This window comes from Vulpes lagopus, chromosome 8, assembly GCF_018345385.1.
Source record: "Vulpes lagopus strain Blue_001 chromosome 8, ASM1834538v1, whole genome shotgun sequence".
In the NCBI taxonomy this organism is placed as follows: domain Eukaryota; kingdom Metazoa; phylum Chordata; class Mammalia; order Carnivora; family Canidae; genus Vulpes; species Vulpes lagopus.
In genome coordinates this window covers 127,638,779-127,781,482 of record NC_054831.1, presented here as the reverse complement: position 1 = coordinate 127,781,482, position 142,704 = coordinate 127,638,779, and the positions used below count along the sequence as shown (strand labels likewise).

General features: G+C 51.1%; 1 protein-coding gene and 1 long non-coding RNA gene across 2 annotated transcripts; one reads left to right on the top strand and one right to left on the bottom strand.

Annotated features, from left to right (window-relative positions):
- Positions 1-58,180: 58,180 nt before the first annotated feature.
- Positions 58,181-116,325, top strand: VWA5B1 (von Willebrand factor A domain containing 5B1). The gene is made up of 22 exons (XM_041764828.1): positions 58,181-58,335; positions 76,117-76,281; positions 78,035-78,187; positions 79,412-79,682; positions 82,800-82,945; positions 83,810-83,941; positions 84,582-84,706; positions 88,403-88,579; positions 92,718-92,828; positions 94,735-94,937; positions 95,411-95,525; positions 97,156-97,341; positions 99,755-99,938; positions 100,868-101,058; positions 104,582-104,783; positions 105,276-105,596; positions 108,281-108,418; positions 110,783-110,896; positions 113,177-113,251; positions 113,866-113,935; positions 114,210-114,327; positions 115,819-116,325. The coding sequence occupies exons 2-22, from the start codon at positions 76,143-76,145 to the stop codon at positions 116,323-116,325; spliced, it is 3,678 nt and encodes a 1,225-aa protein (XP_041620762.1). The 5' UTR covers positions 58,181-58,335; positions 76,117-76,142.
- A 3,250-nt stretch (positions 116,326-119,575) lies between these two features.
- Positions 119,576-124,612, bottom strand: LOC121496491. Its single transcript, XR_005989255.1, has 3 exons — positions 121,116-124,612; positions 120,397-120,493; positions 119,576-120,104 (listed from the first exon to the last, which is right to left on the bottom strand). It is a non-coding gene; the product is annotated as an uncharacterized LOC121496491 (long non-coding RNA).
- Between the last annotated feature and the right edge of the window lie 18,092 nt (positions 124,613-142,704).

Here is a 142,704-nt window from a genome sequence, read left to right as displayed (position 1 = left end):
CCATTAAAAACTTCCCATGAGTACAACTTACAGCGGCTGTGTGAAACTGCATCGTCTGGTGTGTTCTAAAACCCCTTACCCAAGACTTCGTTGCTAGACATTTCAGGTGGCTGATATGAATGTCTTAAACTTCTTTGGTGTTCCTAATTTTTTTTTTTTTGTATACTCTCATGTGCAACTAGGATGTACCAAAATAGTTTCCAGCAAATACTCAATACTGGGAAAAAAAAAAAAAGTAAAAGAAAAAATAGAGTCCCATCATTGTATTTGAGGTCACCAATGGCCCATTCAAGTAGCAGAGCTCTTTCAGGGAAGGCCTGTGAATAGAAAAGCATTAGCTTCCAGCATAAAGATGCAAAGAAAGAGTAACCTTTCTGTTTGCTCTTAAGCCAAGGTTAAGATACTGTTATAGGGTACCTCTTAACCAGAGAACTATCAAGATCAGACATTTGTTTAAAAAGTGTAATATTTCTATGCAAAGCAAAGAATCTGGCCACCCACATCTTCCTTGTAATCCATCAGGCTCTCTCAAAAACACATATTGCCTGCAGACACTAGCTGACAGACACAGAGAGCTTTGAAAGGATAACCTTTGTGTGTCCTCCATCTGAAAGCAGAGCTCTAGCAAGCTCAGCGCTCCCCTAAACAGTTGCCAAGGATACCCCGAGTAGCTACAAAATCAACACTCAATTAGTCCAAGTGTCCCCATTGGTTAAATACTTTTTCTTTTTCTTTTGACAGATTAATCCACATTTTCCAAACCCGAAACAGGCCAAATTCATAAAGCAATCCAGGTTTCATTCTCTGGACCTGTTCAGCTACAAGTAACTACTTATCATGCAAGAATCTATCTTGTAAAGAGACTGTCCCATCGATAACAACATTCAACATTAACAACAACAATTGCATTCAAACAATTGCAATTCAAAACAGCAAACCATTGTGGCACCAGGCGCTCACGTCCATGCACACAGTGGATATAATAGGATTGATCATAGCGGTTTGGGGTGTGTCACTGGGATGAAAGCAAGGAAAATGAATGATTTCCCCTGAAAAAAAAAATAATCTAGCTTATTAATAATGAACGTTTCTCAGGTGACCATACGGGCCAAACACACTGCGAGCGGTTTTATGTACATTTTTGCCAATCGCCACAGCTAGCCTGCCAGGGAGGTGCTCTCAATCTCAATCTGCAGAGGAGGACACTGAGGGTCCCCAAGTTTAAGGGACAGATCCTGCAGGTAAGGTGGTAGAGCTGCAGCTTGAAGGTGGGATGGAAGGATGCTTGGGTGGCTCAGGGATTGAGCGCCGCCTTCAGCCAGGGGTGTGATCCTGGAGACCCGGGATCGAGTCCTACATTGGGCTCCCTGCATGGAGCCTGCTTCTCCCTCTGCCTGTGTCTCTGCCCCCCTTTCTCTCTCTCCCTGTGTCTCTCATGAATAAATAAATAAAATCTTAAAAAAAAAAAAAAAAAAAAGAAGGTGAGATTGAGTCCTGAGCCCTGGCTCTTCCTTCCCTCTGCCTCCTCTGCTTCCTCAGCAGGATTGGTAGGCTGGCAGTAATTCTTGGCTGAACCCCAGGGGGGCAGAATGGTTAAAGAAGGGGGGATCTGAAGGGAAACAAACAACTGACCCAGGTCCTTGGTGAGTGGGAGAGAAGTGAGCATCCAGCTTCTTGGCGCCTTCCGCCGGTTTCTTCTAAATTGAGGGTCAGAACCCTGCCGCCACTGATGGTGAATGAGAAATGTTTACAGCTTCTCTCCTCAAGGATGGCTCTTGAGAACCCTTTCTCACCTAGTCTTCCGAAAAAAGAACTGTTACTCAGGCTCCAGGAAGGGAGGCCAATTTTGCTTCCCCCGCAAGGAATTCCCTAGCCCTGTCCACACAGAGAAAGCTCCAGAGCCTTTATATTGGAACCATCCTTGGGCCAAATCCTGTAAAAAGGAGATTAAAAGAAAACAAATAAAGCATCTCCACTAGAAAATGTGAGAAGCGGGCTCTTTCTTGAAGGTAAGAATTAAAAGTGACGGGGAATCTGTGAAGGAGCCAGAGCCATGACAGGTGGTGAGGACAAGTAGGAGAGACAGTCACACTTCTACTTATGAAAAATGACTCCAAAGAAAGCCACTTTACGCCGTGGGCCTGGTGGATGCTACGGAGATAATGCCATTTAAACCAGCGAGAGCCACCTACAGCTCGCAGACCAGGGGGTTCTCGCTCCAACATTGCCATATTTATTCAGCGCTATTAACTCTTGAGCACTGAAGAAAGGATCCTAAGAAAATTGGACTGGAAATCAGGACTCGGGATTCCAGAATCACTTCTGCCAGCAAAGAGCTGGAGCTTATTCTCACCTTTATCTCAGAGAAGGAAGGACTGTAGCCGATCTGAGGGCCCTTCCAAGTTTAATTCAATGTAATTTAATCCAATTGGGCAAACATTGATTCAACACCTACACTGTGCCAGGCATTATCCTGGCTTTGAGGTGTAAAGACTTGGTCCCTGCCCTGAGAAACTCAAAGTCTGATGGAGGAGAAGGTGTGTAAATAAATAACCAAGTCGTCCATGTGAGGAGTGCAGTAAGCAGCCCCACAGAGGAGGCATAATCCGTTCTGAATTGGGGGCCCGAAGAAGGTTCACGAAGTCAATGACATCTAAGCTGAGCTTCTAAGGATTATGAGGCATTTGTTAATGGGGGAAGAAGGTGTGGTGTCTCATAAGCTCCCCCCCTCCCCCGATACTTTTAATCTGGAACAATGCAGAGGTCAGATCCCTTGAGCTCCCTGAATGCAAAGGAATCAGGTCTTTGGTTGGTTTATGGGGTAGAGTGGTGCACGCCCTTGAAGAGGATCGGGGGTGATTCCTCCAGAAGTAGGTCTCACTTTGATGCACCAAGCGGGTATCCTCTAGGGCAGGGCTGTTCCAATGCCCTTCTTCAGAGCCTGGGATTCAGAGGTGGGAGGTAGGGGTGACAAGAGGAAGGTAGAGCGAGCAGGACCTTAAGGCCAGCCCCCACCTCTCCGGGTGACATCTCCTAAAGGTTTGCTCTCAGGGGACTTCCGTTGCTTAAATGATTTTGAAAACTACCGAGTGATTGTCAGTTCACAATGATCTCCTCACAGAAAGCCTTGAATACCAAAACCATCCCCAAGAAGATCCTCCCCTGTTCCTCCTCTCGTCTCTGGCAGCTCCTTCATAGTTGCCTTGGCTGATTCCATATTCCTCCTCTGCTCAGAGACCATTTAATGTTGGAATTCCTCTGGATTTGAGCTTCCTTCCCTCCCCCTGCAAGAGAATCTTGTGGAACTCCCCAGATTATGGCCTACAGTTGGCCAACCTCTCATTCATCTCCAGCTCATCCAGGCTCCAGACCCTCCGATCTTGTTGCCCTCCTTGACGTGGCCTTTTGATGCCTCACATTAAACATTGCCAACACTGGATTTATGATTGTCCCACCCTTACCCCCAGGCCTACTTTCTCCTTGTCATTCCTAATATCAGTAAATGGTCCCACAGTAAAGCCACTGCTCAAACCATACTGTTAGGAAGGAGTCTTGGCCACTTCCTCGTCCTTGCATCCAACATGCAATTAACCAGCAACTCTTGCCTCTTCCTTCTTCAAAAGGCCTCTCAAGCCTACCCACCTCGACTCGTCCCCACTGCTGGCATCCCAGCTCAGGCCACCATTGACGTCCACTTAAACCACTGATCCCCTCACTCCCCATCTGGACTCCTTCTGATCAGTCCCCCACACAGATGCTGGGATATTTCAAGCACGCATACCGATCCGAAGAATCCCCTGCTTAAAAGCTATTAATGCCTTCCTCATAGCCCCTTACAGTCCAAATCCTTCCTGTGGCTTAAAAGGCTATGAATGACTAAGCAAAGCCCCAGCCTCAACTCATGAAATCCTTCCCTTCTTTCTGCACTAGCACTGAAGACTTTTCTTAGCTCCTAGAACAAACGCCGGGCTCCCCTCTTCACAGATGCTATTCCTGCAAGGGGGACTGTTCTGGCCCCACTGCCCAGCCATCTCATACTTGACCTTCACTTCTCAGCTGCAGCTTTATTCCTCAGGGCGATCTGCAGCGTCTGTACAGGACATGCCTGGAGTGCTCAGGATTGGTCTTTGGCAGCACTGTGCACGTTTAATTTATCTACAATCATTTGTTTATTGTCTGTCTTGTTTTCTCACTGCTTCGTAACCTGAGCTAAGCAGAGCGCCTGGCACACAATAGATGCTCAACACGCATTACGAAGTATATATTTTGTTAAACCACTTATATAGCTCTCTTCTTTGGGCAAGCATGCGCTACCCTCTGATGTCTGCTTCCCTGGCCACCCTTCTCCTCAGTCTTTATCCCCTGGCCTGCTTCCCCTCATCAGGACTGCCTCTCAGTTTGCAGGCCTGGCCTCACTGCAAATCTCACACGTTCCCGAGATGACTGCAGTCTAGAAAGCAATCTTGTGTTTTACTGAGTAGTGCTTCCTAGGTCAGCTCTCACCCACTATTGTTATTTCTACAAAAGTCATCACCAAAATTCTCTAGCCTCCAGGTTAGCAGGGGGGAAAAGGAAGAGGAGGAGCAGGATTATTATTTAAACATTTATCTGGTTTTAGTGCTCACTGCCACTTTTCTAGGTAGCTGCGTGTGTATGGACTAAGTCGGTGGCCAGAAGCAGGGACAGGTAGGCAGAGCAGTCCTCTTGGAAGTGTGAGATTTACAGAGCTTCAAGCACACAAAAAGGAGAAAGCTTGCTTTGCAAAGTCCGACTGCACACCTTCTCTGCAGAGCTGCCTCTGGCCGGGAGAGACAACGTGACCAGGAGACCAGCAGCAACCACAGCGGCTGATTGGTTCACACGCAGCCTGCCTCAAAGCAATTAAAAAGAGAATGTCATCTCCTGTAGAGGCTGCAAACAAAAGGCCAGGGATGTTTTTTCCCCTTTTTAATTGATCTGGGCTGTCAACTACTTCATTAGCAGCCCGATTAGGTTCTAATTAGCATCCTAATTAAGTGCTTTTAAATCAGAACCTGAGAGGGGTGCGAACTGGAAAGCCAAGGTGGAGGCAGTTTGGACAGGACACTTGCAAGAAATGTAAATGGCTCTCTTAACCCAAGGCCAGAGCATAGGCCCGTTTCCCGAGAGTGGATTTCCAGATAGAGGGAACGAATGATTCAATCCCGTGCTTAGGAAGTCCAAGGCAATAAAGCACAGAGAACCGCTTGGTTAAGAATAACACGGAAACATAATTGGAAAATACTTCGCAGGCAGGAATAAAGGCAGGAAACAAAATTGATGCTTGTGGCTTAGTCTGCTCATGAAAGTTCTCTTGGATGACTTTCTCTGACCTTATGAAACCCTTGGACTTCAGGCAACCAGGAAGGATCTTGGAAAGACCTCTCAAACCTAAGACTCATGGAAACCCAGGGCCATGCCTTTGCAACACCACAATAAGACAAGCAAAGACCCTCGCACACACTCTACTCTGGAAGTACTTCTCTTTGAGCTGTTTACTGTGAGCTGGGGGCAGGTGTTCACTAGCTAATATGTTCCGTTCAGCCACCAATATGAAGTGCTCTGGTCACACTCAGCGGAACAGACTGGGGGATGGCAGCCAGCTCGGTGCCCCACGGAAGTCCTACATAAAGGTTTGGGAATTTTAGTCTTCAAAACCACAAGCACCAAATTCCAACCGCTAAGACTAAAAAAAAAAAAAATCAAGCACAGAGGAAAGAAAACGTCTTTATTTATTTCCTAAACTCTCTCCTTCAAAATAATTTCTCTTTCTCTTCCTGGGTTTGCAGCAGTCATAAAACTGGCATCAAATAAATTATTTGGTAAGGCTCGTCATAGAAGCAAGAATTTTCCACACACGTGTCAGCTGAAAAAAAAAAAAAAGCCAACCTGAAACTAGGTTAGTAAATGCTTTATTCGTTGTCTTACTGGGGAGACAGTATTTCAGATCGCTCTGAAGGAACTGCTCCAAAACTTGTCAGTTTGCAGGGGATTATATGCAAAAGGGGGATGGGGCATACATGTTTGCAAACAGTCCTGCAATTGCACATCACAAGGTATAATTTGGCTATAAAAATTATATGCTTACTATATTGCTTACTGATTTCGACATAGACACGAAAAATGCCCTTAGCGGTCTTGATACATCATGCTTCGGTCATTCAGAAACGCTGCCAGCATGCATCCACTTAAGTGTTTTCCTGGTTCTTCCTGTTTTGGGTTTCTCTTTGAGGTCACTTGAGATGGTCACAGGAGTCAGGCACTGGTCACCTCCTGCAGTTGTAGTGCGCACATGTAATGGGAGGATCTCACTGATTGGCTAGCCCCGGGCCTTAATCCCTGTACCCAGATATTATAACCTCACTCCACATCCAGAATTTTCTAAGCTCAGAGAGTAGATTGAAAGCAAGTTCAATCCATTTGGCTACACCGGATGGAACCCTAGAGAGCATGAGAATGTACAAAACTGAATGTACAAATGAGAATGTACAAAAATGTACAAAAGCCCTCAGAAGGCCTTGTGTGAATCCAGGGGAGTGTGGGGGCAGGGAGATAGGTATCCATTCGTCACAAAACTTTCACTGATTTGTGTTTTCAACAAATCAAAGTCACTACTACATAGGAATGTCTTGTTTGGCCTGCCCCTACATGTCACAAGGGTGATGACAGAACTGAAGTTGACTGAAGATCATCTTGAAGTTATGATGCTATCACAGCGTCCTACTCCTACATCAATCAGCCCTGCCAGTGGCAGGTGGGTGTGCAGACCACCTTGCACATGGCCTCAGGGAAGGTCTTTCTCTGTTCTCTCTGTTTCCTTACTTGTAGAGTGGGAGTGAAGGACTCTCTCCTTACAAAGGTTTTCTGGCTGGTGCACATGGGTGGCTCAGCAGTTGAGCAACTGCCTTTGGCTCAGTTCATGATCTCGGGGTCCTGGGATCAGGCCCTGCAGCAGGATCCCCACAAGGAGCCCGCTTCTCTCTCTGCCTCTGTCTCTGCCTTTCTCTGTGTCTCTCATGAATAAATAAATAAAATATTTTTTAAAAAAGGTTTTCTGGCTGAAAAGACAGTTGTCAAATGCTGAGCATGCAGATGTGAGCTCCTATCTCCTCCACTCCTCGCCTGTTTCTGCTCAGTCGCTCTCTTCCTCTTCTTCTCCTAGAAACACATTCTTTAACCTCTGAAGTCAGAAAATATGTTCTCATTGATTTAACTGAGATCAATTGAACCTGAAACACAAGGCCATTGGTACAATTTCTCGGGTATAATTTTCATGGGCTTTAGGCTTTCCTGGAAGTCTCATAATTCATATGTAAACAATTGAGACTTCAGGAGCTCACCACAACAGTCTAAAAATGAAGCCCTGAGAATAATGGCTCATTGTCCTCATTATTCTAGGACTTTCGCAGAAGCTCTTTATCCTGTCTCTTGTCATAGAACGTCAAATGGTGGGTACCTTTCTCTCTGCCTCCTCTTGCCTTCTGTGCATTATCAGCCTTGACAATAGCACATATTACAAGACGGGCGGGTGCCCTTACTCAAGGGCATAAGTCAAAAACAAAATCGCTAACGCAGTTCACAAGTTTGACAGACTGACTTTTGGAGCCAAAACGGGAGACGCTCTGGTTATTGGTGCAAATGACAGGACTGCCCATCCTCCCTAAAAACTGAAGCATTAAAAAAGCAAAAACCAAAAAACAAGCAGCTCACTTGGAGGGCTATTCACAGCACTGGAGGGCTTACAGGCCACTTTCCAGCACAGTGGGAGAGAGTGGAGAGAGAGAGAGAGAGAGAGAGATTGAGAGAACACGGGAAAAGGAGAAATGAGGGAGCAGGCAAAAGGCCAGGCCCTGGAGAACACCCGAATTGAGAGGCAGGAGGAGGAAGAGGAGGCAGCAGAGCAAACCAAGGGCAAATGGTGAAAGAAGCAGGTGAACCAGAAGAGTGTGATTTCAAGAAGACCGAGGAATCTGGGAAAATGAAGGTGCTTTCAACGGCACCTGCAACTAGTGATGCAACATTCGCTGCCCGTTGCTGTGTGCCAGGCTCTATTCTAATGCATCAGCCACCTCGCCTGCCACAGCCAATGAGATGGAGGCTACTATTATGCTCCTGTTATAGATACTGGAGCCAGGGTTGTGGGAAGGCTGATCAATCTGCAAGAGCCCACCACTGTGAGACGTGGAGGGTAAGATTCTAATCCAGGCCCCATGGCTCACCAGCGAGTCTCTGTCTCCCATTAGCCAGATGCAGGCTTATGCCCCGGGTGCTGGGGCACCAGAGTATGTACATCTATACTGGATATATTTCCGCTAACAGCTTGATTTCCCAAGAAGCAGATCCAGAGGTAGAGATTTGTACAAGAAGATTTACTGGAAAGGGGGCTCTGGACCACCCCTGGTGAACACTGAAGACGGTCGGAGGAGGCAGAGGAGAGTCAGGTGCCCATCTCACGGAGCTGGGAGCTGGGGTGGCCCTGCACGATTTCAGTCCCAAGCTGGTTCCTGCAGAATCTAAAAGGAAGAGATGGTTTCCGAGCATGGTGCATGACAGGGGGTGGTCTCCCAGCCCTGTCACCGTTGGATGTGTGATCTCCATAACTTGCTGAACTTCTGCGCATCTCCATATCTTCCTCTGTGAAAAAAGATGATAAAGCCCATTTCATGGGAATGTAGAGAAGTGCATGAGATAGTGTACCTAAGTCCATGCTACTAAATAAAGGTTTCTTCCTCAGTTTTGTAGAAACCCACTACTCCACTGAGAAGGAATGAGCAAGGTGGAACTGGAATTCATATAGGAAAAGCTCACTGGAGGCCCTCAGGGCAACACCTGGTCTTGGCCACACAGCCTTATCCTTTGGAGGTTTGTGTCATGGAAAACAACTACTTCCTCTCTGCCAGGTGCCTTCCTGCATTGTCAGGCAAAACCCAGAAGGAGGATGGCAGGCAATTCCTAGAATCACCCCGCTCCAACATTCCCAAGCCCAAGAAAGCTGGTCTGATGAGTCTGGCCAGAAAGAGGAAGAAAAGGCCACACAGCAGAGCATAGTGGCCTCAGCAAAGGCCAGATGCCATGATGTTTTCTCTCATGGGAATGGTAACAGGCAGAAAGCCCAAACCTTTCCTAAGGAAGAAAAACAAAAACCCCTCACCAGGCTCTAATCCACGATTGGTTGGAGATGACCAACCACTACAAATGGTAAAGGCACTCTCAATCTGTGAGGGACATTATGATCCCATCACATAGCCAAGATGCAAGGGGTTGACCCAGGTCCTCAAAATTATATCCATTTTCAGGAGGGTGGGGCTGGGAAGGGCAGGAGGATTTAGAGAAGCATCTAAGGCCAGTCTGGGGGGGAGGAGGGTCAAGAGAAAACTATTATTTGATGAGCAGGTAGTGTGTTGCTAGATACTCAAGCTTTAGCTCATTTCATCTTCAAGAGAACCCCGCGAGGGAGGATAGGCATCATCCCTATTTCTCAGATTGGAAAGTGAGGGACAAAAGGTGAGCATTTCCCCACATTTACCACAGTAAGTGATTTAATGGAATAATTGGGATTTGAACTAGGGCTTCTCCTCTTTCCACTGCTCCAGTGTCTCCAATCACTGACCTTGGCATACCTAGGACAGCACCTGACCTAGGACAGGTCCCGCCACCTTCTCCCCTCCGCCTGTCGCATCACATACCCAGCCAGTCTTGCTTCCAGCAGGGAGGCAGCAGGTGCACAGCCAGAGCTCAACATCCAGCGGCAGGTGACTGCCATCCACATGGATCCCCTTCCTGGCCAATTGCAGGCACCCAGGCCACCCATCTCCCCAAGGGTGTCAGGGCCTCCTCGGCTGCTAAGGATCTTGACAACCAAATGAACTCCATGACCATGAACTTGTATTGGAAAACTCAAGCAAGCTCTCTGACACCCCTGGGTAGACCCCATCCTCGAGGTTGTTGAAGTCTGACACATTTCTCTCATGTTCTATTGAGAAAGACCTTGGTTCTATCTCTATCTTTTATCATTTATTAGATGCATGATCTTGGGGTAGAGGATGTGACGACCTCTCTGCGCGTCTGCCACTGTCATCCATAGCGTGGGGTACCGACAGCTCCCCGCAAGCCTCTCACGTGGCAATGTTTCCCTCAGCAGGAGACACAGAGACAGGTGAAAAAATAATAGCAGGTGGCATCCTGACAGGGCGTCGAAGAACATGGCATCACACATGAGGACCTTCTCTTCCAGGCGTTCCAGTTGAGGCCAGAAGAACTACCTGTCTGGTTCCAGCATGTCTTTACTGACTGCTTCTCTAACACCTGCTAATCTCCCTTTTGAACAGAGAACAGGCCTCAGGGCCAGAGCATCATCCGGCTGGACCCTGACAATACTGCTTTGTTTTTATTGTATTTATGTTCCTGGTCACCTTCTGTTTATGGTAAAAGATGCTGGCTTTCAATTTCCAGTGATGGCAACAGCTTTTTTTTTTTTTCAAGTGCACCTATTTAAGTAATAATGGGAATCGATTTTAATGACAGCTAAGTAAGACAGTGCTATATAGGTGGCATACAGAAAGTGGTAAAAATCGTGAAGATAGGACGCAAATGACTGAATTTTGGAGAACACTGTTTAAGAGATTAGAGGAGGCTGCCAATTGGCTAGCACACTTCTCCCCCGCCCCGACATGGTGGGTACTCAATAGATACTAGCTATCATATTATAATTTTTTTATTATTATCAGCCTTGGAGTTTAATTGCATAGCTCACTGCCAAAGTACCCAGGAGCTCCAGTTGCTTTTTCGTGGTGCTCTGGCACAGACACAGCAGCCTTCCTAATGAAGGAGGAGAGAGAGAAAAGGAAACCTGATAAAGATTTGAATCCATAGCTCAGTTCTGTCACTTGCTAGGTGCATAACCTTGGATAAGTCAAGTAACCCAGCCAAGTTCAAACTCTCTGTGATAATAGCTATCCCTTCCTAAGCGTTTATTATACGTCAGGGCACAGCGTGAAGGGCTTTACAGTAACCATCCTGCTGAAATCCCACAGCAATCCTATGGGGGGGGGGGATTATTACGTTCATTATTCAGGTAGGGAAATAAAGCTCAGAGAGGTCACTTGGGGTACTTGAGGTCACACAGCTGTGAGTGGCAGTGCCAGCATTCAATCTCAGGTCTTTTGGACTCCACGAGTTGGTAGGGGGATTAAAAGATGCAGTAGAGAGCAGGTGCCTTTTGCACGACGGACATTTGACAAACAGCTGTACCCCAACATTTAGAGCATCCCTGGCTCAGGCATCAAAGGAATGTTATTTTCTGAAAATGGGTTCAAGAGATGCAGAGGAGGAAAACAGAACAAAACAGCTGCTCAGGGAGAAATCTGCGCGCATCCGAACATCAGACCATCATTGGAACATCCGGCTTTCAGCATCAGCAGCAGGGCTGGAGCTTGCACTTCCCTGGTGCTTGGCCTTGAAGAAAGACAGCTAATGAGGATGAGCCAGGGTGGGTGCACAGCACACATCTGCTCCCGCCAAGCACGTTTTCACTTGAAATGCTCAGGGCTGACGAAGAGAGCACGGTGGGGAGGCATTACCCACATCCACCACAGAGCAGGGACCAACTCGGGGAATATTGACTACACAGGGCTGGGGTCGGGGCGGTGGGGGGAAGCTGGAGGAGCGCCGCAGTCAAAGCCCTGCTCCCCAAAGAGCAAGGACAGGTGTAGACACAGTGTGATTAAGAGGGAGAGGGGACGTGTGCAATTCACTGTTGTCTGCGTTTAACAAAGCACCTGCAGAAGCAGAAAAGGGCGCTGCTTCAAACGAAAAGCCTGTTTGATACAGGTTCCCACGTGTAGGGGCTTATGCTTTATAATTAATGACATCATTATTCTGAGGGGGAAATGCTTGCATTTAAAAAAATCACTGTAAAGAAGAGTGTCTTAAAACTTCCATATGCTGGGGTGCTTGGGTGGCTCAGTTGGCTAAGTATCTGCCTTCTGCTCAGGTCATGATCCCAGGGTCCTGGGATACATCAGGCTCCTTGCTAGGCGAGGAGCCTGCTTATCCCTCTCCCTCTCCCCCGGCCTACTTGTGTTCTCTCTCTGTCAAATAAATAAATAAATAAATAAATAAATAAATAAATAAACAAACAAATAAACAAATAAATAAATCTTTTAAAAAATAAATAAAACAATAAATAAATAAACAACACTTCCATACACTTGTGAGGATTTTTCAATTCTCAGGAAAAGGAAGGTCTGAAAGGAAAGAACACAGGTCATCGGAGGGGGCACTCAACCAAAGTGGCTGGGGACAGGATGCTGCAATGAGTGTAGGGGGCCAAGAAGATGGAGCAGCAGGCTAGAGTTTCTCTCTGCTTAGCCGGGAGCATCTTCACGGGAACAGGAAAGGAAGGCGAATCGGCTGACTGGAGGCTGCGTGGCAGAGAGACAGGGAAAAGACATCTCCTCAGAAGCATTCAGGAAACGGCTCCATTAATGTTGAAGGGCATGAGTTGATAAATGTTGATTATACTGGCGTGTGTGCATATTATGCAAATGAACCCAGAGGGGACCGATAATGCTTCAGGGTCGCAGCCTGTCATATTCTAGTACCTTGCATTTTGAAAAGGGTTAAGGATGGCTGACTCAGTCCTTAAAATACCTGAGTGGGAGTCAACAGTTTTAAACACCGTTATTTCAGATCTGACTCATTGCGGGCAACATTAATTTCCTATTTACAGAAACCACTTTCCAGCACATCATAGATCCTATTTATTCAATTTACCACCTGCATACCTGTCAGATGTTCCCGATGTCCAGAGGCTTTGCAAATACTAGTCTTCCCCACACATTTGAAAAAGCTATGCTCTTTCAATTACAGTCTGAAAATGTTTGTCTCAATCACATTAAATTAATAGGTGGGCCATGAATTGTTAAAAAGACTTAAAAGCGCCGGAGGCGGATGGTGGCGGGGAGAGGAACCTGTATCAAAGTAGGTTAATCTGTCAGATGGCAATCTTTCCACGAGAGTGTCCTGCATGGGCCCATCCCCTTCTCAGCCAAGGTCATCACAAAACAGTTCATCATCCTCATTCACAAATATGTATTTAATGTTTCCTTGGTTCTATGGAGTTTGCAGAAAGTTGAGAGCTCGGGGATCTCACCAGCTCTCAAGAGATTACATCAGAAGGTAGAAAACCGTTTAGAAAGATTTGCATCACTTTCTCATGGGAGACTATGCAGTAGAAGAAATGCCTAGAGGCAGAAAGTAAAAACACATTATACAGATTCCTTTCTGCTCTCCTCAGGCTCCTCCTCCTTAAATTGGATGAGTATGGACTACAGCTTTTCTTGTCTAGCCAGTACTTACTTATTAAAAACTTCACCAGAGGTATCCTGCACTTTGTACTAATGTGCCTCTTGGTGCTGTTACAAAATGAGGTGGTTTTTTTTTTTTTTGACAAGTATGCATTTAGAGGCTAAGAGATAAACTGAAGACATTGACACGTCTGCCAAGGGCCGTGTGTCTTTTTTAAAAAGACATTTACAGTAGCCTGCTCGCCTCCCCATCTTTTATTCTTCCTTTATTGTGGTTGTGATGTTATTTGTGCAATAAATAAAAATGATGAGAAAACTAAAAGAGAATCTGCTGGTCTTTTTTTTTTTTAACCCACTTTAAAAAAAAGATTCATTTATTTATTTTAGAGTGTGAGCGCATGCACATGTGTGCCTACAAGCAGGTGGGGGTGGGAGGGTCAGAGGGACAGAATCTGAAGCAGACTCCCTGCTGAATGGGAAGCCCCACGTGGGGTTCGATTCCCACCACCCTGAGATCATGACCTGAGCCAAAAACAAGAGTCGGATACTTAACCAACTGTACCACCTAGGCACCCCTAATTTTTATAATAATAAATCCAAAAAGAATGAAATCCTCATGAGCCTAAACAAGTTGAGGATCCTGCCAAATTCACAACCTCTTCCTCCAAATATACCGCTGCAACAGTTTCTAAAATGAAATGAATCTTCTGCTTAAATGGCAGCATGTGACCAAGATGTGGACAAGGAAACAGGTGTGCTCCTAGGCAACCTGTATCCATCCCAGCTCCTTCCAGCCCTCCCGATGGATCTCTGTGGAGACAACCCAGCAGATCTGCAGAGGCCTCTGGCAAGCAGAGGACTGTAAGAGGCTATTTGATGGTTGCAAAGAACTGAGTGGCAGAGTCGCAGGCTGTCAGGCCACTGCAGCAATCAGAATGAACAACCCCAGCAGGGCACTGCTCCCTGCTGCAGTCTGTTCTGTACATCACTGGACTGACCCTCCCTCCTGTTCTGGGCATTCACTGGTTTGGGGCCCAGACTCCAAGTACCCTGCTTCCGGCAACAATTCTCTTTTTATTTGGAAATTTGCTGCTCCCTGGTCTCCTTCACTGTGGTTTGGTCTGGGAGGACTCCACCCTGAACTGGGGAAGCAGGGCTGTGGATTCGAACTTCAAACTGCATAGGCCTAAGCTACCTGGCACACTGCATCCCTCTGGTAACAAATACTGACTGGTCCTGAGAAGGGGCACCTGAACCAAACCAAGCTGTCCCAGCTGTCTAGATTCAATTCCAGGTATTAGAGCCACCCGGAAAGATGATGATTCCCTTCTCCTGGACTTCAGTCTGGAAAGATGTCATCCTGGAGCTGCTGCAACCATTCTATCACCTTGATGGGGAGCCTACTGGAGGAAAGAGCCTACTCGAAGGATGCTGAGCACAGAGATTCAGGAAGAAACCAGTTACACCAGTTGAGCTTTTGGATCAGGCTATGCCTAAAGTAAAATCTATCCTTGGACTTTCCAGTTGTATAAGCCAATAAATTCCCTTTTGTGTAAGCCTATTTGTTTTTTATTTTGTTTGTTTTATTTTTCTTTTTTAATTTTTCTTTCTTTCTTTCTTTCTTTCTTTATTTCTTTCTTTCTTTCTTTCTTTCTTTCTTTCTTTCTTTCTTTATTTCTTTTCTTTCATTTTTTTATGTGTAAGTCTATTTGGAATGGGTTTCTCTCACTGGAAACTGAGTGTCCCATTGATTTGCTACTGATTTGCAAACGGTTAGCACTTGTCCTCAAAAAATACCAGTGGTTTCTTCCTGTCTATAGAACAAAGTTTAAATTTCTTAGCCTGTCACCCAAGGACATCCACAAGATAACCTTGACTTACTCCCCAACCTGTATTTCCAACTGCTTCCTTATATGAAACTCTCCTGTCAAACTGTCATGCTCTTTGTCCCTTGAATATTCAGAGCCCATAGTCACCTTTGAAGATTCTTGTTTTCCTCTAAGAAATAACTCAAGTCTCAGCCGCCGGAGGCCTCAGTGATTCTTCTGCCTCTGAATCCTCATCACATTCATCTTACTGCGCATTCCTTCAACCATTATTTAATGGATGTCCATGTATGGTAGGCACAGTGCTGGGTGCTCAGGAGACATGATGTCTAGTCTCAAGGAGCTCGCAGACTAGTGGGCAAATCAATGGTCAAATATTTATGGAAAGAGTACTATATAATTACATTTAAGATAAATAGCTCACCCCCTAGAAAGGTCAGGGTTCCATAAGAAAGTATGGTGTTATCAGTGGAGCTGGAGAGAATTATATGGGTCCAGTTACATTTTGAAGGCAGAAGCTGCATGACCTCATGATTTGTTGGATGTGGGCAGAGGGATGTGAGGTACAGGGGACTGCAAGGAAGATGGAGGACACTGGACGTAGAACAGGTTTGGAGGAAATAGTGGCTTGTTTCAGATAAGTTTAATTAGAAGCAGTCGTGAAATAAGTGCATTTGTTAAATAGTCATGTGTTCAAAGTTTAAAAGAACAGTCTAGACTTCGGATATAAGTTTGGGAGTCTCTGGCATATACTGGGTATTCAAAGCCAGGGAGGTGGGTGGGCTCATCCAAGGAGACAGTAAAGCTAAATGATGACCTGGGGCCATACCACAGAGCACCTCAACTTTTAGAGGATTAGTTGTTGGGATAGAGGCAACACAGAGAGGATGGAGACCCTGAGCTTCCCAGGCAGATTGACACCTCTTGGGTGCAGGAACCCAGCCTCGTCTATCTCTTTGATGAGACAGTGCTCTGAACTCAACATGTATTTAAAAAAATGCTCAATGTAGATTACACCAAAGAGTGGCATCGGGCTGAGAATCAGAAGATGTGTATCCTAAAATTTTATGATTCTGGGTGAAAACCTCAATCCACACTCATGATTTAACAGTAAGTGACAGGCCCTCATTCATTCCGCTAGTATTAAATAGAGCCTACAGACACAAAAGCTGGATAGGGCCAGGAACAGAAAACATAAAGGTGAGAAGGGAAGGAAAATTAGGCGTTTCCCATCTTATTTCATTATCTGATTTAAGCCTCACTACATGCCTAGGAGGAGCACACCTGCAGAAGACACCTTTACATGTGACGGCTGAACAAACGGAGGTTCGTGAAGTCTTAGAAACGTAGCCACTAAGCAGCAGGACCAGAATTCAAACTCAGATCTTCTGCTCTCCCAAAGCTGTGCTTTTTCCTCTACTCTACGGTGTCCCTGAATCCCCCTGCTCAACAACACATAATGTACAAGAAAGTTAACTAACAATGCAAAGTGGTCTGTGATTAAATGTCAAGGTCAGAGCAGCGGACTGTGAATGCTACCGTTTAAAGAAAAAGAAGATCAATATGATACAGATGGGGAGAAAAGTAAGGTAGATGCACTGTGCCTTGAAATAACAGTGTAACGGAGCCTGAGGGTCAACTTATGGGGCAGGGTGGCAAAACCCAAAGCCTCACTAACAAGGAAAACACATTTAAGGCTCAGAAATTCTCTTCTGTCTCATATAGCTCCTTTGAGACTGTGTTCCCAGATGCAGGGGAATGTCTGTCATGGTGGAGGGTGGCCCAGGAGCAGGTAAAGTACTTAAATTACTTTTTTTTAATGACCAGTAAGGGTCTGGGAAAGCATGTAACTTTGGCTCTAAACGGCGTTCACTGAAGACACAATGCCAATCACGAGTACAATAAAACGACCCATGGTTTTTTATAAAATAATGGAGGTTGTCTGTGAAATCTCCGCTAATGCCTAATTTAACCCGACTTGTAGGAGATCCCCCATCACAGTCTTTTCCCCTCAATACTGTAAGCTCCTTGAGAGCAGGGACCATATATATCATGGTCATAGACCTTGATGGCCCGGCACAAGGCCGTGGACCTCGATGGCTCGGCACAAGGCCACGGACCTTGATGGCACAAGGCCGCGGACCTTGATGGCTCGGCACAAGGCCACGGACCTTGATGGCACAAGGTTGTGGACCTTGATGGCTCGGCACAAGGCCACGGACCTTGATGGCACAAGGTTGTGGACCTTGATGGCTCGGCACAAGGCCGTGGACCTTGATGGCTCAGCACAAGGCCACAGAGCTTGATGGCACAAGGTTGTGGACCTTGATGGCTCGGCACAAGGCCACGGAGCTTGATGGCACAAGGTTGTGGACCTTGATGGCTCGGCACAAGGCCGCGGACCTTGATGGCACAAGGTTGTGGACCTTGATGGCTCGGCACAAGGCCGCGGACCTTGATGGCACAAGGTTGTGGACCTTGATGGCTCGGCACAAGGCCGTGCACCTTGATGGCACAAGGTTGTGGACCTTGATGGCTCGGCACAAGGCCGCGGACCTTGATGGCACAAGGTTGTGGACCTTGATGGCTCGGCACAAGGCCGCGGACCTTGATGGCACAAGGTTGTGGACCTTGATGGCTCGTCACAAGGCCACGGACCTTGATGGCACAAAGCCGCGGACCTTGATGGCTCGGCACAAGGCCACGGAGCTTGATGGCACAAGGTTGTGGACCTTGATCGCTCGGCACAAGGCCGCGGACCTTGATGGCACAAGGTTGTGGACCTTGATCGCTCGGCACAAGGCCGCGGACCTTGATGGCACAAGGTCGCGGACCTTGATAGCTCCGCACAAGGTCTTGTCCAACTCAGCTGTTGCACGAACACGCCCTAAACTACTAGAAAATAAACGTCATATGTCCACAGATGGAGCTCCCAGGCTTGCGAAGGAAAGGAGGAAGGAACGAGAATGGCCAAGGCTGTTTTTTCCCAATCACTGCTTCGTGTTCGTTTGCTTTTATCAACCAAAGGGCGAAGGAAGGAAAGCAGGAGCCGAGTGTTCCATTTCGACATCAACAATTTTCAACCTCCCAAACCAACTAGGAGATCGAAGTCCACTCCCAACCTGCCAGAGAACGACTTGGGGCAGTGCAAATGGCCAGGTCGCTCCCCTCCGGGGCAGGAGGGGTCAGGATGCACAGCGGAGCCGGAGCCGGGGCGGTGTCATCCTCCTCCATCTGCACTGGGCCAACCCCAGGCTTAACTCTCCCAGGGACTAACTGGAGCCATTTGCACTCAGTCTGGGGGGAGGGGAGGGGGACCTGAGGCCTGGAGACGGCCGCGCTTGAACCCCATCTTTCTTTTTTTTTTTTTTTTAATTTTTTTTTTTTAATTTATTTATGATAGTCACAGAGAGAGAGAGAGAGAGGCAGAGACACAGGCGGAGGGAGAAGCAGGCTCCATGCACCAGGAGCCTGATGTGGGATTCGATCCCGGGTCTCCAGGATCGCGCCCTGGGCCAAAGGCAGGCGCCAAACCGCTGCGCCACCCAGGGATCCCAGAACCCCGTCTTTCTTAATAAAAACGAAAATGCGAGTTCCCACGAGCTCACATCTAGGACACGAGCGCTTTCTCTTGCATGACCTCATCTGGTCTCCCCAGGACGATCTCGGGAGCAACCTGCACTAAGCACAGTGCCTGGGGCGGGGGGGGGGGGTGTCCCCGAATGCACGAGGCCAGACAGGAGGCCTCAACCCACAGATGAGGAATCCAGGCTCAGACACCAGAAAAAGGAAGCTAAGGCGTCCCCGCAGCGCTCCCGGGAGGGCCGGGCTCAGTCTGCCGCTCTGCAGAATGGGCGCGCATGCGCAGCGCCGATTCTCTCTCGGAGGGGTCCGCTACGCGCGACACCCACGGCACTTCCGGTTCCACATTTTCCAGCGCTGCCCCGGGGTTCCCTCGCTCGCGCTCCGCTCCCCACTCCGCCCCCGCCTCACCCCCACCCTCCACGTCCCGTTCCGCCCCAGCCCGCCGCGTCCGCGTCCGCACGCCCGGAAGAAGGACCCGCGGACCCCGGGTCCTCCCACCGCCCGGGCTCGCCCGCTACTCCAGGCCGGCGCGGACTGCGCCTGCGCAGGAGGCGCCTCCCTTCGCGTCCGGGTGGGAACTCGAGCCTTGCACTTCTGTTCCGGAACCAAACTCTCCGGCCGTGTCCTCTCTCTAACCCTTAGAGAGCAACCTCCTTAGCTCCTTGCGATGCAGATGCAGAGCCAGACTGCCCGGGTTCAAATCCCAACCTTACCACCTACTACCTAGGTGATGTTAGGCCTCAGATTCCTCACCTATAAATGTGAATTTTAAATGTGTAAATCGCCTGCACTGGAACCATGTCTGGCACACAGTAGGCATTATATAAATATGAATCGTTATTATCCCCAATTTTTTTTTACTGGACAAACAGGTTAGCAATTGCATTTTTGGCATTCACATTTCTGTGATGATGAGATTGGCCCTCCTCTCTCATAATGACCAAGAAGTCTCTCTCCTTCGCCTGAATATGTCACCACCCCTCCTAATCTGCTGACCGCAGGAATTGTTCCAGAGAAAGGGGTCTTAGGTGGTGCTTGCATATACAAGGAAGCCTAAAGTTTTCATGTATTAAGACACTGAAGTCAACTGTCACTCAACATTTGGGTAACGGTGACTTGTAATATTTCCTTCCTTTGTACAGATTTTTCAATAAGCATAAAAAAGCCTTCGTTTGAGTTCTGAGTCTGTGGTCTTACTTTTCACAAGACTTGCAGTAAATTGCAAAAATGCATGCATCCCTGCATGCATTTCCCTTTGCAAAATGTGTTTGAGGGATGGAGTCTATTTCTCTACCCTGTGAATCTGGGCTGGCCTTGGCACACGCTTAACAAAATGTAACAGAAGTCTCATCTCACTGTGGAAGTTCTGAGCCTGGACCTCAGAAACTGTGTAACTCCCACTCTCTTTCTTCCTCAATGCTAGGATGACCGATTATCCCGATTCTCTCAGGAGTTTCCTGTGATCTGGGACTTTCATTGCTAAAACCAAGATAATCCCAAGCAAAGCAGTATGGCTGATCACCCTACCTGCTGCCCTGAAGCTGCCATCATCTTTGAGGACAAGAAGTCCTGAGGGGAGAATGGCTCAGTCAACATCCAACACCACAAGCATTTGGCTCTTCCAGTCCTAGACTACTTGCCAGATGATAGAAGCCACATGAGTTAATTCAGATGAGACCAGCAGAACCACCCAGCTGAACTTATCCCACATTTCTATCCTACAGAATTGTGAGCAAATGCAATGGTGATTGTTTTAAGCCACATAGTCTTGGTTTATTACACAGCAACAAATAACTGATATAATAATACTCTAACCACTTAACTATAGGGCCTTAGCCTAAGGCCCCACATGTCCCAGCAAGAATAATAGGTGATTTAATCACCTCTTTTGCTTTGTCCATAGATACTTATTCTATGTAAGAAAGCTTTGTCCCACTTTCTTACTGAACCAACAGACAATTAATACACTAGCTTCTGGGTTGTGCTTTTTGGAAAGCTCTTCAGCATGAACTATTTCAGCATCTGAGCATGCTTTATTTTTTTTCAAAAAAATTTTGTGCCTCTCCATCTGTGTCAGGCACAGTCTGTGACACTGAAGATAGAGTCATGAGCAAGACAAAGTCCTTGCCCTCTGGTGGAAGAGACAGATGCCAAAACAATAATTCTGTAAATATAGCATCGGGTAGTAAGAAATGCCACAAGGAAACAAAAAGCTCAATATGAAAATAGAGAGTAACAGGTAAAGGAGAAAGGCCTCCCATTTCAAACAACAGCGTTATAAATGAACTAATTACCAAGGAAGAAAAATTGTAGCCATTGTCCAAAGTTTAGGAGATGCCAGGGAGCTGTTCTTTCAGCACCTCTCCCGTTAGCTGAACTCCTTCCTTCATTGGGCATTTCCTGTGGTGTGGGATATTGCTCTGGCCAAGTAAGAGGAGGCGAAGATAAGTAAACCATGGACCCTTTCCCCAAGAGAATTATACCTGGGAACATCACAAAAAATGCACAATACCATAGCATGTTAATTTTGCATGTGCCATACCAGAGCAGGGAAGCGTACAGGTATCTGTTTCCTTGCCTGTGCTCTCCCACCACATCTGGTCACTTTTGCACCCTCCAGGAAATCCTGATTTCTTTTAGTTTCTTAAATGTTTGTGTCCTTCCCACTTAGGACCTTTGCTCATGCCTCAGCCTAGAACGCTCCTCTCCTCTTCCTTCATCCACTTACCTTAGCTTTCACTGAGATGCCATTTTTTAAAGGAATCTGGCCACAGACTGCCCAGATTGTCAATGTATTGTTAACTGTAAGCAACAATGCCATATAACAATAGCCACAACAATCTTAGCAGCTTACATCGATGAGCACTTACTGAACTCGCAAGGGTGCAGGTTAGCTAGATATCAGCTGACCTGGGTTGGGATTGACTGGGATCAGCTCTGCTGATCTCATCTGGGCTTTCTCACTCACTTCTTTTTATAGCACATCCACCTCTTTAGTGACCAGCACACGTATATTTTTCTAACAGGGAGTGACCCACCCGTGTCATGTCACATCTCTCCCTTCCTTTGCCCAATTACATATTTCCTGGAAGTCCCCCAGCATGAGGATCATGTTCATCACACCCACTATATCACTTAGAGCATGTGGTGTGTCTCCTTGAATGGTCTTTAAATTACCACTTGCTAGAAAAACGGATGGTATGATGCTGTGTACTTAGTAATCAGGATATTTAGTTCATGAAATGTTTTTCTGAAAACTCAGTGCTTGAGCATTGTTGGTAATTTTCCTCATATGTCTCACTGATGCATGGTGGGAGGAAGTTGAGCTTCCCAAACATAAGTTTACTTAGCTTTTAATGAGGCTGCCCCCAAAAGGCTGCCCATGCACATGAGTATTGGGGTTTGAGAATCCCACCTTGGTTTGGTGGGGCTTTAAGGCATCATAAACAGGAAGTTCAGTGGACTCTGATTCAGTTTCTATAGGTTCCTGGGTAGGCCTGAAGTATGTGAGCATCTCTCATTCACCTTTAAGCCTCAAAGGTCCTTTAATCTAGACTGCTTAGCTAGAATATCTCCCTTGGGGTGGGTCTACTCCACCTACCTCCCAACCTCCTGCTAGGAGTCATATTTTCAAGGTGATAGAGAGGCACAAAAATGAAAATTGGAACACACAAGACCTGTCATGTCTACACTTAGAATTGGCTCACTGTCATCTCTACTTCATCTCACTGGCCAAAGAAAGTCACATGGCCAAGTCAAAAGTCAACAGGATGTATAGTGAGAGAAACTTCCAAAGTCACATGACAAGGTTGAAGCTATAAGGAGAGGCAAAGAACTGGGACCAATGGTGCAATCTGCCATAATCAGGTTCCCTCCCACACCTTTTCCAAACACCCTCAACTTCTTCATGGGGCTCAACACACTTAAAATTGTGCTACAATGTATGCATTTATTTGTTTGCTGTTTTATTCTCCCAGCACAATAAACTCCACAATGGCAAAGAACGGGTCAAGATTGTTCATTTCTGTATCTATCATGGTGTCTAATGCAGTGCTTGGCACATGGTAGGTACTCAGCAGGTGTTCGTTGATTGAATGAATGTGAGTGGCAGAAACAATAGTGGGAAGTGTCCACAGGAGGGAGAAATAGTTTCTGAATGAGTTGAGCAAGGCAAGCTTCTTGAAGGAAGGTGTTGTGAGTTAATAATTAAGTGCATTTCTCTCTGGATCAATTCCACTCCTTCTGACTGGTTCTAAAACAGTGATTGGACATCAAATTTATTCATTCAAAACAACAGAGGGTTTGCTATTCCCCCACCCTATCCCTTTGTCCGTGGTGGTGAGGCCTTTGGGAGGGTCTGGAGGCATAGCCGAGAATGCCCTGGACTAGAGCCACAAAGCTCTAGGTTTTGGCACTAGGCTTCTCATTCACACACTCTCCATTTGCCCTTTGCCTTTAGCATCCCAATCCTACAATCCTCCTTCCTCCTGGTGAAAACACTGATTTTGTTAAAACTTCTGTATCAAAAGTCTTCTAATGCTTCTCATAATATCTGAAGCCCAGGTATTATCCACAGAATCCTCAGAATGGCACTTCTGTCCCAGCATCAACCCCACTTCTTGACCTGTGCCCTACCTGTCACCTAGCAGGACTGTATTACCTAGCAGGACTGTATTACCTTCGATTTCTAGAAAAGACTAAGCCAATTTCCTGCCTAGAACTTGATTCACACCATCTCTTCTGCCTGGTAGCCCTGTACTACTCTCCCTAAAACCCTCGTGCTCCCTCCAACACCTCCTAACTTGGCACACCCCTATCTGCCTTCCATTTATTACATCCTCTGGAAAGTCTTGCCCGAGATGTCTGTAAAACTGACCTCTCCCTCCTTCATCCCTGCCCCTCAGACTTCTCTTAAGGCACAGGAAATACTGCTTGAGAGTCCTTATATGACACTGGTTAAGAGCATGGATTTCAAAACCTTACTATGCCACTTACTTATAGATGATAGCCCCTCCTTTATAATGTGTGAATTGAATAGGTTAAAGGCACTCCAAATATTGCTGGTGCAGAGATGAGTGATGGTGCGATGTAAGCCATTGTTTTCTTTTCTCTTCTTTTTCTCTTCTCAACATGCTTCCTCCTTTGCCTTGGCTGCTAAGAAGCTCTGACGAAGTGATAGTAATAGTCAAAACATCTCTGATTAATTCATTTGGAGAGCTTTTTGTCCAGTTATGGGGAGACAGACATTAAATCAATAATTGCACAACTAAGCAGTGAGTTCCAGCATTGATGGGTACTGTGAATAAAGAGTGTAGGTGCTATGCAAGCATATAATTTGCAGAAATTAAGCTGTTTGAGGGCTAGTGTGACAGGCTGAATAATGACCTTCCAAAGATATCTACCACCTAATCTCCAGCACCTGTAAATACAGCATCTTCCCTGGCAAAAGGGACTTTGCAGATGTGATTAAATGAAGGATATTGAGCCAGGAGATTATTCTGGATTAGCCAAGTGTGCCTAATGGAATCATTAGGATGGGTGGCCTCTAGAAGCTGGAGAAGACAAAGAAATGGGATTCTCCCCTCTAGAACTTCTAGAAGAAACAGCGCCACCTTGATTTTAGCTTGGTGAGGTCTGTTTTGGAGTACTGACCTCCAGAACTGTTAGATAATAAATTTGTGTTGTGTTAAGCCACCGAGCTTGTGGTCATTTGTTATAGCAGTCATAAGAAACTAATAGAGGTGATCAGCTTAGCCCATTTTTGGAAGAAAGGGAAGAAGGGAGAGAGGAAGGGAGGAGGGAAGGGAAGAGTTTAAGCCAAGGGAGGTGACGTCAGTTAAAGGAGATGGTCCCAGGGTCTACTGCAACCTATCAGCCCCTGACGCTGTTTGTGGGAAGGAAAGCCTTGGGGGTCAGGACTTAACTAAAGAGGCACCTAGCCACCATGCTATTGCTTGCACTGCTCTATTGCAAATCACGTTTAGCCTTCATTTTAAAGCACTCAAAATCAGACCCACCGCTGGCCCCAGACCTCGTGCAAACATATGGAATGGAGATCCCCGTGGACATATTGAAGACATTTTAAATGTAAATTAATAGTTTAACATGAGCCTGGCTGTAGTACAGTAATCCTCTGTACCACAGAGAAGACAGATATGGGGGAAGCTGTGACAGTTTGGTGGGAATGCCCAGTCATCTCTGTACAGACAGGAAGCATGTCTATGTCCTGCACTGCCCAGTGGTGATTAAGACAGGATGGAGCCAGGCTGAACTTTGTTGCCAGGCAGGCCAGCGAAGGAGGGGGTAAAGCCCCAATGCAGAGATGAATGCTATATGACAATGTCCTAGAAAATGGCCCACGCTAATGAGGCTTGCTTAATCTCATTTTAAAATTAAAACCCCAAATTCTCTTGCTTTCTGCAGCAACAAGAGTTGCTCTCTGAATGAAAACCACTCCTGGCTTGTTGTTTGCCCCCATTTCTTCTGCCAGGACTATGTCTGTTGTGAGTTCCTCCTCTTCAATTAAGGTAGTAGCAGCAAGTGCACAGCACACTCAAATTTGGGGTGAGTTTAATAAAAGCGCCATTTGTGGAGATGTGGGCAGGGCATGGGGCAGCATGAGGGAGAGTGCAGGATGGTGGGGCTGGTGACCTTGGGGAGCCATTACTACACCCCTGGGCTGCCAGGACAGGGCAGAGAGCCGTCAGTAAGAACACAGAGAGAACATTCTGTGGAAGCAGAGTTGCCTGAATAAAAGCTGTGGCCTTTGGAGACCAGCCAGCTGGAAGTTGAAGCTGCAGGGAGGGGGCCAGGGAAATAAGTACCCCTACCTTACTCTCTTCCTTCCCTTGCTATTCAAGGCTCAAAAAATGGCAGAAGTCATGGATGCGATCCCTGTGGTCTGGCCTTCTGGGGCGGAGAGCAGATGGATAGTAGGTCTGGAGGGTCAAATGGAAAGTTCCAGCACAACACCCTCTTTCCCCATTGTTGTCTAGGCATTTCTTTTCTGTTTGCTAACTCCTGTAGAGAAATGGAGCAAATCCATGTTCACCTTCAGCTACTGCAGCCTTGGAATGACATGTCTAAACAATGTTCTTGATACTGAATTTTGTCACAAATCTCCAAATGAGTCCTTGCATTGACTTTTACTTCTGTTTTATTGAAAACATGTTCTGAAGAGGGTAGCACAGTCTCGGTCCCTGCCCCCCACAGACTTGAGCCCCTAAACCTTTACTCTGCAGGCTTTTTGGTCTCCCCGATGTGAAGATTATCCTCCCCAATCTTTCTCAGGCATGATTCATCTTCTGCAAGTTTGGTGTGCGTAAGATGCTTCAAAAATGCTCATTCATCAATACTCGGGAAGATTCCAAAAGGAATGGGTGGTTAACACTTACTGAACACCATTAAGTATCGGACAGTTGACCAGCTTAATCCTGACTAGAATTATGAGGTCGGAGGATTATCTCAGCTATCAGAGGAGGAAATGAGGCTCAGAGAAGGAAGCTGACCAAGGTCACATAGCCAGCAAATTAGCAGAACTAACTGACCAGAACCCTGGGATGCCTCACTCCAGTGTCTGTATCCTTCTCACTGTACCAGATGCTTTCCAAAGAAACAAAGGACTCAAAAAAAGAGCTAATAGGTGAAATAAGATGCTCAGAGTAACAATAATGCCAGACACATATTGAATATTTACCATCTGCCTGGGCACTGTGATTTACATGAATTATCGCATTAAATCCTCGAAACCACCCTAACTAGCTCTGTGCTCTTGTTATTTCCACCTTGAAGTTGGGCCTTGAGTCTTCGAGGAGTTAAATGATTGTTCTGAATAAGTCATATGCTCACAATCCAAACCCCAGGTGGTTTGACTCTGGAGGTTAAGCTCTTCGTGAGAATTAAAATTTCAGAGAATCAATTAAGATGAGCAAGAATTGAGGAGGGGGTGGAGAAGAAAGACCCTCCCACCCCACCACCCCTCACCTCATGTGTGGAAGCTGCAACCAGCACAGATTACCCTCCAGCATAGGATAATGTGGCTGCTTTTCACTGAGTTAAGAGTGGCAGGAGCAAGCATAGCAAGAACTGTTCAGGGAAACTTCCAGAAAAAAACTACTTCCTCAATGTTCACAAAGACAAGAAGAGACTTACTCTAACTCAGGTTTCTCATCCTCAGCACTACTGACATTTTGGGTGGGATAATTTTTTTGTTGTGGAAAGGTGTCCTGTGTGCTGCAGAATGTTGAGCATCATCCCTGGTCTCTCCCCTCTGGGGGCCAATGGTACCCCACTTGCCCAGGGTGACAACCAAAAATGTCTCCAGCCCTTTGAGATGCCACCTGGGGAGGAAAATCCCCCCTCCTCCATTGGAGAACCACTGCTCTAGCTTAGAATGAAGGTGAAGAGTAAGAGAGAGACTCAAGTAGAAACTCTTTACTTGGAATACCCAGAAGTAAAACCTCTAAATGAAGGGCTGACCTCCAGAAACAATGCAGAACCCAGGACAAGGAAAGGCATCAAGATGACCTCGTGGCTTGGTGGAAGGGGTGCAGTGACAGGCAGGTGTGTCACTTATTACTATGCAACAGTGGACAAATTGCTTCGCCTTGCAGAGTTCTGGTCTCCCAGGCTGTGAAAGGAACATAAAAATACCCACTGCATGGGGTTGTTTCAGGGATCAGATGATGCCTCTAGTGTTCCTCATGTGATCGGGGTTCACGAAGTTAGTTTCCCTTTTCTCTTGTTTCTAAGACCAGCAAAGCCAAGTTCTGCAGCTAGGCCATGTGACTGCTATCCAACTTCCTGCTACATCTCACTCTGATGAAGTCCTTTCTCGCCCTCCAAACAGCTGGCCAAGGATGACTCACCACCACAGGAGAGCCATATTCCAGAGAATGAAGGGGGAGGGGCATTGCAGGCAGGAAAAAAAAAAAGGCTGTGCACCGAGGGAAGGGCATAGAGAAATTATGAACTACAGAATATGCAGCAATGGCAAGTTACCTGGGGGGGCTCTAAAGCCTCCAGAGTACAATAATCCCAACAGCTCAGGCTGAAAGAGTTTGGAACCAGACTTTGAATGTCCAGGCTTTTACTGTTTGTCTACCAAACTCCTACTCATCCTCAAGACCTGTCTCAAAGACCAAAAATATAGAACTAGTCATGTGTGGGTCTGAAGCATTCAGAATAGAATGATCCCAAGAGCTAGGACTAACAGGAAGTTTGAGACCAGCTTTTGAAAGCCTAAGCCCCCACTCTATTTACATGGTAAACTATATTGTCTCACCGTCATCTATCTCAAATGTCAAAATGTCATCTTTGTGACACCAACCCAGCTCCCCCAGATAGTGTACATACTCTTTCCTTACTTTACTGTGCTTCACCACTCTTCTAATAATATATTCATTGTACCATAAAAGGTTGTTTTTGTGTCAGGCTCGCCTACCAGGCAGTATGCCCCATGGTGGGAAGGGACCATATGTTGTACATCTTCATACTATGCATGCCCAGGACAGAGCCTATGTGACAGATATTGTTAGTGGCCTATTCAATATCCGTCTCTCCCATCTTCCTTTCTAACAGAATCCCTACTGGGCAATACGTTTAATTAAAAATAGTCACCTCCCCAGGCTCCTCTGAAGCTTAGGTGCCATGTGACCTGGCTTGGACCAATGAGATGCAAGCTGAGTTCCAGAGTGTGGGCTTCTAGAAGAAGCTTTCCTGATTAAGGGTCAGACCCACCTGGCTCTTTGCGTTTGGCCCCTCTTACCCTCATGCTCTCATCCTCATCTCCCTGCCAGTAACCTTAGACTACGCATGTCAAGGTGATGTGGCCATCTTGTGACCATGAGGATGAAAAATCACACTGGGGATGGCTGAGCAGGCCTCTGGAAGAATCCTGAGTCCTTAAGGAGTTTCCTCAAACATCTGTGAGCTCTTGGGATTTTCCTTTTCTGGACTGGTTGTCAGATATAAAAATCAAACTCCAGTATGATTAATCTACTGAGTGGGCTTCTGGTACATGCCATATGCAATTGAGCCTAAATGCTGTAACTGGATGTATAAACAATGGTTAGTGAATTCTGATGATCATTTGAATGGCCAGATCTCCACCTGGCTCAGTTCAGGCCACTTGGCCTCCACTGGACCCATAACCATGCATAAGGGATGCACAACTGTGATGGAATCCTTAAGACTTTTCTTATTGGGCTAAAAATTCTCAGAAGTTCCCAGTATCCTTAATGTGGCAAGGACCCCAAGGCTTTCTCCTTCTGGGGCACCACTTTTCTTAAAAGAGGCTAATTTTGGAGACCATTCCCCACTAGTTGATACAAATTTGGGGGCAAGTGTCAGACTGTGGCGTGAGTATAAGTATTGACTTTGGGATTATTTTGATCATTCATCTTTTCTTTCTTTCAACGCCTACTGAGCAGCTGGTCTGCCAGGCAGTAGGCACTATGCTGAGAACTGGGGATGTGGGGAGGGGGTTGGCCAAGAACAGCCCCGCTGACAGTCTAGTGGGAGAGACAAAGCCTCCTTGAACAACAGCACTGATGAATACTTAATGATAACAGGAGATAAGTAACATATAGAGAAAATGGAGCATAATACAAGGATCTGTTCTGGCCTGTCTTGGTTTTCAGGGAAGGCTTCCTGGGAGGAGGTGGCATTTAGGCTAACATTGGCAGGTGACCTGTGTTCAAATATCCCTCTGTCATTTACTAGCTAATGTACCCTGGAAAAATCATTTAACTCTTCTAGGCCTCTGTTCTTACAAGTGAAATGTAGAATTCATTTTCCAGTCATATTTGTGAGGCTTAAATTAAATAATATTCATGGTGTCTGGGTCATAGGAAGCACCTGTTAGGCAGCTGCTTTTAGGATTTTGTTTTGGTCCAAGCTCTGAGGCTGTTGCCACCTGGGATCAGTGTGCTGGGCATCAGTGCTCAGTATGGGGCGGATGCTGGTGATCCCCACCAGTTCAAGCCTGTGAGGACTCTGATCAGGAAATCATGTGCTGAGTGAGGATGAAAACAAAGGCTCAGGACAAGGTGAAGGGTAATTAAGTCCCCAGGGCTGACTCCCGCAAGGTCTCCATTTCTAATCTCCTCCACCTCCGCCCCTTCCACGGGGTTGCTGGTTACCTCAAGGCTTGGATGATGCCAGTCTGGTGGGAGGGGGTAGTGGAGACCACCCCCGTGATACCCTGTGGAGATTTGGAGATGGTGGCTGTGAGGGGCTTCAGAGAACGGGATCAGCTCCTACGTCTGGCATCACTTCTGTCCTGCTACCTAGAGGATCGTGGGGCAGAGAAACTCAGGGAAGACAACTTCCCTTCCTTGAGCCTCAACACCCACATCTGCAAATAGTTTATTAGATGAAATCTGTGCTTCTCAAACTATACTGCATGTTAGAATCATCTGGGGGAGATTTAAAAAACCGAGAACCCAGCTGTGCCCCAAACCAACTCAGAACCCCTGGGTAGGAACCCAGGCACCAGCATTTTTCAGACTCCCCAGGTGATTCCAATGTGCAGGCAGAGTTGAACCCAGGCTAGGCAGGCCCTAAGGGTCCTTCCAGTTCTGAAGTCAGATGCTACTTCTAGCTGCGTGACCTGATTGAAAGTTTCTGTGCCCCCATATCCTCATCAGTAAAGAAAGGGCGGTAATAGCACACCCCTCATCGAGGTGTCATGAGAATTAAAAGGATTCATTTCTGTGAAGTGCCGATAACAGCGATGGGCACCATGGAGAGCCTCCAACAGTGGTAGCTGGAGCTGCTCTGGTTCTTATTGTGACCATGAAGAAGGAGGAGAAAGAGGAAGAGGAAGGGACTCTGTATGAGCCCCTTAACCTCCGTCCCTTCTCCCCACCGTGCCCATGACTCTCACAACAATGAAAGGAGGACACATTCAACTCTCAGGTCTTGGGGAGGCCAGGAGGCAGGGGCATGGCATTTGAGAGTGCCCCATTGATAGAAGAAAGGATGGATGAGCACAGCCAATCAACGGGGGCCTGGTGTTGCACTGCCTAGCATCTTTGGAGAACTGCTGGAAGACTAGACATTACTTAGTCCTAACTTATTTAATCAATGAAGGCTCTGAGGCACAGAAAGGCTAAGTAATTCACTCAAGGTCACACAGGCTTGGGCCTAGTCAGGCCTCAAATCCAGGATTGGGTTTTTTGTTTTTTATTAACTTCAGTCTAGAAGTCGTTAAAAAGAAAATAAAAACACTCTGCAGCCTCCTCTCAGAGGACAAAATCCATCAGCATTAATCAGTCCTCTTGCTTTGGCAGGAATTCCTTATCTCTTCCTTCTAAGCAGACACTGTGCCTACAGCTGAAAGAGCAATCGTGATAATTAATAATAATATTTTGCACTTAGAATTTTCCCCTGGCAGCAGCTGCTCTGAAAGCATCCACTCATTCAGCCACACGGTATCAGCCAATCAATCAGTCCCCAGGAGCTCGTGGCGCATCTGCTGCCAGCCTCTTGGCCTGTGCTGGGTGCTTGGAGGGACCCAGCAGCATAAGAAACAGTTCCAAAGCTCCAAGAGCTGGGGGAGGAAAAATAACTCTGACAGGAGGTTGTCACTGACAGAGGCGCCAGGCCTTTGTAACATCAGCTTCTGTGCATGGTAATGAAAGTCACATACCACTGTAGGAGCTTCTGTTTGATTTACCATGCCTGGCACCGTGCCTCAAGTTCAGTGGCCAAAGGTAACTAGCGTTCATGCAAGAATAATGCCAGATAGCACCCACTACACCAAGAAGATTAAATGATCTAAAGCATGTGAAGCTCTTAGAAGACCACACAGGAGGAAGCACCCCATAAACGCTAGCCATTGTTGGTGCAACTCTCTGTATCAGCAAGAGTCCCACTCAGGAGACAGATGGAGTGCTCACAAGGTTCACCAGGAAGAGAATGCAATAAAGAGACTGTTTATGAGGCGTAGGCAGGATTAAGGAAAGCTATAAAGGATGGTGAAGCACCCAAGGGACCAGCAATAGCAGAATGCTCTTACTATTCCAGATCTTGAGGGACAAGAGAAGAGGTCATGGATGAAGGAGCTCCACGGGGGCTGTGATACAGAGAAAAGCAGCCACTGACACACTCACAACCGGAGTGTGGAGGATAGAGACCTCATTTCTCTTTCTTCTTCCTTTCTAGTCCCCTCTTGGTACCGCTGGCTTGGAAGCTAGAGGCTAAGAGCAGCTGACTGATGGGTGTGGAGTGGTCAGCCTCTGGGGACACAGAGCAGATCAAAGAAGAGCAGATAAGAACCCAAGAAGAGGCAGGAGAAGGGAAGAGAGAACAATTAGAGATTGACCAGAGGTAAACATGAGACCAATAATTCAATATGGTGGCAATGGTTTGGCATGACAATGTTTTCATGCCACTAGTCCTAAATCGTTGTTCTAGAATTCTGGCAAGGACCTTGAGCTGAAAACTTTAACATTTTGAAAATGTAGATCCTTTGAAATGGAAAGTAATGCAAATTTACCCCCAAACTTGGGTTTAGGAGTAGCCAAGGAGGGATACTGATAAAGCTCTTCTCACATTTATGTGGGCCTCTCTTGTGGCCCTGGTCCCTCTTCTGTGGGAAAGAGGGCCTTCGCTCTGGACTTCCATCCCCCTTGCTCTGTCTTGGCCTTTGGAGCCAGACAGCCTATCTTTGGCTCTCAGCTACCCACCCTCAGTGGCCATGTGCGTTTTTCCTGGTCACTTAGCCCCATCTGAAAATGAGGATAATGACCCTCCCTTCCTCATAGGACTATTCTCAGAAATAAATGCCATAATACACATACAGCACTCAGCATAATGTCTGGCACCTAACAGGTGTTCAATAAATATTGGCTTTTATTACAACAAGAGACTGCTAGCTCTTTGAAGTCAGAGGTCAGGACTGTTCGACTCTGAACCTCAGTATCAAGAATGGTGCCTCACATATACCTCGTAACAATCATTGCATAAAATACGACAATATTCCTATTTTCCACCGTGAGGAACTTGAGATTCACAGAAGTTACTTGAGTTGCTCAGGGTCACAGACGTACTAAGAACCAGAGCCAGGATTAAACCCAGGTGATCTGACTACAAAGGTGCATCATCTACACCAGTGGTTCTCAAATTTTAGCAAGCATTAGGGTCACCTCGGGATAGTTAAGACTTTCCCCAAGTTTCTGACTCAGCAGATCTGGGATGGGGCCCAAGAATTTGTATTAGTGATAAGTTTCCTGGTGACAGGGATGCTGCTGATCTAGGGGCCCCTCTTTGAGAACCACTGGTCTATATTCTCAGCCTCCCGGTCAGTGTTCATCTCCACTGTGAATACTCCTTTGATTTCTTTAACCTCCTGTGAACAGTTTGCACAATTCCAGTTCCACACTGAACCCATGACCCTATTTCACTTTCAAGATGAGATCTAGAATGTTGTCTGAGCTGTGGAAAGGAATGGAAGCACCCTGTGGGTGGGGACCCTGTACCTCATTGTCTCTTACTCCCACTTACCATCTTTCCCTCCCTTCTCCACCCTCAGTCCTTGGGGCATTCCTGTCTGTGCTCACACAAATGTACACGTGTAGGTCTTTCTCACTTTTTAAACAAAAATAAGTTCATATTATATAATTACTTATCCCTCCCCCCATCTCTCTCTTTTTTTTCTCTCTCCCCAATCTTTCAATTTTACCCTTCTAGAAGAACATTCCCCCCACACACACATACACACACTCCTGATGAATCTTCCAGAAGCAACACTCTAGATGCCTCTCACTCTCTCCAATCCCCTTATAGGCCTGTCCCACTGAGTGACCTACCTCATTGGTGGGTCCGGGATAAGGAACTTGGCAACAGAAGAGCAGAGTCTTCCTCCCCACTCTCTCCGTGGGGAGCCAGGTTCTGCTTGGTTCTCACAGTCCCTGCCATGGCCCAAAGCTGCCTACACCCCAGGAGGAGGGGCCAGTCTGCCTGTTCCGGTGTAACATAAGGCAGCCCACCCTCCCGCACACAGAGACATGTTCTCCAATAACAGCTTTATCTTTGGTAAAGGCAATGTTTTGGGGCCCCATCTGCCTTTCTCTCATTCTCATTTCTCGTTGGTTCAGAACGTGGGTAGGGAAACAAGCGTATTGTTTATTAGCTCCTCTTGATGTGCAGCACTTATGATATATCTTGGACCTAAAGACCTGGCTCATTTTAACAGCTGATTCTGTTAGGATGCCTCTGATTGCAAACAACAGACGGTGCAACTAGAGGTAGCTTGAACAATAAGGGGGCTGTTACCTCATATGGTAAGAATTCTGTAGGCAGATCTTTTTGCCAACCTCCTGATCGGGGATTCGTTCCCTTCCTCAAACTGCAGCCCAGCTCTGGGTCACTTTTCCCTGTTGTTACATATTCCATAATGGCAGGAGAATGGGAGGAGGTAGACCATTGGGTCCCAATGTCTATGGTGCTATCTCCAGTCATTGGGTCCTTGGGTAAGTGACCCAAACTCTTTGACCCTCAGTCTCATCCTCTGTGAAATGAGGATAATGTGCTCTTCCTTCCAAGAGTTCAGTGGGGATAGAATTAAAGCATGGAGAGTGCCTCGCAAAGTAAGACTCAATGCCTCGTCATTTCTGCCCCATTTTCTCCCCTATAACCTTCTCAGGGGATAAAAAAAAGACCTAAATCAGTACTTAGAAACTCTTAGAGTTAGGCCTTAACTTAGTTTTGTGTGTACACATGTGCATGTGCTTTTAACCAGGTCCCAGGCAGTGGGGAAGAGACCCCTCTTGAACCAGTTATCCATCCTCCTACCTATTTCCCCTTGGGACGAGGGATTTTTGGGGTTTAAAAGTACAATTCCTAGGTGCAAAAAGCATTTTTCTTCCTCAAGGCCATCTGCCAACACACTCAGAATAGATACACTGTATTTCTTCACTAGGGCTGCCAGAACAAAGTGCCACAAGCAGAGCAGTTTAAACAACGGAAATGTATTGTCTCACTGCTCCGGGAGAGAAGTCTAAGATCAAGGTGTCCCCAAGGCCATGCTCCCTAGAGGGCCTTAGGGAAAGATCTGTTCCAGGCCCTCCTCCCAGTGTCTGGTGGCTCCTTGGCTGGTAGAGGTGTGACTTTCCTTTTCACAAGACATTCTCCCAATGCATGGCTTTGTGTTTACATCTCCCCCCTGCCCTTTTTTAAAAGATTTTATTTATTTAGTCATGAGAGATACAGAGAGAATGAGGCAGAGACACAGGCAGAGGGAGAAGCAGGGTCCCTGCGGGGAGCCTGATGCAGGACTAGATCCCAGGACCCAGGGATCAAGCCCTGAGCCAAAGGCAGACATTCAACCACTGAGCCACCCACATGCTCCTAAATCTTCCCTTTTTCTAAGGACACCATATCATATGGCATTAGAGGCCCACTCAACTCCAGCATGATCTCATCTTGTATCAGAAATGACCCCATTTCCAATGAAAGTCCAATTTTGAGATGCTAGGTTACAACATCAACCTATAATTAGGGTAAGGGGCCCAATTCAATCCATAACCTACCTTACCTACCCTATGCTTCAACAACAGTATCCCCCAAACACATCCCATTCTTTCCTTGCTCTGTGATTTTGCGCATGACCTGAGATGCCCCTTCCCTTCCATCTCTTCAAAGTCCCACCCATCCTTGAAGGCCCTACTCAGACTACTCTTCCATGCAGCCTTCCTTCAACCCTCTGGTCAGAAACAGTCCCTCCTTTCTCTGTCCTCTCATACCTTCTCACAACGGTGCTTTTCAAAGTCTAAGCCCCACGGTTGATTAGGGTGTGTGTTCCGATCCCAGGTCAGTCACTTTCTGGTGGGGCGATCTCACATCTCCCTACTCCAGTGTGGTCAGGACCAGAAGCACCTGCATCACCCAGGGGCTTGTTAGAAAAATGGTGGAATCTCAGGCTCCACTCCAGACCTGAACAATCTGGAACAGGACAACATCATCAGCTGTTTTGCATGTACACGGAAGTGTGAGAAGCTCTGTTCTAGCACCAGGAATTTATCTGAACCTTAGTCCCCTCATCTGTAAGATGGGGATACAATAGTACGAGCCTCACACAGGGTTGTGGGGCGATGACTGAGACAACATGTGCACTGTGCTCAACACAGTGCCTAGAGCGGGATAATGGTGGTTACAATCTTTATTAATATTAGCATACGGTCTTAAAGATCAAAGATCAAGATGCAAGAAAGTAATGCATGCAAAGTGGTTAGAATAACCAGGCTAAAGCACTCAGTAAGTGACAGCTATTGTTGCAAATCTTAATGACCCACCCCTGCTTTTCCTGCTCCCTCACCTTGGGGCAGTGCCCTGCTCAGACACTGCTCATCAGCGTTCACTGACAGGAGGGCAATGGCTGAGTTCACAGGCCCATATGGACCCCATCAGTACTGATGCATTCGCTCGTCATGCCAAGGCCCTCCGCCCAGGACACTGTTCCTGAGCCAGCTGCCCCTCACCCCAGTCCCACTGTCATCCAAGGGCCCTGGACACACAGACACGGTGGTTTCCTGTCTTCATTCACCTCCAGCAGGATCCACAGCAGGGAGCAGGGGGAGGGAGGGGAAAGAGGCCAGAGCGAACAAGAGTAACAGTGAGAGATGGAGGGAGGGAGAGAAGGACCTGGAATTGTCACTGAGGGCCAAATGAGGTTGTAGAATGTAATTTTGGGACACAACACACTGCGTTTCTGCTGGGAAGGGGAGGGACAGGACCTACTATGTGCTGGAACCCTCTGGCACCTCTTGCTTCCCTCATCTTATTGATGAGGAATAAGAGTCGTAATTTTTATTCCCATTTTGTAGGTGAGGAAACTGAGGCACACAAAGATTAAGGAACTTAGATGAGGTCATCAGACAGGTTCATGGCTGAGTGGAGGGTCTAAAGTATTTCTGGTTCTAGACCCCTGCCCTGAGACGGATGGGGGGAGCAGGGAAAGGAAGACATACAACACTGATCCTGTTTCCCAATTTTGTTCACAGCAGAACAAAGCCTAGCACAGAGAAGAGGGTGGCTTTGAGCTGGGAGAAATCATGGAGAGGGTGCCATCCAGCCTTCCCACCGCCCCTCCGTCCCTCCCTCCCACAGATGGACAAATTGAGGCCTTGTATTAGCCGTGGAAGGAAGCGCGTATCTATAGAGCCCTGTACTGGGTGCCCTCCTGGGCCGTCTCATCTCGTCCCTTCAGCAGCTGCAGGAGCTCACGAGGCCATTCTGTTCTCTATCAGCTGCCACACCAAGTCTTTTTGGGAATTAAATGGGGTACAAATTTTCCAAAGTTTCCTCTAGCCCCCATTTTACAGATAAGGAAGCTGAGGCTGAGAGCAGGAGACTTACCAACGCCTCAGAGGCAGGGAATGGGAGAGCCAGGATTTGAACTCATCCCTGACTGAACCCATGGTTCCTACCTATGCCGCATTTGAAAGAAGGAATCAGCTCAGAGACACAAGAACAGATGAGAGCTACCCTCCTCTGCCCCCAAAGCCACAGCATGGCTTGTCCCTGGGGGCAGGCGACAAGAGTTCGTCTCCTTAAGGCACAACGGGCACCATCCTTATGGCATCAAGAGGCAGACAGAAGTCCAGTCCAGAAGGCCCTGTTCACTGGGTGCTTCAGACACCCCCTCACCATTGCCGGAGACAGAATATTCCACGGGGATCTCCAACTCTCTGACCCCAGTGGACCCAGATCCAGCCAGGCCTTGCTTCCCACTGTCCTAGCACTCTCAGCAGACTCGTGTCTGTAAGCACCATGCCCAAAGCTAATTGCCACATGCTTTTACCACCTGTCCTATTATTTAGTTAATACTTTTCTTGAAAGTGATTAACTTTTAACTTGGCGTCGTCCTGAAGAATAATAGGCACAAAATTGCAGTTGTGGATGCTCATTATTCATGTTGATGTTCATAGAAATAAACACACACTATTAAAGTGTGCTTATTTGTGTAGCAATTGAAATTACATAATGCTCCACCAGTGATAGATGTATCCATAAAACTCTGGATGTGTATCCAGAAAACTCTGACTGGTGTGCACATAATTAATCCCCCCAACAAACCTGTATGTGGTAGGGTTATTGTTTCTCTCAATTTGATGAATGAGGAAACTGACCCAAGGTCACACAGCCAGCAAATTGTGGAATCTGGGGTCCCTGATCCCTGGATGCCCCTTCTTCCCATCGCCCTGAAAAAGTCACCCAATTCTCTCTTCACCAATACCCGCCTGGGACCCCAGCAGTGGTTTTGGGTACACTGCTCTACCAGAGTGACCATCAGGAAGGCCACCAGTGGCTGTGCCTTTGCTCAAAGCTCTAATTCCTTCCAGTATTTGATGCTGTCATACAGGGTCCAAAAACCTCTCCCTATGGCAGTGTCCTGTGAGGCAACCCAGAATGGACAGACAAGAAATTCAGGGCAAGCTGAGAAGTCCGTCTTATCCTCATATAATCAGGATATCGCAAAGGAGAATGACAAGCAATGCCTCTAAGCAAGGTCAACATCCCCCTCCCCATAGGGTTGTTGGACTCCCCTTTATGTAACTCCCTTTTCTGAGCCAGAGCTTCTTTATGCCACCATGGCAAATACCACCATGTCAGATTTCTGCATTCAAGACTGATGTTAGGGATCTTTGACTGCATGGAACAGAAATCCACACAGGCTTACTTACGCAAAAAAAAAAAAAAAGAAATTTATTGGGGAGATTTGGGAAAGCTTACAGATCAAAGGAAAAACTGAAACAAAACAAATCAGATCTCAAAACAAAACAAATACAAGGGAGCAAGAATCCAAACAGCAAGAGCTAAAGTATAACCCTGGTCAGGGCCTTGTGAGTGAGTCATGTTGACCCCATCACTGTTTTCATATGACTTCCTTGTAGATCTGAGTTCCAGGAGAATCCTGAGTTCTGTGTTCACCTCTTGCCCAATGCCATCTGCCTCATGGCCTTTAGAGGATGCTAAGGGGTCTATCATCCTAACACTCCAGGCAATTCTAGGTCCCTATCAGAGCTGTCAAATGAGGGGGGTTCCAGCATGGATGTTCTCAAAAACCTAGCTAGACTGAAGGAATGGGGAAAGGAGACTTTCCTGGGAGTGCCTTGGTCTCTAGGTGGCTCTCCCTCCAGATAGCTTTCAGGTCCCTTGGTGGTGACCAGAGGACCAGGGGAAATTCTGAAGTTTCCTACTCATTTATCCTCAAAGCTTCTGTGATGCTTGCTTTCAAAATTAGGCAGATGATCCCTTCCTCCTGTGCACCCTTCTGCAGACATGGCTTTGCCACTCCTCCCATCAAGAACCTATTTCTCAAAAAAAAAAAAAAGAACCTATTTCTCCTGCCCCCTCAAATCTGAGCTATCCCTACGCCTTGCTGGATATGGTGCTATGTGACTTCCCCATCTAAATCCTCAAAAGTCTTGCAGCTTTTGTTTTGTATCCAGTACTTGGCACTTAGAAGATGCCACCTGTTATGGATTGAATTGTGCCCCCCTCAAAATATGTAGGTTGAAGGCCTAACCCCCATTGTGACTATGTTTGGAGATAGGGCCTTCAAGGAAATAATTAAGGCTAAATCATAAGGGTGGGGCCCGAATTCAATAGGACTAGTATCCTTATAAGAGGAAAAGCCATATGAGGACACTGCTGCCAGGCAGCCATTTGCAAGCAGAGAGGTCTCACCAGAAACCAACCTGTGGGTACCTTGATCTTCCAGTCTCCAGAATTGTGAGAAAATACATTTCTGTGGTTTAAACTACCCAGACTAGGGTGTTCTGCTATGACAGCCCCCGCACTGCTCATTTGTTGGTAGGATATCTCAAGAGTTATCCCTGGTCCCATTTCCTCGTTCCACACTTCATTCCAGGTGGATCTATCCCAGGATTTCAATGCCACTTGTATGTTGACAACTACAAAATATATCTTGAATCTGCCTACTTCTCTCCAGTCCCATTGTCATCACCTTAATTCAAGCCAACCTCATCTTTTGCTAAGTATATTAGCCAGCTATTGCCATGAAAATGCTGTATAACAAACAACCTCCCCATCTCAGTGGTTGGCCACAACACCCATTTTTCTTGATGACAGGCTTATGAGTCATTTGGGACAGTACTTGCTCAGGCTACAGGTCAGGTTCTGGTCTTCTCTATAGGTCTCCTCATTTCCCAGTGAACAGCAGCTTCCCAGGGCAGATTCTCATGGCAGGTAGCAGATGCATAAGAATGTAAGCCAAACCTTGCAAGTAAAAGCCCCTGCTTGTGTTACACTCACTCATATTCTATTGAAAAAGACATGCAGTTAAGCCCAAAGATAAGGAGGAAGAAAAATATTACTTCTCTCACAAAAGGGAAACCACCTAAGGACCAGGAAGGGAAGAAGAATTGAAGGCAAATGATACAAACCACACCTGGGCTACTATGATAGCCTCTGTAATGGGCGTCCTCCCAAAACCTCTGGAAGAGATATCTTCTTAAAAAAACAAAAAACAAAACAAACCAAAACAAAAAAAAAAAACAAAAACAAAAACAAAACACCATTCTGATCAAGTTGCTCTTCTGTTTGAAACCCATTGATGGCTTCCCATTGCTCATAGGATGAAGTCCAGATTCTTCCTGTTGTCTGCAATGTGTGCAGTGTGATCTAGCACCCTCCTACCTTTTGTACCATTCACCCCGACTCACTCTCCTCCAGCCACACTGGTCTTTTAACTCCTTGAACTCATCAGGACACTTGTCTGCTCTTGGCCTTTCTTTTATTTTCTTTTTTTGAGATTTATTTATTTATTTGAGAGAGAGAAAGAGAGAAAGAGCACACTGCGGGAGGGGGGCAGAGGGAAAGAATCTTTCAAGCAGACTCACCACTGAGCGCAAGGCCCAGAGCCTCGCCCAGGGCTCCATCTCACAATCCATGAGGTCACGATCTGAGCCAAAACCAAAAGTCAGACACTTAGCCAACTGAGCCAGCCAGGCACCCCACGCTCTTGGCCTTTCCACTTGTTTCCTGCACCTAGAAGCTCCTCTCTGTCTTTCCCCCACCTGCCATTCTGGAAACCCTTCCAGTTCTCCAAGTCCCAATGGAAGTGCCATTTCTTCAGGGAGGTCATCTTTTCCCTCTTCCACCCTGTGACCTTGATCTCCTCTTAGACATTTTCTAACTCCCTGTGATGGGCTGAGATTCAGGTACTGAAGTCCCAAACCCCAGCACTTCACAATATGACTGTATTTGCCGAGAGGATCTTTAAAGACGAAACTGAGTTAAAATGAGGTTATTAGGGTGGGCCCTTCCCAATGATTGCTGTTCTTATAAGAAGAGCAAATTAGGACAATCACACAGAGGGAAGACCACAGGAGGACACAGGGAGAAGGTGGCCATATATCAGCCAAGGAGAGCCGTCAGAAGAAACCCACCCTGCCTGTATCTGAATCTTGGACTTCTAGCCTCCAGAACTGTGACAAAATAAATTTCTGTCGTTTGAGCCACCCAATCTGTGGAACTTTGTTATGGCAGCCCAAGCAAACTAACACACTCCCAGCATTTTCCTTCCCAGCATGAACCACAATGGTAGTGATGTGTTATTGTGTACTTTCTTGTGTGCCCATCTCTCCCACTTAGACTGTGAGGTGTGCAACCATACAGGGATCACATTGTCGTCTTATCCCAAGATCCACCCCCAGTGTCTAGCTTGGTGCCTGACACATAGTAGGTGCTCAAAAGTTATTTGCATAAGTGAATAAACACATGAGTCTCATCTCAGGAGACAAAGCGGGGGTGGGTGCAGTGTGGGGTGGGAGACGGTCATACTACAGACCTACCTTATGGCTTCCCTGCCTCAGCTCTTCTGTTCCTAACACCCTCCAGACACAGAAGTGCTCAACTGTGAGACCTGCGATTTGATTTACTCCCTGGTGACATCATAGTCATCACCATGGCAACACCCAGCGATGCCTGTCTGCCAGACAAAGTCGCTTCCATCAGGAAAGGGCAAATGGACACCCAGGATTGGAAGAAGTCGCTTGTGAGGCACAACGGCAGCCCCCACAGCCCCGCATGGGCAGCCAGGGCTCAGTGGGGCTGCGGCTGGTGTGCAGCAGTGTCTGTGTCCCTGCGGAGGGCAGCCAGGACTGCCTTCCCCGTCTGGGAAAGAGCTCTTTATCTTTGAGACAGGCCAGCCAGCCGGAAGCAAAAGTGTGTAGGTGGAGGCCAAGTATAGCACAGGCCCGTCTGGCTGGTTCACCTGGAGCATCTGCTCAGAGCCCCTCAGACACCTGGGCAAAGCTCTTGCTTCCCGTCTGTACATCATCTTTCCTTCCTGCCTTCTTACTTTCCCTCCTGCCTGCCATCCTCCCCACCCCTACCCCTACCCCACCCCCATTTTTCTCTTTTCTTTCTTTCTTCTTTTTTGGGGCAAAATCTACTAAGAACCTGCTGCGTGTCAGGCCCTGTCTTAGATGAGAGTGTTTGCCGGTGTTCAAAGAGGTGTCTGCTTTATGAAGGAGTCAAGCCCCCATGCTTGCCCCTTCAGGGGTGCCCTGAGGCTGTGACTTGAGGGGAGGAGGCATCAAAGAGGAGAGATATATTGCTGGTATCATGAGTGAAATCTTGGGATGTATTTCTTACAGTAACCGTGGCAGTTGAGTATAGTTGAAACACTACTACTAATCCTCCAAATATTTAGGGGGATCAAATGAGATTTTGAGGGCCAGTCTGAAGTCTAACCACCACCTCACCTAGGCAAATAGATTCCAGTTTCCAAACATTTAGACATTACCTTCTTATTAGCTGAGCACCCTATCTGGTGGTATCCCTGAGGCCCCCAGACCGCCTTAATCCTCACAAACAAAGGGATCAGAAATTTAGGAGACATCACAGTTTTGTCTAGTGCTTCCCTTACAGGCAGGGCTGCCTGGCTATGAAACAATTTGGTATGTAACAGTCAACACAGGCTTGCATCAGGGGGACCTGGGTCCCACCCAGCATTCCACTGTCTGGCTGTCTGATTTTGGGCAAGGTGCCCTCCCTCCACGAGCCTCTATGTTTTCAGCTGTAAAATGGGAATTGTCTCCTACACATTTCAGGATCATTGTGGGGAGTAGAGACAGGGCCTATGAAGAGCCTGGTATCCAGAAGGCACAGGATACATGCCAGCTGTTTCAGAAGCTTCTTCAGGAAGGTAGAGCCTGTCCTACCGCCACCCCACTGGCAGAAGTGTCAACAGGAAGGGCGAGATATTGAGAGATGCCTCCTGAGCTGATGCTGGCAGAGGAGATGTGACAATCTGCCTCTAGAAAGATCCCAGCAAGCTGCCTGGGCCTGGGGAAATCCAACTGTGACGACACTGCCCAGACTCTGCAAGATGTTACCTAATTGTCGATGCTCATGAGGGACAAGCAACCACTGAGATGATTTCTTTTCCTATAGATCAGCAGCATTTTCCCAGCCCTTACCAGAGAAGGAAAAATAAGGACTTTCTGGGCATGCTTTCAGGTTGTCAATCTTCGACGAGTTACCACATTCCAGAAATCAGATTTTTCTAAAGTCTCTGCATTGTCATCAATAGCTTTGGTGGGCAGAGAACAGCACTGGCCTGTGGGTTCTTTGAGGGACGTGCCTTTTTGATCTGTACAGTTCCAAAACTTAGTAGGGCATGGCACACTAATGAATGTTTCCTGGATGGATGGATGGATGGATGGATGGATGGATGGATGATGGATGGATGATGGATGGATGGATGAATGAAACTATGAAGTATAGAGAACTGAAATGAAGATTATTTCCATTCTGCCAGAGAATTCCAGAAGCATGTGAAGACCTTGGGCTGGGGGAGCAGTGGGGCTCAGGTTCTGGAAAAAGTTATGAAGACCACAATAGTAATTGAGCCCCTGAGGGCCTTGAGACCCAGGATAAACCATTCCTTGTACACCTGCAAGACATATTTCATAAAGAAAGGGACTGTGGGCCTGGGGGCCAAGCCAGGCCAGCCTCTCCTGTTGTAGATGAGCGCTTGGCTCTGTTTCCTCTTTATAGCAAGGGGCACAAGGGCATCTCCCTTGCAGGCTTCTTGTAAAATTTTTGTGGAGATAATGCCAGCTAAGCAGTTTGCACAGAGCCTGACACATATACATGTGCAGTAAATATGTTAATGTTTGATGACATACAAACATGCAGTAATAATATTGTGGAGACAGAGGGACCTGGAGCAAGAAGCAGATACAGGGAGAATAAGAGGTTTACTTTTCTTTCTTTCTTTCTTTCTTTCTTTCTTTCTTTTTTTTTTTTTTTTTGGTTTCCTTTTCTTTAGTTGCACTGTTTCCTGAGGCCCGGAGTCCAGTTAGGGGCCCATTACACCTATGAAAGAGGGGAAACAAGGTGGTTGCCATGGGGAAGGGGGACAAGAAACAGATTTGGAAAATGAATTCAGGATACCGATTGAGCACTTTCCCCACCACCTGTGATCTCTCCATAGCCATTCATGGCCTCCCCTCCAAATCTTCACCCGGAACCTACCTGATGGTTTCAAAACAGATCTGATCACATCAGCCCTTGCCTTAAAGCTTTCTGATGGCTTCCTACCACCCTTGAGGTTAAAGCCAGATCCCTCAGCACACTCTGCAAGGCCCTGCGAGGTCTGGCCCTCATCTTTTGTACATCCGCACCGCACAGGCCTTGCATACGCTATTCCCTCCACCTCTGCTTTTTCTTCTCTTCTAATGAACACCCATGCATTTGGATCTCAACTCAAGTAGACTTCCAACCTCCCTGATTAGGTCAAATTCCTGGTGTTAGGCAAGCTCCATGGAGCTCACTTGGTGGCATTTGTCACATTAATTAGTAGCTCCCTCTTCCACTAAAATATAAGCTCCACAAGGGTCAGTCTCGTGTGCCTTCACTATCTTCCTGCATCCCTAGTGCTTGGCATGCAGGTGGGCTCAATAAACTGCTCGAGTGAATGAATGAGTGTCCACCATTGGCCAGGCACAGCACTAGGCACTTTGAAGGTATCAACAGGCCGGGACTTTTCAGGAGCGGAGGAGCAGCCCCTGGGAGGGAGATGTCCTTCTGAATCTCTGTCCCTGTGTCCCTTTCACTCCTCATCAGTATTCACAGCACCGGAGCGTCTTGAAGGCTGGCATCCCCTTGGCAACGTTGCCACCAGCCTGGCATGATCTGATGCTTATCTGGACCATGCCGGCTGGGCACAGCCTCAAAGGAACTGAGGTGGATGTCATGGCAACGGCCTAGCTCCTGGGAGGACCTGGACTGCTCCCGGGGATGCCAAATCAAGCTTCTCCATTCTCTGGGGACTGGGACCAGGTTCAGCCTTACAGGAATAAAGTCTTTGAGGGAGAAAAACCAGCTTGAACCTTGCTGGGAATGCATCATTGCACTCAATTGCCTCTGAGAGCCGAGGGGAGCCACAGACCAATCACTCCTATCCATAGGCCTGTCTGCATGTTGACAGTAAGACTGTCCCCATGGGCACGAGTTTCCTTGGTGGAGATAGAGAACCACAATTAAGGAGGTTATGGAAAGCTCCCATGCAGGTGGGGGATGGGCATGATGCCAAGAGATAGGGAGATGTACTGGGTTCAAATCTTGGCTGTGTCTTCTGATTCCCATCACCTCTGAGTCCAATGTCCTCCTTTATCAACTGGAGATCGTAATAAAAACTTACCTTGCAGGGCTGTTGTGAGGAGCAGATCTGTTGACAAGTAAAAAGTTCCTGGAACATGGAAAGTACACATGAAATCATAGCTGTTTTTATCAGCAGCGTGACAAGTGATGTCAAGAGGGCACCATTGAGATGTGTGCTCTGTTCCTATATGGATACTTAATAAATTGGATTGGCAGCCTGTTGCGAGTGACCTGCCAAAGTTTTGGTTCTGCTACAAGAGCAGAGTCCAAGTCAGGGGCAGGGGCAGCTTGGGCTGTGCAGGCCCTTGACCTACCTGACCTCATCTGTCTACACAACCACCCGTGAGGCTGGTATCATTGGCCCCACTCTCAGAAGAGGCTTTCCAGGTCCAGAGAGCTCAGATGATTTGCTTCAAGTCTATCAGGAAAGGAGCTCATATGTTCTCAGAAATATGACTGAGAAGGTACAGCGGTCGCTGCTAGTCTCCGTGCTACAGAAGACCCCTGTGGCCACCTTCACCTGTCAGCCACAAGCCCCAGCCTCTCCCCCAACTCCTTCATACCCCAAACAGAAATGCTCCTTTGTAAGGAGGAGAGTTACATGATTTCATTTGCTTGGATCATGTCCTAGCTGGACTCTGAGTCTCTCTGCCAATGTGGGCTGTTCCCTCTGACCCCATAGCAGGGCTTAGGAACTGGTGTGGACATGTGTTCGCCTTGGGTATGTCTGGCCATCCAAGAGGTAAGTAGGTAAATGGGCATCCCTCAGGTCTTAGGCACCAACCACCCCTTTTTCACCTTGAAAATGAAAGTTCGCCACAGGCCAAAAACTCTCCGCCAGAAACCAGTTACGTTTATGCTTTCTGCTCATGTTATACCGCCATGGAATGTCTGCCAAGTGGGGCGAACAGAGAACAGTTGTGAGAGATGATTCTCTTCCTGAATTTTCCCCAAAACTAAGTCATGGAGCTTTAAGGAGGCCCTCAGCCTCGAGCAGAGCCAACTCTGGGAGTGTGGCTGAGCCTGACTCTCGCATGGAGGATTGCAAGGCTGGCAGCGGTGCACTACGGAATCCAAAAGGAGTTTCACTTACTGCTGAGAGCAAAGGGCCACAACGAAGATGAGCAACCATGAGCCACTGTCCTAATGGGAATATATAATCCCACAGGCTCAGGACTCCACCTCCTGGGTAGAAGCTCAGAATCCTACAGAGTCCCTTTAAGTGTTGCTAGAAGTCCTAGGGGAAGAAGCTGTCCACCACACACCTTCAAATGCATCCATGTGAGGCCACATTGCATGGCCTTAAAAGGCCCGGGTGCAGTTTGGGGGAGGGGGATGAAAGCTGAGGCCTATGCTAGGGTGCTACAGTCCGGCACTCCGTGCGCTGAAACCTCAAGATCCCCAAATAGCCCTTTCCCCCCACCTGTCATCAATTTGTTGGAGCCATGCTGGGGTCCACACAGAACAGGAAGGGTTTATTCATGTAGTGACTTTTTATTGAGCATCTGCTGTGTGCCAGGTGCTGTACTAAGCTCTGGAGGTACCCTGGGGGAACAGACGTGACGTGGTAGTCATTCTCTGAGGAGGTTGTGGCCTGGAGAGGAGAGATGACAAACACACAAATGAACGGAGGAATTTCAGGTTGTGGGAAGAGCTGCGAAGGAAATAAACGGGATGCTGTTTAAGACAAACTGGGAGGGTGTGCCTTGGGATCAGTAGTCAGGGAGGACCTCCTTGAGGAGGTGACACGTCTGGTAAGAGTCTAAGACGATTCTGCCAAAAAGTGAGGGGCTGAGAGCTCCCCGCAGAGGGAGCAGTGTGGCGGGGAGACCCTGGGAGCTGGGCTTGAGGACCTGAGGGGCGGGGAAGTGGCTGGAAAACAGGTTGGTGAGGGAGGCTGGGCTGGTCATTCAAGACCAAGGTGAGAGTTTGGATTTTGAGTGTGATGTAATTCCCAAAGTCTTTTTAAGCAGGGCAGGGATGTGATTTAATTTATCTTTTTAAAAGAAGAAGAAGAAGAAGGGGATCCCCGGGTGGCTCAGCAGTTTAGCGCCGCCTTCAGCCCAGGGCGTGATCCTGGAGACCCGGGATCGAGTCCCACCTCGGGCTCCCTGCATGGAGCCTGCTTCTCCCTCTGCCTGTGTCTCTGCCTGTATGTGTGTGTGTGTGTGTGTGTGTGTGTGTGTGTCATGAATAAATAAAATCTTTTTTAAAAAAGTCACTCCTCTGTGGGGTGAAGAAATAGGGAAGCAGAACAGTAAGAGGCTGCTGCAGAGTCTGAGGTTTACCAGGGGCAGGGGATGGATCTAAGAGATACTTTGGAGGGAAAATCAGCTATGCCTGCTGATGGACTGTGCACAGACAACTCGATTATTCTGTAGTATAAGAATAACTACTCTTCCTTTCAATGCCTTCCTCAACCAGGAAGTGCTCCAGACCACACTTTACAAATCTTTCCCCGTCTGGCCCTGGGCACTGGCACCCAAATCATCCTGCACCCTGTCTCCCTGCCCCAAGCAGAGCTGGTGGCCACCTCAGCAGCCTGCATTAGCCTCAGCTCAGCCAGGAGCACCACGCCACCTGAATGAACATGTATGAATTCATACATGCTAGAGCGAGCATATGAAGAAACCAGGCACAGCAGCTCATTTCTAGGCTGTGTTCAGGAGCAACTGAGGCCCAGAGAGGTTGAGAGACTTACTCACCTAAGAGACACCCTTAGAGAATTTGCTTCGATACATAGCTAAGAATTCGTTTATTCAATAAACCCATCGAGCTTCTGGTACCTATCAAGGTATCAGGATACTGGTTGCTCATTAACTGTCACAGGCCCAGCACCCAGGCAGCCTCTGTCTGGAGTTATGATGACAAATCAGAGAAAGCCCCCTGCCCTTGCAAAGCTTTGTCATTTTGTGGATGGTAGGGGGGGATGATAAGGAAGGAGGACAGGAAGGACGTCTCCAAAGGAAAGGGCCGGAATGCAATGAGACGAGCACAGTAGCAAAGACGTACCCAACAGCCTACAGAAAAGCAAAAGCAAATGTATCAACTGCTGAATGTGTATCTGGAACAGAGCAGAGAACAGATACTTCCAAAGGGCTTGGAATTACTCGTTCTAGAGCTCTTTATCTGTCTTCCTTACAAGTTGTGCTTAGCCTATTCATTTGGACCACGCGTGCAGGCAGACTCAGAGGCCAAGGCAAATGTCATCCCTGGCTCATCAGAATGGTCCCAGATTCCAAACCGTCTGTGCGGCTAAGGTTCTAAGCATCTGAAGCTGCCTCTGCTTCCAGGAGGCCCTGCCTGAGTAACGTAAGCTCCTTGAAGAAAGAGATCATGACCTTGGATTTCTTTGCATCTTCATCTTTCCATCCTCAATAATGACCTAACAAATGCATACTAGGCGCTGGGTTGTCGGTGCTGGAGTCACAGGGCAGTGACGATGACAGGCGTGGCTGCTGTTGTCACAGAACTGACAACTGACGCTCTGAGAGGGTCCTCGGTGCTAATTGTCACCTAGAGGGATGCCTGGGTGGCTTAGTGTTTGAGCGTCTGCCTTCGGCTCAGGTTGTGATCCTGGGATCGTGAGACGAGTCCCACATCGGGCTCCCCGCATGGAGCCTGCTTCTCCCTCTGCCTGTGTCTCTACCTCTCTCTGTGTCTCTCATGAATAAATAAATAAAATCTTTTTTTAAAAAACCTAAGAAATATCCTCAGTTCTTCTCTTTCCCGCACCCCCCCCCACCCAAGCCACCATTGCTCTCCATCACCACCATCGCCACCACCATCACCCTGTGCTACTTCCATTTCCAGATAGCTCCCCCATTGACCTTCTCCTAGCTCACCCTACTCGAATCCATTCCCTACACAATGACCAGGACAACCTCATCAAATGTAAACAAAAACCTATTTCTCCCAGTTTATAATCTTACAGGGATTGTCCATTGTTCCCAGAGGAAAATTCTCACTCCACGGGGACAGGCACTGCTCCCATCGCCCCACTGCACCCCCCACCCCTGCATGGGCCACTCTTTGCTCCAGCCAGCCTGGTCCCCTTCTCTTCCTGGGGCCCACAGCACCCCTCCCACCCTTTGCACCTGCTGCACCTCCGCTCCTCCCCCACCCCATTCTCTGAGCATCTGGATCCCTCCTTACCTTCATGCCTCAGCTCAGATGCCACCTTCTCAGAGAAGCCTCCCCTGACTTCCTGATCTGATGTATCACCCCTCACCCTAGTGACTCTCTGTCATGTCACTCAGATTGTCCCCTTTGAGGCATTTATCAAACCCTGAATGCTCTCACGACTATAGAATGTAGGATTCACGGCACCAGGGGTAGTGTCCATGCTCACCACTGTGGCCCTGAGGCTAGCAGAGGAGACACTCAAATATTTGTTGAATTGAAACAAACCAAACAACAACAGAAAAAGCTTCCCAAAGAATTACGTGAAAGGGTGTCTCTGTGTGTGTGTTGTGCGCGCGCGCGCGTGTGCGCACCTGAAAGCATCTGGCACAGTGCCAGGCTCATGTAGGTCCTCAATGTGCAAAGTATCTCAGACAGGCCTGCAGATTGCAGGGACTCCAAATGCATTCTCCTCTTCTCCCAGAAAAAAAGCAAGAGGACAAGAAACATGGAATTGCTCCAGTCCACACTTGAAAGAATTTATGCTCCTTTGTTCTCCTCTTCTCCTTCTTCACGACGCATCTATGTTTAAAAAAAAAAAAAGAAGAAGAAGAAGAAGAGAGTGGCACAAAATTGATAGCTTCAGAGATTCAGCTCTTCCTTGTCCCTGAGCATCCCTCCTCGCCTCCTTCTGATTGCTGTTGAGCAGCCACCTGTTCCGAGCCGCCTGCATCTGTCCCAGCACCTGCCTGTCCCTGTGGCACTGAGCTGCCCTGGACCCCTGGTCAGGCGCGACTGTGTTCCTGCCCCCAGGATGGCTTTGAAGCCAGGAGCTGTCGCTGCCTGTTTGTTTGTACCAAGGCCCCACGTACGGTAAGAGAGCATGAATAAGAAACAAGTACTTGATGGTAGAGCAGCTGTCTCCTGCCAGCATTGACCTCCGCCAGCAGCCATCCGCAAACTCCAGGCAGCCCACCTTCTGGAGAGGCGGTAGGGTGCAGGGGACATGCCTCAGAGGTGGAGGAAGAACACACTTCCACTCAGCAAGCAGGGACTGAGCCCCTCCGTGTGCCAGCAGCTATGTCCGGGTTCCAGCCCTGGCCATGCCACTAAGCCAGGAGACTCAGGTAAGTCTCTTCACCCTTGTGATCATCAGTTTCCTCATCTGTATAGTGGATATACTAATAATTCCAAGTAGATTCCTAGGATTTATAGTTTTTATAAAGGTTTTTCATTTCATTTCACTTCTTCAGCTCTTCAAAAAAGTATTTACTGAGTGCCTACCCTGTGCCAGACACCATGATGTTGGATATGGCATATACAGTTGCCAGAGGAGATGAGGTATTAGCCTGCCTGGAGCCATCACTGTAGTAGGGGAGAAAGACATGCACCAAGTGACCCCATGGTGAGATGTTCAGTTGCAGTTGTGACAAGTGCCATAATGTCTACAAAGTATAGGGGATTCAGGACAAGGAGAGCCTGGATTAGGGAATTTGAACTTGAGCATCCTACAAGGATCCTTGAGCTGACACCTGATGAAGTAGAGATGTTCATTAAGAGAAGAACATTCTAGAGAAAGGGAGCAGCTCTGAGTCAGAAGGCCCAGAGACCATGAGGGTCTGCAGGGAATACAGTGCCTCTGGATGGTACAGAGTGGAAATGAAGTGGATGAAGTTAGCAGGGACTAGATCTGCAGGCGGTCCTTGTTGGCTGAGGTGCAGAGGACTTGTGTCTTTATCCTGAGAGTAATGGGAAGTGTTTGGTGACTTAATCAGGGTGGCACGAGATTGGGTTTGATGCTCTGCAAAGTTCACTCTGTCAGCTGCATGGAGCATGGACTAGAGACGCCTGAGGGGGAAGCAAGGCCCTGAGGCTTATGGCAGTCACCCTGGAGGGAGCTGAGGGGGATTTGGAATGGTGGTGGCAGCAGAACCGGAGAGAACATCCAGTAGCTGGCTGCACAGCAGGATGGATGGGGTTGCCATTCACCAGGGGGAGATAGGAATTCCCAGCCCCACTTTGGAGATAAGAGAATCAAGTCTCAGAAAGGGGAAGTGGTCCCCACAAATAGCAAGGGATATTTGCTATTTGTGGGGCCAGACTCACAGCCAGTCTTCCAACTCAAGGGTTCAATCCCCAGGAGATCGTGTCAGGTATCATTATGCAGGTGAGGACTGGATGGCTGGGTGAAGACTGGCCCCTGAGGCCAGGGCTGATCTCTTTTCTGAGGCTTGTGCTGCCAAAGGTGATGAGGGCAGCCTCTGGGCTGACTGGTCCTGTCTTCAGCCAGAGCCCGAGGGTGTCAGCAGCAGGCAGGAGGGGACCAAGTTTGAGGACTAGCTGGAGATTGAACCTGTAAGGGGTAAAGATGATAAGCTCTGGATGCACACAGACTTGGGTGCAAACCCTGCCTTTGCCACCATCTAGCCATGTGCCCCATGGCCCTGCCAGGAGCTTCCTGGCAGGTAACCTGAATGGTAGAAGCCTTCATAACCCAGGCTGAGCTCACTGAGGTTGCCAGCGTCCCTCTCCCCAGAGACTAAGCTGCCCTATCACTCCAAGGATGTTCTCGGGGGGTGGAAGGTAGTTCTCGTGGGGGTGGTGAGCATCAGCGACAGAGGGAAGATGTCCTCTCTGTAGCAAGACGTCAAGGCAGAGAGGCAGGAGTTGTCTGCCCAGGGGGAAGGACCATTTGATCACTGCCATTGTTAGAACCCAGCACTGCATGGTGATAAAACACAGCAGACTGGTTACAGTCTATCTGACGGCGTTTAACTCTCTACAGACAATGCAACTTCTCTTGCCTGGCCTCAGAGCAGATGGCCTCCACTGCCCCTGCCCCTGAAGGCCCTCCCACCTTCATCCCAGCTATGCCCAATGCCAAGCCCCTCCCACTACCACCACCACTGCCACCTTCTCTGGGGAGGGGCACGGGGAGGAGAGCTTGCTGTGACTCTTTGGAACGCTGAGGTGACGTGGTCATGTTCATTCATTCACTTATTCAACAAATATTCATGCAGCCCCGTATGCATCGGGGTCAGCATTCGATGCTGTGAATATAGGTATGTCAACACGAGACTGCCCTTGAGAGAGGCTCGTTAGTTCATGCCCTCATTCACTTATTCATCCAGCATGGTATTAGTTGAGCACCTACTGTACGCTGGGGTGTGCACTAAGCACAGGATACTACAGCTCCTTGGTCAGGTGGTCTAGCTGGGAGGGTGAGCTCCCTTTAGGACCTGTTGCTTCAGCCCTGTGGGACAAGTGGAAGATAGCTAAACAGACACAGGGAAGGCGTCTTCGCAATGAAGGGATTAACATGGTTGGTTCAACCCTAGAGTTTGAAATAACCCAAAGTGGAAGGAACCACAAGTAGTTCTACATGGTGGGGGATGGGGCAGGAGCAGGGCCAGAGAGAGGGCAGGGGCAATATCATAAAGGGCCTTGAATGCTAAGCTAAGAAGGGGACTTTTTACCCAAAGCCATAGAGGGACACTGAAAAGTTTCAGGCTAGGCTGGGAAAGGGGAAATATGTAAGCATCAGCATCATCAGATATTACAGAGATCTGGCTGCAGCATGAGGCTAGGAAACCATTAGCAGGCTGGAATTGAGGCAGGGGGTGGAGAGGGGAACCTGAGCTCACAAGGCAATCAGGAAGCCTAAATCTACAAGAAGTAGCTTATCCTTTAGTTATGGTCAGAAAAAGCCACTAACCAACCCATACCAATTCCAGTGACTGACCATAACAAGCATTTATTCAGCTAAGAGTTGGCCCGATCTCGTCCGGCCTTGACTGGGGTGGGGCTTGGTCCTGCTCGGTGTGCTCCTCATCCTCCTCGTGGCACCAGTGCATCAATCTGGGCATGTTCTTCTCATGGCAACGAGGACAGAGGCACAAGAGAACAAGCGCCATCAGGCGAGCGACTTTGCAAGCCTTTAGTGACGTCATGCCCTTCAGCATCCCATTGGTTGTCATGGGGCCCGAAGCCAAGGTGAAGGGGTGGGGGCTCTGTCCACCTTTTTAGAGAAACAGCTGCCAAGTGACAGGGCACAGAGCATGGATATGACGACCGCAGATGATTTCACTATTTCCTGCAGCAGATGCGGGGCTGGGAGGGGAGGTAAAGAAAGGGAGGGAGGTCATGAGTCTGTTGCCGAGGTTGTGGCATCTGTGCGCCCACGGCCTCCAAAGCTGGGACCTGGTCCCCTTTGCACCCCACAGCCATTCACAGCTGCATCCAGCCCCCTCAGGAATTAGGTCTGAGACAGGGGCACTCTAACATGCACTGTGTGCCCAGCCTGGCCACCAGGCCCAGGGTGTTCTGGGGAAAGAGCCAACCCGCCGCTTGTTACCCCAGCCAGACCTTCCCTGATTGTCACTGGAGGACTAGCTTTCCCTTCTCACCCAGACTGTGTTGATTACACACTCCGGAGGCTTGTTTTCCTCCGTGTGGGCAGAAACAGTTGCCTGACTGCTTCCAGTTCTGCAAACAGAGGGCTGGGTGGGAAAAGAGGTGTGTGTTTGGGGACATGAGGAACCTACTGTTTCGGTCCTCACTGGGGTCCCCTCTTCCCTTCTACACCCACCTCTTCCTCTCTTGTCACCCCGCTGGACCATCCCCCTGATTTCTCCAACTGCTCAAGATACGGGAAAGAGACTTAATCTACCCTGTGGGCAACCCTGCACCCCAGCTGGCCCAACTGGGTGACCTAGAGAATATCATCTCCCCTTTCTGGGTCTGAGTTTTCACACCGATGAAACAGCAACATTGGTCTGCGGACCACTTAATGCTTATTTTAACACTCATGTGATGCTTACTAAGCGCCATACCATCTTAAGGGCTTTGCAAGTGTTAACTCATTTAATTATCGTAATAACACTTCGAGTACCCCCATTTTACAGAGGGGACACACTGAAGCTCAGAGAGGTTAAGTGATTTCCCCAAAGGCACACAGCCAGGAAATAAGAGAGTCAGGGCTTGAACCCAGGCAGTCCAGTACCCGAGTGCACATTTAACTATCTTATTATACTGCCACTTGCTTTCTTCTCCTCTCCTAATTTCTAGAAATCCAGAGCACTGCCCTCTTGGAGTCATGTCCATCCCACGTCTTTCTCTATTACCTTCTGAATGTCTTTTCTGGGTTGAATTGTGTCCCCTGAAAAGATCTGTCCAAGTCCTAGCCCCTGGTGTGTGACCTTCTTTGGGATAAGGTCTTTGCAGTGTAATCAGGTGATGAAAATGGGCCCTAATCAGTGGCGGGTGATTGTATAAGAGAAAGGAGAGGGGAGTTTGGAGACAGACACACCAAAACACAGAGACACACCTGTGTGGGGCTGTGTGACACAGACACAGGGTCCAGCCACCAGCTGCAAGCAGAGCAAGGCCGAGAGGCTGAGATCGCCAGGAGCCACCCAGGCAGGGTGCAAGCAGCAGGGAAGGCTGCGTCCCTAAACCCTCAAAGGGAGCAAGAGCCTGTGGACACTTGATTTTGGACGTCCGGCCTCAGGAACTGTGAGAGAATAAGTGCCTGTTCTTTTAAGTTGCTCAGTTTGGGGTCATTTGTCACAGCAACCCTGGGAACCCGAGACAACGAGGAAGGAAGTCTTAGGGCTTCGAGCAGAGGCAGCTCTGGGAAACATCTCCCGGCTGGCGGGCGTCTCTCCCCACCCAGTCCTGGGCTCAGCTCCTCTGTCTCCTGCCACCCCACGTTTCTCCTTATGGCCTTATCCCCACGCGCCCAGGCTGACCTTGAATCCCCAAGAATTTGGTCCTCAAATGCAAACTCCAGACATGGGACGGCTGAATAGAAAGGATGACTCTGGAAGTGGCCTGAACGGCAGAGATCTTGAGCTCCATGGGGCCTGAGAACTGGGCTTTGGGGAAGGCTGGGAATTCTACTAGCTGTGCCCCTGAAGCCCCAGTGAGTTACCTGCAGGGGAAAGTGGCTCCTGGCACCTCTCAGCCTCGGCCCCCCACCCCTCCAAAGCAGGGCTGATGCCCCCGGCTGCCTGGGTGATCACGAGCATTCGAGCATTCGCTAAGACAGTGTTGGGGACAAAAGGCTTTAGGGGGATGGCGGAGTGGAAGGAAAGTTGGTTGGAAACCCTTGTGCTTCTTCCCACTGGCCAGGTTCCTGGAATCCACGCCTCACTCCTCAGCACCCCCTCCTAGCTCCGGACCCAAAGCTCCCCTCCCTGTGGGTGAGCCACTGAGCTGAAGTGAATTCCTCCTTATATCTGGGTTCATCCCCCGTGTGATAAATGTGGCGCCGCACTCCCCAAACTTCTTCTACTGTCATCTGTGCTATGACACCCCAGCTGGCATTCAGAGGCCATCCAGGCTGAACATGAGCCAAGTCACAGGCGTTCTGCTCGCACTAGCTCCGGTCCCTCTCCACCCCTCCATTCCCCTTGCCCAGCACCCTCCCAGATCCCTCCCTCTAGACCAGTCTCCAAAATTCTCCTTCTAGGGACTCCCTTTCAGCTGGCTGACACCTGCAGCGATGGGAAAGACCTGGGGTTTCAGAAGGACACTTCATGAAGGTCTGGGGGGACTTTGAGCTCCGGGGAATCCTAAGATGTGACTCTCTAATGGTGGAACTGTCCCTTCTCAGGCTTCTGACTAAGATCACATGCCTCGGACCCCAGGTGACATCTCTGCTTCTTTCACACCTCCCTTACCCCATTGCATCTGCCCACTGTCCCTGTCCCACCCTCAGACTGACCCTCCTTAGGCAGAGAGTCCAGAAAAGGGATAAGCCTTCTGCCCTGGATGCCACCCGATGTGCGTGGTGAACGAAGGCAGGGTGGAGAGACCGACTCGGACTTGGACTTGAATTTTGGCTCTCCCACTTGCTTTCCCACTTGCCTCGGGCAAGTTACTTCACCTCTCTGGGTTTGTTTTTGTTTTTTTTGTTTTGTTTTGTTTTTTTTCTGGGTTTGTTTTTGAAATGAGGAGGGACCTCCCATCTACCTCCCATCGAGCGTGCCCTCCTCCCAGGCCTCACGTGCGGTGCCTGGCACACGGGAACTGCTTGAAAAGTCCAGCGAGGTGTAGTGGGAAGTTCTTAGGTGTCAGAATCCGACAGGCATGAGTTTGAATCCATCCTCATCACCTCCTACAATGTGTCCTCGGGCAGGTCACTCACTTCCTGAACTGCTGTGTCTCCATCACGTCGGGATTAAGCCCCGCTTCTCAGGGTTGCAGGAGGGCTGAGTGAGAGGCGCACAGGTGGGACTGTTGGCTCCATTCTGTTCTCCGGGGGCACCCACCTTCTCAGCCCCGGACTCCTTAACTCTCAACGCCAAGTTAGGTTTCGCAGACCCCCCTGGAAGACCTCTTGCTTCCAGATCTACCTGTCTCCAATACAATAGGCCTCTGGTTCTCTGGGTGGCCCAACTTTGTACCCCAGAGGCTGGACCTCTAATCTGATGCCTCCTGGAGTTGCACCTGAAAGCCTAGCAATTTCCCTTGTGGCTTTGCATGACCAAGGGCAGGAAGTGATGGCTCGGGGCTCTAAGGCTGCACAGACATGGCCAAAGGTCTTGGCAGAGAACCTGCCCATGACCACAGTCACTAGAGCCTTGTGTGCAACGTGGTTTAGGGGATAAGTTGGAGGGAACATTCCCTGATGGACCTACAGCTTGGACTTTCTGAGGGGACAGGGAGCCAGCTCTGCTCTGGTCCCAGGGAGAGGGGACAGCACAGTGCTGAAGGGCCCCGAGGCAGCCCCATTCCCTTAAGGAGGGGCTGCCCGCAAGCCTGTTATCACTGGCCAGGCCCTTCCCATCAGTCCCAGCAGGAATTAGCAGAGACTGCTAAGTGGCCTCCTGCTTCCTCCAGTGCTCCAGAGGAGGGGGAGGGAAGGGGTGAGGGGGGAGCAGCACCAGCGGTGTGCGCAAGGGGTGATTGTCATGGTTACGCTCTGACAAAACAGATGGCTCTGCTTCCTGCAGGCCACCTAAACAGCTCTCGCCATGTGGGCATCCATCAAGCCAGCTACCAGGGCTGCGGGCACTGGGCACCCCCTCCAGCCACTCTGGGTGCAGGGAGGCAGCCTCCGGGGCTGTGGACAAAGAGACCACTTGCCCAGACACGTGTTGCTTCTGGGGCAGGTAAGCGCTGGTCCAGCTCGTGGGAGGATGAGGGGCTGGCTGCTGTGCTGTCCTGAGTGTGTGGGCATCAGGGCGTGCGTGTGGGTGCACATATGAGGAATTCAGGTGCCCCTGGGTGCCGCTGGAGATGCAAGTGCGTGTGCTTGTGTGCATCGAGATGTGTACAGTGTGTTTGCACTAGGGGAGGGGGTCAGAAGAAGATGGGGCTCAGGATGTTCCAGCTTTCAAAGTGAGAGGGAACACGACCACATGTTGCTGCTGGAATCCTCCCTCCCTCCTCCCTCCTCCCTCCCTCCCTCCCTCTCTCTCTCACTCACTCTCTCTCACTCTCTCTCTCTCTCTCTCTCACATCCTCTCTCTCTCACATCCTCTCTCTCTCTCTCTCACTCCCTCCCTCTCCCTCTCTCTCATTCTCTCTCTCTCTCTCTCTCTGGAGCTCTCTGTGTTTTCTCTCTTCTGTGTGTGATTCTCTCCGCATCTCCTTCTCTTCCCTGTCTCAGCCTCCCTCCTACCCCCCATCCCAGCCACCTGTTTCCATCATCTCCGGGTCCCCATCATCTCTTGTCTGTCCTCTGGAGCCCCAGGGCTGCCAGGAGGCTCTGCAGGCGGTCCATCCCTGGCTGCCTGGCTCGTGCTGGCTGCCCTCCAGGTGCCTGGCGTGTGACCGTCCCCAAAGCCACCGGCCGAGTGCCACACATGTCCCCCGTCTCCTGCCAGGTAAGCAGGGCTCCAGGATGGAGAAGGGGTCCTGGGAGGTGGGCGGGCGTGGGGGACTTGGCCCAAGTGTGGCTGTGGTGTCCGCTAGCACGTCAAGCGCCTCTGGAAGCCCTGGCGTTACATCTGCAGCCCCAACAGGTCTGTCCGACGCGACGCTTCCTCCGCACCACCGCGCAGCAGCGGAGGCTTGGTGGAAGCTTGGTGGGGAGGAGGCCAGAACCTTCCCCTCCCCTTCCCCCTCCAGGCGCAACAGGCACCTTCCCGTGTCTCTGCTCCTACTCCTCTTTCCCCTTCCTGCCTTCCTTCCTTCCTTCCTTTCTTCTTTATTTTCTTTCTTTCTTTCTTCTCTTACTCTCTTTCTCTTTCTTCTTTCTTTCTTTCTTTCTTTCTTTCTCTCTTTCTAGAAGTCTTCAGAGGAAGCAGAGCTTTCTTCCTCTTCTCCTCTACTGGCATAGGACCCTGATCATTTGTCTGAACCAGATTCATTTGTCTGAACCCAGGCAGGTCCCGGGGAACTGGGCAGAGGCTCAGAGGGCACGGGCTGAACTCCTACCCTCCTGCACAGGATGGGAAGCAGAGAGCGTGGAGGTTCCCTTGGTTAGCTGGATTTGGGGAACGCTGAGCACGTGCATATGTGGTGTACAGGATGTGTGGGAGCGTATGGGGCATATGTGACCCTGGAGGCCAGAGATATGTATGGAGTGAGCTCCATAAGTTGGTAAGGGGAGGGGGTGGGGAGTGGCGCATGTATAAATGTGTTCACGTGTTTGGGGTACTTGTGTGGGGTGCCCTGTGCCTGCAGGGATTTAAGAGTGTAGGGGCACATGCGTGTGCACGCACACACATGCACATGTACAATTGTGGGTTGAACCCAACGCAGAGGCTGCTGGGCAGGATCCCTGAGGCCTGATGTGGTACCTGCATGCAGTCCCCTCATCACCCAGATTTGTTAGTGTCCTCCTGCAGGAGGAGTGCTGCTTTCCATCCAACCCCACACAGTTGGTGACCCAGGGCCAAAGGGGAGATGAGTGGGTGTTCTGATGGGTGGACTGCAGACCCCACTGCTTTTTGGACATGAGACAGGCCAAGGTTCCTAGCCTGGGGAGTACGTAATGAGGGGTCTGTGGCCTTGCAGAAAATAGTGTGAGGACTAATCCCCAAACCAGGCCAGACTAAGCTCTCGGTAGAGATTCCAGTCACCAGCCATTGATTTGCCTGGTGGAATGTGCTGTTAGCAAAGTCATCCTGAGCCAGAGGGAAGAAGCAACCCTCTGTGCCTGCTGGTGTCCCTCACTGTACGCCGCTCTCAGTGGGCACTATACTGGTCCCCTGGCCTCTCCTTCATCAACAAATGATGCTGACTATGGTTCTGCAGGGGCCTGACTCCACAGGGAAAGGAATCAGCCCTGGAGGAATGAGGACAGTAGAATCCCACCCAGGGGCTCCAGGTTAGCCATTCCTCCAGGACCCTGACCTCAGGGTTCAAGCTGTGCTTTCTACTGGGTCAGTGCATTCCTGCTAGCACATTCTGGCTGAGTCGCTCCACCTACATGGCCAGGGTAACCAAGGCCAAGCCAATCTAGATTTCTCATGGTCTCACTGGTGTCCCCAGTTTGGCAATGCCAAGGAGAGGATTACCATCAGCAAGAAATCAACAGACTTCCCTGCGGGCATTAAGGACAGCCCAGTGTGCTTAAGGCACAGAGGGTGGCTCTAGGTCACCAGGGATGAACAAATTCTGGCATCCCCTTTAACATCCTTTAAGAGAATGCGACCACTGGGCACTCCACCATGAAACCCCGATCAGTGCTCTTCGGGGGGCACTCACCTAGCAGCATGGCTGATATATGAGGCCCTCTGGAAGAAGAGGTTGGGATCAGGTGCATTCAGTGTGAGTCTAAGAAGGCTTTGTGAAGAAGGTGTTGGAGTCGGGACTTGGAGACAACAATGTGGGGGTGGGGTGTGGGCAAATGGATGGACACAGAGGATCAGGGAAGGTTTCATTCAGACGGGAGGTGTGAGTACAGGTTAGGAGGGGCAGGAGATCTTTGTCAACAGGCATCAGGTAGGTCAGTTTGAATTAACAGACAAGCTAGGGTGGAAAGAGGGAAAAGCATAACAATCATTCGGGCACTAGATGCCAACTTTATGCCAGGTTCTGTGCTGAGTGTTGGGTCCCCATCCTCCATAGCTTGCAGTCTCCACAATGGAGATGAACTTTAATCAACCAGCCAAGATTATGTAAAATAATGCCCAGGATAAGAACACTTGGACTTGAGGCCTCCTTGAGCTAGCCAAGAGGAGAATGCAAAGGGGTTTCTCAGGGATGGGGTGTGGGGGTGGGGCCAAGCTGGAGAGACACACGTGTGAGTCAGCTGCTCATACACTGGAGCAGGGCAGAAGTCAACCACTTTAGGACAGAGGTAAGAAGGTCTGAGGTGAGCCCTTGAGGAGTGTTCTCCTCCAAACCTCATGGAGGAGTGAGTCTGCAAAAGAGAGAAAAGAGGCAGATGGAAGGAGGTACCCATACCTCGTGTCTCCCCTGCCTTGTGTTGTTCCCTTGCCAGGGACCTTACCCCTGGTATTTTATTTAATACCCATATTATAGCTGATGAAACTGAGTCTTGGAGACCTCCAAGCGCTAGGTTTAAGGTCACCTAGTGAACAGCAGAGCCATTGCACCAAAAATGAAGCAAGGGATGCTCCTGAGCGTGTGCTATGGGCCCAGTGCCAGGACAGAAGCAGAATGAGGAGGGCTTATGTGTCACCCCTGTGGAGATATTAGAACCATCATGGAGCGGGTGATTACAGCAGGATATGGCTGGGGAGGTTCAGGGGAGGGAGCCTCACACCAGATAAAGGAATCAGGAAATACTTCAGGGAGGAGGTGAAACTTGAAAGGGCCCAGAGGACAAGGAGGTTGGGAGTTGGGTGTTCACGGGGGCCTAGGGTGGAACAAACACGTTGCCTTGCCAGGAACATAGGGTTAAGAAGGGAGGAGTAACATGGGATGAGGCAGCCGAAGTGGACCATCGGGGAGCCTGAATTTGACACAAAGAAGTTGGGCTTCAACCAAAGCTACTAGCAGTCCTGAAGCAAGGAAGCGCTGGTCAGATGGGGACCCCAGGAAGACAAATTTATGAATCCGAGGAGTTAAATTGTCACTTTTTGAATCCCCACTGAGATCTGGGAATCAATCAGTTTGAAACTATTTGCTAGATTATGCACTGTGAATGTTCTGGAGTTCCAGGTGATCCTAGTACAAAACTTTTCTTCCTACAACTACATGGGGTTCACATTGTGGGGCCACAGACACGAGGTAGTTCCTTTCATGGATGCCACTCCAGAGATAGTGAAGAATGCAGGGTCAGAACAAGCAGCTGAACGGATGCTCTCAGCACAGCCTAGAAAGGAACCATGGGTGAGAGCAACTGGAGCATAGGGGTCCATCTGGTTGGCCATATATCCCCTGTTCCTTGTTCAGATCCCATAAAGAGGTCTCAGTAATCATTATCTGAGACCCCACAGATGTGAGGTTGTAGATTTTTAAAAAGTCACCCTATTAGAAGAACATGAATGAACTGACCACTTAAAAAGTAGTCCCCACCCGAACATCCCTCCTTGCTCGATGCTGGCCTCCATCCCTGCGCATCACTTAATATCTATATCCATCAGGCTCTCTTTGAGTTTGGGGCCGTGTCAGCAGCTGAACATACAATGCTGAAGGATCACAGAATGAAACCAAAATCTTGTGAATGTTGTAGGATTTAATGAAGCCAACCAAAGAGGACATCGGAGGGCTCTTCTAATCCCACACAAAAGTCACAGATGAATGAGAATCCAGCAGAGGTAGACCAGTCAACCACAGAAGGGAAACTTGGCAACGATGAGTTCATGATAGGAAACTTGAATCATTACACTGTGATGGTGAAACAAAAAGTGAAAAAATGTCATATCATGTTAGCATATGATTTTGCACAAGAAATTTATCTTCCCCCAACCCAATCAATACTTGATTTGATCTTTGTTTGTGGAAATGTTTAGCACATGGCCGTAATTATAATCTTATTTTGGTCCAATATAAAATTCCATTTTCATATTTTTAGTTTCACTTTTCAAAATAAAATCTCAGTTGAAAACTTTTTTTTCACTCACTACTTCATGTGAAATTATGGTCCCTGTCTTAAGTGGATTCACTTGAAGTGGTCTTGTTCTGGTCCAATTATTGAGGAAATATGGAGGTTGTTCAATGATTTATTCATTTAATGGGCACCTGCTAATTGCCAGATACTCTTCTAAGCACCAGGGGTACAATCATTAATGAAATATAGAAAAACCTCTGCCTTCATGGAGCTTATATTCTAGTGGACCCACTGGCCAAGTCCCCCTTCTCCACCTCTTACTCCTTTTCCAATATTGTGGTTTCTGTCTCTAGACCAGTGTCTTTGCTCAGAGACCCAAATATTTACGGCCCTATTAGCCAAGTTAGATTAGGTGGTGCTGCACCAAAAAGCAGCAATGTTTTCATTCTTGCTCCTGCTGTACAACCAAAATGGGTCATGCATGTTATCACAAAGACAGTCACTCTTGGGTCCAGGATAACAGAAGCTCCTTGTGGACAACAGTCCCCATGATCACAGTGGCAGGGAACAAGGAAGGTATGGCCAAGTACACATCAGCTTTGAAAGCTTCCTCCTAGAAGTGACACACCTCATTTTCACTCAGTTCATTGGCCAAAGGAAGACACACAGCTATACTTGCTAGGGGACAGCCTACCAAGTGCCCAGAGGAGAAATGGAAAGGTCTGCCCAATAGTGTGAAGAACACAGGTGGGCTTTTTCAAGACAGGGGCATCAGAGCCATTATGACAGTGCAAACAGAAAATGGAGGAGAAAGGATTATCTTGGACTGAATCCCTTCGGGCCTCTTAGCTCCCAACACTGGCCACTGAATACCCTGTGGCCAGTGGAATCATCTCCTGCCATCCTCCAACCCAACCTAGCAATGCATCTGGAGAGTCTCTATAGTGCCTTAATTAGCTCAGGCTGCTGTAAAAAAAAAAAAATACCCTCGAATAGGTAGTGTAAACAGCAATTTACCTGTGATAGTTCTGGAGGCCAGAAGCCTGAGATCAGGGTGCCAGCATGGTTGGCTTCTTGGTGAGGGCCCTCTTCCTGGTTTACAGCCATCTGGGCACCTTCTTGCTGTGTCCTCACATTGTGGGGAGAAAGAGAGCTCTGGCTTCTTCCTTTTTTCACATAACATCATCATAGGGCTCCACCTACGTGGTTCCATCTACATCTAATTACCTCCCAAAGGCCCCATCTCCAAATACCATCACAGTGGGGATTAGTGTTTCCACATATGGATTGGCGGGGACATGGGCCTTTGGCCCATAGCATAGAGAATGCTCTGCTGTAGGAGCTCCGGATCTCCTGTGTCCCTTCTCCCTCTGAACCTCAGTCCCCCATCCTCATAATGGGTATAATAATTTTTATTTTGCCTCAACTCATAGAGCTCCAATTAATTCACAGATGTGAAAGCATCTTTTAAATTACTCCATAGGAGACACGGATGCTCAGTATTCATACTTTAATGGCACAGTGGTAGATGTGAAAGTGTCACCTGGTCAGAGACTAGAATCTGCTCACTACTTTAACTTCCATCATTTTCAATTCTTTGAACCTTGAAGTCTTTTCTAAGAGACTCCTCAAGAGCCTGTCGGGAGGTCTGGCCCTGAATGGCTTTGCCACTCAGCCAGTCTTCCCTCACACAGGCCAAAGCTCCCCGCTCACCTCCAGAAGCCAGCCAGCCTCTCTCGTCCACATGGCTTGAGGTCACCCCCTGAGCACCCGAGCTGAGTCACATATACCTGTGCAGATGCGGGGAGTACTGACTCCAGGCCAGGCACGGTGCTTAGCGCTTACTATGTCATGGTAACACTCAAAGCAGGCCTGCTACTGTGCCCTTTTTACAGATCAGAAAACTGAGGCTCAGAGAGGTGAAGTGACTTGTCCTTGTCACTCAGAGGTACAAGTCAGAGCCTGGCTTCCAACCTAACTGTTGGGACTCCAGAACCTGAGCTCTTGACCTTCAGGCTGGCTGACCAGGGAGGAGAACCTTGCTCCTGGCCTCCTCTCTCTACCTTCTTGTCCTCCGCTGGTTGTCTTCTTGTCTCTGTTGCTGAAACCCCCAGCCCCTTTGCATCTTGGCCTCTAAGAGGAGGTTTTTGTCTTGCTTCTGAGCACGTGAGACACTATTAGTGTGGCACAGAGGCAGATGCGTAGGCACAGGAAAGAGACCGCCGGACTTCCAGTCCCACACCCATCACTGACCAGCTTTGTGACCTTGGGCCAGTTCCTTCCCCTCTCTTATGTCCACGCAGATCATCTGCAGAAGGAAAAAGAAAGAATGAATGAAAAGAGAAGCACTATAAGCTCATGAGGAATCAGTGCACTAATCCACATAAACTGCTTAGCGCAGTGCCTGATTCAGTGACAGTTTGTTGTTAAGTGTCAGGAGCCTCTAAATCCTCTCTCCTTAAGCCTGGCTGGCGGTGGGGACTCTGTATCCTGGGCCCAGCTCCTTCCACTGCCCGCCCCCATTCCCCATTAACCTTAAGCTACCTTCTCACCAATGGAAGCCCTCCCTGGATAAAGGGACAGGCTAACCTGTTCCGAGTTTCTCCTACACTGTTACCCCTGAGACCCATTTGGAGGCCTCTCTGTGTGTCCGCAATGTTCTGTTTGCCTCTTAGCTCAGATGATTTCCCAGTGGGGGTTGCTTCAAATGCTCCGACTCTGTAGGAGGAGATGGTGGTATGGATCCATCGTGGCTGCTAGAACAGGGGAAGGAACATCAGTCAGGGAGCCAGTGCGGTGTGGAACCTGGCGTGTTTGCCCCAGTCGGTGCCAGGGATGGCAGCCTCTGAATGACAGCAAGCAGGCTTTTGGGGGCCATTGATGGGGCCTTGGCCCCCGGATCTGGCCAAGAGGCAGCAGAAGGACACAGTTAACAGCCCACGTCCTGGAGCTAGACGGCTAGGGCTCAAATCCTAAATGCGCCACCAGCTTGCTGTGTGACCTTGAAATTTCTCTTACCTCTCTGGGCTGGGCCTTGGTTTCCTCTCCTATAAAGTGAAGTTATCTGCTTCATAAGGTCTCTATGGAGCTTAAATGAGAAAATCCCCTAGGGAACTTCAGTGATGCCTCTGGAAATGGCCTAAAAGTCAGACTCCTGGCCCCCCCTTGAAATGAGAACATTAAGATTGGGAACCTATGCACATCTTCTGTTCCCTTGGAACAGCTGGAACCCCTCGATGTCTTCTGGACTTTCAACTTGGGAGAGAGGATTAGCTCTCCAGGCCCAGCTCTTCATGTTGTTAGATAAAGATGCCAAGACCTGGTCAAGGTTGGGAGGTGACCCCCACCAGGCCATTCATTTACTCGTTCTGCAATAAGTATGAGGGCAGGAGGGATAAGGCTCTATGGTTACCAGCCCAGTCTCTGAAACCAGAGTCCAAGCCCCAGCTGCATCCCTTATGAGTGTATGACCTGGAGCAAAGGATGCAAAAACTCTGGGCCTCAGTTTCTTCATCTGCAAAATGGGGCTAATAAGGCCTGCCTCCTTCATAGGGTTGTCCTGAGGGTTCCCAGAGCAAATGCATGAAAGGCAATGAGAATAACACCCGGCAGATATTATATGGCCTGACATGCGTTAGCTGTTAGTACTTTATTTTTTTTTTTTAAGATTTCAATTGTTTATTTATTTTTAGAGAGAAAGGACAGGGATGGGGCAGAGAGAGAGAATCTCAAGCAGACTCCGTGTTGAACATAGAGCCTAAAGCAGGACTGGGTCTCACGACCCTGAGATCATGACCTGAGCCAACATCAAGAGTCTGAGGCTTAGCTAGCTGAGCCACCCAGCCACCCCTGGCTGTCGTTACTCTTGAAGAGCTCTTTCAGCCACTGTTCTTTGTGTTCAGGAACATAACAAGGAACAAGGCAGCTTTGGTCCCTACCCCCCGGGACTTGTGGGCAAAGCCAGACCCTAAGCCAGCGACCCAGGAACACTGTGTGCAGGACCCAAGCAGTGGGTGTTGGCCATGTGTGTGACAGCAGGGTCACAGGCTGAGGCCCTTATGGAGTGGGCGGCAGAGCTGGCATCCAGGCCTGGGGACTTTGTCTCTTTGTCCGGTGCCCTCAGCCCACACAGCCTGTCTGTACCATCTGAGGGGACAGCATGTGTGGGGGAGTAGCCTCGCAGCGCGGTGCCAACTGACCTGGGACCTCAGACGAAGTTAAGGCAATGAGTCAATTCTTCAGCCAACACCCAGGCTGGGTGCTGTGGGAAACGGGGTCCCTGGGGGAGGCTAGAAGGCAGGTCTGGGGGCTATGAGCGGCCATGGCCACCATGGGGAAATGCCAAGAACACAGCTGCCCAGATGCAGCCTGACTGGTGGGAGAGTAAGACCAGGAAGAAATCCCAGAGAGGAAAGGAAATGAAAGTATTGGCAACGTGGACGAGGCCCTGGGGTAACCCTTCTAGAAGCCATGTCTCACTTGCAATCCTCATAAGAGCCCAGGCGGGGCAGGGCGGGGCTGGTGGGGGCGGGGGAGGATAAACTGCCACTTTACATGCCCATTATACAGAGGGCAAGACTGAGTTTCAAAGAAGTTGCTGTGAGAAAGAATTGGGAAGAAAGTGGAAAGGCAGTTTCCCGAAGCAGGAGGTAGCTTCCTTCCTAGCCTGTCACTCCACCCCTTCCAGGCGTCTGGGGAAGGCACGGTACATATTGAGGGTGTCTCCTCAATTTCCTAGGAGCCCCCAGCGCGAGAGAGCAGTGCTAGAAGGCACAGGCCTGCCGGCAGGAGGGGAGACAGGGAAGTTAGATTCTAAAACAGCCCTTGGCCGGCGCCCTCCTCCTGCGAGCCCCTCAGCGCACAGGGAGACGCGGACAAGGTGTGGGGCCCTTCCTGGGGCCGCGGGGACACGGTGGCCCAGCTCAGGGAGCTCGCCTTTGCACATGCAGCCCTGGAAGGCTGGGGGGAAACTGCATTTGCGTAAACGGAGTCCAATTTTCCAGCCACGTGTTGGCTCATTTCTGAAAGACCCTCAGTGGGCAGAGACCCCGATGCTTGGGTCTCGCTGGGTCCCCAGGAAGCGAGCAGCTACTGTGCACCTGCCAACCAGCGCCGTTTCCAAGGATTCACGACACCTTCTTAATGGTGTATCATATAACGAAGGGTCTCTCCAGAAACCCGACAGCCCCCATGGAGGGCCTGGAGAACGAGCAGTTTTTGATGCGGTTGTGCCTCTGTCTCCCTCCTGCAGCAGGCCCAGACGCAGCCTCTCAGCTGGAAGCCTCTGGAGCCGTGCGTGGGCGGCTTGGGCCTCAGCCACCTGCAGGGCTGGCTGACCTGGACATCCGGCTGGACATCCTGGCTGGACTCCAGGTCTCTCTGGGCAGTGCAGGCACACCAGGCACTGAGACGCCTGGGCATCTTCTGTCCTGACCGTCCCCCAACTCCCCAAGCCAAAAGAAGACTACATCTGTCTCTGGGATGGAATCCTACAGGTTCTGGGGTGAAAGAGATTTCTCCCACCATTTGCTGCTTTAAATGAGCCCACAGCCAAGGCCTGTTCCCACTCCCTGATACATTCCATCCTGTTCATTTACTCATTCATTCCCTCGCTCATTCAATATGGGACAAATGGAGCACATGCCGTCATCCATTCAGGCCACCGGTGAGCACCGACTGTGGGCCAGGCAGCGGGGGAGGCAGTCTTTGCCTCGAGTACCAGGAGCTGACAGTCTCCTTGCTGGGATGGGTGAGGAACGGGACACAAGGGCTCTGGGCAGAGTCCTTCCTTGTCCATCATGCTGGCCTCTGTGGTCCAGGCCCAGCACAGTTCTGGTCCACGGGAGGTGCTCCATCTACATCTGCTGAGCGGACAGCACATGGCTGATGAGAGAGGAGGTGCACCGACTGTGCTGGTGGGGGTGGTCATAATGCCAAGAAGCCTTCATGGAGGGGGTGGCATTTGGACTGGGACTTACGGATGGATGAGCACTCCTCTGGGGACAGGGGTGGGGTGGGGCCAGCCTTCCTGGCAGAGCCAGTCACATCAGAGGAGAAGTGGAAGCAGAAGTCAGGCTTGTTTAGAGGAACAGCAAGTGGTGTTGACTGGTTGGAGCATGGGGTAGGTGGGCAGAGGTGGGGTAGGGGTGGGGGTTCAGAAGCATGGATGTGGACCTGAGGGGAGAGGTGTGGAGAAGGAGACCAGAATGTGAGAGCCCCAGAATTCTAGAAGCTTAGGACAATCAGCCAAGGCCTAAAAACCCATTGACTCTGCCCGGACTTTAAAGAGTGTTGGTGCTGGTTTGTGTGTGGGATGGTTCTTGAAGCACAAGCTCCCAGTGGGGGCATGAAAGCACGGACTTTCTAGACAGCTTGGTGACAGGGAAAAGGATGAAGACCCATAGCCCAAGGTGAGTGGGCAGGGTGGCAAGGCCAGGGTTGCTTGGTGGGCTCCGAGTCTATGTCTGGCCCCAGCCTGGCTGAGACCACCGGGCTGGGGGGCCCTGACCTTGTGGACATAATCTGGGGGCATCTGGCCAGGGAGAAGCAGAGAGGTCTCCAGGTGGGGAAAGGAAGGCTGCCAGGCTGTCTCTGGGACAGAAAGTGAACTGAGGAAGAGAGGGGACAGGGCACATTTCAGCCCCAAGGTCAGAATCAGAGAGCTTACTGCGGTGGGCGCTTGGGCAGGGACCCAAGGATCTTCCCAGCTGTGCCAACCTGGCACCTGTGCAAGCTCACCCAGCCCAGGAAGGGGCCCTTGCAGGGAGGGTCTATGAGAAAACACGTGGAAGAGAAGCCCCCTGCTCCATCAGGACCCACTAGCTTCCCACCCACTCACTTGCAGACATTCTGTCCTTTATCCATCTAGTTTCTAAGGAAGTGGGCACTGTCGCCATCCCGTTTTACAGATGTGAAAGCTAAGGCACAAAGAGGTTAAGTAACTTGCTCAGGGTCACACAATATAGATGTGATGGAGCCCGGTTGAGTAACTGGCCCAAGGCCACCAGGAAGTCGCCGTCTAGGACTCTAACTAACCCAGGCAATGCTGCAGATGGCGGGGCCCGGCTGCTAGCCAGCTTCCCCCTTTCTGATCCCTTTCTGACAAGCAGGCGGGCGGTCCCTCTCCTTGACCCCAGGACCTCAATGCAGGCATTCCCCAGCCTGTCATGATGATGGAAGACAAGCAGGGTCCCCGCTCTCTCTTCTCCTGGCTCCTGTCCCTGGACGTGTCCCCACAGCACAACTAAACCAAGTCACACTGCCTGCTGCAGGCTCCTGGTGGCCCAGTCGGTTCTCAGCCATGAAGCCTGCACCCCAGGCTGTTCCAGGACAACTGAGGCCCAGACCACAACCTGCCCAGAAGCTTCTCTGGGGCCAGCGGTTGATGGCGGGGGAGGGGGGGGCTGGCTGAGCTCATGGTGCTCAGGATCACAGCAGCAGCTCGAAGGGCATCACAGCCCCACGTCATGAAGCCCACGCTCCCCAGCCTCCTGGTGCTCCCTGCCCTTCCCCCTTCCTCCTCCAGCAGCCTCTCCTGTGCTCTCCATGAACTGGAAGCAGCTGGACAAGGGAAAGGACAGGCGTGGGCTGGCAGAAGGCTGCTTCCCACCCCACCCAGCCTGACCACCCACTAACACGCTTCCAGACTCTGCACCTCGTTTTTCCCACCCATAAAGTGAGGGTGGGTGTGAGCATTAGCAATGGCTCTAAAGCACTAGAACCTGGGAGAGCCTGATTTAGAGCCCCTCTTCCAAACTGAGCCCCGTGCAGGAAGCCAGGGCACAAGCGAAGAAGGAGATGCCCCCACGTTCTTACGGTACTTGGAGCTGACAAGCATCATATATGGGCAGTTACGGTGCTTCCGGATGACAGATGTGACAGGTGCTCGGAGGCTGTGGAAGCCCCTGAGGAGGCCGCGGCTGATCCACTGGGGTGTCGAGGGTGGGAGAGGACCTCAAAGAGGAGGCGACAATGAAACTGGGCCTTGAATGTTGAACAGGACTTTGTAAGGCAGAGAAGGCAACCCTCATTGTAGGAAGCAGCCGAAGGGTGAGAACGAACCTGGTGTGTTCAGGGCACAGTGAGGAGGTCAGGGTGTCTGGAACGAAGTGAATGTACAGAATGTACCAGGAGGTGACACCGGACAGAGATGGGGACCGAATGGGGACGAGCCCTGAATGCCATGCTGAGGGTTTAACCTGCCCCATCAGACAAGAGCAATGAGGAGCCATCACGTGCAGGGGAGAGGGAGGCTGGTGTGAGTTTGTGTGCCTGTGTGTGTGCGTGTGTGCACGCGTGCGTGCCTGAGATGACAGAGCGAACTGGAAAGGACACAGTCTGGAGTCAAAGGAGCGGGTCAGAGATGGTAGAGATGGTCCAGGGCAGAGTAGGGAAGCAGCAGCGGTGGAAATGGAGAGGAGAGGAGGCCTCGGAGAGTGCACGGGCGGAAATGTCACAGCTTGGGGCACAGGCCAAGCAGGTGGCATCACAGCCCACAGGGCAAAGCGAGCACAGGAGCTGTGTTCCTGCTGCTTGGGCTCAGCTCCCAGCCCTGTTGCCTCCTGGCTGTGTGACCTTGGACAGTCCACCTGACCTCTCTGAGCTTCGTGTTCTCATCTATAAAACAAGGATACCCGAGAGTACCCACCCCTGACGGCTGTTGCCAAATTCGATGTATAAAGCCCGTGGAATGACGTTTCACCCATTCAAAACCAAATAGTTATCGAGCATCCACCATCCCTGGGCATTATTCCCTCTGTAGTGGGTACAGCAGCGAATAAACTGCAACACCCCCCGTGCCCTCGTTGGGGACGACACTCCGGAGAGCTGGGGAGACACGTCCAACCAGACCACTAATAAGCAGGACAGTATGCCAGACGGTGGTAAGTGCTTAGGAGAAATCAAGGAAAGGGCTCGGACGTGCTGAGCGGTGGTGATCTTTTAGAGCGACCTACGTGACTGAGCCAGTGGTTTCGGAGATGGGGCGCTCAGGGGCAGCGTCTCAAGCTCAGGGCGTTGGGAGTGGATGTGGCAAGTGGGCTGGGGCGGGAGCAAAGTTTCCAGAGAGGCAGGGAGTTGGGCGCACCGCGGCTACGGGTGCTGACATCAGCCGATTGATGGCAGGGCTTGGGGAGTGGAGGAAGATAGGAGCCGGGTGCCAGGTGTTTGCTACAAGAAGGGTGTAATCGGGACCTTGGGAATGGCAAGCGACGGCGGGACATGGGGATGTGTCCGGAGTCAGAAGGCATCAGCCCGTCCTCCCAGATCACCACCATGGAAAATGGGTTTTATAGGCAGATTTTTTAAAATTTTTATTTATTTATTTATGATAGTCACAGAGAGAGAGAGAGAGACAGAGACACAGGCAGAGGGAGAAGCAGGCTCCATGCACCGGGAGCCCGATGTGGGATTCGATCCCAGGTCTCCAGGATCGCGCCCTGGGCCAAAGGCAGGTGCCAAACCGCTACGCCACCCAGGGATCCTTTTTTTTTTTTTTTAATGGTGGTCTTGGAGCAGCAGCTGAGATGGAAGGCATGTGTCCCACCTCCCGACTCTGAGGGGTGACAAGAGGCAGCCCCCTTTCCTGTCTAGGGCTGCCGGGGAAGCAGGACAGGGAACTCAGAGAGAATCCCAGAGAGGCCCAGAAAACAGGGTGCTCTCTGGCTTCAGAATGGTGGCAGCTGAAGGCACAGCGGGTGGCTGGAGGGTGGGGGGTGGCCAGAGGCCAGCTCGGGGACGCAGAATCACAGCATCCCTGGTGGACGGACGGTCTGTTAAAGGTGGGACCCTGGTGCTGCCGGCAAGGGTGTATTTGGGGTCCTGACATAAATAGCAAGATGAGAGCCTAAGGGATTCTTTACAAATTCTCTGGGGAGGTGCCCTGGGCCTGGTGGTCAGAGGACCTCTCTCCCACGTCCAGGAGAATAAGGAACCCAGGAGTAGCCAGCCTGGCGTTAAGATTAAGTATTGATTGATTGATTCATTCATTCAATCATTCATTCATTCATTCAATAGATCTTTATTCTCCACCTACCATTAGTACAAGTTCTATTCAAGGTCCTTGGGATATACCAGTGAGAAAAACAGACCCCAAATCCTTGCCCTCGTGCAGGGGAAGCAGAGGATAAGCAGCAAACATAGTACATATTTTATATTATAATATCACGTTAGTGGTGCTTGCTGAGGGAAAGGTAAATAAAATGTAGGACAAGGGATTGCATGTGAAGATGGGGGGACGGGCTGCTAGTTTAAAGGGTTGGCCTCCGTGAGCAAGTGCACTTGAAGCAAAGGCTTGAGGGAGCGAAGGAGCGAGCCCCGAGAACGTGGAAGGGAGAGCATTCCCGGGAATGGGAACAGCCACCACAGAAGAGTGAAGGCAGGAGAAGAGCTAGAAGGGCGTCTTCAGTGGGAGAAGGACTAGGTGTGGGGGGCCTGGGAGGCACATGGGGAGCCGTCAGGAGGACTGTACCCTAGAGTCACATGACTGAATCCCCGGCTTCACTCTGCTCCAGTGAGAATAGACAGTGGGACAATGGGAGGGTGGCAGCAGGGGAGGTGACAAGTAGGGGTCAGATCGTGAATCTGTTGGCTTGCAGCTTAGTATCTGTCTCTACCATTAGTTTGTATCTCGTGCCTGCCTGGTTCCCCACGGCCTCCCTGGCACCTGGGTGATCACTAGAGGTTAGTGTCCTTGAGAGGCAGCCAGCTTTCATTCATTCATTCATTCATCCATCCATCCATCCATTCCTTTCACTGTACAAATATTTACTGAGCACCTAGCATGTGCCGGGAGCTGTTCTGGGTACCACACTGTTCAACGCGATCTTCATGGTGCTGGTGAAGTGGGAGCCAAGGGCCTCTCTGCTCGCCCAGTTTTATAGACAAGGGAGTCAGCATCTAGGGGCTGACGCTCACTTGGGGGGTAGTGAAGCAGTCAGTTATGCACCAATATTCACGTCTAGGCTTGTCTGGCTCCAGAGAGGCCTGCCCGAGGGACAGGGATCGCTGGAGATTTACAGGGTCTAGACCATCAAGGACAGCCTTGGTATTCAACAGTCACCCTGGGAACCCCCCATAATCTGGGTGTTGGGCTGGCTGGAGGGAAGGCACCCAGCATTATTGGCTCACAGGACTGGCATGGGGTGCTCTGAGAATGCTCCAGAGGAAACCCTACACAGGCACCCACAGTATCCCTCTGTCCTTCCACTCCCCACCTCAACTCGTGAGCGAAACCAAACACATCTCTCTCTGGGCCTCAGTGTCCCCATCTGCAAAACAGTGCCGTGCCTTATAAGGTGGCTGTGAAATAATACATACATCTAGCACATTCGATGTCCAATAGATTCCAGCTGCTGCCACTATTCCTCCCCCTCTCCTCTTCCTCTGCCACTAGATTGATTGTAACTCCTTAAGGACAGAGCCGTGTCTTATCTTTGTATCCCCAGTGGTTAATTCAGGGCTTGGAATACAGTAAGTGCTTATCAGTGCTTGATGAATTGATGAAAAATATGCATTGTGTAGACCCCGAAGAATTCCAAGTATACTCTTCCCAAGAAGGAAAGGTACTGGTTATGCTAAAAGGTCAGTTCTGAGTGAACCTGCCCCATGTTACCAGCCTCCTTCATTCAAGCCCCACTTCCCAGGCGAGCCCCACCCCTCCCCAACTTCCTGGGAACCTTGTGGGGAGATGCCCTTGGCCAAACTCCCATCCCAGGACAGACTGAAGCTGAAAGCCAAGTTTGCCACACATCTGGGTGCCAGTTGCCCGAAACTGCGTTCCTCGGGAGCCCTCTGGCCAGGAGTGAACCAGGCTGAGGAGGAGGGAGGGAGGCTGGTGGCAGCGGAGGTGGCTCAGGACATGGACTCCGTCAGCTTGTCCTGTCCCCCGGAGGGAGTTAGGCTCTGCTAGGCCACCAGGACAGAGAACACTCTCTGGGGCAAGGCAAGGCAAGGTGGCTGGAGAGGCAGCGGCCCCCTCGGGGCTCCTTATCTGCTTCCTGCTGCCAGTCAGTCGGCCCGATAAGGCAGGGCTGAGAGCTGTCTGGGCCGGGGCCAGAAGGGAGAACATAATTAAAAAGGCAACTGGTGCCAGGCAGAGAGGCGGGCGCCCCAGAGGATCCAGGGCGGCGAGAGGAGCACCCGGACGGGAAGGGTTCCCTTCTTGGAGAAAAGCACGCCTTGAACAGCCTTGCAAAGGATTGCAACAGGCCAGCCGCCCACCGTAGCCTGTCCTGGCTCACCCTCCCCAGGGAGGAGCCCCCAGAGCGAGTGAACCGGACCTCAAATTTGTATTCCCCACGCTTTGAGTTCACTGCCCGTCCCCACTGCACCCTTCAAGCACAGCCATGACCGGGGAGGGTGTCGGGAGCCCAACAGATCGTGTGCCGCCCTGAGAAGTGCTCCATCCTTCACTCAGGAATGACCGCAGTCCTCGGTTCCTGTGTGTGTTTAAGCACTGAGGATACACTAGAGACACGGCCCATCCCTCCGGGAGCACACGCTGTAGATGGGACGACAGCAACCAAATAATCTCACACCGCAAACTGCATCCCTACACACGGGTGGGGGTGCCCTGAGGGAGAGACTCAGCTCTGCGGGAGGCAGATGAAAGGAGGACCCTGGGCCCTGGTGGTGTGGCTTCTGCACACAGTGACCCTGGGTTGACACTGAAGGAAACTGAAGAGGGAGGTTACTAGTTTAGAACTGGGTCATGGGGTGAGCCTTCCAGGGGGTGAATGGAGGGACAAAGGTGAGAGACCACGGGCCACGTTTGAGGAATGGACTGGAGGCTGCCTGAGGACGTGATGACTGAGCGGCTGGCGAGGCCGGCAGGGCCAGACTACACAGACCCTAGACCGTCTTAAGGGTTTTGGTGTCCACTCCGGGAGCAGAGACCGCTCCAATTGGTGCGTTGCTGTGGGGGCCTGGTCACTGATGGGAGTGGGGGTGACAGTAGATTCAAGGGGCCAACTGGGAATCTTGGTCCAGATAGACGTGGTGTGGCTGGGACGAGGATGCTGCTGGCGGAGCATGGATGGGCGCCAGGGCATTTGCAGGGATGAGACACAAGCCTCGGCTTTGGACTGGGTATGGGTGTGGTGAGAAAGGTGCCAGGAATGCCTCCAGCCTTCTGACGTGCACGCCTAGAGGAATGGTGGCTCCTTTCATCTGAGCATCTTCTGGGTGTTCATCACCCCCCTCACAGCGGCGCTGACGGTGGTGGGTAGATGCATTCTGGATGCCTCTGAGATCAGAGATGGAGGGATGTGGTGAGCTGTCCCCGCTCCATCATTCCGCCCAGGAAGCAGCCACAACAGCTCTGAGATTATGGGACTCTGATGAAAGGATGGGGCCAGAGCCCGAGTCCCCGGACTCGCATCCAGAGTTCAGGGAGCACCATCCAGTGGGGAGAAATCCAGGGTGGCCGTGAGCCTGCTTGGGCTCCAGCCCCAACTCTGCTCCCTCCCACCGGGGGAGCCCAGGCAGGTGACAGGTCTTCAGTCCTTGGCTTCTTTGCTGTGAAATGGAAAGAAACAGAATCTCCACTTCTCTCAGGGAGGGCTGAGAGCCAGCAAGGTCACTGCCCAGGAGGGGAGAACAGTGCCGGCTGCCTGTGGGGCCAGAAGTGGACGACTGGGTTGGGAAGGGATGCGGTGGGGGGGGGGGTCTCCCCACTTCCTGCCCTTCCTGTCTCTTGCAGGCCCTGAAGGCTGAGTAGCCAGCGGGATGCCTGGTCTGCTGAACCAGATCACAGGGGCAGCCCTGCCCCTCACCGCCTCCGATGTCACCTCCTTCGTCAGCGGTTACGCCCTGGGACTGACTGCTTCTCTCACCTATGGCAACCTGGAAGCCCAGCCCTTCCAGGGTGAGGACCCTTGCGGGGCTTCCCCCAGGGCCACCCACCCTCCGTGCTTAATCCTTACCTTGACGCGTACCAGCCGATCCACGCGGGGACAAGCCACGTAACCTTCCTGAGTCTTGGTTGGCTCATCTGTGAAATAGGAATGGCAGTTCCGCCCCTCAGGCCTCAAAGCTAGAGGCACATCAGGTCAGGCCTCGGGCTCAGCCCTGGCCAGCCGGCCCGGCACTATCTACACCCGCAAGGCATGCCCACCTGTGTCAAATGCCTGGTGCCCCACTTTCTCAGGGAGCATCCCAGTAGGAGGGGCGTCAAGTCTCCATGGAGAGCCGGGAGCTCCCACTCCTAGGTGTGGCTCTTACCTCTGTGACCTTGGGGAAGCCACTGTCCTCCTCAGGATCGGGGTGCACCTCCACCTGTCTGGACGCCGGGGTTTACGGGAGGAGCAGATGAGGTCATGCGTATGGAAGGGCAGCGTGGAATGAAAAGCGGTGTGGGACTATGAATCATCAGAGCGGGGTAGTCAAGAGAGTGCAGGACGCTGGTCCGTAGGAGTCTGTAAATCAATCGCCTCTCTTCTCACTTCAGAAAGGGGGTCACAGGAAGGCTGGCCAGGAGGTGCTGGGTGAAGGCTTGTTGCCATTACAATTCCTCCTCGTCCACAGAGATGGGGGCCTCCTTTACCCCCAGGCTTCATGTCTTGGGGTACCACCCTCCATCCCAACCATCTCGGTCCCCAAAGGAACCTACAGGGGAACTTACTTTATCAGAAACATTTTTGGGCAGAGCAGATCACCCTGGTGGTCTATTTAGGAAAATCTCTAGATGGAGACTTAAAATGGAACTAGCTGGGGGCCCAGGAGACTAAAGGACTGGCCCACGTGGGGACGGGTCCTTGGGCTCTCCACATGTGGGGAGAACCAGTCTTCCTAGTGTGTAGATGAGGAGGCTAAGGCTCCGAAGGATGGGAGCTGGGATCTGGGGAGGGCTCGCCGTGGGCCAGGCACTGTGCTGTGGGCACATCAAATGAGATACTGCCTTGATCCCCCGAGAGTGGTCCCCCAGCCATCAGCACCGCTCAGGAGCTCAGTGGAAATGCAAAATCTCAGAATTTGGCCCAGAACTACTGAATCGGAATCTGCATTTTAACAAGATCCCCAGGTGACCCGTGCACTCTTAGAGTCTGAGAAGCACGAAGGTCTAAAAACATGGAGCTCACGCCATGGGACATGTAGCTAAAAAAATGGCAGTTACTTTTTCTGGTTTCACGACAACCCCATGGGTTTGGCTCTGTTGGCCGCATTTTCAGATGGGGCTGTGAGGCTTCAAGGAGCTGAGTGTCCTATCCAAGCTCACCAGGCCAGGAGGGGTGGCACAGACTGGATTGGAACCTTAGTCTGTTTCCTCCGATGCTCCAGCTCCTTGGCACAAACAAGTCACATAAAAATCCCAATTGCCATGGTCTCTTGCAAACTCAGAAGCCCCGGCCACATGGCCAGAGTCAGAGCGGGCTGGGACAGGAGCAGCTGTCCCTCTGCCAGTCGCCCCACTGCTCCCACGGTGTCTCTGGTGCACTAACCTGGCCTGCCCCAGAGCCACGAGGTCCCAGCTGGAGCCCCCTGACCCCGACGTCCTCTAAGTGGCAGTGAGTACCATCCATCCATCGATCTGGCTGGCCCAGGGCTTGGCTTCCCTCCCACGGGTGGGGTGCGCAGTGTGCAGCCGGGGCACCCTGTGATGCCGGGCCCTTCCCCTGCAGGCCTCTTCGTGTACCCCCTGGATGAATATACCACAGTGATTGGCTTTGAGGCAGTCATTGCCGACCGTGTCGTGACAGTACAGATCAAGGACAAAGCCAAGATGGATAGTGGCCACTTTGAGGGCACCCGCATCCGAGCCACAACTGTCACAGGTGAGGACAGAAGGGCTGTGGCAGGGCCTGGGGCTGGCTGGGGTCTCGAGCAGACTGAAAGGACAGGAGTGGGATAGGGTGGAGAAAGCTCTAAACCAGGAGGCAGGAATCCTGTATGACCTCAGGCCAATAATGCGACCTCTCCGAACCTTGTTCCTGTTCTCACCTCAAAAGTGTGGTGAAGATCAGAGGCAACGAAAGGGCTCCTATCTCTACAGATAGCATGTCCGTTGAGCTCAGAGGTTGCAGAACGAACTGCACCAGGGCTTGACCCCCACCACACCCCATCCCATTGCTTGCGAATGGTATGAGCTTAAATTAAAAAATTAAACTTCGTCTGTAAAATGGAACTGATCACAAGATACACCCAAAGCTCAACAGGGTGTGTGGGTTGTGGAGATGACAGTCTCTGACAGAGAGTAAGGACTCCAGTCACGGCTACTCTGCCCGCTATTGTGGATACTGAGGCACAGAGAGGGTGAGTGACCGGCCCAAGTTCACACAGTCTGTCGGTGACAGTCAGGATTTGAGTTCAGATCAAGTATCATGTGACAGAAGGGACCCTTACCTTTGGATCTGTGATCGGATGACATTTGTTCACCTGATCATTAAGACATTGGAGAGTCTTGTAAGGAGCGCCCAGCACGTGTGAGACATCCAGCCACCTTCGTTATCACGACTGCTCAGAGCCTGGAAGGACAGCTAGGACATGCTTCGGGGTAACCACAGCAGGGGGTGGGGGCGCCTTTGGCAGAAGAGGTCTGGATAACGTCAGAGGAGGGAAAGAGGGTCCGACTGGGGACCAGGGAGGTTTCCATGGAGCGGTCGGTGGCTGGGGGACACTGGCTGGGGAGGGGTGAGGGAACAGCCTCTCAGACAACAGGGGAGACATGAACAAAAGCACCTGCCCCAAGGCTGGGAGGGTGCTTAACTGTGACCCTTTGAGGAGGAGCAGAGTCTGCAGATGGGTGACTTCTGTCCAGGTTCTGTGGGTCCCAGCCTCCCACTCCAGCATGGTGCCGTGGAAAGTACGCGGGCCTGGCCGCAGACCCCTGTGCATTCACCTCCCTCCTCAGCGAGTCAGTTATCTGCTGAGTAACTTGGGCAAGTCCCACCTCCGCGCTAATCCTCAGTCTCCCCGGCAGCAAAATGGGCTCAAACCTGCCTGTGGTACAGGGAACTAGAAATCATCTATGCATAGCTGACTACGGGCCTGTCACTTAGGGAACAATCTGCAAGAGGGGGTCTCTGTCATCCCGCCTTCCTGCACACCAGGGAGGGTGGCTTTGGATGAGGATTTGGAGCGGATCCTGTTCGTGGTCAACCTGGGGACCATTGCACCCATGGAGAACGTCACCATCTTCGTCAGCACCTCCTCGGAACTCCCGACGCTGCCCAGCGGGGCTGTGCGGGTCCTGCTGCCTGCTGTCTGCACCCCGACCGTGCCGCAGTTCTGCACCGAGAGCGTGGGCCCCTCCACCCAACAGGCCCAAGGGTAAGGAGCCCCAGCCCAGCCCAGGGGCAGAGCCTTGGGTGGCAGCAGGGGGTCAGCTGGATGAAGGCAGGGGACAAGAGGTATTTTCTGAGCACCTGAGTGCCAGACACTGAGCTGGGTATTAGGGTGACAGAGGGCCCCAAATCCTCATTGCCCCTTCCTATTTGGAGCTTGGTGGGAGAGATCATCATCCAACTAAGAACACAACTGATATGTAGGTCATTGTTTCTGCGCTTGCATGCATAATTCATGATTGTGATAATTAAAAGTGCAATGAAGGAGAAGTTCATTGGGCTGATGGTATAAAAAAGGGACCCACCCTGGGGGACAAAGGACCAGGCCAGGCTGCCCTGGGGAGTAATATTTCAGCCAAGAGCTGAGCAGTGACAGGGAGGTGGGCGCACAGAGGAATGTTCCCACAGGTGAGAACAGGGACAAAGGCCCTGAGGTAGCAAGGACAGGACCTCAGAGAGAAACTGAAGCAGGGTGACAGGAGATGACGCTGTAGACACACAGGATGCCCTGTGGCCCTGGCCAACTTCAGATTTCTCTCCAAAGCAACAAAAAGCCATTACGGGGTGGGGGGGGTGTCTCAGCAAGGTGGGGCTGGGGACACCACAAGCCCAGGGCAGGACAGTCTTTCTCTACTCCCCTGGAGGGGTAGACAGGAGGAGAAGGCGGGTCGCAGCCTGAAGCTGCTATGAAAATTGGGTCTCATCCCTTTTTCCCACCCGTGGACTGAGGAGGATGGGTGTTTCCTGTACAAGGAGAGAGGAGGTGCTTCTTACCTGCTGTGTTCAAGTATCTTTTAAGATCTTGTACGTCATCATTCATGCGTGAATTTTTAAAATCTATTCCAGAGAGTCTTTGCGCTATTTTGAACCAAAAAGAACACAATTAATGACCAGTTAAACTACTTAACTCTCCCCACCCCAAGTCTTGTCTCAAACATTTGAGTCAAGTTGACATCTGGGAGGAAGCACCGGTGTATAGCCCGGAGTTTCATGCACACCCTGGGTAGGGCTCTGGGGACAGCCGGGGACACAGAGGACAGAGTCAGCAAGCTTCTGGATGACACCTTTAAAATGCTTCAGGCTGAGCTGGGGGAAGGTTAGTGCAGCTTCCCATGTGGAGCCAGCCAGGAGGACACTCCTCCATCACTACCTGAACAGTAATTAAGCACCTACTGCGTGCACAGTTCTGGGTGCTGGGAATACAGCAGTAAACTAGACAGATAAGGTCCCTGCCCTCATGGGGCTGGCATTCTGATAGGGGCAGGGGGACATGTCAACAGACAGGAAAAAAAAATAAGCCCATCCCGTAACATGTAATATGTAATATATTAGGGGAGTTCTATGAAGTTAAATGCTATAGAGGCTGGGGTGGGGGAGAGAGTGGGGTTGGGTGCTATTTTAGCTCCAATAGATGGTTTAGGCAGCACCTGAAGCCTCATCTGAAGAAGGGGAGGGTGGAAATATGCTGGAGGAAGAACATTCTGGGCATATGGCAGAGCAAGCAGTAAGTGCAAAGGCCCTGAGGCAGCAGTGGGCATGGTGTGTTGGAGGAGCAGCTGGAAGGCCGACATGACTAATGGAGCGAAGGAACAGGAGAGAGAGAGAGAGAGAGAGAGGTTGGAGGGATGATGGGGAGTCCGATTGTACAGGATCTTGAAGCCTAGGATGAGGACACTGGTTGGCACAGCAGAGAAGCTGGTGGCACCAGCCAGTCTCAGACCAGGAACACGAGACACACGCTGTGTATTGCCAGTTCGCTTCCTAGGCTGGAAAGTTTCCACTTCCACCAGCGGTGGGCAGGAGCCTCCTCCTGTCCTCCTCCTCACTAACACTTGGGTTTACCCATTATTCTTATTTTTTCTTGTGTCACTCTGAGCACCGTTGAGGTTCACGGGGATTTGACCCCGGCTTCTCCCGAGAGCCTCTCTGTTTGACTCCACCTGCCGGAAGGGGCAGGAATAGGCTTCTCAGGGCCTCCCCAGGCCTCTCGTTCCTGGACCCACCGAGGTCTTGAATGTCCCCAGCTCTGGTAGGCCCTGCGTCTCCAACGCAGAGGGCCCAGTGCCCATGTCAGCGGGTACAAGGATAGCACACAAGCCTTTGACACAGGAGCCCCAGAGAAATTCTTTCCTGAGTCCCTAAGTCCCCAAAAGGGACACAGATGAGGATCTTCATGGCAGTGGTATCTGCTGACACAGGGAGGCAGGAAGAAATAAGGGCCATATAACAGATGCTCCCAAGTGATACCACGTCCCAGCAGAGGCTGGTTTGCACACGGCCCCCTGGACAGACCTCAGAAACACAGCAGCAGGCGAAACAAAGGAAGTGATTGAAAGTGACACAATGAGCCCTCTTCCTAGAAAACACACAACCACATGGCACCAGGGGACTTCACTATCAAGCATTAAGCACCTAGAGCAAAGAGCTTAGGTTAGGGGGTGTGGTCCAGGGGTGCAGGATGGAGCAGGGTCCAAGACGGGGTGGGGAATGACCCAGAAAGAGAGCCCAGAAACGCGAGCCTTCAGCAGGTGACACTTCACTGAGTGCTCACTCAAGGCGACTCATCATCATCCCCATTTCAGGGATGGGAAACAGGCTTGGAGGAGTGGCTCGTGCGAGGGCTCCCAGCTCCCAAAGAGCAGGGATCCAGGAAGCAGTGTGATGTGGTGTTAGCTTCATCACCGTGTAGCCAGGCTGACCTACCAAGTCCCCACAGTGGGAGCTTAGGCTAGCCGCTTCATCTTGCGGAGCCTCTGTTTTCCCGTGTGGGAAATGGGGAGATGGGGTCCTGATGCCTCTTCTAGGGGCGCTGGTGAGAACTCCGTGCACCAGTGTTGCAGGCCACCAGGCCCAGAGCCCGGCCCATCCACTGTCGGTAGCTGTGCCTTATGTCTGAGTCCAGGTTCTCCCTGGAGGCAGGTCATGTGGCAGAGTAAGGGTCTGAGGTGGGAGGAAGCGCATCAGCCCCTTTTAGGGCTGGGCTGCAGCAGGGCCAGGGCTGCCCAGGGCCCACCGCCTTCTTCCCTCTTTCTGCCGGGTCCCTGCCGCCACTACCCTGGCTGCCCACCTGCTGCCGCCTCCTCCTCCTCTCGACCCCTTCCAGCAAAGACAAGCACTGCTTCGGCATCCGCACCCTGGATTCTTGGAACAAGCTGTGCCTGGCAACTCTCCTGGACACCGATGTGTCCAACCCCATGGAATACGAGTTCAACTTCCAGCTGGAGATCCGCGGGCCGTGCCTGCTCGCAGGTGAGAAGAGAGCTGCCCAGACCTGGCCCGGGACCTGAAAGAAGACCTGAGGCCCCGAAGTGGGGAGGGCTTCAGGCCGAAAGCTGCCAGGGAGAGAGAGGAAGGGGAGGGCAGGGAAGCTGTCCCACCCCGACGGAAGGCAACCTGAAGCATGGGGAGCCTTACGGACCCCCACTTCCTGCTCCCCAATGTGTTGCCTGAGGTAGAGCCCCTCCCAAGGACAGGTTTCAAGACTGTTCCCATGCCCACGTCAATGGCTCCCTTGGGGCGGTGTCCTTAGGAGCCTGGACGCCCTGAGTCCTCCCCCAGAGGCCACAGCCACAGAGGTGCTTCCTGGTTCTCATCTTGCAGAGTCGAATCCCCTGGGGAGCTTCCAAATCCTGCCACCCAGAGCCCACCCAGAGCTACTGATGGCAGTGGTCAGGGGTGTGGGAATAGTTCAGAGCTCCCAGGTGATCCTAACATGCAGCCAGAGTTGGGGACCATTGCTCTGATGGTCACTCAAGCTTTTAAATAAAGGATATGAGGATGCGGTTTCTTGTCAGTGAGTGTCCCCTCAGGGCAGCACAACGTTCCAACACGAAAGACCTTTACAGAGTGCCCAGCCACCAAACGATGAGCTCTTTATGTGTCCTATGAGGAAGCAACCCTCTGACCCCAGTGGATCCTGAGGACAGGGCGGGAAAGGCCCTCAGCACCATCCATCTAACCCCCCATTTTGCAGATGGGGGAATTGAGGAGGCCTGTCCATGGCTACACAGCAAGTCAGCAGCCCTTCATCTCTGGCCTGCGTCTCCATGTCCCCCACTGAGCCCCTACTTCTCCTGAGACTGCTGAGCCTATTTACCTTTCTGTGCTACACAGGGGTGGAGAGTCCCACCCACGAGATCCGAGCCGACGCCGCCCCATCTGCACGATCTGCCAAGAGCATCATTATCACCTTGGCCAACAGACACACCTTCGACCGGCCCGTGGAGATCCTCATCCACCCCAGCGGTACTGGGCACCGGGCGGGGCCCCTGGGAGGCCTGTGGGAGGGAAGAGGTGCTGATCCCCTGGGGTCCAGACATGTGGCCCCTCGTCCAGTGGCCAGCCAGGTAGAGGGCAGGGGACAGAGGGCAGAGACAGGAGACCAACTAGGTGGCTCCTGGAAACATGACTCTAGTTGGCAGAATTGAGTGCCCAAATTCTAGCTCCAGAGGCCCAGGGGCGTCATCCAAATGCAAAGTGCCATTGGGGCACTTTGCTTCCAGGCCAGCTGAGCAGTTAACCTTGAAATCCTAAGCTCGATGAGACCCTCATAGCTCTGAACACTCGGAGAGCAACTCTTTTGTCTCTTTAAGGATTCCTAAAATGTCAGGATCTGAAAAGATCAGAGCCCAGTCCCACACTCATTCTGCAGATGGGCAAGCTAAGGCCAGGGAGGGGCAGTGAGTTATCGGGGACCACTGGGCTCCCCTGCCTGCCAGCTAAGGAGTCTTCCCACGGCCCCACGCTCCTCCAGGCAGTCAGGGATTCCATCCCCCTCTTCCAGTCGGGAGTCCTCCCCATCGTGAAGATCCTGCTCCCAAACCAAGGCCCCCTGGCATTGCCCTCACATTAGGACAAATGCCAAGAGTTGATCTCATCTCTGCAGAGCCCCACATGCCACACGTCCTGATGGAGAAAGGGGACATGACCCTGGGAGAGTTTGAACAACACTTGAAGGGAAGAACGGATTTCATTAAAGGGATGAAGAAGGATAGCAGTGCAGAGAGACAGGTGAGGGTGGCTGGGGCCGAGTCAGGGGTGGCAGAGCTGGGGGGACCCTGGGGGCTTGGTCATCGCTGGACCAATGAGGATCTCGAGCAGGGGAAGGGGGCGTGGCTTGCCCAGGTCACTCAAGGGAGGAGGGAGGGCTGGGGCACGGGTGGGAAGACGGACTTCCAGATGCAGCAGGCACCCTGTCCTCTCACCTCCTGCCAGGCCACCTCCTCCTAGTGTCACCAAGGTGCCTAAGCCACGCTAGGCTGGTGGCACAAACAACCTTGGTCTTCTCCAGGTTACTGCACCCCAAGAGGACGCCCCCCGACCCTGAAGCCAGGTGCCCTCCCAGCCCCATCATTACCCCCAGGCCTCCCTTTTCCCACCTGCTGAACGGGTTCCCTTCTTGTCCTTCCTCCGAGATCCTTGCTATTATGATGTGAAGAATAAAGGCAAAGAGGAGAAAGTTTGAAGGAGACCCTCTCTTGCCCCCTCTCATGAAGTGCCAGTGTGAGGAGGCCCTGGGCAGAGGGGTGGGCTGGGCAAGGCTGGTAGGAGGCCGGGACACTGGCTACAAGGTACACCGGCCGTCTCTTCTGCTCATGGCCCTGCACGCCAAGCCAGGCCCTGATTGCCAAGGCAGGCTTAAGAGCGGGGGCACACTTCTTTTTCTGGTTTCCCCTTTTTTGATGAGAACACTGAGGCTCAGCACTCAAAAAGAACAGGTGAGCTGGGAGGAAAGGAAGACCGTCCTCTTGGGAGTTGGCTTTGGTGACGTGAGGCTAATGACTTAGAGTCGATTCTGGGGGGCAGCTTTGTGGGATTTAAGAACCCCTCCCTGACTGGCAGAGGACCATGGCAGAGGGGGTGGTATGGGAATGTGTAGACTGCTTCCGGTTCACATCATCCCATCATTAGACAACATACTGGAGAGGCCCGGTGGGGTGGGGGTTAGGAGGGATGGCAAAGGGAAAGGGTCAGTGGCTCACTACTCATATCATCCCATGTTAGGGACCCCCCTCTCCTCCCTCAGATGAGTCAAATAGGAGAGAGGCTGGACCCAGGTTCTCAGAGTGGGGATGCCCCTGGGCTCTGAGAACTATAACATGTGGGCAGCAGTGGGGGAAGTGGAGTTCCCCACCCTGCCTGCCAAGGGGCAGCTTTTGGGACTGCCCAAGCGAATGAGAATTTGCCACCTTGGGCTGGTGATGCAAATACCCTGCATTCTCATGAGCTCTGGGGATGACAGGGATCACCCAAAGTTGCTAAGAAGTGAGGATTTCACTGCAATTGGATAAGGGTAGCTGAAGGAGACATTGGAGAATCCCGGCCCAGGGCCCCCATGCCAGCTCTCTGAGAGGCAAGAATCAGGTTCCCAGAAGGCACTCCTCTCACTGGCAGATGTGGCCGTTGCTGCCTTGGGCTCTGCCTTCCAGGGAGCCAGGCTGGGCCTTTGGCAAAGGGGCTCCATGCGGAGAGAGTGTGATCCCTCACCAAGGAGGGAGGCAGGCATCTGGAGGGTGAACATCAATCAGGAAGAGCAGGTATGACAAGCTGTCAAAAGCTGTGATTCAGCGAAGAGGGGGGCAAGTGACACAGAGGGAGACACCATGTACAAGAGACAGAGAGGCAGAGACAAGCAGAGACAAGTAGAGAGAGAGAGTCTGGAAAAAAGAAAAAGAGATGCACACATAGGTCAGTGGCAGATAAAATGACCCGCACAGATTCATCCTGGTGTTTATTCATTCAACAAACAGTATGTCCCCAGTAGATGTCAGGCTCTGAGGAGACAACACTACAAATGACATGTCCTTGTTCTCCTGGAGCTTACATTCTAGCACAGACAGGAAGTAAATGGATGAGCAAGAGCAGTGTGAAGAGGGCTGCAGACCATGAAGGACATAAAGCAGGATACTCTGACCATGAGTGCTAAGCACGGGCGCTGTTTAGCCTGGGGTTTAGAAAGAGCGTGTCTGAGAAGGAGACCTGGTGAGTGGTGAAGAACTCAAGACCTGGTACACAGAACAGGATGCAGAACAATGGTGACGTGTTTGGGAAACAGGTGGCTGGTGTTGCTGAAATGTAGGGAGCAGAGTGGGCAAAGATGGGGTGGGCAGGTAGGCAGGGGTCAGACACTAGGGGACCTCATAACCATGGTGCAAAGCAGGAGGGGAAGCTATTGTTTAAACAGGATGACAAGAATGATCACACTCCCTGCTCTATGTAGAAGGGACCACAGGGAGGGGTGCCTGGGTGGCTCAGTCAGTTAAGTGGTTAAGTGTCTGCCTTCGGCTCAAGTCATGATCCTGGGGTCTTGGGATTGAGCCCTGCCTCTGGCTCCCCGCTCAGCAGGAAGTCTGTGCATCCTTCTGCCTCTGCCCCGCCCCCTCCCTGCTGGTACTCTATTTAGCTCAAAAAAAAAAAAAAAAAAAGAATGGACCACGGGGAGATAAAAGTGACAAAAGAGGCCACTCGGGGTCCAGACAAGAGATGGTACTGGGGTGGTGGCAGTGGAGACGGAGCAGAAGACAAGTTCAGAATGCATCTTAGGTGCAGAACCGAGTCCTTTCCTGAATGGTAGATGTATGGGGTGAGACTAGAGGGGAACTGAGGACAACTGTGAGGTCTTGGGTTTGAACACCCAGGTACGTGAGGATGTCATCTATTGAGTTGGGGAAGGGGCTCAAATGAAAACAGAGAAACAGACACCGTCAGACAAAGAGACAGAGGAAGTTGGGGTGGAGAGAGAGAGAGAGAGGCAGGGTGACGACAGAGGAAATGAGATTTGGCGCAGTGTGTGTGGGTGCATCCGGAAGCAGGGTTCGGCAGCAGCAGCGGCCAGGGCCAGCGAAAAGAACACACAAAGAGATTAAGAACTGTGTCCTGCCCTCCCTCTAACGCATAGGAGCCCATCTCTGTCCAGGGCTCTAGGTGAAACCCCGGAGATGCGGAAGAAACTCAGGCATGGCCTGCCTGCAGGCAGCAGCAAGCCAGGGAGCAGGCAGGGATGCCACATTGCAATGGGAGACACACCTGGGTCCCCACAGCAAATAGCAGCAGGTATAGTTTAGAGGCAACTGCCAGGTCCAGGCAGCAGGCCTCACAAGCATTGCATCGAATCCGAAAACCTCGGTGAGATAGGTACTCTTGTCTTCATTCCCCCGGTGCAGAAACTAAGCACTAGTCAGTCTACCCTAAAGATGGGGGGTGGGGGCAGATTTTCTAAAGAGGTAAAATCTGAAGAGTGAGCGGGAAGTTAGCAGAAGGAGAGAATCAGCAAACCCAGGGAAGATGAGCCCGAGAGTGGCCTAGACACTGGGGGGTGAAAGCCAGAGAGAGACACTTGCCAGCTGAGGGCCCGCCATGTGCCGGGACTTCCTGCTCAGGTTCCTCCTCTAACCACCCTAAGAAGGGGCATCATTTGTCCCATTTTAAAAATGAAGAAACAGACACAGAGGAAAGGGACTTGCCCAAGATCACACGGCTGGGCGGTGAGAGCTGGGGTTTAAACCCCGGTCTTTCTGCTTCCAAAGTCCATGCAACTGAAAGTCTAGCAAATGCAAGAGCCAGGTATGGTTGACCCGGGACTCCCTCGTACAGAGCATGAGTAGGATCTTAACAAAACCTGGTGAGTGATGGGGGGACCAGCTGAACCCCCGGGAGCAGTCCTGAACCCCCGGAATGCCCAAGTGAGAGTTTTCCTTTCTCCTCCAGACAGAAATCATCAGGAAACGCCTCCACAAGGACATTCCTCACCATTCTGTCATCATGCTCAACTTTTGCCCTGACCTCCAGTCAGTCCAGCCGAACCTGAGAAAGACCCATGGGGAGTTTATCTTCCTCATTGATCGGAGTGGCAGCATGAGTGGGACCAACATCCACCGCGTCAAGGTACCTATGTGAGGACTGACCCCTGCCCCCGGGACTCAGGGTTCCAGGGTAGATCGGCTGTGCTGCCCCAAACCAGCCTCCTCAATACTCTGTTCCAAGCAGCCCTCCTTCCACACCTGAACTACTTTCCTAAATGACCACCCATGGCTGCAGGGAACAACCTAACTTTTTAAAATCAGTTTGAACAGAGACACCCAAACTCAACTTGTTCCCAAAAGAAAACCCTGACATGGTGTGAGGGGAGGTAGACCTGGGGTCCATTTACCAAGCGATGAAGTCATGTTTAGCTTTCCTTGGCACTCTGCAAACCTTGGTTGAGTGCCTGCTCTGGCTGAAACGCCTCACGAGGTACTGCATGGAGGGGGATACAGAAAAGAGAGGAAGGAGCCAACATTTGCTGAGGCTTACTATGCATCAGACACAACGCTAGCCACTTAATGCCCGACTCGGTGTTTAATCCGGATAATAATCCTGTGCGGTTGGCTCTATTGTCACCATTTGCCACATTGAGGAAGCCAATCGTGAACATTTCAGTAATCTACCCAAGGTCACACAGCTAGTGTGGCCCGAGATCAAAGTCATGTCTGTCAGTTCTGAGCCACCTGACATCACAGATTCATTGCACATGGCCTTAAGGAGTGCGTATAATCCAGTAGAAAATATTTGGTTCATTCTTTTTTTTTTTTTTCAAGTGCCTAATATGTGCAAAGCGCTGTGCTTGGCCATCTGGAAAGACAGCAGGTTGTAAACATAGTCCCTGCCCTCCAGGAGTTCACAGTAGAGCAAGGGGACAGCCCTGCAAACCAGCCGTAGCTGGTCATTGCAGTCGGAAGTTCTGAAGGAATGCAGAAGAGTGATAAACCTTCCTCCCCAAGTGTCCAGAAGTGTTTCATCTCCCTCAGGAGATTATTCGCCTCGATTATGGCATTATCTAGCTGTTCTTTGTATTTTTGGTTGTGTAGATGTGTGTCTCCTCCTCTGGAGTTATGAACTCATTAAGAGAATGGACCAGATCTTTCTCATCTATCTCTCCCCATGGAGCCTGGCTCTGTACTTTCGCATAAAAAGCCCCCAGTCGCTGTTTATTGAACTGGGTAAAGGCACATAGTTCGAGGAAATGAAGGATGCTGGAACAAGAAGAGAAAAGGCTCTGCTGTCACCTGAAATTTCACCCCTCCCCCTAGTTTGTCCCTGGAGCAAACTCTGGTTTCCAGGGCAACAGGACTGGCAAGGAAGGGCCAGGGGAAGTGGGATCTGGGAGAGCCACTATCTCCTCAGGCTTGCTATATGTTTGGGTTTAGTCTTGAAGTATGACTGAGTGATCATGTATGAGACCAAAGTTCCTGTTCAAAGCCTCTTGACAATGAGGTGCAAGACTGGTTGTCACCTTCTCTCGACCTCTGCTGTTGATCATAGGCAAGAATTAGAATGGGGGAGCTGTCCACAGTCCTGCTGAGATGGCCTCCAGGACTGTGTGGCCACGTGCATTTCATTCCATAGCTGTGTCAATTTGTAAGACATCTCTTCCGTTACTCTAAAGCATCGTGGGATCTTATGATGTCTCTTAGAGAGCATTTAATCCATTATCCCTGCCAATTTCCAGGTAAGAAAACTGAATCCCCAAGAAGCTAAGCGTTTCCCCAGGCATCACAGAACTCATGAGGAAATAAAAGCTTGCCATATCTTGGATCAGTGCTCATTTTCCTTACGCTACTGATAGGGAATTATAATATTCTTCTACTGAGAAAAGCTCTCTTCTCTGATTATGTCATTTCTGCTGCATAGTTTAGTAAAAAGAGCAATGCCTGGGCTTGGGGATCAGTTCTGCCACTGGCTTGCTATGTGGCTTTGGACAAGTTGATTCTTAACTCCGGGATTCAGTTATCCTTTCTGCAAAATGAGAAGGAACGATTAATTCAGAGAGGGCAAACAGATGTCACACGTCCCTTTGTTCCCCTCTCCCAAGGCCAGACAGACATCAATAATTGACCATGGCATTTTTTTTCTCATGCTGAGCCTGGACTCATTCTCTATATTCTTGTCATCTCAGTGTTCCAGGTTGTTACTACCAGTTAAATGGAGGGAGTTTATGAATGGAAATCCATTTCCTGAACTAAAGACCTTTCCAACCTTTACCTTCCAAAATTTTCAGACAATAACTTCCTCTGGCTCTCCTCTCAGTCCCTTTCACCTTTGGAATCTCTCCTGCTGGCTTTTCCAGTTCAGCTCACTGAGCCCAAGGTCATCCCTTCACAAATGGCTTTGCCCTGGCAAAATCCATTCTGCTACATATGCCCCTTTTAGAGAAAGGTGCAGAAATTACCCAGGGCACACACTCCTTTCCCCATTGCCAATGAGGCCATAGGGGGGTTGCTTGGGTCATTTATTGCAACCCATTAGGTAGACATTTTAGGGGGTAAAAACTAGGCTTAGGACGGTAGGAGACAATAGAAATCTGAAGAGCCACACCAAGGGGGAAAGTTCAGCCAATTTAATCTCCTGCAGCTGGTCTCATTCTTCAGCCGCAACATGCTGCCAAAAACATGGCTTTAAAAATTCTAATAGGTGTGAGAAGAGACAATCTGTAGGGATCAGCAGAGTCTCCCGCTAGCAGGAATATACATTAGCAGCTAATGAAAAAATAAGCAGATATTGACTTCTTTTGTAGAGAAACAAAATGTATTGACACAGGCAACAAAAAGAGATGAGGGAACATTGATGTTAATGTTTGCTGTTTACAGAGGGGGATGGGAGTTGGGCTGCAGGTCTGCGGAGCCTGCAAGGCTATATGCTGTGGAAGTTGCCAAGATCCATTCGCAACCGCTTCCTTCTAGATTCTGGAATACAGTTTGTCTCTCTGAAGACATGCTGAGATCCCTGGGGTACCATCAATAAACTACTTGGGGATGAGGGAGAGCTCTGTGCCACAGCAGAGCCACATGAATAAAGATCTCAGAGCTATGTTTTAAAAGCTGTCCTGTCCTTAGGTTTCGTGATCCATTTAAGCAACCTCTTAACCCTCGGAGCCTCAGTTTCCTTATCTGTAAAACAGAGGTGTTGCTATTAATATGTCTCCCACTGGGTTGGTAATAGTAACCATTTACTGAATATCTTCTATGTGCCAAGCTGAGGCTCAGAGGAGTGGCATAACTAGTTCAAGGTCAAGTTAGTAATGGGGAAAGTGAGATTTAAACCCACATTTGTCTAATTTCAAAATGTATTCTTTTATCCACTGTGCTGTAATATATGTTATGGAGATTAAATTAGATATTATTAATAGAAAGTGCTTAGCACAGGGTTTGGCACATAGTAATTGCTTGACAGTTATCATTGCGCTATGCCAACACCATCATCATCATCATCATCCCTCCTGCCATCTCCTCCACCTTTCCTCATTATGATTATTTATTTCAACAGACCTCATCAAGGGCTCCTGGTGTTGCATAGTTAAGTAGGTTAGGACTCTGTAGTGTTCACAGACTTTGGAGGCACGGTGGCACATTTGGGTGCTGCCTCTACCACTATCAGAAGGCTCACCAATGAGTCGTTTCACCTCTCTGTGCCTCAATTTTCTCTTATATAAGATGGTGATAATATTGTGCCTGCCTAAAGGGTCATGGTAAAGATTACATGAAGTAATGCATGTAAAGTATCTCCTGGGCATATAACAAATATGGACTGAAGAGACTGTCCCCTAAGAGATCTGTCCCTCGTTAACCGTAGGTAGGGCACGTCTGATGCAGAAGGCCCTGGATGAAAGCCTCTTCCACCCACAGTGTGTCCTGGACCCAGCCACATGCCTCCCTTAGATGTCGATTTTGTTCTTGCAGAAGGGAGTGGTGCTCCGTGTTCTCTCAGGGTCAGCAGGAGGTGAAATGGAACTGGCAAGCATAATAGAACGGCTTTGAGAAGTCAGACTTACCACACAGATGACAAGTTTTATGACGATGGCTTTGGTCCAGCCTCTGGTTGCTGTCAGCATATTTCTTGATCTGAGGGAGAAGGGACTGTTGGATGGGGCAGAGGGGGTGAAAGCACGTCTAGAGGCTGCTTCTGTGCTGGGATGAGAACATCGATGGGTGGTGGCAGAGCTAGTAACATCTTCCCAAACTCTGAAAATTCCTTTCTTGCCTGCCAGGATGCCATGCTGGTGGCTCTTAAGAGCCTCATGCCAGCCTGCCTCTTCAATGTCATTGGGTTTGGATCCACTTTTAAGACCCTCTTCCCTTCCAGTCAGACCTACAGTGAGGTAAGGAAGGGGCAGGGCAGAGTCCGGAGTGGGTGGGTGGTGAGACGCAGAGGAAAAGAAGAAAATGAAAGTACAGATAACACTGAGGCCCGCCTCAGAAGCTGTCCTCCCATCACACACAAACCTATGGCAACTCCATGATACCCACAAGCAGAGAACTAGAGAGGCTGTCTCTGGGTAGGCCATTTGCTGATATCTCCTCTTCTGATATTCCTCCTCTTTAAAATAGAGACTATTTGGGGCAAAGCATGGGTATGCATGGATAGGGGGTACAGAAAAGGGGGAGAGAGAGGAGATATCCTAGGCCTGCCACTCACTGAAGCATCTGTTTCAAGAGAACGATAGACTCATGCAAGGTTGAACTAAAGAAGCAAATGGTAAGGGGTGACAGAGTGAATAGGTAGGGAGTTGGGCTAAGAATAGAACTCACAAGGCTCAACCTACAATTTAGAAGAAGAGGACCGGGGCCCCAGCAGCACATTCAAAATTGGAGCATGTCCTCTCCAGGTCTAGGAGAAGGAACAAAGAACATAAGGGAGGGAGAGAGAAAGGAAGAACACGTTTCAGTGAAAAATAATTTTATAGGTTTTTAAAACACAAAAATAAATATATTGATTGGCCCACAATTTTTAAATCTGGATAATCAAAAAGAAAAAGTCTTTCATGATAGCATTAGGAAAAAAAAGAAAGAAAGACCAACATTACAAACTCAGTATAAACCCCTTCAGACCTTGTTCTATGCCTTTACCCACATTTTTAATAAAGATAGGATTAGATCTGCCATACTATTCTGTAACCTACTTTCTTTTTTTTTAAGATTTTTTATTTATTTATACATGAGAGACAGAGAGAGAGAGAGAGGCAGAGACACAGGCAGAGAGAGAAACAGGCTCACACAGGGAGCCCAATGTGGGACTCGATCCTGGGTCTCCAGGATCACGCCCTGGGCTGCAGGCGGCCCTAAACCATTGAGCCACCCAGGCTGCCCTGTAACCTACTTTCTAACACAACAGCCTGTCATAAGCGTACTTTCATGTCAGTAAGTATTAATCGGCAACATAACTCTAATGGCTGCCTAATATTTCAATACACGGATAAATTGGGACCTATTGAACTAAATCCCTACAGTTGGGCATGTCAGTTGCTTCCATATTTTTCTATTCAGTCATCTTTGTAGCAAAGGCTCCACACCCATCCTCAGTGATTCCCCTGGGATGAATCCTTAGTCTTGTTGGCTCAAAAGACATATACCCATTTCAAGACTTTTGATACATGCCATTACCCCAAGCATGGCTGTTAGAAGAACATCTTCATGAATCAAGAACAGAACATCCGACATCCGAGGGGAAATCTGTCTTTGCTGCAGTGACATCCATCCAGAGTCCTTGGCCAGTTGGGTTCCACAGTGCTGATCCAGGAGGAAGGGAGTCTGAAGCTCACATGGGGCACATGATTTCCTCAAAGTACTGTAGGGATTTAGTGCCACAGGCAGGCCACAACTTGAGTCTCAAGATTTCTAGTATAACGGTCTTACCTCTACACCTCTTGCCTTGCTCATCAGAAAAAGACACCTCATTTGTGCTGAGCAATCAGTGCTTGACGTGTTACCTTTTCCAGGGGTGTTTATATTTTTAATGAGGAGCAAAGAAAGGACAGTGGTAAGCAAGCACACCATGAGCAGCATTTAAGGTATTTGTAGGGTGTTACTGGGCAGAATCACGCCAAATGAGTGGCCATCCATTCTTCCTGTGTATGGGACAGAGATGAAGTTGGGAACATGGGCCAATCCGGTGAGACCCAACCAAGATCTAGGGAAGCAAAGGACTCATCCTCCAGGGGGTTTACAGGTTGACGCCATATGGTGATTCTAGGGACTATATTCCCTGTCTACGGCCCTTCCCTGCAGGAGAGTGTGGCCATGGCCTGTGATAACATCCAGAGAATGCGTGCTGACATGGGTGGCACCAACATCCTTTCCCCACTCAAGTGGATCATCCGGCAGCCAGTGCACCGAGGCCACCCACGGCTTCTCTTCCTGATCACAGATGGTGCCGTCAACAACACCGGCAAGGTGCTAGAACTGGTGCGAAACCATGCCTTCTCCACCAGGTGGGCACAGGCTGAAGGTCTAGGGCTTTGGTTATCCTGGGCTGCCGTGGGCTGCCCTGGGCTGGGGTGCCAGAAGTGGGGCATCCTGGAAAATGCCAGAAGGAAAGGAGAGACCTCCAATCCTGCAGTGCTTTGCTTCGAGGGTGGCGCAGCTGACTTCAAAATTTGCCTTCTTCCCTCAAAGTTCAGATGGGATGAGATAACCACACCTCTGCATTTAGCTCCCAAAGGGCAGCCTAGGTGGAGGAAGTACTTCCTGCTGCTTTGAGTCTGTCCTGGGGTGGGAGTTTACGGGCTATTGTGAAGGTGAGTGTCCACTGATGGCCCTCTTCCTTCTCCTTCACCTTCTGCCAGATGTTAGGATCAGCTCTGAGATAGCTCTGCTGAATCATGCTCTGTCCTTTTCCCCACCAAAAGGACAAGGACGGCACAGAGGATGGAAAGTAGCAGTCTCTCTCCTCCCCTTCCTCCAGGTGCTATAGCTTTGGAATTGGACCCAACGTCTGCCACAGACTGGTGAGAGGGCTGGCAACTGTGTCCAAGGGCAGTGCTGAGTTTCTGGTGGAGGGGGAACGGCTACAACCGAAGGTAGGCAAAAGGGCCTCAGTCTCTTCTGGTGCTGGTGTCTCAGAGGCCCCAACTGGTCATACAGCAACTCAGTGGTAGAGCTGGGATTTCATTTCACCCAAGGATTTCATTCTCACATCCCAGTGAGAATCAGAGAGGTGGAGGGCACATCAGGCAAGTCCTGGGGCTAGTACAGGACCCTAGACAGCCACTGGATCACATGCTCCATCCATTCGCTGGGCAGGATTGGGGTTTCTGAAAGAGTCACTGCCTCTGTGGATAGAGTTGTGTTTGGGGTCATTTCTGGCTATATAACTGATGATGACAAATGGTGGCTCAGAAACATCTAAAGAACCCAGAAAAAAAGATTATAGTCATCTCTCCATTTTATGCATAGTTGGTACAAATAACCCAATTCTTTAAAAATCCTTGTGTCAGTCTAGATCCTCCTGGAATCAGACACAGAGCTGGATTTAAGAAGTTCATAACTACAGGGACACCTGAGTGGCTCAGCGGTTGAGCGTCTGCCTTTGGCTCAAGACGTGATCCCAGAGTCCCAGGATCGAGTCCCACATCGGGCTTCCTACATGGAGCCTGCTTCTCCTTCTGCCTATATCTCTGCCTCTCTGTCTGTGTATCTCATGAATAAATAAATAAACCCTTTAAAAAAAAGTTCATAACTACAAGAGGTTCCCTGGGGGATAATGTCTGTGAAAGAGAAAAGAGGAAGAAGCAGGAAGGAGAACTCTTCAGCCCCTAATGTACATGCAGGCTTATGAAAGGAAAGGAGGGAAGCAGGATTTGCAGGGAGAGCTTCAGACTGCAAGTCTGGCAAGGTTTCAGCCAACCCAACAGGGATCTCTGGGGCAAAGAGTACCCATTAGGTAGGCAGATTGGGCTAAAATGCCAGGCGCTATCGCTGCCATGCTCAGTCATTGCCTGGGGGCTTCCAGAGAGAGGTGTAGTCTTGACTGGAAAGCTGGGGCTTTGCATCTAGAGACTATCACCTAACTGCGTTGCTTGCCACAAAAGGTCACACAGTCTTCCTCCAAAGGAAGATCTGGAAGACCTTTACGGCTGCCACAATCTCCAAATCATTTTTCTCATATAATTAATCTCATGTAACCTCCAAATCAACTTCGCAGTATGTTTGAAGAAATCAGCTAGGTGATGCTAAACCACAGCTATCAGGTATTAAACACCTATCACAGGCAGCTACTTCAGATCTCAGCTAATCCTCCCAACTACATTGAGAGTTGAAAATTACTAACTCACTTTACCAGGAAAGGAAATTGAGGTCCAGGAAGGCAACTTAACTTGCTCAAGATCACTATCCAGTCCATGCTTTGACACAACTTTGTGTGCCCCCGGACTAAACACAACCCTACTTTGGGTCTTGGGTTTTCCATTATAAAATGCTAAGCTTTTTAGAGAAGCAAGATCTGCTCCAATTCTGACATTCTAGTAGTCTAAAGAGCTCAGAGGCATGTTCACTGCTGGACAAGCCACTCCAAGGCCTACTCTTCTCTGCTCACACCCCCTACAGGAAAGCTCACACCCATGCTCATACTCCCATGGTCTTTGTGTTTCTCATCTGAGCATGCCCCTGTTCACACATGCCACCAACCTGTGTTCTGACCCCACCCAACAGATGATCAAATCCCTGAAGAAGGCCATGGCCCCAGTCCTGAGTGATGTAACTGTGGAGTGGGTCTTCCCTGAGACCACCGAGGTCCTGATCTCGCCTGTCAGCACCAGCTCCCTCTTCCCTGGAGAGCGGCTGGTGGGATATGGCATTGTGTGTGATGCCTCCTTATACATCTCCCATCACAGATCTGTAAGTATCTCAGACATTCCCGAACAGTAGGGCTCCACAAACTTGCCCACAAAGCCATCCTCAGCTGGAAACACTATTAATTGCTAGGAATTAATTGGATCTAGGTTTACAGTTATGGGGGGTATGGTTGCCAGGCCATGGGCATGTGGTCACGGTGGCACTGCTTGGATAAATGCTATCATCACAATATGTGGTTCTTAAGATCGCCTACAGCAGGAAAATTAGGGGAATATGTTTAAAATGCAGAGCCCAAGGGACACCTGGGTAGCTCAGTGTGTTAAGCGGGCAACTCTTGATTTTGGCTCAGGCCTCAATCTCAATACTGAGTAGGGCTCTGCGTTCAGCAGGGAGTCTGCCCCAGGATTCTCTCTCTCTCTCCCTCTGCCCCTCTCCCAGCTTGCTCTTTCTCTCTCTCTCTCTCTCTCTCTCTCTCTCAAATAAATAAATAAACCTTTTTAAAAAATAAAAATAGGGACACCTGGGTGGCTTAGTGGTGTGGCTCCGGGCGTGATCCCGGAGTCCCAGGATCGAGTCCCACGTCAGGCTTCCGCAGGGAGCCTGCTTCTCCCTCACCTATGTCTCTGCCTCTCTCTCTGTGTCTCTCATGAATAAATAAATAAAATCTTTTAAAAATGAAAAAATATATAAAATAAAATGCAAAGTCACTGAGCTCTTCTGAAATTAATAATACCTGTATGTTAATTAACTTAGAGTAAATAAAGTAAATTAAATTTAAAAAATAATTTAAAAAAATAAACGCAGAGCCTAAGCTCCAATCCTGGTCTACTGAATAAAGTCCTTGAGGGTAAGGCCCAGGAACCTGTATTTTACATAATCTCCCCAAAGTGATTTTGATAAACAATTCGGTTTAGAACAACTGCACTCAGTTTTGTTTCCTCAAACACTCTATTCGGGTCACGTCTCCTCAGATGAATTTGTGTTTTATTTACATGGATAATTCTCTTGTATGTGGTGACAGGAGTGAGATAAAAGTGAGGAACTTCTCAAAGGAATGTGGAATTCATGCTAAAATGTGGGAGATTGCCTGAGATTTCCATCCTTCCTCTTTAGTGAGAGTCTCTACTTCTGCTTGAAGGATTTGTCATCTTGTTTTATTTTTAAGCAGGGGTCACAAACTCATTGCCTAGAGAGATTGGGCAGGTATAAAATGAATGAGATGGACTTCTAAAAATAAAAGGGGAAAATGCCATGAGGGATAGCAGTTGTCACAGAATCCATAGACAGGCCATAAGAGCGGTAAGGAATATGGCCAACGGGATAGCACACACCCATCTAAACTGAGTGGCCCCTACGCAGCTCTAACAAACTTTCCATGCAGGAATGTGGGCTCTGTGTTACATGTGTTTTCAATCTTGCAGGAGATGTCAGAATTTTGTGTGATATTTCCAGATTTTAGAATATTATGGAGTCTTCTAAGAATCATGGTCAGGGTAATGGTTAATGTGTTATGGAGAATGGGGCATTCAAACGCAGGGAGAAGATGCTAAACAGAATGTTAGTCAGTCTGTGAATAATCTAGACCCTTCCCGGGGGTCTGAGAGGCAGCAGATCATCAACAGACCCTACCACTGGAAGGAATCAGCAAATAAATGCCTTCTCCTTTCCTTACCCATGAGACTGGCAAAGTTTTCTCCTGCTACTAGCAAAGCTGTTGGGGAAGGGTACCCTTGCATATTGTGGTGTAAATATGACTTGCCCCCCTGGAAAGCAATCCAGAAATAACTAATGGAATTAGAAAGACATGACTTTTCAGCCCAGAAATCCCTCCTCAGAATCTAACACAGAGAAATAAAAGTGATGTAATGGATTTATGTCCAAAGATTCACTGTAGCAATTTTTTTATGGTGCAAAAATAAATAGCCACAACGCAAATGCTTAAAAATAAGGAGTGGTTGAATGTTGTTCAGTCAAAAGTTAAAAAGAAGAGTTGATATGCAGGATTTCCAAGATGTTTTAAGTGCGAAATTCAAGATACTGATAAATGCAAGTAATATAGTCCAGCTCTTGTAAAATAAAAATTACCCAAAGCCCTTATGTTTTATATATATGTTTATATCATGGAGAATGGAATGGAAGGAACAGATGGTTCATTTTGTTAATTTTGGTTACCTATTTGGAGACATAACGGCATTTAGAATTACATTAAAATTTTTTTAAATAAAGAAGATAATTAAAAATATAAACAATATAAATGTTATGAAGTCAGCTCCATTCACCGTCTCTTAAACAGAAGTCTGTCTAAATTACTCAAGCGAGCAGAAAGCCTTCCTGTTAGTCCAGATCCTCAAAGGTGGAATGTCCACCACCTCCTGTCACACCCCTGGCTGCCCTGCAGATGTTCTATCTGACACCCAGCCCCACTCCCAGCTCTCTTTTGTCTCCCTCCCTCCAGGACAAGAGGAGACGATACAGCATGCTGCACTCTCAGGGGTCCAGCAGCTCCGTTTTCTACCACTCCCAGGATGAGGGGCCCAGCCCAGACGGCCGAAACTGTACCAAGAGCGTGGGGGAACACTTCAACCTGAGGCAGCCCAAAGATGCCCAGCCATCCACCAGAGACTCCACCACTAATCCTGGTTAGTCCACTGCTCCTTGTGCTTCACTCTATCTTCCGAGGAGGCCAGGCTTGCTACATTTTACTGAGCACTTACTATGTACTAAACACTTTATACAATCTCACGGAATAGTTAGCAAAGGTAGAGATGGGTCCTAGTCTACCTATTTTACAGGTGATGAAACTGAGGCTGGGAGACTAAGCTATTTGGCTAAGCTCACAAAACTTGAAAGAGAGAGGGTACAGACAGGTCTAAAGCAGTTTGCATCTAGAGCCTGCTAATAATTTCCATTCGGAGGGCACGTATTGATCATCTTTTAAGGCTGAGTACTGAACACAGCGTGGGAAGCAAAGATGACCCAAACACGGACTCTTGTCCTTCAGAAGCTTTCTGCCTAGTGGAAGAGATACAACTGGCCCTAACTCTGATAGAAGCAGAGTGACAGGGGCCACGGGAAAGTTTAATAAGCTACAGGGTCCCAAGGAAAGACACATTGGTAGAAGATATCAACAGAGACACAATGAGGGCATCGATTCTTAGAATAGGAAGGAGAGAGGAGATTCCAGGCAACAGAAACTGGCTGAGCAAAGATGTACAAAGGTGACCCCTAGAAAACACACATACAATTGATTATCTGGTATGTTTGGAGCACATAGTACATGGAAAAAATTCTGTATGTTGGCAAATTGAACACCAATAAAAAATAAATTTATTATTTAAAAAAAAAAGAAAAAGGAGCACATAGTACATTGAAAAAGAAAGACAGTAGTTGGGCAGGTGGATTAGGTAAGGCTTGGAACGCCAGGTGAGGTGAGACACCTACAGATATTTCAGCGGGCAAGCAGCGGGATGGTGCAAGAAGTTTCCAAGCAGGAAAGGAGCATGCAGGCCCCTCCCTCTTTCCCCACTGTTCTCTACCCTGATGGCTCCCCTGTCACCACCCTACCCAGGTCTAGACTTCTCCCAGAGACGACGGGCATATAGCACCAACCAGATCACCAACCACAAGCCCTCCCCAAGGGCCGCCACAGCCAGTGATCCCACAGTGCCTGCCAGGAGATACCCACTTCGGAAAGCCAAGCTGCAGGACCTCACCAACCAGACCAGCACAGATGCCCCGTGGTGGCAGATTGATTTGCAGGTACCTAAGAAGAGCAGGTTGGAGCTGGGGGAGACCATAGATGGGGAGAGAACTGTGTCCTGCTTTGGCCACAAGGATGGAGCCTGTCTACTACTAACACCACAAAATGAGCGTCTTCCTCCTCATTTTTCTAGATCTTCATCTGCGTGACCCCCTTTCTAATAATGGTACCTAGTGGTCAGTGACATCACCCATTCTCTGTACACCACACTTCCCAGCTGGCAAAGAGCATCCTCAGCTACACTCATTTGATTTTACAGCACTCTGGGAGAGGCAGGAGTGGGGAGCTGGCCACCCCCACTCTGTATAGATGTGGAAACTGAGGGCCAGAAAGGTAAAGTGGCTTATCCAGGGTCACACAGCCAGTCAGGGGATTGCAACCGAGGACCCTGTGCCTGCAAAGCCCTCGCTTCCCTCCTCCCTCACACTGCACTTTCTCTAAATCCCAAGGGTTGTACATTCACTCCAGGCAGAGATCATCTCAGAGTTAGAGCCAGAACAGGACCAGTCACCCACTGTTCAGCTAGACCAGAGTTTCTCAGCCTCAGCACTATTGACAGTTCTTTGTGGTAGGGGCTGTCCTGAGTATTTGTAGAATGTTCGGCCGCATTCCTGGCCTACATCAACCATGATAACCAGAACTGCCTGCATTCACTACCAAATTCCCCTGGGGAAGAGGGCAAGATCACCAGATGGAGAAACACTGTCTTAAACCAAATCGGTGGTTGTTATTATCTGCATACCTTCTCCCATTTTTTTAAGAATGGGCTTCATGTAGCTTTGTCATTGTAAGTCAGGGTTTCATAAAAACAGCCTTTCACTCTCCCACTCCCACCCACCACCACCATCCCTCCCCACCTCTCCTAAGCTCTTACACTCCCAAAGGGCGGAGATATTGCCACCTTGTCCCCAGGCCCCTCTCTGTGCTAGACTTAGCCAGGGATCACTTGATGCAGTTGGAAGACACTGACCATAGAGTCAGGTGGGCTCTGCTCCTCAAACATGTTGCTTACCCTCTCTGAACCCCAACTTCCCCATCTCTGAAATAGGGAGAGTAGTTTGTAGAGCTGATTGAGCTAACTGTCATCAGCAGATATTGATCGGGAGCCAATGTGAGTGGAAGGCTTGCAGGCAAAGGCTGATAGGAGGTGAAAGGCCTGGTGCAGGACCTGGTAGATACAGCAGGTGTCCTTTAAATGCAACTCTACTTGGTGAGAGCTCTGGGCAGCTTAGCATCTGTTCTCTCCTGCTTGCTTCTGGCCTATCTTTGCTCATGTCTCCCTGATCCCCTGCTCAGCTTCTCCAGTCTGATTCTCCCCAACACACTTGTACAGATGCACACACATGCAATGCACGCACACACATGTATACACTCCCTGCAGCCTCTGGCTGGGTGAAGGCCTGAATCTTAGACTAATCTGTTGCCATGGAAACTAGCAGCATCTGTTTCTCAGTGTGGTGGTGATGGTGGGGCAGGGGTGAGGGGAATCCCAGTCTCTGATGGGAGACAGGGATTAAGGATCCCTTGGGATGCAGCAGCCTTGGCTGGGTACCAACTCCTACCGAGGCAGTCCTACCAATGACTAGTCCCTTTCTTCTCCCACACCCTTGTACCATCTCTGGGGCTTCAGGCCCAGAGGAGACAGGAAGGAGGACCCCAGCCCCTGCCCTAAAGGAGCCCCCATCTAATGGAGATGCACAATCCTCTTCCCAGTAAATACTTGATAGAGTTGAGAAGGCCTCGATGCTTAACTGTCAACCTAAGAGGCACTTTTTCTGTTTCACCTTGCAAGTGCCTTTGTCCACCCCATCCCCTCCCCCTACCAAGCATATGTGTTCCTGGAAGCACAATATTCATTTTTAATTAGTTTAATATTCTTTAATTACAGAAGTAATACATAGAGTTTGCAATGAAAACCCTCAAACAGTTCAGGCAGGTATAAAGTAAAAATATACCCCTTCCCTTGCCCAAACCCACTGATTTTCAGTGTTTCCTTCCAGAAATACTACAAACACACACACACATGCAACATACATATATGCTTTGAATAATCACAATACAAATCTCCAATTATATCCAATTGTTATTAGATATCTCCAAAATCCAAAAGCAAATCTCCAATGTACTCTTTTAATGTCGTTTTAATTCTTTTTTTTGGCATACAGCAAAATTCCTCTTTCTGGTGAACAGTTCTGTGGGTCTTGACAAACGCAGAGTCATGTAGCTATCTCCACAATCAAAATGCAGAATGGTTGCAATTTACTTTTTAAAAATATGTTTGATCTTGGACATCTTCCCACACTGATATGAAGAAATCTGCCTCTTTCATTTCAGTGTTTGTTGTGTGGCATTCCGTTGCGTGGATCTACCCTAACTTATTTGTCAACCCCTACTGGGGTGCATTTTGAAAGTGTCCAGATATTCAATTTTACAAACAATGCTGCAACAAATCGACAGTATGTGCACATAGATATTTGCATGCTTGTGCATTTCCCCAGAACTTCTAAAAATGGAATCACTAGGTCAAAGGAACTTGTACACATTTAGTGTTTATAGCAGACTGCTAAAGTGTCCTCCTACAGGTGTGCATCAGGTCACACTCCCATCAACAGTCCATGAGACAGATCCTGTCTCCCCACTGGCCACAATGGGTGTCAGCAAACGTATAAATATTTGCCAATCTGGAAGATGGAAAAAAAATCATATAACTTACTTTAGAGCAATGCTCACGAGAAAGAACATTTATTCATACTTTTATGAATTTTATTTATTGGATACTTTTTCTGTGAGTCAACTATAGATGCCCCCCTATCCCAGTGATTTGTAAGAGCTTTTTCTTGAAAATGATCTTTGTCATGCATGTTGCAGATGTATTTCCCAGTTTATTCCTTGCCTTTTGGTGTTTTTTGTACCAGCACAAGAATAGACAGATTAAACCCACGACACAGAAGAGAAGGTCCAGAAATAAAACCAATGTACATGAGAGCCTTGATAGGATAAAGGTAGGGAATCAATAAACCCTAAAAACTCAATAAATGACTCATATTTAATAAATGGTGTTGAGATCTGTACTACTCAGAAAAATCAAGGAAAAGGTTCCTATTTCTTTATACCAAAATAAATTTCATGTGAATCAAAGATTTAGGCAAACAAAAATAAATCAAAAAAATTCTAGAATTTTTTTTTGAGTGGGAAAGACCTTTTAAGCATGACATATGAGAAGACATAAGGAAAAGGCTGATAATTTTAGCCTCCTCCCAACATACAAAGTTTTCAACTTTATGACAGAAAAGTGGGTTTAGAATATTATCCATGGTATGTGATTTTTCCATGGTTTGGACTTTATCCATGCTTCGGGATTATTTGTGTTGATGTTTCTCAGGGGTAGTGGACAGTAGTTTATGTGTCCTGGGGTACTTTAGAAGGACTTGGGGTGCCCAGGAAAAGTGCTGTGGCTAGGGGTGCAGGGAAGGGGACAGCCACCAGGAGCTCAGCCTCCTCCCTTCCTTCCTACACTCCTAGCCCTTGTTGAACAGTGGTCCGGATCTGAGCCAGGGCCCCAAACTCCGGGGCCCAGGGGCCCGCAGGCCCTCTCTGCTGCCCCAAGGCTGCCAGCCCAGCCTGGCCTCCAACCAAGAGACCCACACCTGGAGCCCCATGAAAGAGCTGGATCTTGGGTCTAACCTGAAGCCTGCCTCAGACAGCCGTAGCCCCGGGGACCTGGGTAAGTGCCCACAGAGTCTAGGGCCTGACTGGGGACAAGGAGGAAATCTCCCCTGTAGCCCAGCTTCAGATGATAGGACGGAGGGCAAACGCCTTCATCTGGGCCCCTGGTGGGGATGGAGAGGCTGTTGCTCATCCCTGCCAGAGAACTTCACCAATCCCACTTTTCCCTCCTCAATCTGGCCCTTGGGCTGGCTGTGAGGCTCCCAGACGTCCCGGTGGCTGCACTCTTCCCTGCCCAAGTGTCCCCACCCCACCCTATCTGGCCACCAGGTACTGGATTCCTGGGGGGTGGGTCTGTCCCATTTGGGGGACAGGTGCATACCATCCAGTTGCCCTAGGGAAGGATTCCTGTGTTCCTTGAGGTGGAGGGTGGGGGTAAGAAGACTGTATTTGCTTGGGATGTCTGCGCCCTAGGGAGGAACGATGTCCCTGGGGGTTGACCCTCTGTGCCCCAGCTCAGAGCACGGCCTGGCTGTCCCTCCGCCCGCAGAGCCGTCCCACCACCCTTCCACTTACGAGATGGAGACGTCCTCGGACTGGGAGCCCCCGGCCGGGGCTGAGTCCGAGGAGCCCATCAACCCCGGCAGGCCGCCCACCCCAGGCCCGGTACTGGGCAAGGCCGTGGTCAAGGGCTTGCGCGACAGCCAACGTTTGCAGTGGGAAGTGACCTTTGAGTTGGGGCCCCCCGGCCCGGAGCGGGGAGGGGCACACGACGCCGACCTGTGGAGCGAGACCTTCCACCACCTGGCGGCCCGCGCTATCATCCGGGACTTTGAGCAGCTGGCGGAGCGCGAGGGCGAGATCGAGCAAGGTGAGCTCCCTGGCCTGCCTGCCAGCATCTTCCCGACCGCCTCCCGGAGCCCCTCCCCACAGCCCCGCCCCCGGCCCATCCCACTGCTTCCCTTGGCTCCGCCCCCTCCTCACAGCCCCGCCCCCGCCCCATCTCACTCCTCCCTTGGCCCCGCCCCTTCCTCACAGCCCCGCCCCCGCCCCATCCCACTCCTCCCTTGGCCCCGCCCCCTCATCGCAGCCCCGCCCCTCTCCTCCCTTGGCCCCGCCCCCTCCTCACAGCCCCGCCCCATCCCACTCCTCCCTGGCCCCGCCCCCTCCTCACAGCCCCGCCCAATGCCCCGTCCCACTCCCCCCGCCACGTCCCTCCCTTCTCCCCGTCCCGGGGTCCCGTCCCCACCTCCCGCCCCGCCAAAGGCCCCATGCCCCTCCAGGCCCCCCACCTGTGATCTCTCCTCCCCTGGCTTCAGCAACTTCCTCCTTCCCACAGCCTTGCCATTGTCTAGTGCTCCACCTCTCGTCTCCCACCGCTGCCTCCTGGTGCCTCCCCTCTGCGCACCTTCCACCTCCCCCCTACACACACACACACACACACACACACACACACACACACACTCCAGGGCTCCATCCCTTCCTTGATCAGCCCCCAGCCCCCAGCCGCCTCCCGCGCCTGCCCTGAGCTCCTCCAGCGCTCCCACCCCGACCGGGATCCGGTGATCTGTCCTCTCCTCTTGTTCCTTTTTCCCCTCTGCTGCTGTCCCGCATTCCTCCTCACTTCCCTGGGCACTTTACAGCGCCCCTTTAGAGCTCCAGAGAGAGAACAATGGGGCCGGCCCTAATCCCAGGGGACCTGCTCCCCGGGGACCACACCTTCTTAGGAACCCACTAGACCCAGTTGGTCCACGCACTCATCAACACCATTTATCGATTTTGGATCATTTGGGGCCAGGCTCGAGGCTGAACGGTGCAGTGACCATCACAATTCCCACCCTAACTTAGGACGCGGACTAGCGGGGAAGCTGACACAAATCAAATAACCATACACACAATCCACTGAGTGCATTTGTCCTAAGTGCTGTTAAATACAGGGGTCCAAGGGGCACGTGGATGGCTCAGTAGGTTAGCGTGTGCCTTCAGCTTATGTCACGATCCCAGTGGCCTCCCTGCTCTGCCGAGAACGGGCTTCTCCCTCTCCCTCTCCCTCTGCTGCTCCGTCTACTTGTGCATTTTCTCTGTGTGTCAAATAAATAAGTAAATGATCTTTTTAAAAATACAGGGATCCAAGAAATCCTATAACATTGGGGGCAAACTTTCTTTTCCTAAGACAGTGACTCCTGAGATCACGATGGTGCACACTTGGAAAATAGATTGGTATAGGTATAAATAGAGACAACTATTTGTCCTAACTTTGTGCTATGTTTATATAATAACATATTGCTTATATTTTACGTTATTTGTACTTCTGTATAATACATAATTTTTTTTCAATGAGCACCTCACCTTACAGTTTACAAAGCCCTTGTACCTCCTTCACCTCCTTGGCTCCTCACACAGCCCTCTGGAGGCAGTGAACCACAGAGACTGCTCACCTGTTCCGAGGGAAGAGCTTGGGCTTTGGGGTCAGATCACCCTAAGTTCTGATCCCAGGACCATTACTAACTCTGTGTGACCCTGTGTTCTCCACTCTCCCTCTCAGGTTTTCAATCTTCTCTGCAAGATTGTCCCAGTGGGCCAGACCACTGGTCCCCACTCAGCCAGGGGACCTGTGAAATCCTACAGCAGTGTTTTCTTTTTTTTTTTAAACATTTTATTTATTTTTAGAGACACAGAGAAAGAGATGCAGAGACACAGGCAGAGGGAGAAGTAGGCTCCATGCAGGGAGCCTGATGTGGGACTCGATCCAGGATCTCCAGGATCATTCCCCAGGCTGAAGGCAGCGCTAAGCCACTGAGCCACTTGGGCTGCCCTGCAGCAATGTTTCTATCAGATAGCTGCAAAATGAAAATAGAGAATACATAGAGGTGACATAGAGGTTTTGGGGGTTTTTTTAAATTTTATTTTTAAGTAATCTCTACACCCAATGTGGGGCTCAAACTCACAACCTCAAGACCAAAGGCAGCATGCTCCACTGACTGAGCCACCAGGGGCCCCTAGAGGATGTTTTTCATAACACTCAAGTTACTTAAGGGGTGTAACTGTCTTTTTGTCCTAGATGTCTTAGCTCATTTATATTAAAATATTCTTATTTTAGGGGCAACTGGGTGGCTCAGTCAGTTAAGCAGTTAAGCATCTGCCTTCAGCTCAGGTCATGATCTCAGAGTCCCAGGGTCAAGACCCCTGTCAGGCTTCTTGCTCAGCCGATGGTCTGCTTCTCCCTCTCCCTCTGCTCCTTCCCACCCTCCACTAGGGCTCTCTCTCTTTCTCTCACTCTCGCTGTCACTCTCTCTTATAAATAAATAAATAAATAAATAAATAAATAAATAAATAAATAAAGTAAAATGTCCTTATCTTATGAAGTGATGATGGAAGTTAATAATCTTGGGGGCAGGGGTTGAGGTCCTTAATTGGCAAGTGGGCAAACCCCTTGATCTTAAGGGCTTTTATGTAATCTCAAAGATGGGGACTACTGGTCTAGCCCTTCTTTCCACTTGCACAACTTCTGTGTCAGCGAGGCCCTACACTGACCCCCAGCTCCTCCCTCCCCAGGGTCCAGCCGCCGCTACCAGGTAAACGCTGTGCACACCAGCAAAGCCTGCAACGTCATCAGCAAGTATACAGCCTTCGTGCCTGTGGACATGAGCAAGAGCCGGTACCTGCCCACCGTGGTGGGGTACCCCAACTCTGGTAAGGCAGATAGGCACTTTTGAGGGCCAAATGGCTCCCCCTACCTTGGCTGGCAGAGGGGAACTGGGACACAAAGGAGCACAGACCCGCAGAGAAGGGTACAAGGAATGGCTTAGAAGCAAAAAGGCCTCTGGCCGATGATTCCGTCCCCATAGGGTGCTAGGTACATGAATCCCCATCCCGCAGCTCTGCAGAAGGCAATGAAAAGGGACCCCACCCCCCTTTTCCCCACCAAATGAATGTGACTTTATTGTATTTTTTCAATTGGGACAACATGTGTGTCCTCTGTAGGAAATTCCAAAATACAGAAAGACATAAAATAAATAAAAGTGCCTGGAATTGGCAGGCATCCAGAAAGGAGCACGAATCACCTCCTTGGTGGGACCATCCTTCCAGACTTCTCTCTATGAATATCTACATGTCGAGAAATCAAAAGACAGATCATTTTTCATGGATTGGATTATACCAATATGTGCTATGTTTTACAACCCAGGGGTGTGGAAAAGATCTTTCCGTGAAGGTCAAGGTCTACCAACACCTTAATAGCTGCGGTGTTTTCTGATTTCACCATGAGACCGTGTTCCAAAGCGCTTTATCTCTATCAAATGACTTAATCCCCAAAACGGCTCTGCAAAGTGGATGTTATCATTACCCCCATTTTACAGATGGGAAGATAGAGGCTGAGGGGAGGTAAGTTACTTGCCGGAGGTCACCCAGCAGTGAGGGGCAGAGCCAGGCCTTGAATCCCGGGGCCTCCCTCCGGAGTCTGTGCCCCCCCCCACCCCCGTTCTTCCCACTGCCTCTCACGGTTTATCCGAACCAATTCCACCAGCCTCCCTGTCACTAGACCTTGAATTTATTCTCCCTTTTGATTATTGTAAACTATGGTGCAAAGAACATGGTTATGCCCCTGTCTGCTTACGTCCTAGGGGTTAATTAACTCTCAGAAGCAAGATTGCCTACCAAAAGGCCTGCTCATTTACAGTTGGCAAATATTTTGCCAAAAGGGCCCTGCCCCAGAGGTGGTTCCCAGGGTCTGCTTTCACCAACACTGCAGGCTGCTGGTCTTTCCAAACGCTGCCGGGCTTCTCCAAACGTTCCCTTTGGAGAACGTTTCAAGGTTTTTGGGGCGATACTTTTCCTAGGTGCAGAAACTAGAAGTACTTTTTCTTTCCTGAATTACATATTGCCATATCCTCTGCAGCTCCTTTTTTTTTTTTTCTTTCCTTTTTGTTTTTTTAGCAGACCTCCTAAAAGAATGGTTGAAAACAAAATGTGCCTCTCCTCCGTCCTCCTGTCTCCCTCCTCCCCCTGCTGTTTTTATCTGTGGAACCAAAATAATCAACGACCCGTTCCCTCTGCGGGTTGCTTTCATTTCAGGCTCTGGCCAGCAGCCCAGACTGTTGCTCCACTGGGCATTCTCATTCACTGGGCTTTGTCATCCCGAATGACATTCAGGATGTTTCTTTCTCCCCGCCCATCTCCCACCACCCTCCTTGTGTCTATAGCCCACAGCCTGGAAGGGTCAGGCCTATGTCTTAACCTAAGTCCCACAGCTCCGTAAGACCCAGATCAGTACTTCCTAAAGTGTGTTCCAGGAAACCCGAACCCTAGTTCCATGTCCTGCGCACAGCCATTCAGCACAAAACTAGGACGTCCCAGCTTAGGAGATACGTTTAGGAACCACTGGGTTAAATGAAGCGCAACACTTTTCTTGATTGCGGAACTTGTCAGAGCCTTTAGTATGTTAGTATACATCAGGAGGCTCAGAGAACCCACCGGAGTTTGCAGCTTCTTCCAAACTTACCTCTCCTTAGAACTCTTCGTTTGCTTTTTTTTTTTTAAGGAATAGTTTACATACCAGTGTTCTCCAAGAGTCAGGTTCCCCAAAACACACTTGAGGGTGCCAGAGCTTCATCTCTCTTTATCCATCCCCTCCCCCGTTGGTGAGGCCCTAGGACTTCAGGGACCTGCCCTGTGGGAGGGGACCTCAGTCTCTGAGACCACAAACTAGAAGAGAAGGAAAATGGGATGTTCCCGAGAAAACCAGCCTTTTAACTAACTAGAAAACACTGCTGCTTCCTGAGCATTATCTCAGGTACAGCAATAGCATGTACTTATCTTCATTTTCCAGATGAGGGAACTGAGGCACAGAGTGGCTAGCACCCCATCCAGCTCCTAAGAGATGGGGATGAGCCCCAGGTCTTTGGGGCTCCAAAGCTCATGGTCGCACCTCATACGAAGTCGTTCTGCCTCTGGACAAGTGACCGACTGCAGGCAGACTCCTTCCTGCCAGCCCTGGCGGAGGGACAAAGGACTGACACGACTGTACCCATCTGACCCCTCCTCCTTGTCCTCCTGAAGGTGCTGCGTGGCGGATGGTCAACTCTCAGGTCCTGACCCGCCAGTGGAGGGGCCCCGCTGCTGGCTTCGGACGGTCTCAGACCCTGCTTGGGGAAGACTCTGCAGCGGGAGATGGCAAATTCCAGAACCTCTGTAAGAGCTGCCTCGGGCGTGTTCTGAAGTCTGGGCCCCGGGTGGTGTCCAAGGCCCCCTAGAAGCCAGGCTCTGAGTCTGCACTCCGGGCCCTTGCAGGGCCAGGGCGAGGCCAGGCCTCCCGGGCTCTCTCTGAGGCTCAGCATGGCCCAAAAATGCCACCGTTAGCGCAGCCTTGCGGAGAGAGCTGCCTGCCGGGAGGGAGCCCGCGCCCCCACACCCTCCCTCCGCCTCTCCGCGTTCAAAGTCTGCCAACCCCAGGGGCTGTTCCCTGACTCGGATCTCTTGAGTCCTCCCCAGCACCGAATGCCAGGAAACCTAATAAACAAGGGGAAAATCGAGGAGCAAAGAGGCAGTTCCATCTGCTTGGGTCCCACCATCTGCTTCTCTCAGGATTCCCAAAGCTTCCTTTCTGCCTTTGCCTGATTTCATTGTGCTTATAGCTTGGGTCCTGAGGCCTCCAGGATTGGACCCTTTTGTGGCCTGGCACTCATTCTCGGGATAGCTTTAACCCTCTGTGTCCTGAATGTGTGCGTGCCTTTAGGTCCCACCAAAGACAGCCTAACTGCTGCACCAGTCCTAACCCCTCCCTTCGTGCCCTCTCATGTTCCGCGAGGGCCTCTTGCTTTCTTCTGCGCTTGGGAAAGACATGAGAAGTCCCACCTGGCCACTAGGCCAGACACCCAGCTCATAATTTTTTACTTGAGGGGGCCTTGAAAGTTCTCATAGACATCGATGGGGTAAAGAAGTGTGTGAGAGGTAGAAGAACGTGTAAGTCCAGAATTTTAAAGCGCAGCCACTTCTTTGGTCCCTCAGAGCCTCCCAGACTGAGGCAGGGAAGGGAGCTGCTGGAACCCCTGAGCCAAGCTGGGCTTCCAGTCTGGAAGAAATTTCTGTCTCCCTTTTCATTTCTGCATGGCTCAGTTCTCAGGTGGCCCACGGCTTCCATCAAAATCACAAATCCCAATGTTTTTAAAGATTGATTTATTTATTTTCAGGGTGGGGAGGGGCAGAAGGAGAGAGAATCCTGAGCAGACTCCCCACTAAGCCAGAGCCTCATCCCACGACTCTGAGATCATGACCGGACCCAAAACCAACAGTCAGACCCTTAACCGACTGAGTCACCCAAGCTCCCCAAATCCTTTCTTTTCAACTGACCTCTGATTCACACCCAAGTGTGTGTGATTTCTAAACTCTTATTCTATCCCAAGCCTTTTCGGTCCCCAAGGATGATAAGAGCTAACACGTCCTGCGGGTTTTCTCTGGGCTGGGCGCTGTTCCAATCATCCGTGACTCCTCACAACCGTCTGACACAGTGGATGAGGAAAGCGAGGCCCAGAGAGGTGTTAAGTGACTTAACTCACTTACGCGGTAGAGCCAAGACCTGAACCCGGGCCGTGCCTGGCTCCAGAGCCCATGAGATTCACTACTGGCCTCCCGGCTGCCTCAGTGGCTCTGCGTTCAGTCCCTAATTCGCGGTGGCCCTGCGCCCCAGCCCCCGGCGACAAACAGAGCTTCTGGGCCGTCACAGAGCCACTGACAGTCTCGGGGGAGACGAAGGCTTCGATCAACATTTGCGCAGGAAGCCTTTTCCATATTTTGCACTCTTCCCTTGTGGAATATTGCCCATCAGGCCCAGCCCCGGAAGTGATAATCGTGAGGATGATCACCCCGATTCTGCACGTTGAACAAACCATGTGCAGTTAGTTTGCTCAGAGCCCTCTGACACGTCGGTGCCGTGTTACGGTGGCTCCCGGAGAGCTGGCACGAGCCCCTCAGTGAGGCACAGACCTAGTGAGCTGATGCCCGCCTCTCCCCGCACCCTCAGGCCCCTGACCTGCTCCCACGTCCCTGCTGGCTCTGCAGCTCTGGGCCTTGGGGAGCACTGACATCGGGCCAGGCACTAAGTACTCTGTGTGCGTGATCTCCCCTAACCCTACAACGACACTGTGAGAGACCTACTCGTATCCCCGGTTTGCAATCTAAACTTATAAAGGGGGTCACTTTCCCGGGGTCACACAGCCGCTGGTGGATGGGGGAGTCGGGATTCGAACCCAGGCCTACCTGACTCTTCTGGTGGAGCCATGGCGTTCAATCTTTGGCAGATGAAGGCCCTCGTAAGCAGGGGTGCAAACCCCAACCTCGCTCTCGCAGCCCGCCCCCCAGCTCATATGAACTCGGACCCTCCCTCTCTTTGGGGGAACAAGAAGAAAGAAAGGGAGGGCCGGGGAGCTCGGGCCTCACTGGCTTCGTGTGCCGTAGATGTGGAGGAAAGCCCCACGGCACCCTTTGGCGAGACCACGTCCCCGGGCCGCGACAAGTACGCTGCTCCTGAAGGTGAGTGGGCAGGCGGCCGACTCCGTCCTTCACTGAGATGGTGGCGGTGATCCTCCTTGGGCCAGGAGAGAGTCTTAGCCCAACAGAGTCCTCAGTGGTTCATTTATTCCTCAGAACATCCTTCTGTGAGATTCATAAGGTATCCTTAATCTAAAGACGTGGAAACTGAGACTCAGAGAGGTGAAGTGACTTGCCCAAGGTCACACAGCAAGTTAGTGACAATCAGACCTCCCGACTCCCAGCTGAGGGCCCTTACACCACCTCACCCTGCTTCAAGCCTCCAGCAAGCGATGTGCCAGGGAAGGAAACTCATTGTTCCCGCTCAGGGACGAGGGGGGCTGATGTGAAGCTGTCATCACCCCCACGGGCAGCCTTCCAGAAGACCCAGCGGCCGCCAGCCAAGGAAACTTGGAGGCCTGTTTCTTACACATGGGCAGACAGTTCACCCTTCCCCACAGCACAGGTCAAAGCAGCCCCGCAGCCTCACGGTTAGCTCCGACCCTAGGGATGTAGGCAGGCCCCTGCCCCTCTCGGGGTCTCTGTTTCCCCACTGGGCAGAGAGCAGTGGGACAGCGTCATTGTCAGGCCCCAACTGTCATTCTGTGGCTCTCCAGGTCCCCTGCGCAGTCTGGCCACCAATACCCTTTCTTCCTTGAAGGCCTCGGAGACTCTCTTTGGATCCAGGTACGTGGGCTCCCCACCCGAGGCAGGCTCTACCACCACCTGCTTTCCAGGAGTGATCCCTGTAACTTACTGAATGACTCGGGACATGCAAGCCTCCCCACCTTCCCGGGCCTCAGTTTCCCCAACTGTCAAACGAGGTTGGAGGAAGCCATCTGTCACAGGCCTTCTGGCCCTGACTTTCAGAGGCGGCCGAATGTGTGCCGGGGGGAATGGGATAAGCAGGGACGCCCACGGGGGCAGCTGTGGCCACTCTTCCCCGGTTCCACCCACACAGGCTCAATCTGAACAAGTCTCGGCTGCTGAGTCGAGCAGCCAAGGGCTTCCTGAGCAAGCCCCTGACCAAGGCTCCGGAGTCAACCCCGGGGAGCCAGAGCTTTGACTACGTCCCACTGGTGAGTGCCCCAGACCCCAGGCCTCAGCCCCCAACACTCTCCAAGGGACCTTCCCGTGAGCCTCCTGCCCACCCCTCCCCCTTCGCAAAGGGAAGAAGATCTAGACCTTCCTGCCCACGTAGCCAGCAGGGCAAGGGCCCAGGCCCAAGAGTGTTGCTAGAAGCCTGCGCCAGCATCACGAATATTCTTTGCAATCTGCTATCTTTGCTTTAAAAATCCACAGGAATTTTGCATTCTACTCTACCATCTATGTGTGTTTATTTTCCAATACATAAAAATAAGCCTTGAAATAGCTCACAAGTGAGTAAAATTAACACCCCGGGGACATGCACCATGTTTAGCAGGTGGCTCCGCAGACACCCCAGCATGCTGTGGCAGGGTGAGAAGCCTAGGTCTGGAGTGGGTGTCTCTGAACTGAAGAGCAAGCAGGCCTGGCCCCACCACATATGAGGCCCAGCAGGGCTTGGGGATCAGCGGGTACTGGGAGAGGTGTGAGCTGCATGACACAGCCCCAGTCCCTGTGCGCCCAAGGCATGGTGTCACTTTGAATTTCCAGATATCTTGGGCAGCAGAGCACTGTGCCTGAATTAAGTATTTGCTGAGCCAGGCACAGTGCTAGACCCTGGGAGACAACTGTGAACTGGATGAACAGTCCCCGAGCTCATGGCACCAAGTGTCCAGTGGGGCCATGGCCGAGGAAGCAGGCAATCCTGATCCTTGGGCGCTGTGAGAGCAGAGGTCGGGTTTGGTGGGGGAGATGTGGTGGCCGGGGGACACCTACTCCAGGCTTGACGTCAGGGAGGCATGAAGCCTGACTGCCTGAGGAGTGCGATGGTCAGACCAACACCTGAAGGGTGAGGAGTCGTGGCCGGCAGTGTAGAGAGGAGAGAGCTTGGGGGGCAGGGGACTCAGGGGGGAGAGTCCAGGACCAGCCAGTGCTCTGGAAATCACTGATTCTATGAGAAACTTGAAGTCACTGAACTGACGGCCTCCAAAGAGTGCCATGGTCTGTGCCTTACAAAGACCCCCCAAATGCAGGAGAGAGAAGGAGTGGGAAAGGGGGGCAGGGGAAAAAAGTGGAGGCAGGGACAACAGGGGGCGGCAGCTGGTGGGCAGCAGAGATGGGTAGAAAGTACACCTGTTGGGACTGGAAAACTGATCGATGTGGAGGGAGGTGCAGGGGAGCGAGCCGTCCAGGGTCTGCTGGATGGCAGTGGGCAGCCCCAGTGGCCGAGCAGGGCCCACCTGCACAGGACAAGAGGCAGGTTTGGGGTGAAGATGTTGGGTTGGGCTTGATCGGTCTGCAGTGCCCGCGGGGTAAACTCAGAGATGCTCAGTTGGCCTGGGTCTCCCGCAGATCGCCCAGGCAGGATGGGCAGGCTGGGGCGGAGGGCATGCCTGGGTGGGCTGTGTGGACTCAGGCCTTTGTATGGCCTGGGGCTCCACAGGCTAAAAAGTTTGAGGCCCACTGAGGGGCTCCCCCACACACAGGTGTCTCTGCAGCTGGCCTCCGGAGCCTTCCTGCTCAACCAAGCCTTCTGCGAGGCCATCCACATCCCCATGGAGAAGCTCAAGTGGACCTCGCCCTTCACCTGCCACCGAGTGCCCCTCACCGCCCGCCAGCCTGAGTCTAAGACCCCAAGTCCCCAGCTGTGCACCAGCCTCTCGGCTCGGCACCCCTCCTGTGATGACTTCTCCCGGGAGCCTCTGGCAGAGGGCAAGCCGGGCTGGGAACCCAGGGCTGTCATAGAACACACAGGGAAGCTGTGGGCCACGGTGGTGGCGCTGGCGTGGCTGGAGCACAGCTCAGCCTCCTACTTTGTTGAGTGGGAGCTGGTGGCCGCCAAAGCCAACTCGTGGCTGGAGCAGCAGGAGGTGCCCGAGGGCCGCACGCGCGGTACGCTCAAGGCGGCTGCCCGGCAGCTGTTCGTGCTCCTGCGGCACTGGGACGAGAACCTGGAGTTCAATATGCTCTGCTATAACCCGAATTATGTGTAGTGGCAGGGAGGGAGGAGAGGGAGGGGACATTGCAGCCTGGCGGGGGGAGCTTTGGAAGCTGTAGCCAATATACTGGTTGCTAGAAAGAGCCCTGGACTGGCAGTCAGGAGGCCTGAGTTCAATCCCAACTTTGCTACCACCCAGCTGTGCAATTTTAGGCCAGCCCTTACCCCCCCCGCATCTGGCCCTCAGTCTCCCCACCTGTAAAATTAGTGCGTGAGGTGGAGGAGTTGGACTAGATCTCTAGAAGCTCCAAAGGTTCCTCTCAGCAGGACATCCAGGCAGCCGAGGGGCGGGGAGAGAGAACATACAGTTTGGACCCAATTCTCTCTGGAGGAGGGTCCCGTGAGTAAAGCCCCCCTCAAATAAAAGGGTGGATGAGCAAACCCCAAGACTGCTAGTAACCAGACCTGCGAGCTTGCGTCTGGGCGCAGGAGGCCACCTCCACCTGCTGCCTCGTCTCCACCCTGATGGTCCGGCCCCCTGAAACCCCACTTACAAACCAACTGGAGAGCCCCCCTTCCCAACGTGTTACAAAGAGTCACTTGGGGGCCTTTGGAAGCCCTTAGTATATTTTAGTTTGCAGACTCTGTTTAAGAAGAGGAGGCGGGGAGGACCGGGGGGTGGGGGGGACACCCTGCAAGCTGAGATGTTAAAACTAAGCTTCAGTCTGTGCAAAAATAGTCCAAAAAGAAGAGATATGGTCGCAAAGCCGCTGGAGAAACCAGGCAACACCTGAAATAATTTGCCCACTTTCAGGAATTGTGCAAGGCGAACGCTGCTTACTCTGAGGGGCTCAAGCGGCCCCTGCCTCGGCTGCATTCTGGGGTCCCGGGGAGCCTCTTTGCAACAGAACCAGCGCCTGGCTGCAGCGCATCTGGGGGCAGCCGCTCCAGCTGGGAGGGCAATTTATTCAGAGATGAAGGACCCTTGCATTGTACAGCAGAGAGCCCCTGGGGGCTTCCCTCTCTCAGGCCCTCCTGTAACACCCCTGGTGACAGGCGCAGCCTCAGCTTCCCTGGGGGCTGGCACCCAGCCGTCTCTGCCCGGAAGACTCCTCTGGAAATCCAGCGGCTTGGGACTTCAGGCTGAACCCGCACACCCCCTCCTCCAAGGCCTTAACGTCTCTTCACCAAGTGGTCCCTTGGGCCCCAGGGCCCTGGCACAAAGCCCCCACAGACGTCGTCCCCCTGCAGGGAGATCTGGAGGTCCCCGCGGAGCAAACTGACCTGTGGAAGGGCTGTGGGCTCTGGCACGCGTCCCAGCCTCACGAAGACTCAAGAAATGCCTGGTCTTCAGCCAGCAGGGACTGAGGGGGAGAGCGGCTCCAGCAGGACGCCCTCCACGCAGAGAAGAGGCAGGCCCGACAGCATGTGATGCCCTGCCCCCCGCACAGCCTGCACCCTGGATGCGGAGCCCTGCCCTGCCCTCCTGCTACCCTGCAAAATCTCCCAGGAGGGGCTCTCTCCACTCCGGTCCCGCTCTGAGGCTCCGGGAACCCGGTGATCCATCCCCAAGGGACGGGAAGGGGCCGGAGACTTCATATAAAGTCCTGTCTGCTGCTTGGCTGACTGTTCTGCTTTAGAATCACCCTCTGGGGAGGAACCCAGCGGGGCAGTCACCAGCACCCTGGCCGCCACCACCACCCCAAGTCGGGCAGGATGACAGTCAGGACTGTTGGCATAAAATCAGCGTCACTGGGAGGGATAAGGGTTGTAGGCTGTCGTGCTCAAGGCCTCAAGCAGGTGTGAGGACAGCCTTGGCATCTCCCAACACACCTTCCCGCGCAAAAGTAACACTTCTGCAGCTGTGTAGCCAGCAGCCCCAGCGTCAGGGTAGGGAGAGGGGCAGGTGTGACATCCCCTCCTTGGCCAACCATTAGTGGAAGTAGCTGTTGGGCCAAGAGTGGGAACACCGGGCACTGGTTTGGGCAAGCGGCTTCCCCTTGCTGGGTGCTGGGTGCACTGGAGCTGGGAGGCTTCTAGGCTCAGATAGTCCCAGATTCTCTGCCTCTGAGATGTTAACCTCTTAGTGACCATGGACTCGCACTCACTGTCTGTGTGACCTTGAACCAACTGCTTGTGCTTTCTGGGCCTCTCTCCTCCTCTTACATGATGTGGTCGGACTGGGCCATCCAGCCTCTCAAGTCACCCGATTACTAGGCCTCTACCCTCACTGTGGGCAACGGGCAGGGTCAAGGTGGCCCAGTGTGGAACTGGAAGGAGTAACAGAGAACCCAGTGAGGTGGTGGGTGTACAAACCCCCTTCTCCAGGGAATCCCCCCGGATCCTGCTCCAGCCGCAGCTGCTGGAAATCGGGGCAGTTCTGACTGCCCAAGCAAATCGCTGACCTCTGCACCCCCAGCTCCCCTGCCTAGCACCCAAAGGGGGCAGAGGAACAAAAATCCTCATTGATATCAAATAGCCCAAGGGCCCTGGGGGACATCTGGATAAGACACATTTTTGAAAGACCTTCGGAGGTATCGAGATGACACGTAGTCTCCGGAAACGGCCTCCAGGATTGCCAAGCCCAGAGCAGAAGGGACTAGCTCTAGGGAGAAGATAAGAACCTTAGGTAATTATCACACGCATTTGATCTGAAGCTAAACTGGTTCCAGAAAGTCTCAAGAAGGGAAGCATTGCTCCTGCAATTGGGATTCACTTGGAATTATCTGGGGGGTTTTTCGGTTTTTTTGTTTGTTTGTTTGTTTTGTTTTGTTTTGCTAAACTAGCCTTTGCTCTCTAGGTCATGCAAAAAAAAACCATTTATGCCCTGCCTGGCTGAAGAATCAGGAGAGTACCGGTGCCTAATGGCACTGTCAGCAAAGGCTGGCCCCAGTGGGAGGAGCACTGGGGAGAGCCGGGGAATTTCAGTGCAGGTGGAGACTCCACCAGTGTGCTGTGTGACCTCTGGCCAGTTGCTTGCTTTCTCTGGGCCCTGTTTCATCTTTTGTAGCATGAGGTTACACCCAATCGGCGTTTCCAACAAGATCCCTCGGTTGATGTGTGAATTAGCAATTCATGAGAAACTGTCCGGCAGGCATATATGTTGGGAAACACAAGGAAAACAGATTTCTTTAGGTCAAGACGGACTCAGAGGCATGAATATGTAAATATGTATCATCAGCCTCCAATGAGGTGATTCAGAAGGTTGCTTCTCCCCGCCCCCCCCGCCCCCCCCCCCCCCCCCCCCCCCCCCCCCGCCCGTCTTCCAGTTGGGAAAACACTGGTCTAGATTTCCCTTAGGGATCTTCAGGCGCTGATGCTCAAAAGCCTTCTTTACGGAGAGCCTCCTAGATGCCAGGCACAGGGGGGCAGCATGGTGACCAGGCTGGTGTTCCTGTCCTTTTGGAGCTGGGTGAGCAGCACCTGAAGAATGTCTGCTCCATGAACCGTTCCCCCCACTCCTGGGCAGAGGGGCGGGTATGCCTTGACCTGCCACATCCCCGACCCAGGGTCCTGCCGTGTGTAGGTGTGGCCTCAGCCTGTGCTGTCTGGCCGTGGTTTGCACTAGAGGCCAGCCCCTGAGCTGTCTGACACTGGGGCCGTGCTAGAGCTGCCCCCAGCAGCACGAGGACGGGGACAGGGACGGTGAGGCCGAAATGGAGGCAGCGTGGGAGCCTGGCTGGAGGGCCTGTGGTGGGGAGTCCCTGCCCCAAAGTGTCCCAAGGGCCCAGCCCCCTGGTCACACACAGGGCAGAGTCCTCCCTCCGGGCCCCCTCGGCTGAGATCAACTCCAGATCTGGGAAAAACTGGGCCCCACACGTAGGCTGACTTGCCCTGGATTTGAAAATAAGCTTCAGCTTCCAGCTAGCCATCCTTCCCCGGCCTGTGGACAGAGGACATCCACCGTCCTCTGGCGCTGTGATGGATGAATGGGGTACCTGCTTGGGGGGTGTGGGAGTGGTGGCCGGGTGGGAGGTTCATCTGCTCTCTAGGACGGAGACCTTCTGGCCGGGGACCCCCAGTGAGAGGAAGTGAGGAAAGAGGTCTCCCCAGATCTGTGTGCAGCCAGGCCTGGCGACCGGCCTCCCCACTCACCTGCCCCACTAGAACCCGGTGACCCAAGCACCTGCTGTCGCGGGATCCAAATGCTGCTTTTCATTACTTGCGGATTGCAGCCTCTCCGAGGGGTCCCCAGACACAAATGCATTCTGCACCCTGGTGCCCTGGGAAAGGAGAGAGAAGAGCATTGCTACACCAGCGACGGCTTGCGTGTTCACTGCCATTGGCATTTGAGAGATTTTTTTTTCCATCAATCTAGCAAGGACTAGGGAAATCAAGCCCCCCCGCCCCCCATGGGCGCATTCCTCAGCTGGAGCATGCTCCACAGCGCCAGAACAAAAATAACCAGGGCAGGGGCGTGTGTGGCATTTTGCAGCTGGATAATCTGATCTGCAGAGAAGCATCCTAAGGTCAGGAGCTTGGCAGCAGCTCCCAGCCAGGCTCCCAACCCCCTACAATGGAGCTCCCTGACCTGCGCCTTCACCCAGGGCCCTCCCCCCGGCCTGTTGGCCTTGACCTCTGAACGGCACCACCTGACAAAGTGGGGTTCCTTCTGTTCATGCTGCAAACCTCCTCAGCTCGGCTCAGCTCGGAGCCAGCTGTCTTGAGCTTACAGCCGCTTCCCAAGGCAAAGCGCCTCGCCTCAATGTGGTCGAATGTGGCGACACTCGTGGTGTAGTTTCACTATTTGCCCAGGTGGCTTTGGCTCAAGTGGCATGGCCGGTGCTTGTCCCCCTCGGAGCCTTAAGTGCCTACAACGTGCCGCCTATCCCCTTGCCTGCTCACCTGTGATGTCCCCACAGTGCCTGTGACACTTCTTGTTCTTAGAACACCCGTCGCCTTTTTCCAGCAGCCACTCGTGCAGAACACTGTGGAAGTCCTGGATGCCAGTCGCCTTCTATCCCTAATAATTAGCAAACCACGCCGTGGGGCTGTATGACCATGTCTGTTTTCAAAGGGATGGCTTCTTTGTAAATGGTGGCTACTGTTCTCTTAGAGGCGTTTAGCTCATAAGAACGAATGAACCTGATAATACCACAAAATTATACTTGCGTCTGCTCTTTTGTTCTCAAAACCAATACTTGGCTCTCAAGCTAGTGGTTCAGTGATCTGTTTGCCTTGCTGTGTGGTCACATCTGTCTTGGTTCGGGATCACCCCTCGGGTGACCAATCGTCCCTGTTTGCCAGGGACTGCGGTGCGGGGCAGTCTCGGGACGTGGGACCTTGACTCTTAAAACTGGGACACTCTCAGGAAAATCGGAGCAAGTTGGTCGTGGAAGATCCCCCCCCCCTCCCAGAAGCAGAGCTTGAGATAAGGATTCAGTGCAAAGAGTGTATTTGGGTGATTCCAGGAAACATCCTTAGGTAAGTGAGGAAGTAAAATAGCAACGCAGAGGACACCATAGTGGGAATGTTATAAGCAGGTTACTGCTAGGAGTGTGGACTTTCATCCCACTGGAAACCAGAGGAGATGCGTATATCCAAGCTCACGGAGAAGGAATGAGGTGTGTGTTCCAGCTGCACTCAGTCACTGGTTGAGGGTCACTCCTAAGAAACAGCATTCGCTCCTGGGCACTTCTGGCCCGCCACAGGCGCCCCAGCTGGGCTCACTTCTGCAGCTAGAGAAAGCCACCAGTCAAAGAAGTACAGGTATTGGCAGGTGTCCAGCCCACGTGCACCAGGGACCGAACCAGCTGTGGGGGTACAGCCTGCCACCATGGCTCTGCACAGCTGCCTCCCATACTTCAGGTTTCCCTCCGAAGCAATCAGCGGTCACAAAATATATTTATTTGGAAATCATCACCAGCTGCCATTTTGTCTCCAAACCCACACAAACTGCCCCCAAAAGCAAACCTAAGTCATTTGGAAATCTTTTAGTGGCTTACCTTATTTTGCTTACATCGGTCGTCCCTATGCAGCCTTCAGTGAGAACAGGTGCTAGACGGGAATTCCCAGGAGGCCAGAAACATTGCTGTGATGTGCTAACAGCCCCTAATAGGAACCATTTGGAGAGCCAACAGGCTGAGACCAACAAGGCCAACAGAAATACTGCTCTCAGGCACGGTCCTCGCAGATGACTTTCAGCTGGGTCACAGGCCATTCCTGAGACAATGAGCCCTTTCTCTGACCTGCCACCACAACTCTAGGCTGCTGGGGGACCTGAAGGCCCTTTAGCACCTCACTGACCTATAAGCAGGCCTGCCCTCCAACTTTAGAAGAAAACTGCTTCTTTGTTTTCTCCAGTTGTACACTGTGTAAAAGCCAGTTTGTGTGTGTACCTGTGTGTGTGTGTGTGTGTCCTGCTGGGGCAGCTATAAGGGTCTCCTAGCCCCCCCCTCCCTCCAGAGCTATGCAAAACATACTCAGGAAAGCAAGACTTAGGACCAGTAGCTTCTCTCCAGGAACTCTGTGGAAGGGGAGAATGAAGGGAGACCAGGGGTTCAGGTCTCTGGGTCTCCTAGGTCCTCTGTCGTGTGGTTGCCAGTTCCCTCCAAGGCACTACTGCCTCCTGGGAAACCGGAGCTCCCTTGGGCTTAATTCATCTTTATCCTTGTCTGAAATGGGGAGAAAAGAGTATGTTGAGTCCTAGCCTCCTAGCCTAGCTCTGCCCAGCTGTCTCATCCTGTCACCCAGCAGCAGCTACCCTCCTTCTCATCTGAGCATCACTTAGAATCTCCCAATCATGAATCCCTCCTGGAAGCATCCAGACCACCCACTCGAAGTCTAGCCACCCCCAGATCCAGGGTTTGGAGAAAGAAAGGGACACATCCTCTTTGATATAATGAGACACAGGTCACCTGTTGGGAGAAGGTCCTCTCCTAGCCCGGATCCTCAGGGCTCCTGAACCTCCCGTAAGATCCGGGACGGGTGCGGGGAGTTGTCTACAATGGCTCCCTCAGCCCCTCCAAGCGGAGCTGACCACCGTCTACACTACCCTCAAGCTCTAAGACCTTGCAGGTCGCAGATATGGGCCCTTCCAGACGCTGGCCCAGGTCCCGCCAATTCTTCCCTCCTGGCTTAGAGTCTGGGGCGGCCACAGAGCGGGAACCCCCAGGGGCGCTGAGCCCGCGGTGCTGTTCTGGGGCCTTCCAGCAGAGGGCGCTGCGGGCATGCACTGCCTTCCAGGCCTGGGCCTGCAGAGACATTTGGGAGAGGAGCGCAGCGGCAGGGATGAAGGGAGGCTTCAGAAGCTATTCCTGTCCCCTGTCAACAGCCTTTTTTCCCTGCTAAAAATGGGTGATTCGTGATGGCTAGGAAGCCCACTGAAAGGCGGTGCCGGTCACGTAGTCACCCGTGGGTCCGGGCACTGGGCTAGCTCCCCTGGAACGGGAAAGGAGCTGACTACCGGGGCCTCCCCTGCCCTGCCCACTTCTCCTCCTAGCCACCCTATTAGCACCCCCTCCTTCTCCAGACTCGGGGAGAGCCCACCTCCTTCAGGAAGCCTTCCCAGGCCTCCTCCTGGCAGCGGCTTCTTGCGGGACACTTACTAGTGTACACACGCACGCGGGTCTGTCTCCATCGGCCTGGGAGCTCCCAACCGTACTCTCTGGTGTCTCCCAGGACAGGACTGTGCAGCCCTCATCAGCCGGGAGGCTCTTCAGGGGCACAGATCTTATCTCCTCTGTCTGACCAGGGGTTTTCCAAATAGGGCTCTGTCTCCTCCATCAGACTGTGCACTCTCTGAGGCGACCCTTGTGCAGCTCCAACGGCACCTGCCTTAGGACTCTGTGGGCACCCAACAATCGGTGTGAAGACAGCGCTCCCCCCTGCTCCCCCACAGCGAGATCTGAGATGCCCCCCAAATCCCACGAGCTCTGCGCCCTGGACAGGAGAAAGATGGGTTTGTATCAGAGGAAAGATTGCCACTCCGGGAAAGAACAGAAAGCGAGCAGGTGAGACTCGAGAGGGATTGAAGACACCAGACACCCGCCCCCCCATTTCCTCCACATGCTGTTCCGGAGGCTGGAAGTCCAAGATCAAGGTGTGGGCAGGGTTGGTTCCTCTGCGCACTGCAAGGAAAGTGTCTGTTCCAGGGCCCTCTCCCAGCTGCTGGGGCTTCCTTGGCTTGGGCAGCAGACCCCAGTCTTCACGTGGCCTTTGTGCTAGGACATGAATGTCTCCAAATCCCCCCTTTTTACAAGGACCCCAGTCCTATCAGGATCAGGGACCATCACGATGATCTCATTTTAACTTGATTTTCACTGGAAAGATCCTAACTCCAAATATGGTCACATTCTAAGTGTTAGGGGTTAAGAGTTCAACATATGGGGGCACCTGGGTGACTCAGTAGTTGAGCCTCTGCTTTTGACTTCAGGTCGTGATCCCCGGGTCCTGGGATTGAGTCCCACATCAGGATCCCCGCAGGGAGCCGCTTCTCCCTCTGCTTGTGTCCCCTTGCTCTGTGTCTTTCATGAATAAATAAATAATTTTTAAAAAGGTTCAACATATGATTTGGGGGAGCAGGGAGCACAATTACACCCGTAATGCTACACTCATGGGCCCGATGTTCTAGTGGAGAGAAACAGATGAGAAACACAAAAGCAAGGAGATACACATTAAGGCAAAAGGTGACAAGGCAGAAAAATGCAATATTAAGGAAAACGGAGCGTCAGGGTGGGGAGGATGCTACTCTGACAGGTGACAGAGGAGCAGGGACTGGATTCCAAGTGTCCCCTCAAACAAGCAGTTCATTTCCTTGCCACGTTTTCTCTGCCAAGTTGGATGTGTGGCCCGCCTCCCCCAGGAAGCCTTCCCTGACCTGTATCCCCAGGGCAGACTGGACGTCTCCCACAGTTCTTTGTACTCCAGGTAATGGCTGTTACTAGCACTTGTAGGTGGCATTTCAGGGCCATGCATCTCCTCCATCAGACTATAAGCAATCTGAGAGCAGAGACCAGGCTTCTGAAGTTCCTGAAACTGCCCTGATGCTCATTAAATGTAGGCTGAAGTGCACACCTAGAAGGTGAGCCAAACTTCCTTTATCTTTAATAAAAAAATAATCAGGAGTTATAAGTTGGGGATTCAGACATGATTCTAAGGTCTTTCCATTGATGCATCATCACTGGCTCACAACTCTATCAAGTAGCCTTCTGGTGTTTCAGATGAGAAAACCCAAATTCAGAGATATTAATTAATCTGCTCAAGGTTGCCCAGCTAGAAACTAGTGGGATCCAAACCCACCTGCACCCAACCCTAGGGCCAGGTCTCTCTTGGAGACACTGCCCCACGGGTTCACTCTCTGCATCTCCTGTGTGCCGGCTCCCACCAGGCCAGGGCACCTGGGCCACGCTGGGGTCGGGCGGGGAGCCATCCATACCAAGCTTTTCATTTCCTCCCTCTCTGCCAGGCTCAGCTCCCCAGAGGGTAGTGGAGAACCAGGAGGCACAGGGCACAGGAGGAAAATGGGTAACAAATACTTCCCCTGGGGCCAGAGAGCTTTGCCTTTTCTCTGCTGTTTGTCCCCATTACCCCCTCTACTCCTGCCCAAAGAAAGGAAGCAGCTGGGCCCTGGCCCATGGGACAAAGGTCCCAGCTGCTCCTCCTACTGTGGACAGTCCTGGGCTGTCAGAGCCAGAAAGGTGCCCAGAAACCTCTGAATGTCCTCCCTGCCCATTCTACAGATGGAAATACTGAGGCCCAAAGAGTGATGTGGCCTGGACCAAGGTCACTCAGGTCCCCCAGGCCCAGCCTTGTTGGGTCTAAAGATCCTACGTTACAGCTTACCTGTTACAGGTAAGGTCTTTGGAAAGACCCCTGTGAACACAGGTGTGTGGGTGAGGGTGCTTCCCACAAGTTAGGCACTTAGGTAGTGAAGTCAGGTCCTAGGGGAGCAGAGAGAGCACTAGGTGACGGGCAGCAAGAGCTAGAAAGAAGGCTGGGGTACACGGAAAATGAATCTTGCTCCCCACTTTGTAGTAAAACCCAGCCGCCTTGATACTGAAATAAGGAGACAGGGCAGGCACCATCCACACCCCACAATGGTCCTGGTCATTCCAGGCTCACAGACTCTTGGGCCCCAGTTTCCCCATTTGGGGGAATGAGGGAAGAGGGCTGGATAACTCCCAGATGGTGACTTCACCATCCTGGTTCCAGACTTCACAACATTCCAGGACTGCGAGGGCAGTGGGGAGGTGAGCTCTCCTGGAGACAAGGCCTCTTCCCTTGGGCCACAAAGCCCCTGCCTGCATGCAGGTGGCAGCGTCCGGCACGGCCACTGCTGGTCCAGGGGTGGAGCGATGCGCTCCAGGAGCCTGAGGAACCTGCAGAGCCACCACCACACGCCCCACACAGATCCATTGGATGCAGTTCCAGAAGGCTCCGAGGCCACCACAACACTGAGCATCAGTCAGAGGCCTGATGAAATTACAGCCACCACCAATGCCAGGTTTGGCCCCGAGGAGTGGAAAAAGGGTGACTTTCTGGGCTGGACCTCTGCATCCAGCGGCGGCCTGTCACTGGCCAGGGCAGTCACTTCGCCTCTGGGAGCCCAGGGAGCCCACCTGGAAAATCACCATCCGTCCCTGAGTGAAGTTCACAGAAGAAATGGGCTGCGCCCCGTGTGGCCCAGAGGGGGACCCATGGGGCTGCTGGGCTGCCTGCCTGAAGTCAGCCTTTACCGAGCGCTGGGGGCAGGCGGTCCCGGCAGGGGGGCACATTCCCTGGGGTTTCTTAAGCTGCCAGGAGAGAACTTTCAGGGTGACACCAACCTGGCCTGGGAGTGGACGGACAGTGCACCCACAGCCCCAGTAATGAAATTAAATGAATCCCTGTCCCCAGGGCCGGAAGGCGCCGCCCGCCCGGGGCGAGGGTGGTCCCGGCCGGGAGCTCGGAGGGCAGGAGCCAGCCCGCCCGCGCCCCCTCCCCGCCGCTCCGCCCCCCCAGCCGCGCGGGGCCCCTGGGCGTCCGCGGCTGCTCGCCCACCCCGGCCTTTGCGCCTCTCTCCGGGGGCGCCCAGCGGGGTCTCTCCCAGCCCGTCCTCCCCGCTCCCTCCCCGCCCCCGCGCGCCCTGCCTCCAACCCCCGCGGAGCCACATCTGTCCTTAACCCAAAATCCTGCCAATTAAACCGCTCCCTCCGGCTGCGGCTGCTGCTGACGTCGGGAGAAGCGAGCGAGGCGAGGCCGCCGCCTACGCGGGGGGGGGGGGGGGGGGGGGGGGGGCGACGCCTCCCCCCGCCCCCGCGGGCCCCGGCACCCGCGGTCGTCCGTCTGTCCGCCCACCGCCAGGCGAGCGCGCGAGGCCCCAGAGCCCTGCGTACAAAACTCACTCGTGCTCGGGGTCCCCCGCCCGCTCCAAGACCCCACCTGGGTCCCCTCCCCCTCGGGGTCCCCCGCCCGCTCCAAGACCCCACCTGGGTCCCCTCCCCCTCGGGGTCCCCCGCCCGCTCCAAGACCCCCACCTGGGTCCCCTCCCCCTCGGGGTCCCCCGCCCGCTCCAAGACCCCCACCTGGGTCCCCTCCCCTCGGGGTCCCCGCCCGCTCCAAGACCCCACCTGGTCCCCTCGCCCTCGGGGTCCCCCACCTTCTCCAAGACCCCACCTGAGTCCCCTCGCGCTCGGGGTCCCCCACCCTCTCCAAGACCCCACCTGAGGTCCCCTCGCGCTCGGGGTCCCCCGCCCGCTCCAAGACCCCACCTGGGTCCCCTCCCCCTCGGGGTCCCCCGCCCGCTCCAAGACCCCACCTGGGTCCCCTCCCCCTCGGGGTCCCCCGCCCGCTCCAAGACCCCACCTGAGTCCCCTCGCCCTCGGGGTCCCCCACCTTCTCCAAGACCCCACCTGAGTCCCCTCGCGCTCGGGGTCCCCCACCTTCTCCAAGACCCCACCTGGGTCCCCTCGCGCTCGGGGTCCCCCGCCCGCTCCAAGACCCCACCTGGGTCCCCTCCCCCTCGGGGTCCCCCACCTGCTCCAAGACCCCACCTGAGTCCCTCGCCCTCGGGGTCCCCCACCCTCTCCCGCGCCCCCACCTCTCCGACCGCGCGCTCCCAGCACCCTCCGCGCCTCGAGGGCGCCCCAGCCGCTCCCCGCGCCCGCACCCCGCGGTCACTCGCTCTCCCCGCGCCCTCCGCGCGCTGGGGCCTCGGTTTCCCCGCTCCGAGCCGCGCCGGCTCCGCAGTGGGAACCGGGAGGGGACACATTAAGAACAATTAGCGGGTGCGCAGCTGGCAGCGATACCTTGGTAAATACTAGTCTGGCCGGCGGGTAAATAAGTATCCGAGCGCACTACGCGGGCAGGAGGCGCGGCCCCTGGCCCCGCAAGCTGCTTCCAAAGCGCTGGGAGGTTGGCAGGTGTCCCGGCCGCAGGAGATCCCCGCAGCCCCAGGGGCCTCACCCTCTGCCGGGCTGGGCAGGGAAGGGTAGAGGCTGAGGCCTAGAAAAGGAGGCCAAGGGAGAGAGACTCCGAGGAAGACACCAAAAGCCCTGGGGAGAGAGAAAAAGGAAGTGGGGGGCAGGGACGGAGAGCGATAAACCCGAAGAGGGGAGTGAGGACAGACGAAGGGGAGAGGAAAAAGCAGAATCAGATGCCCCAGGATACAGAGGTGAGAGCTCCCTGCCTCCTGCTGACAGGCTTCCTTCCTTGGATTCTCCTCCCAGGCTCTGCTCCTTCTTTGATGGCTCCTCCTAATCCCCCCAGTCTCTTAATCCTGGGGGACAGCAGGGTTCAGAGGTGGTCCTCTTCCTACCTGTCCCCACTTACTCGCTGGATGAGCACATTCAATCTAGGTGGTTTATATTTTTTTAAGATTTTATTTATTCATTCATGAGAGACGGAGAGAGAGGCAGAGACATGGGCAGAGGAAGAAGCAGGCTCTCTGCGGGGAGCCCGAGGTGGGGCTCCATCCTAGGACCCCGGGATCACGACCTGAGCCAAAGGCAGATGCTTAACCACTGAGCCACCCAGGCATCCCTAATCTGGATGCTTTATTTTTTTTTAATTTTTTTATTTATTTATGATAGTCACAGAGAGAGAGAGAGAGGCAGAGACACAGGCAGAGGGAGAAGCAGGCTCCATGCACCGGGAGCCCGACGTGGGATTCGATCCAGGGTCTCCAGGATCACGCCCTGAGCCAAAGGCAGGCGCCAAACCGCTGCACCACCCAGGGTTCCCTAATCTGGATGCTTTAAATGCCATCCTTGTGTGGAGGGCTTCCACATGCACACCCCGGCCAGACCTGTCTCCTCTGAACCACAGACTCGCATCTCTCTGGGATATCCAGACCTTAATGTGCCCCCAGCTGAGCACCTGCCCTCCTAGAAAACCTGAGTCTCCCTTGTCTTCCCCTTTTGGTAAGTGGCAACTCCCTCCTTCCAGTAGTTGAGGCCAAAAACCTGGGTATCATCCTCGATGCCTCTCTTCCTTCCTAGTAGGGAATCCTGTCCTCTCTACCTTTTTTAATTATTATTAAATATTTCATTTATCTATTTGAGAGAGAGAGAGTGTGAGAGCATAAGCAGTTTAAGGGCAGAGGGAGAGGAAGAGGGAGAAGCAGATTCCCCGCTGAGCAGGGAGCCCGATGTGGGACTCGATCCCAGGACCCTGAGATCACGACCTGAGCCAAGGAGGCAGGCACCTACCCGACTGAACCACCCAGGCGTCCCCTATCCTCTCTACCCTGGAAATATTTCTGGAATCCATCCACTCCTCCCAACTCCACAGCCAACCCCCTATCATTTCCCACCTGGATTGTTGCAATAGTTCCTGCTCACTTGGCTCCCCACCTGGCCCCCATCGTCTCTCTGTGGACAGAGACACAAAAATACTAGTCAGATTAGGCCACGCCTCTGCTCAAATGTTTCATTCAGAGAAAAACTGACATCCTTCACTGGCTCACCAGGCCCTAGGAGTCTACCCTCCACTACTCCCCTTCCACACTGACCTCCTCTCCCACCCCCACCCCCACTCTGCTCCAGCCACCCTGGCCTCCTCAGCTGTGGCTGGTCCCACTTCAGAGTTTTCACACTAGCTGCTCCCTCTTGCTGGAACATTCTCTCCCCACATATCATCATAGGTTAACCCATCACCTGTTTGTTCAAGTGTCCCATTCCCCATGAGGCCGACCCTGGCCATCCTATTAAAACTATGAATTTCTCTAACCCCTCCCCCTCCTCATCCTTGTCACTCTGCTTCATATTGTTTCATAAGACTCAGCCTCTTCTAATCTAATAGCATGACTTACCCATTTTCTTCTTTGTCTCTCTCTCTCTCTCTCCCTCCCCCTCAAACAGACACCACGTTCCATGAAAGCATGGCTTTTGTCCCCTGCTCCCAACACTGCTGTATCTTTAATACCTAAAATCGTGTCTGGAAGTAAAAGAGCCTCAAAAATACTTGAAGGAAAGGAAGGAGAGAGGGTGGGTGGTTGGAGGGAAGAAAGAGGAGTGAAAGAGGAAAGAGCGTCCCAGGACAAGGGACCAGCATGTGCAGACGCAGGGTGGCCCAGGCAACCATAACAGGATGGGGAGCGGAGTGTGTGCCCTGGCTGGAGCGTGGAGTGGCCCTGGGGCTGTCGGTATGTGAGCAGCTCTTCACCAGCCTGGTGCCCGGGCTCAAGGAGCACCCGGTGGGGGATGCAGCAGCCCCGTCTCAGGCGAGGCCTCCCCTAACCCTGTGGCAGGGAGCACCAGCTCCACTCAGGCCCCAGCTGGGTGTCGGACCCCAGGGCTGCAGGCGGTACTGCATGGGTAGGCCCCTGGTAACAGCCACAGTAATTACTGGTTGTATGCGATTAGGGGATAATTATGCTTAATAAGTCCAAAAGTAATTACCATGCAGGCTGCTTGCTGCTTTGGAAAACAGAGGCCCCTGGTGAGCAGGAGCCAGGGAATTGAGAAGGGGGAGAGTGGGCTTCACAGAACATCAGAGGTGCGGGTTCGTTTCTCCAGCAGATGCCTGAGTCCTCCAGCTGGTATCCCCACCAGGGGCTCGCTCACCTCCGGTGATGCGGCAGCTCCTCCATCACTGGACACCCACATATACAATTTCGGCTCCTTCTGGTGGTACCGTAACCTCTTCGCTCTCACTGAACATCTTAGCATTTGCACAGAGAACTAAGGTATCATTTGGGAAAGGAGTGAAGTGCCTCATCACATGCATCTCCACTGGCTGCTTATTGACTCTCAACATCACCAAAGTAGTGTTTCCCATTAGTCCCACTGCCCAGGTGAAGAAACTGAGCCTCACAGAGGTCAAGCGCATAGCAACAGAGAATAGCAGATCCTGAGTTCACATTTCAATGTCTCTAATGCCAGTCTATATTCCCCATACCTGAGCTTTGCTGCTCCTCCCTGGGGGCCTCACAGAACCCAATCTACCTTTCCAGAAACTAACCCAGGTCCCTAGGAGTCTGTTTTTTTTTACTCTAGACAGACGCAGTAGCTAGACTCTGCACCATGCCCAAGAGGCCACATGGTGCCATGAAAAGGACACCAGTTTATTTCCATTGGTTCTGCTGCCAGCTAACCCTGTGGCCCTGAACAAGTCACTTGATCCCTTGGGCTTCTATTTTCTCATCTGTGCAAAGGAGGTAAAGGGGGACCCCAGTTCATGATTTTTTATTCTCTCCCCTCAGCCTAACCCTAAGACCTGAGAAGCTCCAGGCCCACACTGCCCCAAGACTTCCACACCCAGAGCCTGGGAAAACTCAGTGATCTTCTCCGACCCCTGGGACAGCTTCCTTTCTTCCTCTGGACTGGATTGCCCTTTAGAGGTACCTCAAGAAGATGCCTTAGAAGAGATAGTGACCAATACTCTTCCTGGACACACAACCCTGCCCTTCCATGACCCCAAACATCTACTTTCAACTTCATTCTTAGAAATTAATTTCCAGGAGAAGAGAAGTGGAAGTTTGTAGGCCACCAAGAATATATTAATATGCAAATGCCCCGCTTAAGTTTGCTACTATCATGTGGGTAGAGATTCATTGATATGATTAGAATAACTCATGAGATGACTTAAGGGATGACACCCTGATGTCCATTTTCTCCCATATCTCACACGAACTCTGCTGAGGCATGGATAGGGCTGTCCATATTTCACATATTAGATAAACGAGGCCCAAGAAATGGAAACAACTTGTCCAAAATCACATGGCTAGCAAAAGCAGAAGCAGACTTTGAACCCAGGTCTGACTCCAAGCCTGTAATTATGATCACTACTCTGTACTTTCTCCCAGACTCAAAGCCAGCTGCTCTGGCATCTGGAAAGTCAGATAAGAGGTGATGAGGTCTTCAAGGGTCAGCTCCACCCTCCCCCACACCATTAGAGTCCAAGGGAGTTGTCAGAGGCTGGGGAAGCTATCTGGCCCCATCTTGCTTGCATCTTTCTTGGTAGAATATCTAATGCAACCGTTTCCCAGAGTCCCAGAGGGAAAGAGAAGTATCTGAAAGGGTAAATACCACAATAGAGGCATCTCATTGATGCCTGGAGCATTGCGACGTGGGGACAGAGAACACAGAAACATAATTAAAACCTCTCTAGTGCCCTATATCTCCAGGCCTGCAGGCCGAGGGAGAGAATGGAGTGGACTTCAGAGCACCACAAATACGGAATCAGGAGGAAATATGCACCCTCAAGCTCTAAGTGTGGGGGGATAATGGCTATGCTGTAAACATAATAGAACTGCCAACCATCCATAAAATCTGCTCCTTTGGTATAAAACATATAAAATGATTTCTTTTCTCTGAGAGTGTCAAAATCACAGATTGTTTTCAGAAAATAATATTACTGAAAACCAATGATCCATGGGAGAAGCAGGCAAGGGTTGGGATATACAAATGCTCCCTAACATAGCGGGGTCCCAAACCACCCCTCAAGAGATTGCCAAACACGACGAGGCTGGCTCCTGAGCCCAGGAGATTCTGATTGAGCAAGTAAGGTGCAACACCTGGGAACCACAGTATTGGTGGACTCTCTCCAGGACAGTCCACAGCAGTTTTTTCCAGCCGAGTCTGGGGTTGAGGGACCACCACCCAGGTGCCAGACACGTTTCAGCACCAGGGACAGGGGCACACGCACCGGCTCTCTCAAATACGCCTGGTCACTCTGCTTGGGTGGCAGTTTAGCTCTTTTACTCTTTTACTCTTTTCAGTGGGGAGAGAAGAGTGGGAACTTCTTGCCTCCCCCAAACCCTTGGAAGGTAGGAAAGCATATATTCTTCGTGGCCAGGGTGGCTGGCCCAAGACTTAAAAGCCAATGGGGAGGCAGGTAGAGACTCGCATCAGTCTTAAAGATAAGGGATGCCCCCTCGCCCCCCAAAACAGACTTACTTTCTGCTTTTTTTCTTTAAGACATCCTCATTTTGCTTGAAAATGAGAGAGAAGCAAGGAGGGAAGTGGAAGAGTCCTGGACTGGGAGTCCTGTGCAGCAGTCTTGAGTCTCTCCCTTGGGCAAGCCACTTCCTCTTGCTGGGCCTCATCGCATCATTTCCTGGGCCCTGTGGCTGGCAGGGTAAAGCTGGGGTTTGACCCCAGATCCTTTTGTTGACTCAGCTAATGCTCTCTATTTCCACTTCACTCACCATGGTCTCCAAACAATGAATAATCCCAAACCAGCATTTCTCAAGCTGTGACCCTCAAACGTGGGTGTGTCCCAAGAGACAGGTGTTTAGCGCCTCCAAAGAAAGAAGAAAATACTATAGTAAAAACAAGCTTGAGAATGATGAAGGTAAACAAAGCTGAACAGATCTCTCCGCTGTAGGACTTCTGGGCCCTCTGATGCACTATTGCGTGTTGATTATTTCCAAAATGGTGGGCAAGAAGTACTAATCAGTGTTTCTCAAACATCCTTCCATAGAACACCTATGGGAACAGCTAACCGTTTTATATATACACATACTATGTATATATATAGCCCTTCTCACATGCCAGGAGCTATTCTAAGATCTTCCCATTTTAAGGCACTTAATCTTCACAACAGCCTATGAAGCAGATACTATTGTTATTAACGTCTTGCAGAAAGAGAAACTGAGGCACAGAGGGATTAAGTACCTGCCCAAGGTCATGTGGCTGGTATGCTCCAAAGCTCCAGAGGCTGCACTTGAGTTGTGTCACTGAACTGCCTCCCTGCCGGAGGACCTGGAGTTCACAGGCCACGTCTGGGGAATGCTGTCCCAGGTGCATGTCTATTTAGCCTTGGATTTTAGCAATAGATTTTCCTTTTCAATTTTGTTTGCTTTGAGCTGCAGTTTAGATTCCCTGAGCAAACAGTGGCAGGCCGAGGTGATGACTGGGAGGCAGGAAGCACCCGTGTGGTTGTATGCATGTGTGTATATGTGTGTACATGTAAAGTTCAGGTTGGCTTTGCTGTAGGGGGGGCTGAGGACTTCTGCATTTGCAGTCACCTGGTGGGGGACAGGAGACAGGAGAGAAAGGAGGGAGAGGAGAGGAAGAGAGGGACGGGGGTGGGTGGGAAGAGAGAAGAAAGAAAGCAAGGGCAGAGAGGAGGGGGGAGACAGAGTGGGGACAAGAAGCAGGGGACAGAGCGGCACAGAGGAAGAACCGAGGACGCCTCCCCTCAGTCCCCAGACCCTGGGGTCTTTTACCTCACCTTCCTCTCAGGGCCTCGCTTGCCCCCATCCTCTCCTGTGACAGCACCTCCCTGCTCCAGCCTCAGCCCAGGTGAGGACCCCTGTGCATAAGGGCTCTGGGGACACCTGGGGAACAGGATTTGGGGCTGGTCCTGCTTTGGGAGCCCTAGGGCTGTGTCTTGGGAGCCCCTCCACCCCTGGAACCCTATTCTGGGCCTCACCCTCTCTCAGGACACTTTTCTGTCTTGTTCCTCCAGAACAAACCAACGGCTGTCACTCACCCACACTCCTGTCCCTCCCTGGAACTTCAAAAGGGGCTGACATCATTTCTCCGGTGGCCCTTCCCTGCTTATGTGGCTCATCTGCTCCAGGACTCAGCTGTGTCTCTCATTTTCTGGTCTTAAAAAAAATCCGAAACATGGATCTTGCTTTTTCCATGAGTAACATCAACACCAAATTGGAACATCATTGGTGACAGTCCCTGCTCCAGGCCCAGACCTGGGGCTTCCCTGAGGGCACCAGGGTGATGTCATCTCACAGGCCTGAGACATCAGTGGACTCCAGCCCCATCTAGGTCAACCCCCGCCCCCCCACACCAGCCATAGGTCTCTCACAGCCCAAGCCCCACTCCCAGCACCTCTGGGAGAACATTTGGGGCCAACGTTACCATGGTAACCATGAGACCAGCGGTTGTTATTCATTATGCTCAGGGTGTAGAATTATATGGCCTGGAATAAAAAAGGAGAAGCATCTAGCATCATGGGAAGAGCAACAGACTGGGCTCACCCCTGGCCGCAGTGAAGTTACTATCGGGCAGAGTGACTCCAATAAGTTACCTGTCCTTGCTAGGACCCCACCTGTCAAACACACACCTGTGTGAATGTGGCGGCGGGGGCGTGGATGGGATGATCTTGATGTTCTCTGAATCGGTGGATGCCTCCAGTAGCTAGGTGACCATGTGAAGGTCCTCCCTCCTCCCCGCCACCCCACCAGAAACTACCCACCAGCTCCACGGAGACGGTGGAAAGACAGGCCAAAGGGTAGGATCAAAACCTCTGTTTTAGGCATCATCCCATGGGCAGAAATCAGGAACACGTTAGTCCAAAGGAAGCCAGTCTCCCTCATGAGTTGGTCTCCTTGGAAAGAAACCACCCTCCCTGGGGCAGATCACCTCGAACCTCAGTCCCCTTCCCATCTACCCATCCCTGAGAACAGCCCTTCCGTTGGTCCAATCATTCCCCTTCCAGAGATCTACGCTCAGGCAATCACCTAAAGTCAGGAGGAAACTGGAGCACCAAGAAATGCATCCACGTTGCTTATAACACGGAAAACTTGGAGTCCCTGGCTTGGCTACTAAGGAACGGCTAAGGAAATTGGGGCACATATCCCCAGCCGGAATATTGCGACAATCATTAACAATTATACTTACTGAGAGTTGTTTCTCACAGAGGAAATTGCTTATGCTCTGGTGCTAAGCAGGAAAAACAAGTTGCCAAGTGGTGTGTGCTGTACAGTTTGTTTGTGTGGTTTTTTTTAAGGGCATAGAGAAAAAAAAAAAACTTGATTTAAGATGAATTCTGTTTTCTTATTTTGAATGCTACTTTCCAAATCCCTACAGCTGGCATGTATTATTATATTCTAGAAAGATTAATACAACATTTTTTTAAGTGTGCCTGAGGCAACAGGGTTTGATGGTGCTTGGTTCAAATCCTGCCTCTGACATTTTCTCCTCGTGGGCTTCGTGATTTCCTTGACCTGTCCGTGCTGTGGTTTCCTCACGCCTAGCATGAGGATAAGATGAGACTGGGCCTCCAGAGCGCCCAGGACGGCCTGGCACAGAGCGGGTGCACAGCAGGCAGCATCTAGCAGCTGGACTCCATGTGGCCGTCATCACATACCTGGGCTGGCTCAGGCCACAGCCCCCTTTCAGATTCTTGGCTTCTGTCCCTCTGCCTGCAGTCCTAACTCTCTCCCTCTCCTTCAGCCTGTCCCCAACCCCATTTGGAGAGTCTGTCCCCTGCCCCCAGCACAAGCCCATCCCAAGATACCACCAGCCCTAAATCGTGCTCAAGGAGGTAGCTGCCCATAGGGTTCCTCCAGTATGCCCAGCTCACTGTGCACAGCCCCCCTACCCAGGGGACCCTCTAGCACTCTGAGCCCCCAACCTCAGCCAAGGACCCCCCAGCCCCAGGGAATGCCCCCTTCCACAGTCCTCGCCACCTTCCCTGACTCCTCTGGGAAAGACACAGTCAGACCTGAGTCAGCCTGTGTACCCTAAGCCCTGCCCTGGGAGAGCAGCGTCTTTCGATGAATCAGCCGGTGGCAGCAGCCCCACTCACCAGGCCTGGTGACAGACATGTTTTACCTCTGATAATTCCCCCATTTCTGGCACCTAAGAGGCAGGGAGAGACAGAGCAGAGCAGGCAAGAGAACAATGAATATTTTGTGGGAGCCAGAGGCGACTGAAGCTCTCCGTGGAGTGATAGGCAGGGAGGACCAGGCAGGGGAGAGGGAAGAGGGGACGGGCTGGAGGTGTCAGCGCTGAGCAGGGGGTGGGGGCCTGGGGACACGGCCCTGAAACCCATCTTCCCCCTCTCCTTCTTTCTCTTTTCTCTTCTTTCCCATTTCCCTCCCTCTTTCCTTCGTCTCCTTCTGTTTTCCTGTTTCCCTCCTCCCTCTTCTTCTACTCATTAATTCATTCCTATTTTTAATTCCTCTCCCATCTATTTGTTCAAGTGCTCTCCCTTTCGCTCCTGCTCTGCGTTGAAGCCTGTGCCGGGTGCTAGGGACATGGATGAACGAGACGCAGCTTGGGTCCTCAACGCACACACTGACCTTCACAACCCCCTCACTCCAGAGCACTCCAGGGCTCCCACCAGAGAAGCCAGGGCTGATCAGCCCTCAGGGGTTATCCGGGAAGGCTTCCCTGAGGAGGTGCCCACCATGCGGAAGGATGAGGCCTTTGTCCAGGAGGCAAGGCAGGGCCAGGGAAGCACAGTGTGTGCAAAGGCCAGCAGTGGCCTGAAGTCAAAGTGTGACCAGATGGTGAGGAGATGATGCCTCTTGCTTGATTTCCTGTGACCAGGCACTTTGCTAACTGCTCTCCCCTATACAGATAGGGAAACTGAGGCTCAGAGAGTTGCATGACTTGCCTAACATCACACAGCCAGGAAGCGGCAGAGCTAGGACTTGAATCCATACCCGGGTAGCTCTAAAGGCCATGACCTTGCCCCTTGACCATGATAAACCTCAGTTCAATGGTTCTCAGAGGTGCAGGCCAGTCCCAACAGGTGGCCCATGAAGCCCATCCCTGCAAGCTCAAGGCACATGTGGTACTTCTCTGCTGCGCACAAAGGCAAGGAGCCTCTGTCCTGTGGGTGGGAGGCCTCCAGCTGCCCTGCACCCCCAGGGAGAAATCAGGGCAGGACTCTCCCCTCTTCCCTCTCTCCTCTCTCCAGGTCTGGCTGGGAAGCGAGCCCAAATGGTTCGGAGGGCAGCGCCCTCCCCCATGCCCCAGCACCTTATTCAGACTGGGCATCTGTCCCTGGCTTCTACAGGAGCCCCCCTCTGGGGGCGGTGGGTGGATCACACAGCAGCCACTTGCTCCCAGCCCTGCCCAGGGCCTCCAGGAATCACTGAGTTGCAGAGGATTGGAACCAGGAACTGACAGGGAAGTCATCACCACCAAAGGCCTGTGGGTGGCAGTGCTGAGGTGCCACCAGCCCGAATGGGTGACAGACCCTGAACCACCACCTCATCTAAATGCAAATAAAAACTCCCACTTCCTCATTGCCTGGGTCTCCTCTTAGCTCAGTAAGGGGTGGGGCGGCCTGGGGTCATGGAAAGACTGAGGACTCTAGCGACAGAGTCCTTCATCCAGGTCCCAGCTATGCGACCTCACCTCTGAGAACCTGGGTCTCCTCACATGTGCCAGGGAAAGTATTCATAATACCTACACAAAATAACACCAGTTAAGCACCAATGTCTTAGCTGCATTTCTTTCTTTCCTTCCCACATTCGCTCATTCATTCATTTTGTTCAGCACATAGACCACAGTGCCTATGTATGCTGGGCACTGAGCAAGACATAGGGATAGGAGTGGGATACCCAAGACTAAGAAGGACAAGGTCCCTATTTTAATGGACTGCACATGTTGGGGGCTGCCAAGAGTGGAGTGACAAAAAATACAAAACCAGGTCACAGAATGGCAAGGGATTTGGAAGCTACTTGAGATGGCTGATCGTGGATGAAGGGCAAGAAGGAGCCAGTCGTGCAAAGACCAGGGGCAGACATTCTGCAGAGCGAAGAGCACCGTGCAAAGGCCTCGGGGTGGCAGTGGGCTTGGCATCTATGAGGCTACTGAGACTGAAGACAGGGACAGTGGGAATTGGCAGGGGCTGAGATTGGAGGAGGGAGTGCAGCCAGGTCAGGACGGGTCTTAGAATTCCTATAGAAGGAGCAGGACGCATGATGGGAGCTCAACATAATAGCTGTAGGTATGATCTTCTACTCCCATGCCCCCATTTTTCAGTTGAAGAAATCCTATAGGTGGGCTCCCCCCTGCCCTATGTGACTGCCAATCCATCCACTAATGGCCCAGTGGTCTATCCTGATGCAGAGGGTCCCTAGGGCCACCACATGTCAGGGCTAAGTTCTGAATAAGACAAAGTGGAGCCCTAGACTCCACGGGGACTGGCATGGCCACCTTTCCTGGCCACCTCCAGCCTTCCTTGCTTCCCTTGCCTTAACACTGTATAGTGATGGATACCAGGAAAGGGTGGCCCTTGTGTCCAAGGGAGCCCTTGGCAGTGGCCATCCCAATCAGGTAAGCAAGAAGTTCTGAACAGATTTGATCTGGGAACATGCAGGGAAGGAAGGTTTTTTCCCAGCACCTGAAGCCTTGAACCTGGTGGAGAATAGGGGGATGGCACAGAGATCTTCCCACCACCTCCCTCAACACCTGCAAGCTGTGCTCATGTTTCCTGGTGGCCCCTCAGAGCCCCTTCAGGAATGTCTGGGAAAACTAGGGCCCTGCTGTGGGGTGCCTGGAACTGGCACTGCTCAGGACTGTCCCTGCAGAACCACCCCGTCCCCACCTGGTGCCTTTCCTCTCCCCTCTGTCTCTGTCTCTCTATTCTCTCTTTCTCCTCTCCCTCTGCATCACCATCATCCATCTCTCTCCATCTCTTCCTCTAGTTCACCTTCTTCCCGTCTCCATCCCACCCTCTTCTTCCTCTCTTCTCTGGATTGACTAGTTGGTTGGTTTGGCTGATTGATTTCTCTCTCTTCTAGTCCCTGACAGACTTCCAGGAATACATGAAACTCGAAATCAACAATGATCCAGTCCAGGGTTCTTAGGTGGTCAGGCTCAGTCCAGGAATGGATGTCTGCATCCCCAAAGGAAGAGGACTGGGTCCATCAGAAGACCCCAGAGAGCGTTTCTCTCCAGAATGCTGTGGATAAACACTGTAATGGGAGGCAGTGAGGTGTCCCCGCCGCCCAGCAAGTGTCTGTGGGCAGCATCCCACCTTCATGTGGCCCTTTGCCAGCCAAAGTATTGGCCTCCAGGGGGACCCAGGGGACAGCCAGGTCAGAATTACCTGGGCAGCTTATTGGAAACAGAGATCCCCAGACTCAACCAAGAATGACTAAACTGGATTTTCCGGGGCTACAGCCCCAGCATTTATATTTTTAACAAGATCCCTGGGGGTTTTGATGGACACTGGGAACTGAGGAAGCCAAGCTGGTGGGGGGCTGGAGAGAGGAGAGTTCTCTCCCCTTTAGTTAGCCATTCACCATGTCCTACTATGCGCCAGGCGGTGTGCTCAGAGCTGGGTACTCATGGGTGGAGAAAGACAGTGTCTGCCCCATAGGGCTCGTTCGGCCAGGATTCTGACCCAAAGCCAATGCTCCTACTATGTCCCACACAATCTGACCCTGCCCATCTCCCCCTGCCCTCCTACCATGGGACCACTGTGCCAGCTACACATGGTAGGAGGCCCCATGGCCCTCATCTGGCATCTTGAACACTCTGTACTCTTCCTACCATCCAGCATTTTCCATGCAGCACTATTCCATCTGCCTGAAATCCACTCTTATCCCCATGCCCACTGCATCTTTGCCTTGTTAAATTCACTCATCCACCAGAAACATTGGGAGTAAAATGGTTGAGAAGCTGGATTGCAAAGCCAGAGGGCCTGGGTTCGAATCCCCACCCCGCTACTTACCAGCTGTATATATTGGATTCTACTCAATCTTCCTGTGCCCCGCTTTCCCAATCTGTAAAATAATGGTCATTATTTCCTCAAGGAAGCCCTGGCTCCTAAAACCAATTCCAGTTCCCTGTTATAACTTCTCTTGGCAGCCCGCTTCTTTTGGGTAGAGCTTAAAAATGTTTGTAATAATGTTTCCATTTGTGTAAGTAGCCGAGTTACATCTGTCTTCCCCATAAGAGCAAGGGCCACTTCTACTTTGTCCTCACCACCGTTCACCCACAGTGCCTGACACGTCGTGGGAGGTAAAAGTATCTGTCCCTATATGAGCAAATGAAAGAATCAAGTGTAGCCATCCTCGAGCCAGACCATTTTGCCTCCTCCCTGAAGTCGACATCAGCATGAGTCACAGTCAGAGAAACATTAGTCTTGTACCCAGAAATGATGAGAAAGCAAGTTGAAGGCTTTCTGTCGTCCCTTGAGAGAATGCCAAAAGTGGGGGTTATATCCATCGCTCAGACCAAACATCTTAAAATCCCTCCAGTTCTGCCTCTGGGCTGCTCCAGCCTCCAGGAAAAGGGGCCAGTCTGCTACTCCAGGCTGGAAGCCCAGACTAAAATGCTGCTGGCCATCTTTCTCATGAGGGATCTAGAGATCATTCCATGTGCTCTGGAACCTTCCTGCCCTGCGGGAAGGATTCTCCAGCCAGCCATGGGAAATATGAACCCCTGAAGGACTGGTGAACAAATTGCTCTCAGCCTCCCACTCCAGGCCCAACCAGGCTGCCTTGAGGTCCCCTTGGAAGGAACTGAGGGAGGAGCACCTCCTCCACCATATATCATATAAACCAGTGATGAGGAAAGACGATCTTAGTGGGGGTACCTTTCATCCCCTTTCATTCTTGATAAACCTACTGGAGTCCATACAGCTCTCACAGATGTCTGTGCTGTCAGGGAGTTGACAAAAAAGGAAATATACTCGAGCCTTCAGTAAGTTTCTTCCCTTCCCTGAGTGTTGGTTTACCCATCTCTGAGAGGCTGCTAGACTCCCTTCCAGCTAGAAACCAACACAGGGTCCAGATAAATCTAAAGCAGCAAAAGAAATTGGTCTAGGACTTTGGGACATGGAAGTAGAGAGGGCCACGTCTTCCCTGGAGACTTCCCAGGACGGTCATAAAGACAAGAAAGCTCTTAGGTGACCAAAAGGCCTAGGACAGCTTTTATCAAAATATATGTCGTTTAAGAGTACCTCTAGGTATGGGTCTGAACCACACATAACCTTTCTTTCCCATCACCCTCAGTTAGTTTGCCTAAGACACACTTTTAGGCTGCTTTGTATTGGTTATATGCATCCTGTCTCTCCCAGAGGGCTGTAAAGACCCCCCACAGTCAAGAAGCACACTTATTTTCGTGTCCCTGGTAATAGGGGGCACCATATCCTGTATGCCAATGGACACTCATTAAATGTCTGCTGAGATGAGTTTTTTTAAATGACTTCACAGCTTACCGGCTGTGTGATATTGGGCAAGAAAGTTCCTTAACCTCTCTGAGCTTCAGTTTTCTCATCTGAAAGACAAGAATAAAAAAACATACCTATAAGGTCATTTTGAAGATTAGATAAAATTATGCATGTGAGACGCTTAGCT

What these genes read in the sequence shown, in the direction of transcription:
- VWA5B1 (XM_041764828.1), top strand. Translation starts at nt 76,143, where the DNA reads ATGCCTGGTCTGCTGAACCAGATCACAGGGGCAGCCCTGCCCCTCACC. An exon ending in GATCCTCATCCACCCCAGCG is followed by an intron (nt 83,942 to 84,581) that starts GTACTGGGCACC and finishes TCATCTCTGCAG; the next exon opens with AGCCCCACATGCCACACGTC. An exon ending in CGAGGGCGAGATCGAGCAAG is followed by an intron (nt 105,597 to 108,280) that starts GTGAGCTCCCTG and finishes CTCCCTCCCCAG; the next exon opens with GGTCCAGCCGCCGCTACCAG.